The 144,179-nt window shown below is 43.2% G+C and overlaps 2 protein-coding genes and 1 pseudogene across 3 annotated transcripts; 1 reads left to right on the top strand and 2 right to left on the bottom strand.

Annotated features, from left to right (window-relative positions):
* Positions 1–28,966: 28,966 nt before the first annotated feature.
* On the top strand, positions 28,967–30,954 carry LOC139388651 (nodal homolog 2-A-like). Its single transcript, XM_071135461.1, has 3 exons — positions 28,967–29,276; positions 29,871–30,661; positions 30,802–30,954. The coding sequence occupies exons 1-3, from the start codon at positions 28,967–28,969 to the stop codon at positions 30,952–30,954; spliced, it is 1,254 nt and encodes a 417-aa protein (XP_070991562.1).
* A 1,874-nt stretch (positions 30,955–32,828) lies between these two features.
* Positions 32,829–33,882, bottom strand: LOC139388160 (eukaryotic translation initiation factor 4E-binding protein 1-like; annotated as a pseudogene).
* Positions 33,883–37,826: 3,944 nt separating this feature from the next.
* On the bottom strand, positions 37,827–126,392 carry LOC139387875 (ankyrin-1-like). 2 transcript variants are annotated; one of them, XM_071134193.1, is made up of 43 exons: positions 126,138–126,351; positions 74,137–74,238; positions 71,923–72,021; positions 69,693–69,791; positions 66,721–66,819; positions 66,118–66,303; positions 65,621–65,719; positions 65,367–65,465; positions 64,694–64,792; positions 64,134–64,331; positions 63,765–63,863; positions 63,487–63,585; positions 63,080–63,178; positions 62,056–62,253; positions 61,727–61,825; positions 61,330–61,428; positions 60,967–61,164; positions 60,369–60,467; positions 59,971–60,069; positions 59,327–59,425; positions 59,052–59,144; positions 58,823–58,895; positions 58,613–58,633; positions 57,179–57,302; positions 56,977–57,040; positions 56,763–56,875; positions 56,032–56,256; positions 55,634–55,788; positions 55,231–55,442; positions 54,130–54,334; positions 53,090–53,186; positions 52,577–52,805; positions 52,296–52,424; positions 50,991–51,110; positions 45,918–46,002; positions 44,691–44,765; positions 43,857–43,988; positions 43,570–43,725; positions 39,489–40,140; positions 39,101–39,257; positions 38,667–38,753; positions 38,417–38,508; positions 37,827–37,994 (listed from the first exon to the last, which is right to left on the bottom strand). In XM_071134193.1, exons 1-42 carry the CDS (start codon positions 126,261–126,263, stop codon positions 38,440–38,442), a joined length of 5,667 nt encoding a protein of 1,888 aa, XP_070990294.1. In that variant the 5' UTR covers positions 126,264–126,351; the 3' UTR covers positions 37,827–37,994; positions 38,417–38,439. The 2 variants fall into 2 exon arrangements, with proteins under 2 accessions (XP_070990294.1, XP_070990295.1); XM_071134194.1 differs by lacking the exon at positions 58,613–58,633 and having other exon boundaries at positions 39,489–39,561; positions 61,727–61,828; positions 126,138–126,392.
* Between the last annotated feature and the right edge of the window lie 17,787 nt (positions 126,393–144,179).

Below are 144,179 nucleotides of genomic sequence, written 5' to 3'. Positions count from 1 at the left end.
CTACCACTGATTTCAATGGCTGGCACTTTTATAATAGGGTGAAATCGTGCCCGATTGCAGTTCCTAGGGCTTCCAGTAGATGTCAACAGTCTTTAGAAAGAGTTTCAGCCTGGTTTTTGGAAAAAAGAGCCAGAAATTGTAGTTTTTCTAGGTGGCTCCCGTTTTGGCTGTAGTGAATGAGAGTTTGTTCTTTGGTATTTTTCTCCGGTAAAGACAATAACGATTCCCCGTCTTAAATTGTATAATTTATTTGCGTATTAGGGTACCTAAGGTTTGATTATAACAGTTGATTGACTTGTTTGGATAAGTAATTGGTAACGTTTGGGATTCATTTTGTGTGCATTTTGAAGGAGGGAAAACTAGTGGATTATTGACTGAAGCGCGCCAGCTAAACTTTTTATGGATATAAAGAAGGAGTTTATCGAACAAAAGGACCATTTGTAATGTAACTGGGACCTTTTGGAGTGCCAACAGAAGAAGCTCTTCAAAGGTAAGGCATATAGTATATTGCTATTTATGACTTTTGTGTCGCAACTCCCTGTTTGAAAATGACTTGTTCTGCATTTGTGTGCTGGGCGCTGTCCTCAGATAATCGCATGGTTTGCTTTCGTCGTAAAGCCTTTTTGAAATCTGACATGGCGGCTGGATTAACAACAAGTTAAGCTTTATTTTGATGTATTGCACTTGTGATTTCATGAAAGTTTAATATTTATAGTAATTTGATTTGAATTTGGCGCTCTGTAATTTCACCAGATATTGGCCAGGTGGGACAGTAGCGTCCCACTGATCCGCAAGAAGTTTCAACCTGCTGTTCCCCGGTAGGCCGTCATTGTAAATAAGAATGTGTTCTTAACTGACTTGCCAAGTTAAATAAAGGTACAAAAATTGAAATAATTATAAATAGCGTGAACATTGGACTGTATTACAAAAGCTATATTGAATTGGGCAAGGTTTACAACACAACCAAATATCCACATTTAAAGGAGACGTGAATTTGTTAACTTGTCGACAAGTTAATAGGCTATTTAATGTATTGCAAAAGTGGTATTGATTGGGTTTGGTTGTCAACGTAACCAAATATCAAAATTGGAAGGAGATGGATACATTATTTTGTGCCATTGACTTAGTCTGACTTTAGTTCCAGTTTGTCTACAAATTAATAATTGATATGTTGGATTAACATACCGATCTCAACCAAAATTCAAAGTTAAAGAATAAGACTAAATCAAATAAAATTTTCAATGGACTCTAAATAAAGTGTGATTTGATTTAGTCCTATTCTTTATCTTAAACTTCAACTTGGTTGAAATGGAGAACCAACATAACTTGAAGATTAAATTCGACATCAACCAAAGCTTGAAACCCTAGGGATCCGTGTACGGTTTGTTCAATCAATATCCGTTCTTCAACAACTAATAGGCTGACCACAACGCTCGCGTCGCATGCGCGAGCGTTGCAAAAAAATCTCATAAGATTCTTGGTGTAGACTTCAAGCCTTTCTATGTGGAAATTATGAGTGTGTCTGTGTGTGCTCATCCATTCCTGTGTGTGTGTGTTACATGTAGGAAGTGTTCTAGCTGCTGCAGAAGCTCCATGTCTATGGATTTTCTGTAGGATGTGAGGGATTGTAAGGGACTGTAAGTCTGCATCCAGTGTCTCTATGGAGAATGAAGAGTATACACAGAGTCAAATATAAAGTCAATTTAGTTACTTGCACATTAAACACGGTCCCCGTCCCTGTAGAAAAACAGAGAGAATTATGTCATTATACTCTAGTACAGGGGTATTGAACTCCTACCCTACTAGGTCTGGAGCCTGCTGGAAATGAATTGCACCCACCTAAATCAGTCCCTGATTAGATGGGAACAATGAAGAAATGCAGAGGAACTGGCTTTGAAGTCTAGAGTGTAGTTTAAGGGCTATAGTACTGTACATACAAAGCCATAACATGTAAGGCAGGAAATGGCAGACGTGTAGTACCACTGTCAACACTGCCAGCTTCAATCTCACCCAGTGATGCAGGTGTAGTGATGGCCATACACAGACATACTCAGTATTCCCACCTATTTCTCTACAGATATACTCACCTATACTCACCAATTGTCATTGAGAATAATTTACTGATTGAACAATCCATCTTAATCTCACATTATTAGGTGGAGGGAATGACCACCTATAGCTAGCTACCTACACCATGTAGACAATTGTTGATAATAAATGCATACTCACCTTATGGCAGAGAGAAGTTGATGGTCAAAACTTAGTACGGCTAAAGCTAGCTAGCAATCATACCAAACAGATGTGTGTGTGTCTGTCTGTACACTGTAAAAGGATTGTTCAAGACTATCCAGCCCCAGCTAACACGGCTTGACGTACTAAGTTTTGACCATCAACTTCTCTCTGCCATAATGTGAGTATGCATTTATTATCAACAATTGTCTACATGGTGTAGGTAGCTAGCTATAGGTGGTCATTCCCTCCACCTAATAATGTGAGAGATGAAAGAACTTAAGATGGATTGTTCAAATGGCTTTGTATGTACAGTACTATAGCCCTTAAACTACACTCTATTTGTGCATGTGTCTGTGTGGTATGTATAAGGGGTAAGGAGGCAGAGTGAGTGTTTCCCTGTTAGAATTTATTTGTTTAACCTTTATTTTACTTGGCAAGTCAGTTAAGAAAAAAATTATTATATACAATGACGGCCTACCAAACCCTAACACGGATGACGCTGAAATGTATCTGAAGGCGCTAACCTGTGTGTGTGTGTGTGTCAGTTGTTTTAGTCTGCCCTACTCATAAAAGTGTGTTTTTTGTGAGAGTTACTACGAAAGCCGAGTGACGTCTTCGCGAGGACTTACCTCACTTCGGCAAAGCAAAGTAGCAGTTACTGAAATGTTCATACTCGGGGATAAAGTTCTTCACAAAAAAAGCATGGAAAATATATAATACATGAAATAGATTTTATTCACACCTACTGGCATCACTGAAACTCTTGTGATTTCCATATCAAAGGAGTTGATTGGAATTTGTTTCAGTGCATCTCAAACAAACAAAACAGTAAAAACTATCACAAAACAGGATGTGTCAAGGCCGTCATTAAAGGAAGACCAAGGTGCACCGTGGTGAGAGATTTTGTAAAATGTCACCAACAAAACAAGAAATAACAAACACGACCGTGAAGCTTACAAGGGCTATAGTACCCCAAACAAAGGCAACTTCCCACAATGATACAAGGGAAAAAAGGCTGCCTAAGTATGATTCCCAATCAGAGACAACGATAGACACCTGTCCCATACCCGGCCAAAACATAGAAATACACAAACCTAGAAAACAGAACATAGAATGCCCACCCCAAATCACACCCTGACCAAACCAAATAGAGACATAAATAGGCTCTCTAAGGTCAGGCCGTGACAATATGACATCACACAGGGAGAAAGATGGCAGGAGCTGTGGTCCCCTGTATGTCCCGGGTTCCCCTGGTCTAGGCCGGGTTACCGTAAAAGCACTTTGTGACAACTGCTGATGTAAAAAAAAAAAAAAAAGGCCATATATAATTTTGCTTGATTGAATGATTGTATAAGTGATGTCCACTTTACACGTCAGGTAGGAAGTAGCAGTGCCAACACTGCCAAGTGTCTGGGATGTCCTCCACGGAGTCAACTGTCCTCTGACCCCCAAACACCTCCACCACTTCCACTCTCACAGTCTGCCGTCAGCCGTCTGCACCCCAGCTCCTTCTGATCACAGTTTGAAGCGTTGGCCCAACCAGCCTCCTCACATTTGGGCGGAAGTGTCTGGGAACAAGATTAAATCAAACATCTGAGAACACATCAACTTCATAGAACAGTCAACACACTCTTATCACTCGCAAAAAAAACACACTTTAATCAGTATTATGAGTAGGGCAGTATAAAACAACTGACACACACATTCAAAATGTGTGTGTCCTGTTTTTTGGGACGTTATTCATCAGAGGGAGCAGCATCGGAAGCAGCAGGCTAGAGTCCCCACACTAACCCCTTCAGAGAGGACAGAGGGTATAACACAGTCTCCACATACTCCATTGTGCTGTAGAGGTAAGGGTGTACTTGTTAGTCAATTTAATGATTTATTCGAAAAACAGTACAGGCCTAGAGTAGGCTAATAAAGAAAACTCATCACTTATGAAGAGGAGCATCACAGCTTACCTGCTTTAGTTCATGGATCTGTGGGTCAGCAGGCTGTCGCAAGGAATGTTGCTGACACCCCTCCTCCAGCTGACCTTAAAATTCTGAGTTAATTAACTCGTTACAGCAAGCGCCTAATTATGGTTCAGCAGGCAGAGTGAAATCATACCTCCATAGACTAGTCATCCTACATGCAAGATCAAAATAGGCATTGGCTAGATCTTTATCATGATCTAAGAAGCCAATAAATGCAGGTAGCCTGTGAAAATGTTTTGTCAATTTGCCAGAACCACTGTATTACCACTAAGGCCTGCTTTTGGTCCATCTTAAAGATGCACTCTTGAACCAAAACTGGTTCCTATTTTGTATGTACTAAAGGCATCTTTAAATATCTCTAGTTGTGCTGCACAAAATTGTGACGTTTGTGCTTGTATTCCAATATTGCCACCTCTACCTCATCAGGTACATTGCCGAACCTGCCGTTATGGCTTGAAAATGCCAGTACCCCAGTTTTTACATGATGAAAACGCAAACTAATGTGCATTTGACACTAGCACTTCCTTACCGCCAGCTGAAAATATAGCCCTCTATCTCAATGCAACCACTACCATATGACGAATAACTCATTATTTGTTATTTAACTTATATTTTTATATTAACTTACCGTATATTTTTGTATTCAGATATCATGTCTGTGTTGTGTGCTGTGTATTATAGGTTTTCTGTCTGTCTGTCAAGCCAAACAATGTTTGCAGTCTAAGCAGTTGACAGACATGATCCCTCAAGGACACAAGCTAATTGTGCATTCCATAACCGGATGCCATTTTGGCTCAAGAGAAAAAAACACAAGCTTCTATCCACATTTGACTCATGGACTAAGATGTGACGGCATCCTCTGCAGGGAGAGGTATTGGCTGAGGCTGAAGCTGTTGACAGGTGTGAAACATTCATCTGGAGCTCAACCCACATTTTCAACACGAGGAACAAAGATATCAATTCACCACATGCTATTCTGTGAAAATCTCCCAGACAATACAGCATTTCCACACACACCTCTCATCTTTTACCTTACAAAGTGGTTTCTGGCTGCTTCAGCCACATAACACACTAATCTTATGGCTTACAGAGACCTGCATCTGTGCAGCAGGGAAAGATCTTCTCTAAGTTGACAAGGTGAATGGATTTAAAGCAGCCTTTGGGAGAATGGCGGGCTGTAAAATTGGATGTGTCACCTCCCCTCATGGCTTAACTCTGGCTCTGTGAGGAAGTGTAGCAGAGACGAGCAGCAGCTATTCATGCAACTCTAAATCTGGACATAGTGACTGTGTGGAGTACGAGAGACAGGCAATCTACTGACGAGCCAAAACAGAAGGAAACTGTTCAGCCAGTTTGGTCCATATGCTTCTCTATAGGGTATCACCGTTAAGCTGATCCATGACATACAGTACTCACTGTCATGGTCAACAGCTGTTAACTTCACATACACGATCATGCAACAGACCTTGAAGCACCACATTCACGAGTCTCATGACTATTCCAACAAGAACTTAAAAAGATCAAACTCTCGCTAGTATACCCGGGAGACGCAAGAGCTATCCAGATTATCCATGCTTACATGCCAGTTTACCCTATTAGTCTGTCAGAGGATTGCTGCAAATGATAAACAACCGGTTCATTCAGCTAGAGCAGGTTTGTCTGTATGGATTTCATCTTTTCCATATCTAATGAGGTGGGTGGCAGGAAAATGCTTAAATAATTGAACGTTATTATGTAGCCTTCTGTAAACAGCAAGTGAGCATGAAGTTATATACATAACTTACCTGTAGTGCTGAGTGATTAACTGAAATGTATTTTTTTTTTTGAGCTCAATACACACATTGCACAGTTTCTCTCAAGAGATAGATCAGATCAATCCCGAACTGTACAATGTACTAGAGTTGTAGTTTCCAACAGGTCAATACTCTATATAGTTGAGCACAGAAAACATGGTAATTAACTACAATGACCATAATCCATTGCGTGCCTACATATCCGGTCTGTGTTTCTTTTACGCTTGCTACATAAAAGAGAGCCGAATGTGCGGGCGAGAGGGATAGAGAGCAGTTGCTTCGTGAGGTATCTCTACCTGAAAATACATTATCTAAGTGATTCATAGTTGGTATTCATCAGTCATAAAAGTATGTCTTATTTACTTTGAAGAACTACAAAATAGTGATTTTGTCAGACAGCATAGGCAGCAGCTCTTTAGAGATGAGATGATGTCTTGGAATTAAATAATAAAGTCATCAAATAAAACAAATGTAATATACACAAATGAAATATTTATTGTGAATAATGTGAATAAATTATGGTTAATAAGTGATAAGCAGTAATGGCAGTCAATACCTTCATGGGACATTTTAAATGGTTGTATTATGTGTTGTTACAGCATTCAACCCACATAATGCATAGTGCATTCAATTGTTTATTTGTTTTGCGAAACCGAAATGGAATTTTTGAAATAATCTAACTGAAACCGAACCTACCTCAAAAAGCACTAACAGCTCAGCACTATTTACCTGATACCAGCTATTAACCCCCTTTGGGTCCTTGAAAAGCACTATATTCAGTAAGTCCCATGTATTATTATTATTATTACTACATATTTCATAAAGACAGATCCCTCTTTCCCACACAACATGGGAAAACTCCTGGCAGTGCTAGTACTCAGTATTCAGTGGAACAGATTAGCCTTTAAACCCCAGGTAATGAAGCGTTAACATTTGCATCCTGACATCCTTTTCATTCTTAAACACCGCCACATCCCTGTGAGAACCTGGACATGCAAATTCAGAACATTTTCTGACAGGGTGAAATAGGCTTTGAGTAACCATGGAAACAATGGAGGGAGGGTACATGTGTCCGTCCTTAAAAGACATGGAAAGCAACGTTCAGAATCTAGGCTAAGTGGGAGAGAAGAGAGTAATACTGGGATGAGATTACATGTAATATGTAGTTCTAAGTAAACATACAGGTAACTGACAAAATAATGGAAACACTTGAGGAAATGAGGGATGCAAAGTGTATTGAAAGCAGGTGCTTTCACACAGGTGTGCTTTCTGAGTTAATTAAGCAATTACCATCCCATCATGCTTAGGGAAATGTATAAAAATGCTGGGCAGGCCATTATTTTGGCTACCATGGCTATCCCCCATAGGATGACAATTCTCTCATCCGCAGGGCACGAGTGGTCACTGAATGGTTTGATGAGCAAGAACACAATGTAAACCATACGCCATGGCCTTCTCAGTCACCAGATCTCAACCCAATTGAGCACTTATGGCAGTTTCTGCAGTGGCGCCTGTGAGCGTTATCCAACACTATCAACAAAACACCAATTGATGGAATTTCTCGTGGAAGAATGGTGTTGCATCCCTCCAATAGAGATCCAGACACTTGTAGAATCTATGCCAAGGTGCATTGAAGCTGTTCTGGCTCATGGTGGCCCCAACGCCCTAGTATGTTGGAAATGTCATTAGGCCATTTAAGAGCATTTAACCGTAGGATGGGCTGTAGGTGGTTATGAATGTAAAAAGACTATAACCAGACAGTCAGCCTGAAGACATAAACACAGTACTGAGCTACCACAGCTACCGTGACAACAAGGTCAAGTACCGTGGTCTCACATGGAAAGGAGACTATGAGAAGCAAGAGCACTGGAGAAAAGGATCTGGTGCAAGTGAGTGTGATGCATTCAATTGTGCCCTGCGATGTAAAGAGCAACAGCTGGAAAAACCCCTAGAGATGGAAGATGGATCCTGCCCCTCAGCATTCACTGTGGGCTTGGAGCAGACTAGATGACATACATTTACTGACAACCAGGAGAATCTTCACACAGTTAATGATCACTGTAAATTAGTGAGCCATGAGGGCGTAACGGAGAGAACCTCCAAATGAACCTGTAAATCTTCAGCACCACAGACAGCACTCACATTGTACTATACATCTCTCAGTGTGGTACGTTCATATAACGACCTCAGTTAGGTTTCCTCGTGAATATTGGGCTGCAAGGAGAGAGGAAAATAAGTATGCATTTTGTAGGGCTATAAGCAAAGGGCTATAAGGGCTATAAGCAAATAGTATGTTTTAACACTGTAGTATGTTAACCATATAGTCTACCATATAGATTGCACCCTCTGTGCCTTTCTGTCCTTGTGAGTTGTCCAGTTTATTGGAAGCACTCCAGTCGGCCCGCTGGAAGCAAGGGGCCTTTTTGCCATTGGAGCCTGTTAGTCCAAATATTCTGAACTTGGATTCAAGTCTCTGTAGTTTTGGATTCAAGTCTCTGTAGTTTTGGATTCAAGTCTCTGTAGTTTTGGATTCAAGTCTCTGTAGTTTTGGATTCAAGTCTCTGTAGTTTTGGATTCAAGTCTCTGTAGTTTTGGATTCAAGTCTCTGTAGTTTTGGATTCAAGTCTCTGTAGTTTTGGATTCAAGTCTCTGTAATATCAATTGTTGGAACCCTTCAAATCGACAGACAGGCAAATTAAGATGGTAAAAAAAGAAATTAAATAAATAAAAAAGGTTGATTATGAGGAATCAAGAGGGTGGTTTGACACCTTATTAAGAAAGGCTAGATGAATGTCTCATCATCAGGACAGAAGAACGATTGCTATGGAGAGCACAGAGCGAAGCATACCGTAAAACAATACAATGAAATCAACACGTTGTTATAGGATGGATTGACAGCACAACAAAAATGTATGGCCCCATATTGTCAATTAATCTATCTTTCTTTGTAAATGATAGAGGAAGGAGAGTGTACAACGAAAATGTTAACTGAAACTGGTATATACCTGGTAATACCACAGAGACTTTCCATTGATCCAAAAGTGCAGTCTGGGGAAGGATTCAGAGGCTCATGTGTATTTTGTGGTTTTCTAGATAATATTTCTTAATGTTGGGAGGTGACAGGGTGGAACATTTTGTTCCTTTGTCTTGACTGGGAAGATTCAGCAGATGTTTCTAAAAGACAGAGATATACCATCTCACCACCTCTAGCGCTGGTATAATTAACACTCCAAGCTCAAGTATGGGGGTAATTTTTGGTATTAGTCCAAACACCCCAAAAATACCCTAAAACAGCACAGAATACCACAAACTACTTCAAAATGCCCCTAACTACCATAAGCTACCTGAAAATGTCCCAGACAAAAAAAAAAAAAAAAAAAAAACATGAATGACTTTGAGTGAGTGATATTCTGTAAGTGGCTGAAAAAGACAAAGTTATATCATTGTGAAAGGCTGTCTGTGTCCTGGTGAGGAAAGGGAAACTCATTTTCGCTGAGTTTAGAAAGCAACAAGAGAATGATGACTTATATCTCGTTCACTGTGGTGTAATACAAATTGTTGAAGCTTCAGTGAGCTCTGATGAGTTTGAAGAGCTGCCAGACTGCAATGGCTGCCAGTTGACTGCGATAGCCACAATGGACAGTGACCACTGATGATTCTCATGAATCTGATTGCAGTGCTTTTCTGGTGGAACATCCACAGGCACTCACCTACTCTTATCATTACACTGCCTGATAATTAGGCTGCCATCACAACCGACAGCTCCTGTCACTGATCTGAGACTGACAATCATAACGCCTGTATCTACACACACACACACCTCCAAATTAGTTTTTTCTTAAAACATAAAAATTACATTTGCATGAATCAGGCTGTGCCTTTTATTAATCTCTCTAAAATGATGAACACTACATATCCCAGTAGTATACAGTCACAGTGACTTTGCAAAAACACAGCTGCAGGCGTTCACTTGTAACACACACACTACTCTTCCTCCTCTTCCTCCTCTTCCTCCACCAAAGAGATACTGCCAAAAGCACCTTTGTCCTCAGACTAAACTCTCACCCCCAGGCTGTCCATCTCACTGACACATGCCAGCCATCATCTTCAAAACCCTACTGAAAACCCCCCTGAAAACCCTACTGAACCAGCGCTGACTTCTCCAGACAACTATCTTTTCTGTACACTTTACTACCATAAACTTGGACAAGTTCAGTCTAATTCTTGTTCTCATTACTTTTATCTTCAGATATGTTATAACAAAACACAGGAGCAAAACTGTTTCCGTTTAGCAGATAAACCCAGGTAAATGCTAATTTGGGAGATAAGAGTCGGGGAGCTCACCCACACACCACACAGCATGATAGCTGTAATCAGGAGAAGGAGGAAGAGGAGACTGAAGAGTCTGATTGTTGTGTTGGTTATGGCCATTTACTGCTCGCCAACACTGATTGAGTCTACTTGGAAGATACTGAAATGATAGTGTTCTGAGATAATGTGTGTGAGTGTGTGTGTGTGTGTATGTGTGTGTGTGTGTGTGTGTGTGTGTGTGTGTGTGTGTGTAAGAGTGAAAGAAAGCGGTGGGGGGTTTGTAAACTCATAAAATTTTAAAACAATCCCTCACAGCTTCATCATTGAGTAAATGCACATAACACCCCCAATCTGTCAGCTCAATTAAATCAGTGTGTAAAACATCATGCTCCATTTTCACCCAATAATGAGTTTTTATTTGTCCACACCACACTCTCATCTTTGTGACAGTGAGAGACGGGGAAGCATGCAGACTCATTGTTCTATTTTAGAAAGGCACTGTAGAGCTGGGAAAATATTATCTTTGCCTGCTGACTGAAAGTGGATCATGGTGTACACAAGTTGTGACATGCCCTTGGCAGCGGAGCAGATTGTGAGAAACGTCTCTGGCATCAGGAGCTGTCAACATGGAGAAGATCATAAGCACTAGCAAAGCTTCGACACTGTTAAATATTCATTTGACATGTGAAGAGACTTGATCGACATTATATTACAATCGTTAGCAGAGTGCATAATGAAAACTAAAATAAAAAAATAAAATGTGGCTTTGCTAAGCACCTATCGGTATATACAGTATACACTGAGTGCACAAAACATTAAGAACACCTGCTCTTTCCATGACATAGACTGACCAGGTGAATCCAGGTGAAAGCTATGATCCCTTATTGATGTCACTTGTTAAATGCACTTCAATCTGTGTAGAGGAAGGAGAGGAGACAGGTTAAATAAGTTTTTTTAAGCCTTGAGACAATTGAGACATGAATTGTGTATGTGTGCCATTGAGAGAGTAAATGGGCAAGACCAAATATTGTGTGTTTGAAAGGGGTATGGTAGTAGGTTCCAGGCACAGCTGTTTGTGTCAAGAACTGCAACACTGGTGGGTTTTTCACACTCAAACAGTTTCCCGTGTGTATCAAGAATGGTCCACCAACCAAAGGACATCCAGCCAACTTGACACAACTGTGGGATGCACTGGAGTCAACATGGGCCAGCATCCCTGTGGAACGCCTTTGATACATTGTAGAGTCCATGTCCCGACGAACTGAGGCTATTCTGACGGCAAAGGGGTTACCATTCAATATTAGGAAGGTGTTCCTAATGTTTGTTGTTATGAACTGGGTGGTTCGAGCCCTGGATGCTGATTGGCTGACAGCCATGGTATAAAATGACCATACCACGGGTATGACAAAACATGTATTTTTACTGCTCTAATTATGTTGGTAACCAGTTTATTATAGCAATAAGGCACCTCTGGGATTTGTGGTATATATGCCACACCCCCCTGTGCCTCATTGCTTAATCATACTCAGGTATACACATCTATAAACAATGCATTCTCTTTTCATATTCCTTTCCCAGTGGTAGTGGTCAAAACAGACTGAACCTGTTCAAACACCCAGACCAATGTTCTCACCAGGCAGATTGTCGATCATCTTGACTTAGACTGACAGACACCTTGAAACATCAGCTCCTAATATTGACCACATTAAAAGTCTAATGAAATGTCTCACAAATGGGTTGTATTGATACTGTTGAATACTGCAGATACTGTTGAAATTGCCTTCTTGAAAGATGTCAGCAATCATGGAACAGTTAACAATAGTCATATCCTAACTAATTACTGCAAATGGATTTGAGTCGCATTCGATATGTAAGCAATTAATAAAGCCCATGAGGATAGGAAAAGAGTACAGACAATCACTTAACTCAGTGAATGGAGATACACAAAGAGAGATATAGCAGGCTCAAGGCAGAGTGAATGGGGACATTGGGAACTGTACAGTCGAGCGTCAACCAAACCCAAGGTCAGTGGTAGATAGAGTCTGTCTGACAGGCAACTGCTAGGATGAGGGACAATGGCCAACTTTCTTTGAATCTAGTACTTTTTACATTCAGTGTGTCTAATTCTGATTTTTGGGGGTACTCCAGATACATTTGGACAGGACATTTTCTCCACGCTTCCCTTTCAAAGTCACCCAAGTCACTTGACAGTTCTCCTCTGCTTGGGATATGGAAATGAAGAGGTGTTCGAGGAATTTTATACACTCACTAGCAATCCTAAAACATTTTACAGGTCTGTGGAGATAATAATGCATTTAAAACACTGAAAAATACACAATTTATGTGTGTGCTCATTGCCCACACAACAGCCTCTAGGTCTGTATCCCCACAGTACCTGCCTCTTTTTAACTGCATGTTTTAAGTAATTACTGTCAGACTTGGAATCAATTAGATAAGAAACCCATGAGATGATACAAACAATGAGATGACAAACAAAAATCGAATGAAAATAATATTTATATTGGAATTGTGTCATGATGTGCTGACACAGCGGCTGGTCATTGTATTGAGGAACAAAGCTCTATGGGGATCTCTCTGTCACACACACATGCATGGACACATGGACTCACGCACACACCCACACAACAACGGGGTTGTAGTGGAGCAGGTTGAGAGCTTCAAGTTCCTCAGAATTATCATGGTCCACACATACCAACACAGTGAACACAACACAGTGACACAGTGAAGAGGGCACAACAACGTCTCTTCTCTCTCATGAGCCCTCAGATCCTCAAAATGATCTACAGCTGCACTATTAAGAGCATCCGGACTGGCTGCATCTCCACTTGGTATGGCAACCGACCGCAAGACCCTACAGAGGGTAATGGGCATGGCGCAGTACATCACTGGGGCTGAGCTCTGTGCCATCCAGGACCACTATACCAGGCGGTGTCAGAGGAAGGCCCTAAAAAGTGTCAATACTCCAGCCACCCAAGTCATAGACTGTTATTTCTCCTACCATACAGCAAGCGGTACCGATGCACCAAGTCTGGAACAAATAGGACCCTGAACAGCTTCTACCCCCAGGCCATAAGACTGCTAAATAGTTAGTCCAGGTAGCTTATTGGTTAACTATTTAACTATCTGCATTGACCCCCACTGTGATTATTATTATCTGACCCTGCTGGTCATCTATGAACATTTGAACATATTGGCCATGTTCTGTTATAATCTCCACCCGGCACAGCCAGAAGAGGACTGGCCACCCCTCATAGCCTGGTTCCTCTCTAGGTTTCTTCCTAGGTTCCGGCCTTTCTAGGGAGTTTTTCCTAGCCACCATGCTTCTACACCTGCATTGCTTGCTGTTTGGTGTTTTAGACTGGGTTTCTGTACAGCACTTTGTGACTTCAGCTGAAGGGCTTTATAAAGAAGGGCTTTATAAATACATTTGATTGACTCTACGCTGCTGTTACTGTGAAGTATCTATCCCGTTGACTAGCCACTTTATCCCTACCTATATGGAAGACACATTTCAGTGGAATACATCTAGTTGGACAACTGACTAGGTATCCCCCTTTCTCTTTCCCTTTATACGTACATGTAATCTACCTCCATTACCTCGTACCCCTGCACGTCGACTTCATACTAGTACCCCAAGTATATTGCCAAGTTATCGTTACTCATTGTGCATTTATTCCACGTGCTATTATTTTTCTATATTTCTCTGGTTTTCTCTCTGCATTGTTCGGAAGGGCCCGTAAATAATAATTTCACTGTTAGTCTACACCTGTTGTTTACGAAGCATGTGACAAATAACATTTGATTTGGCACACACACACACGTTTGCTGATATGTATTGAAAATGTTCAAAAGGGACAGTTTTTTTTTTCTCAGACGGAAGTTTCTCCATTTTGGGATGGGAAGTGTTGGAATAAAAGCCAGATATCTTTGATCTTGAAATAGACTGGGTCCTTTCATCTTTGGAAGCTTGGAGGAAGGTAGAACTTTAGTAGTATATGTTTGCCCCATCAACACATCAAATGGCACTCTTCAGATACAAACACCTTTGACATCAGGTGGGAAGTGATGATTCATCTGAACAAAGTAGAAACCCAACAAACACCTGGCTCTCTAGATGTTGCACCTATCCCTCTCACTACAGAGTCCACTCATGCAGTAGTGTACTTAGTCTTATCTAGCATATATGTTGTGTTTTTGAAAAGTACACCATGCATTTGTCTACACTTTAAATGCACTGAACGTGTTGTAGTCATCCTTGTCTAACCTTAAAAGATTGTGTAACAGCCTTGTCTTGAGACATAACCAAGACTGACATACGGAGAAAAACTTTCGGCAACACTTCCAGACATACCCACCAGCAAACAATCTTCTTCAACCGTGGTGTGCGGAGTTCCTTGCCTGGAGATCACATACCTATTTGCCTTTTTGAACAACTGAAAAATAGACGAGTGGAGGTGGCAAGATCCTCCATCCTCATCATCGCAAATGTCATAGTGCTGACATTTTTTATTCATGCTCATCTGTCGCCACTTGGCGATGTCTCGGGAAAAAAGGCCTGTCTCACTGTCAGCCAGTTCTATCAGTTACGTGAACAGAGTTCTACATCACATATTTTAACAGGAAAGACACCTTGAGGAGTTCAGCAAAGTTCTTCAAGGTGTGGAAAAAGATGAAACAAAGAACTAAGATCCTCTGAAAATCACGATGACTCATTGGTCCATACGACACCGCGAACAGCACACAGCGATTGGCAAACTGCTCAAGTGATTCCGGGTTCAACGAGAGTCATCTGAATCAGGAATCAGATAGGACTCACATGGGAGCTCTTATAACTAGAAAGTCAGCTCAGAGAGATTCAAAGAGGGATCCCCAGGGAGTGTGGGTGCTTGTTTACCAGTGACTATACACTGTGCTGTCGAGGAGGCCAACTGCTTGTAAAAAAGAAGCAGAAAACACAGACACATGAGAAACACTCTCATTCTGTCAATCACCCCCAAACTACAAGAGACTGTACTGGCTTGTAGGGAGGGGGAATGGTGTGTGAGAGAAAAATAACGTATTTACCTGTTTTGTTTAATATTAATAGTTAACAATTATTAAAGGAGTAATCGAACTGCCATTATCCCTTGTTTGTGCGCTGTGACCTCACACGCCCAATACAATAGCCACAAGAAGAAAACAAGGTAGCTTATGATGCCCCGATCTGCCGGGGAGGGGTGGAACCAACCATGACTATGCAGTTTTGGGGTTTCTATATAAAACCCTTGCATTTCTGTATTATTTGGGCTCTCAACGTTCACCTACGGGTGGTTGACCAGCTCCACTAATGCAATAATTAATCGATATTAAAGGATGATTGAAGAAATTGAAAGTCTCTTCTCCCTCACTTGGTTAGAATTTTCGCGACAGGTGTCACTCACAGAAAGAGGAGAGAAGAGAGAAAAGAGAAGAGAGGAGAGAGATAGTGAGAGCGAGAGAGAGATATCATTATGAAGAGGAAAGAAAGATGTGACAGCTTGCATAAGAGAGAAAGGGGCCATAAGCTCCAAATGTACTGAACACTACTATGCACTACTCTCTCCTAAGAGACAGCCTAAACTCTGGCTAGATGGGAAACAGAAGCATTTCAACATGTACATTTAATGGAAATGGAAGATGTAGCTATATTTCATGTTGAAAATAAACCTCAAGGGCTCTAGAGGATGGTGAGCTAAACCATCATGGCTGTGTGATTGTCCTGGGTTAAGTGGCCTGATGCAGTTGTCATGTTTGCTCGGTTGCTGAAAGTGTGTGTGTTTAGGGACATCCATCCATCACTGCATAGAGAGGCTGTAGTGGGGCTGGAGGGATGGGCAGCTGTGGTCAGAAGAGAGGAGGGGCCAGGCTTGCTGGCTGTAGTGGGGCTGGAGGGATGGGCAGCTGTGGTCATAGGAGAGGAGGGGCCAGGCGTGCTGGCTGTAGTGGGGCTGGAGGGATGGGCAGCTGTGGTCAGAGGAGAGGAGGGGCCAGGCGTGCTGGCTGTAGTGGGGCTGGAGGGATGGGCAGCTGTGGTCAGAGGAGAGGAGGGGCCAGGCTTGCTGGCTGTAGTGGGGCTGGAGGGATAGGCAGCTGTGGTCAGAAGAGAGGAGGGTCCAGGCTTGCTGGCTGTAATGGGGCTGGAGGGATGGGCAGCTGTGGTCATAGGAGAGGAGGGGCCAGGCTTGCTGGCTGTAGTGGTCCTCCATCCTCCTGGAACCCGTGGCTCCACATCAGAACATTGTTTAATGCAGGTATTAATGATCTATGTGATGACATTGACTGACAGTGCCAGGGAGATTAGTAATTCTCTGCACAAATGAGGCTGCTTTATCGAAAATCCATTACACTCAAATTAGAATGATATGTTTACGTGTGGTATGGTTACATAAGACAGAAGGTTACTTAACACAGTTTACATGACATAGAAAGTTCTAGATATCGCATTGCAAACATCTCAACCAGGCGGTTGAGTTGCCCAATTAGGGTAAACTCATTTTCTATTGGAATTTGCATAGACTTTTTAAATCATCCAAAAAAATGAAACATTAATTAACATTATGTCTGCTTCAGTTACTTATAATTGAAGACTAGCCTAGTTAAATGAGGACTGACTATAAAAATGAATAAAATATAATATATTTGCGTGTCAAAATATGAATATTCAAATACACAGTTGAAGTCGGAAGTTTACATACACCTTAGCCAACTACATTTAAACTCAGTTTTTCACAATTCCTGACATTTAATCCTAGTAAAAATTCCCTGTCTTAGGTCAGTTAGGATCACCACATAATTTTAAGAATGTGAAATGTCAGAATAATTGTAGAGAGAATGATTTACTTCAGCTTTTATTTATTTCATCACATTCCCAGTGGGTCAGAAGTTTACATACACTCAATTAGTATTTGGTAGCATTGCCTTTAAATTGTTTAACTTGGGTCAAACGTTTTGTTTAGCCTTCCACAAGCTTCCCACAATAAGTTGGGTGAATTTTGGCCCATTCCTCCTGACAGAGCTGGTGTAACTGAGTCAGATTTGTAGGCCTCCTTGCTCTTACTCACTTTTTCAGTTCTGCCCACACATTTTCTATAGGATGGAGGTCAGGGCTTTGTGATGGCCACTCCAATACCTTGACTTTGTTGTCCTTAAGCCTTTTTTACACAACTTTGGAACTATGCTTGGGGTCATTGTCCATTTGGAAGACCCATTTGCGATCAAGCTTTAACCTCCTGACTGATGTCTTGAGATGTTGCTTCAATATATCCACATAATTTTCCTGCCTAATGATGACATCTATTTTGCGAAGTGCACCAGACACTCTTTCAGCAAAGCACCCCCACAACATGATGCTGCCATCCCCACAACATGATGCTGCCACCCTCGTGCTTCATGGTTGGGATGGTGTTCTTCGGCTTGCAAGCTTTTTCCTCCAAACATAACAATGGTCATTATGTTCAAACAGTTCAATTTTTGTTTCATCAGACCAGTGGACATTTCTACAAAAAGTACGATCTTTGTCCCCATGTGCAGTTGCAAACCGTAGTCTGGCTTTTTTATGGTGGTTTTGGAGCATTGGCTTCTTCCTTGCTGAGCGGCCTTTCAGGTTATGTCGATATAGGACTCATTTTACTGTGGATATAGATACTTTTGTACCCATTTCCTCCAGCATCTTCACAAGGTCATTTGCTGTTGTTCTGGGATTGATTTGGACTTTTCACACCAAAGTACGTTCATCTCTAGGAGAAAGAACACGTCTCCTTCCTGAGTTGTATGACGGCTGCGTGGTCCCAAATTCTGGAGATCTTAGCTGATTTCTTTTGAGTTTCCCATGATGTCAAGCAAAGAGGCACTGTGTTTGAAGGTAGGCCTTGAAATACATTCACAGGTACATCTCCAATTGACTCAAATTATGTAAATTAGCCTATCAGAAGCTTCTAAAGCCATGACATCATTTTCTGGAATTTTCCAGGCTGTTTAAAGGAACAGTCAACTTAGTGTATGTAAATTTCTGACCCACTGGAATTGTGATACAGTGAATTAGAAGTGGAATAATCTGTCTGTAATTGTTGGAAAATGACTTGTGTCATGCACAAAGTAGATGTCCTAACTGACTTGCCAAAACTATAGTTTGTTAACAAGAAATTCATGGAGTGGTTGAAAAGCAAGTTGTAATCACTCCAACCTTAGTGTATATCAACTTTTGACTTCAACTGTATGTAAATAATGTGTTTACTGTTTATATGCTCATAATACCTGTAGAATGACACTGAATAATATTATGAAACATATTGAAGATAACAGGCAGACAATAAATACTGATTTGAACATGAAAATATAAAATATTTTTCAGTTTGCACAGACAAAAAAATCTATTACAATATTTCTCCATTGTCCATTATAACTAGCTTTGGCTAAATTGCATTCCTATAATGGGGCAACTTAACCGCCATATATTTTTCAAGAGTCCCTACAATTATAATGTAACATTTGATTGATTTCGTCATTACAAAATGATGTTTTAGAGGTCAACAACATTTAAATTCTCGTAATTTCCCATTTTATACACAATTAGTAGTGAAAATGTGATTAATGAGGTTCGGTTTTGCTTACGTTCACCTCGTGGTTTTCAACCAGCCTTGAATATTTGTTTAAAAAAGTGTGATAATGAAAACCACATGATCATTTTAGTAAATGGCATTAGTTGAGATGTTAGAATATGCCAAGCAAAATCCATATGTTTAATTTATTTCAAATTGCTTGTCAAAATTAGCAGCAGCCCAGTTGAGCTGCCTGTTTCATTGCAAAAACGAAAGTAGGTTGGTTGGTCGGGCTGGATGGGTCGGTGTATAATGCGAATGTCTAGCAACCCAAAGGTTCCATGTTTGTATCTCACAACTTTAGCTAAGTAGCAACTTTGCAACTACTTACTACTTTTTAGATAAACAATATGTACGAAAGTATGTGGACACCCCTTCGAATTATAGGATTCGCCTATTCCATCCACACCTGTTGCTGACAGGTGTATAACATCGAGCACACAGCCATACAATCTCCATAGAGAAACATTGGCAGTAGAATGGCCTTAATGAAGAGCTCAGTGACTTTCAATGTGGCACCGTCATAGGATGCCACCTTTCCAACAAGTCAGTTCATGAAATTTTTGCCCTGCTAGAGCTGCCCCGGTCAACTCTAAGAGCTGTTATTGTAAAATGGAAATGTCTAGGAGCAACAACGGCTCAGCAGCAAAGTGGTAGGCTACACAAGATCACAGAATGGGACCACTGAGTGCTGAAGCGTGTAGCGAGTAAAAATTATCTGTCCTCTGTTGCAACACTCACTACCGAGTTCCAAACTGCCTCTGGAAGAAACGTCAGCACAAGAACAGTTCATCGGAAGCTTCATGACATGGGTTTCCATGGTCGAGTAGTCTCACACAAGCCTATGATCACCATGCGCTATGCCAAGGGTCGGCTGGAGTGGTGTAAAGCTTGCAACCATTGGACTCTGGAGTAGCGGAAAAGCTTTCTCTGGATTGATGAATCATGTTTCGTCATCTGGCAGTCCGACAGACAAATCTGGGTTTGGTGGATGGCAGGAGAACGCTACCTGCCCCAATGCATAGTGCCAACTGTAAAGTTTGATGGAGGAGGAATAATGGTCTGGGGCTGTTTTTCAGGGCTAGGCCCCTTAGTTCCAGTGAAGGGAAATCTTAACGCTACAGCATGACATTCTAGACGATTCTGTGCTTCCAACTTTGTGGCAACAGTTTAGGGAAGGCCCTTTCCTGTTTCAGCATGACAATGCCCCTGTGCACAAAGCGAGGTCCATACAGAAATTATTTGTCAAGATCGGTGTGGAAGAACTTGAGTGGCCTGCACAGAGCCCTAACCACAACCTCATTGAACCCCTTTGAGCCAGGCCTAATCGCCCAACATCAGTGCCCGACCTCAGCGCTCGTGGCTGAATGGAAGCAAATCCCCGCAGCAATGTTCCAACATCTAGTGGAAAGCGTTTCCAAAAAAGTGGAGGCTATTAGAGCAGCAAAGGGGGGACCAACTCCATATTAATGCCCATGATTTTGGAATGAGATGTTTGACGAGCAGGTGTCCAGATACTTTGGGTCATGTAGTGTACTTTGCAACTACTTAGCATGTTAGCTAACCCTTCCCCTTCTCCTAACCTAAGTGACCGAGCTAATGGCTAGATCTGCCGCTTTCAAGGAGCAGGACACTAATCCGGACGCTTTGCATTTCAACAAACCATCAAACATGCAAAGCGTCAATACACTGGCTCTGACGTACTTCGGATGTGGCAGGGCTTGCAAACTATTATGGACTACAAAGGGAAATCAAGCCGCGAGCTGCACAGTGACGCGAGCCTACCAGACGAGCTAAATGCATTTTATACTCGCTTCGAGGCAAGCAACACTGAAGCATACATGAGAGCACCAGCTGTTCCAGACAACTGCGTGATCACACTCTCTGTAGCCAATGTTTTTATTTTAATTTCAGTTAAGAACAAATTCTTATTTACAATGACAGCCTACCGGGTCGGACCCAGATGACGCTGGGCCAATTGTGCACCACCCTATGGTACTCCCAAACACAGCCAGACACAGCCTGGATTTGAACCAGGGACTGTAGTGACACCTCTTGCACTGATATGCAGTGCCTTAGTTCACTGCGCCACTTGGGAGCCCCAAGGTCTTGTGGGCAAGACCTTTAAACAGGTCAACATTCACAAGGCTGTGGGGCCATACAGATTACCAGGACCAACTGGCAAGTGTCGTCACTGACATCTTCAACATCCCTGACCAAGTCTATAATACCTACATGCTTCAAGCATACCACCATAGTCCCTGTGCCAAAGACAGAGAAGGTAACCTACCTAAATTACTTCTGCCCCGTAGCACTCACATTGGTAGCCATGAGGCCCCCATTAACATCGACGGGACTGAAGTGGAGTGGGTCGAGTGTTTCAAGTTCCTTGTTGTCCACATCACCAACAAACTATCATGGTCCAAACACACCAAGACAGTTGTGAAGAGGGCATGAAAACACCTTTCCCCCTCAGGAGACTGAAAAGATTTGGCATTGGTCCCCAGATCCTCAAGAAGTTCTACAGCTGCACCATTGACTGGTTGCATCTCCGACCTGGTATGGCAACTGCTCGGCATCTGACCAGAAGGCGCTACAGAGAGTAGTGCGTACGGCCCAGTACATCACTGGGGCCAAGCTTCCTGACATCCAGGACCTATATACTCGGCGGTGTCAGAGTAAGGCCCAAAAAATCTTCAAAGACTCCAGTCACACAAGTCATAGACTGTTCTCTCTGCTAGCCCACGGCAAGCGGTACCGAAGCGCCAAATCTAGGAACAAAAGGCTCCTTAACAGCTTCTACCCCTTTAGCCATAAGACTGCTGAACAACTAAACTAATGAAATGGCCACCTGGACTATTTACATTGACTCCCCCCCTTTGTTTTTACACTGCTGCTACTCGCTGTTTATTATCTATGCATAGTCACTTTACAATTTACCTCGACTAACCTGTACCCCGCACATTGACCTGTATATAGCCTCGTTATTGTTATGAACATTTATTGTATTACTATTTGATTGATTAGATTTTTTTTAACTTTAGTTTATTTTGTAAATATTTTCTTAACTCTATTTCTTGAACTGCATTGTTGGTTAAGGGCTTGTAAGTAAGCATTTCACGGTAAGGTGTTGTATTCAGTGACAAATAACCTTTGATTTGAAGTCCAAACCATAACCTTAACCCTGACCCCGAGCCTAGTTAACTTAAGCCACCTAGCTAATGTTTGCATTAGCCACCTAGCCAACATATGTCAAAACAAATTGCAATTTCTAGCATATCATATGAATTGTAATTCGCAACATATCATACGAAATGGGTAATGGACACCCACAAATGAATACATAACATAAGAAACATAACATATGATACTAATTGGAGAGTCCCGGATTTACATTTACTATGTTATGTCTACCCTTGAGTCCAGGTTGAAAATGCATAGATCTGCTATGATCAACTTCTAACAAGCAGTAGTTTTGTCATGGTCGTTGAAAGAACTGGACCAAGGTGCAGCGGTTCTTTTAGTCTTTTATTTAGAAAAGATGCCAAAAAAAACAATAAGCACTACAAAACAAACTGTGACGCTAAAGGCTATGTGCCATAAACAAAGTCAACTTCCCACAAAGACAGGTGGGAAAGGGCTACCTAAGTATGGTTTTCAATCAGAGACAATGACAGACAGCTGTCCCTGATTGAGAACCCTACCTGGCCAAAACATAGAAATACAAATAATAGAACATAGAATACCCACCCCGACCAAACCAAATAGAGACATAAAAAGGATCTCTAAGGTCAGGGCGTGACAAGTTTGGAGAGCAGCATGACATTTTCATCAATGTTGTATTTTAAATAAATTAAAAGAGTACAAAGATAATAATACCACTGCCTTACAATACCATCTGTCAATACTTGTAATTACCCATAATTATGGTCCATAGGATTCTGGATGTACTGTAGGAGAAGAACACCTATTTCTCATACCTATTATTTTCCTGCAATTTCCTCCCTAAGATTGTCGCATTCCTGCTGTGCTTTCTCAGAACCGTGTTCTCTGTTCTCTATGGAACATAATGGAAAAAATGTATAATGTCCGATCCACCCCTTGACAATTATAAATGTAACAGAAGTGGGACCAAGTTACTATTATTCAAGTCACAAGCAAGTCTCAAGTCACAGGATACAAGTCTCAAATCGAGTCCCAAGTAGAATGGGTCGAGTCCAAGTCGTACATTCTAAGAGCAAGTCAAGTTTGGTCACAAGTTCTCAAGTTAAGTCACAAGTCAAGTAAAAAAAATTATCTATACATGCAATGACTTGTTCAACTACACATTTTTGTCTATTTATTGAGGCTACCAGACAACCCCTTTCATTATTTTGTCTACAAAATGTAATTGATGATGTAATTGTAAAATAGGGTCCTTGTAGCAGGTGTAAGGGCGTGACATCAGCAGAATGCAAGGCAGGTTGACGTGCTCAGTGTTGATTTATGTACTGGTCTTGGTGATCCATTGTATCAAACATGAAACAGAAATGTCTAAGTGTTCGTAATAAACGTTACGTGGATGTAATGATTGACTGCTAGCAATTAGGATTAGATGGTATACAGTATATATTTACCATGTAGCCTATGCATTTAAACGTGTGAAAGAAAGCAACAACAAGCATTTAAACAAGAGAACAAATCGCTCTCCATTGGCTGACGTTTGGAGAGCAAGTGGAGACGCCCACAGTAATAAATCATTTAAACAACATATTCCAAATGCAAACTTCATAAATAATGATCAATTTCAAGCAATTTTGACGTAGGCCTCCTAAAAGACCAGTAGGCCTGTGCTCGTAATTGTTGCTTGATGCCTCATTGCTGGTGAGCTTGCAACGTAAACAGTTCATATTCTTGAACATCAAACATTTTTGGAGCTGCATATTTATTCATTCTGGCAATCATCTCTCCCTACAATTTGTGCTTACGATTCTATAGCTCTCCAAAAGAATCAGCAATCTGTTCCAAAACTCATCTGATCTGTGTTGATTGACAGTTTGCTGGTCCAATCAGCAAACTGTGCACTTCACTAGCCAATCTATCTATTGTGGCTAAGGTCTCGGCCTTCGCGGAGATTGATCCACAGACTGTGCCACAGAATAAGTGACATAATGTTACAAAACATGGCCATATAATTTAAAGTCATCAGTCTTAAGTCAAAGTCGAATCCCGAGTTTTGAGGCTCTAAGTCCAAGTCAAGTCTCAAGTTATTTTATTTTCTATCAAGTCAAGTTTCAAGTCATCAAATGTGTGACTTTGCCCTCAGAACAGCCTCAATTCGTCAGGCAAGTAAGTACTCTACAAAGTGACGAAAGTGTTCCACAGGGATGCTGGCACATGTTAACTCCAATGCTTCCCACAGTTGTGTAAAGTTGGCTACATGTCCTTTGGGTGGTTGACCATTCTTGATACACACGGGAAACTGTTGAGCATGAAAAACCCAGCAGTGTTGCAGTTCTTGACACAAAACGTTGGGCCTGACACCTACTACCATACCCTGTTCAAAAGCACTTAAATATTATGTCTTGTCCATTCACCCTCTGAATGGCACACACACAATCCATGTCTCAATTGTCTCAAGGCTTAAAAATCATTCTACCTGTCCCCTCTCCTTCAACTAATATGATTAAAGTGGATTCAACAAATTACATCAATAAGGGATCGTAGCTTTCACCTGGATTCTCCTGGTCAGTCTATGTCATGGAAAGAGCAGGTGTCCTTAATGTTTTGTACACTCAGTGTATATTATCACCATTATTTCATCTTACTCACTTCATAATTAATTCAAATGTCATTCATGACTGGAGATGGTATTGACAACAACTCTGTCTTGTGGACAAAGAGTCTGTGAGGTCACAGATATGCAGTCATAATGTCATACCATTTAACATCTGGTGGCCTGGGTATGACTAAAGTAAGCGTAAATAAGATTGGAATAACTTGACTCATGTCAGACTAGTTTGTTCAGAACACTGTTAGCCTGTCTAGAAAGAGCTACACTAACCACACGGCTGAGGGTGGTTGCTCTAATGGCAGTGAGATTTTCATCAAAAGCCCTCCAAACAGATAGAGTAGTGAGAAACACGTTTTGATTCCGACCAGAGTCTGAAAGAAGCACCAAACACCACATATCAGCCTTTGGCCAGACTGCAGACACTATCAGCTGTTGTACTGCTACAATCATCATATTCCTCCCAGTCCTATACAAGTAAATTGTGCATTCTGGGGGCTATAGATTATGGGTTATATTTTTTATTTCTTTCACCTTTATTTAACCACGTAGGCCAGTTGAGAACAAGTTCTCATTTACAACTGCGACCTGGCCGAGATAAAGCAAAGCAGTGTCGACACAAAGAACAACACAGAGTTACACATGGAATAAACAAACATACAGTCAATAACACAATAGAAAAAGTCTATATAGAGTGTGTGCAAATGAAGTAAGATTAGGGACGTAAGGCAATAAATAGGCCATAGTGGTGAAATAATTACGATTTAGCAATTAAACATGGGAGTTATAGACTGTGTATGATGCCGTAAAAGGTTGTTGAGTCATTAAGTGAGGGCGATTGGCAGGACTGTTAGGACTGAGAATGGGCACACTGGGCATCGAGGAGAGTGGGTGCTATCTGAGTCACTAAGTAAAGGGCAAAGCTTTCAGCACCCTGTTTGCAAACTACATATAGAGAAATCTGTAGCCTTACAATGGTTCTAAGTCAAAGAAAGGCATTATGTTCTCTGGGGTTGAGGACAGACATGTGTCTCAGCTCTTGAATTTCAGCTCTCTACAGAGTCATGACATGAGGCACCGTGATAGTAGCTCAGTTAATAACTAGAGGAACCATTAGTGATAGTAATGAATATTATATGTCAGTGTCAACGTAAATCTATTACATGAACTATGGGCAATTTGAATTTAGCCTACACATTGACCCTTGACCTTGGACAATTGACCAGAGTACGTGAACCATAAATATCATAGACATTCTGTATTTAAAAAGATGCATAATTCTGTCTATTAAATGCATTACGGTGAGCAACAGTAACGTAGCCGGGATTATTTTAATAAGACCTAAAGACTGGGGCTGACACACACACACACACATACGCACACGCACGCACGCGGACACACACTCACACACCGCTCCATTCCAACTGAATCTTAATCAAATAGCTGCAATACTGAATTAAAGTTCCTATCAAAGGGCCCTGTTTCAATTGGCGGCTCTCCTCCGCACCGGGGATAATTATCTCCATTATTCTATTGACGCAGGGGCCACTGGAAAGCCCTTTAATATTTGACAGCCTCTTTGTTTGCTAGCCGGCTCTAACAAAGACACACACGCTTCTTTTCTCCTTAGAAGCACAAAAGTCTGGGCCTGTTCCCCCCTCCCTCAACACACACTCCCACACCCCCATATGGGTTTCATTGCTGTTGCTTGGGGCTCATCTATTTTGCTAACTAATTCACAGCGATCAACATCCCTGCCAATTAATTAGGCAATCAGTCTGGAGCTCAAGTCACTGACACAGAATGAGGTGTCCCTCTCTGCTTCACATTGCCTTGCCAATATGAGCCCTTCATGGAGCTGATGGTAATGGGCTCCTAGAGGCCCCTATACACTGCTGCACACTCACCAACAGTACTAATGCTGAACACAATTGGTCCTGTCGATGGCAATCGAACCCATTTTAAATAAGCGTTGGTCAGTTCACCAGCGCACATTATAGCACTGTAGAAGTTTTCATAATCCCCCTGAACCCCTCACTACTTCCAATAAACACACACACAGATCTCTTTCTCTCGTTCTATAAATTAACTCACGCCATCAGAGAGGACTAATAATGCCTAGTAAAAACTCATTAAGATTCCAATATGAACAGAACAGTTATTTCAGTTTAGCGACTGACTGCTCATTAGATTGTTGATTCTTAGCCACACATTTCCCCCTGCTGGATGGATCCGATAATAAATGGATCCAAAGCCAAACCTGTCCAGATCAGGGTGTTGGCTACATGTGCCGGCCTGTGCATGAGGTGGGCCTAAGTTGAAACAATAGGCTCACGGTAGATCTCATAAAACTGCCTAAACATTATTTATTGAGCTAATTGTATCACTTTATTGTAGCCTTGGCTCAGTCCATACCTGTATCACATTTAGACCTAAAAATCTTTTTTTATTGACCGTGGTTGAATAATTTGTTTCACTTCAATTGGAAATGTCCACTGAACAGTAGTAGCCTATCAACTATTGCAGATTGTTCTTTGCCCGGAAATATAATTGATTTGATATAGTGCAACACAAGACAAGCTATACAAAATACATTTGTAATCTTAATTAATGTGTTATCTGGTTTATATGCCAGATGTTATTAAAGAACAACATTTCCATAAAATTAAATTAAATCTGTAGCCTAACAAGCTATTGAATACAATAGCTAATATAATGTTAATAGCTAATGTATGGTTAAATATATTAATTGTTCATTGTTAGTTGTATTGAATGCAATAGCTAATACATTCTTAATTGTATTAATTGTTAATACATTGTCAATAGCTAATACATTGTACTAATACATTGTAAGCTATTGAATACAATTGCTAAAACATTGTTAATTTATGTTTTATCTGGTCAACGTGCCAGATATTAATAAAAAAAATACCATTTCCAAAAGGTTACATTTATTTCCATAAAATTCCAATATCAAATATACTAGGTACAAATAAAATATGCAGCTAAACACCCTAAAGTCTGCTTCTGTTTTCCCAATCAGAGTTGTTGCAATTACTTTACTTTCGTTCCAATAAAATACTTTCTATGGAAATAATAAATGTATTGTTTATGGTAGAGTTCAAATATCTTTTGAAGATTACTCTTCAAAGCATTTAAAAGTACAAGCTCCACCAAATATCGTGCACCATCATCATAAGCCTTCTTTCACACCTTTTTGTCATCAAATAGTTCCCATACACCTACTTTACTGTGTCTTTCTTTAGATTCTTCTAAGAAAGAAGTAGGCTAGTTAGAAGTCTATGAATCCCTGTATTTAAAAAAATAATAATAATTAAACATTTATTTAACCGTAGCCTAGCTAGTCCCTCTTCAGAGAATATCTATCATACAGCAAATAATCTCTAGCCTACACCTATACAGATAATATCCAAGAGATGCTTAACACAAGGAGACTGCACAGGCCTTCTAAAAATAAATGGGCCAATTCCATTTCGTCACTAGCATGTCATTGCAATGTAAAAGGAACAAACAGAAAGCTGTAATGTGTGTGATTATAAGGTTGATAAGACTGTTTCATTGTCTTGCGAGAAGGCTCATACAATTATTTGTTATCCGTGATGTTATAAAATAAGTTATAAATACTGTGGTTATAAAGAATTATCAAACATTTTAGGCCTATACAATCTGAGCACTGACATTTCATTTTCGTAAAGAGAAGTTGGGTCAGCTTTCTAGATTTCTTACCTAGGTGATAAAGAGATGACTTCCTCTTCTTATGACCCATCTACTAAAAAGGGCATTGGAGTGATTAAATCGTGTGCTGTTCATTCCTCCTTCACATTCATCAAAGCGCAATGTTCAGCTACTAATCTGTTTAACTAATTTTATCGTGGTTCCTTATCAAAGAGTTCTCTGATACATAACATTCAGTGCAGTGGTATTCAAGTTTTAACACCTAGCCTACTCCAAAGAGCCGTTGGTTTCGATTGCCTACACAACGACCTTGGCCTTTGAACTCTCTGTTCTCCCGTGGATCACACATTCACTTCAAAAGCCCGAGGCACGACAGAACTCTTCAAGAAAGACACAGGGTTGTTATAAGTGTTCTCACTCCAGCAGACAGCATCTCACCTGAGGTATTCACAACGGGAGAAGGAGCTCTACCCGATCTATCTGTCTCTCACAACAAGAGCTTCACTGGCTTCAATTTTACAGGAAAATAATACATTAAAATAACTTGGAATTATGGAAGGACTCACTCTGGCTTTCTTCTTGGCGCTTCTGGTGGACTCGATCTGTGTGGTTGGAGCAGAGAATTTCTCAGGGAACCGTGAGGCTTTCTTCCACGGGATTCGTAGGTTTCCCCCGCCAAGCGGAGGTCACAGGCACCCTGTTCGTCACTCGAACAGGTTCCCACTCTACATGATGCAGCTCTACCGGACTCTACTCGAGGGAGACACCGCCAGGACGCCAACTGTTAGCGCCGCCCGGACCAACAACGATGACAACCCCCGCCTTCACGACTCTGACTACGTACTCAGTCTGGTTGCCAAAAGTGAGTATTTTTATTTTACAAAACACTTAGTTTATATCGTGGATTGTTTTCTGTTTACAATTAATTATATGATGTTTTGGAGATGTGTGAAAGCACTTTTACGCAACATAATTGGACACACTAATTCAATGTGAAGTCATATTTGAACTATTATGTTTGCATAATTAAATTCACCCTCAGTAAACATAGTAATTATTTTAGCACTTGGACACCTTATACAATGTTTATTGTGAAGAGCCTTCCATATGCATAATTTCAGCGGGTATTATTTAAAAGTGTGTATACTAGCCCCAGGCTGTCTGTTATAACAGTGTCAGGCGCGGAGCAATACACAGTGTGAGAGTAACAACATTCTACTTGATCAACTGCTCATCGCATGTCAAAAGAGGACGTGTGAAAGCTGTCTTGTGGCACGCATTTTACTTGCTCGCTGTGGGCAACAATAAAAGGCATGTGACACCATCTGTGATTGTAATGAATGGGACATAGTCTGATAGTCACAGAGGTGAAAGAGAGATGATTGCACACTTTCATAATCCTAGTCTGCCCTCTGCATCATGCATTGCAAACTGATTTTCTATGTTATCTCCCCAGGTTGTCACCAGATCGGTGGGAGGTGGTCTGTCACCTTTGACATGTCCTCCATCTCTGCAAGTGACAAGGTCCAGCGCTCCGAGCTGCGGATCCGCCTGCCTGCATTCTCTGCCTCTAAGCGTGTCACTGTGGACATGTACCACTCCCAGAGATGCGCCTACTCCAGCCCGCCATGCCCAAAGGAGAGCCTCTTCCTGGGCCACCTGAAGGCAGAGCCAAGCTCTCTGACCTCCACATCCAACTGGAGGGTGTTCAACGTCACCGCCCTGCTCCACTACTACTGGCTGCACCAGAGAGGCTCCGCACCTGGCCAGGAAGTGCGCAGGCCAGTGGAGAGAGAGGAGGAGGAGGGACAAGAGAGGGTCCTGCACCCCACAGCCGACCGGGTCATGGTGGTGGTCTTCTCCAAGCACCAGGCAGAGAAGCGGGCACCCACCCTCATCCACACCGCTGAGCACTCCAAGTACGTCACTCTGGACTGGGAGCGAGCTAGAGCTGGGGCCGACCCTGCTGCCAGCGTAGAGGTAGAGGGCGGAAAAGGAACCAGTCGCAGGAAAAGGCATGGGTACCACCAGAGAGCAGGAGTGGCTGGGGTGGCCCCTGGTGTGGCCCCCATGGAGGAGAGGAAGGACCCGTTGTGCAGGAAGGTGGACATGTGGGTGGACTTTGACCAGATTGGCTGGAACGAGTGGATTGTTTACCCCAAGCGCTACAATGCCTACCGCTGTGAGGGCAGCTGCCCTACCCCAGTGGACGAGACCTTCACCCCCACCAACCATGCTTACATGCAGGTAAAACTGCCAGCACTACATGATCACTGCTGAAAATAATGCTTGAAATAGAGCCTTTGATTTGTTTCATATTTCAATATTGCCTTTTCCCCTTAGTTTATGATTTCACTTGCATTAACATCTCTCTCTTTTCTCTCCAGAGTCTGCTGAAACTTCACCACCCAGACAGGGTCCCATGCCCGTTCTGTGTGCCCACCCGCCTGGCCCCTCTGTCCATGCTGTACTATGAGAACAGTGAGGTGGAGACGCGGCACTTTGAGGGTATGGTGGTGGAGGAGTGTGGTTGCCACTAATCAGCCTGTGTGCCAACATGGACACCCCATAGGCACTTTCCATCCCAGGTAAACACCACTCTGTCCCAGCTTCTCCTCTCAATGTGCCTCAGGAAGAAAGTTGAGGTGCAAAGGTGTGGGCTTACTCTGTGAGTGTAGTCTCAAAGCTCAAGGCTTTTCTACAAAGGCAGCTGCTGCTTTCAGCCATGCTACACTATGGTTGTACTGGACACTGAAGCAGACTGAACACAAGCACTGAAAAAGATCAAGAGAATCGTCAAAAAAGGATAAAAAGAATGACTTATAATACCCGTATACATGTATAATGTATAAGGACTAATGATTAAGACAAAAGCCGATACAAGGACAACGCAGACCCCTTAAGTGCTTTAATTCCTCTGTATGACCCAGTATTGATACAGTATTATTTTAAAATGTAAATATTTCATAAGAGTAATGTATTTTTTTAAAGGACCGAAGTATGTTTGTTTAATAAATGCTCAATTAATTGCAGTCTGCTTCTATGGTACAGTACATTCTCTCAACACTTAATAGTAGAGAGAACACGCAAGGATGAAATAAAAATGGATGACAAAGATTTTTTTTTATGTTATTATTCAGCTTCAGTTCCCCTGGAAAAATTATGAAGCAGAATGTAGCCCTAGTTTTTCAATCAACACATTAGCCTACACCAGGGATGGGCAACAGGCCCTTTTGTAGGCCTACGAATACATTTTTAGGAACTAACTTAGGTTCTCAACTTACTGTTGAGAGTTAGAATGGTAGAATACACAACGGTCAAAAACTATCTAAACTTGTAGTAATCATGATCGAATTACCGACCACGGGGCCCCCATTGATCATCAGATATCATATTAAAAACTGTAAACGTTTGTCTCCACCCTATGGCAAAATGTGTAGAATTGTAGGAAATTAGCTGTAAACTGCTCATTTTTCTCTCTGCCCCATGGCAAAATGTGTAGAATTGTAGGAAATTAGCTGTGAAACTGCTCATTTTTCTCTCTGCCCCATGGCAAAATGTGTAGAATTGTAGGAAATTAGCTGTAAAACTGCTCATTTTTCTCTCTTCCCCATGGCAAAATGTGTAGAATTGTAGGAAATTAGCTGTAAAACTGCTCATTTTTCTCTCTGCCCCATGGCAAAATGTGTAGAATTGTAGGAAATTAGCTGTGAAACTGCTCATTTTTCTCTCTGCCCCATGGCAAAATGTGTAGAATTGTAGGAAATTAGCTGTAAAACTGCTCATTTTTCTCTCTTCCCCATGGCAAAATGTGTAGAATTGTAGGAAATTAGCTGTAAAACTGCTCATTTTTCTCTCTGCCCCATGGCAAAATGTGAAGAATTGCAGCTAACTTGCTTTAGAACTGAAACAAACGGGGAGGCTGGAAGGGATACAACAAACTCTGCTAGGGCCGGCTCTAACTGAATGTGTGGGTATGCAGACCCGTGAGCCACTGTGTCCCCCCATGATGAGTCCCGATTTTTGTAGCCCCCTCCACCATCAAAGTTGACCACCCCTGGCCTGCACCAATACTTAACCGCAACAAATTCTGAGAATGCCATTGGGGGATACAAAATTATATTGGAGAACACTAAAACATAATCCAAAGGCTTTATCCTTCAGACAGGACAATGAGTAAATAACATTGAATCAATGGACGAAGGAGTGAGGAAATATTGCATGTTCGTGTTTTCTTTTCCTGAGCGATTTGATTTATGCCTGCAGATAAATAATGCAGCACTAGGAGGCAGTCTCTTCATCCCTTTTATAATGCTGTGTTCATTAAACGAAGGAGACGGCTTAAAACACACAGTAAAACACACGTTCCTTGTTATCCTCAAGGCTGCAATACTCCAGCAGATCCATCAAATGGCTAAATGTCCATTTCAAATTGAGCATCCTTCCCTGCAAAAAAAACAAGATGAAAACAGTGCAGGAAAATTGAAAACAGTCATAAAAATTATAGACACTAATATATAACACGTGTATGCATGCGCACACACTCACACACCAGACCTTTACCTGCACTCTTGTCTGGTGGTGGAATTAGGTTGTTGGGGGGTCTGTTTAGGGTGGGCTGTGTCAGTGGTTGTGTTGTCTGAGAGGGGGCTGGTTACCCCTGGGATATCAGGGCGGCAGGGAGTGGTGCGCTCCAGAGGTAGGTTCGACACTCAAGGAGGAACTTCCTGTCGTAGATGATTCGGGTGCCTGGGTGGGTTTGGTGGAGGTCGATTGGCAGTAAGAGAAATTACAAACAGGGTAGATGAAGGCAAATAAGCACCAGATATTAATAATAATAATGATAAAGAATAAACATGTTAAATTAGGCCTATTATTATTGTAGCGATCATCCCTATATGAGCTATGTTACAATGTCCAACAAGTGAGTTAATTATTGGCATGATGTGTAGGGTGTTTGCTTTTCACGACAACAACCTGGGTTCGCTACACTGGTGTCAGAAGTGGGATGGCGTCCGTGTGGCCATTAGACCGCTGAGTAGTCGAAGCATGGGACATGCCTTCCCATTATGAGCCACACTGGTTGAATCAACATTGTTTCCGCTTCATTTCAACAAGTGAGTAAACCCTATTGACGCGATGCATAGGGTATTTGTCTTTCACGCCATTGATCAGGGTTCACTTCCCTGTCCCGCCATTCGCTACATTGTTACGACGATGATGACTATTATTAAAATAATATATTATTGTATTTACTATAAGGCTATTATTATGATTGAGTTTCACATACCTCCAGGGGTCATACTGAAGAGTGTCCCTCCTGGTGTTGTAGAATAATCTTGAGGCACGAGGGCCACATCGTTGATGACAGGGCGGGTGGTCGGGATAGCCTGACTAGTCGTTTGACTCCCAGTACCCCCGAAGACATCCTTTAAACTACGAATACAAACCAAACAGCTGTAAACCATGCCCTTTGAACAAGACCAAACGTATAGCAGATGACAGACAGTGCGCAAATTTCACATTTAAAGGTCAGTTTTTCTCCTCATTCCATCTTTTCGGATCACCTTGCCCTCCACGTGCCTCCAATACTACTACAAAATAATTTTGCGTAAGTGCTCCTCAAAACAACGTTGAAAGTACCGCAGAAAAAAACTGGACGTCACCCTGCATAAACCAAATAAGGGAGAGTTCACAGGGAGTTGTAGTTTTAGCCTAAATAACTTAATGTAAACTGAATGATAGAATTATGATTGTTAAAAAATATAGAAGGTTTTAAATATTCCTGTGAGAGTACATGGATAGCCTTAATACGTAGGCCTAAGTCTTTGAAACAAAGGATAAGAACCACTCTGCCCGATAACTGTTTTGCACCAATGTACTTACCTTTATACACATACATATAGATTTACAATTTACATTTACAAACGTACATCAATTTACATTTGATTCTCAAACACATCAAAATGTGTAAGAGAACACATCAGGTATGTTCACATCTTTATTCATTTCTGTAAATGGTTGGAGCTGGTGTACAGAGTAGATGACCTATACATATCTTCATGTCAGAATCAAATCTGATTGAAACAAAGGCTTGAATACATATTCACGTTTGTTTTTCCTCTCTCCATGACAATAAAAAAGAAAAGTAAACAATTTGAAATACCTACAAAGCCTCTACATTCCCCACGATGTGGCCGTTTACCTATACTATAGTCTAGTTAATATGCTTAAAGAACATCCATAACAACTCTATAAGGGTGCATAGCATTCTAATTAAATATATTTTGTCATATATTTATACATATATTTTCATAAAAACATTTTCTGTGCATGTGTGCAGTTGCATTCCTTAGTATAGAGTAATATCATATTGCGTTAATATTGTCACGTTTCCATTCTAAAGGATTATAGGTGATCTCTATTCTTTGCAACAGTAATTTTAAAATACTCTTTAAAATACATGATCATTTCCATGTCTTCATGTTGTGTCCCTAGTTAAAACCATGTCCATCTCTCCTCATCAACCTTCTGAACACCACAAGCACACACACATGCACACACACACTGGCGGAGTCTACAGTTCTCACAGTGCAAAGGCTTGTGGACCGGCTCAACTTTCAGTTTGATCTTGTCAACCTCTAAACCCACATACACAGATCCCCTTCATCTGAGATTAATCAAACATGCTGTACATCCATTTGATATACCTTTCAGGACTATGGTCTCTATATCTCATCCATATCAGGTATCAGTGTCTTGTTCTTGTGGAAAACCTGATTGATAGATTGATTGACTTATCAATTGCTGATTGAGAGTCTCACTTTTCTTCGTCATTAGCCTATTCAGACCCAAAGCAGCAACATAAGTCAATCAGCTACACTGCTGTTTTAAGATAAATTAGGTGACCTGGAGAGGTGAGGCTTAAAGACCACGGACCTTTCACCTAGGGAATCCACCAACATACTAACTAAAGGCTTTTATAATTACACCTCACCTGTTACCAATGACCCCTCCACCACATTCTCTCTCTCTCTCTCTCACACGCACGCGCGCACACGCACGCACGCACACGCACACACACACACACACCAACCCAAACTGATTCCGCAGCACTCATGTTGACACCCATGGTTCTCTTTCTACAGAGGGCTCTGAACTCAATAACAGGGCAAAACTTGGATCCTGCTAGAACTGAAACCTGAGTGGAATAAGAGTGAATGATGATAAGTGATATGTGATATATGTGGCATAACAGATGAGGTTTTAATGTGCACTGATTGGCAGGGAATACGTGTCGGTGACGTGTTACTAATCTATTCACTAAATCATTCAGTCACATTCACTCCAACCACACTACATACACATATAGTAAATAAATGCTACCATGAGAGATCCATTCCTAAGATTCAATGTATGAAGTTAGCATATCCTGGGTTATATCTGCTACGTTAAGTGCTGGACCAAATCCTTTCCCGAAACCTTTACTATATTGCCCCCCAGCTGCTGCTGCGCTAATCCAGTTATCTAGTCTGTGATACCTCTTTGTAACACCAGGTGGCAGTGCCACAATGCTAATACAACAACATGAAGGCCAGAGGAACAGAGGAGCTACCATTACGAAATGTCAATCAGGAATGCATTGAAAGGATCACATTTGTGAGGGGAAAACTGTTTGTATACCGTCTTGGATTGTACCTTTTGTATACATGCCATGCTTCTGATTTGTCTGCACCAATTTCAGAGAGAGAAATGCTTTAAATGCTACCATAATGTGCAGATACAGAACACCCACCCTCCCACTGTACACACACACACACACACACACACACACACACACACACACACACACACACACACACACACACACACACACACACACACACACACACACACATACATATATATACATATATATTATATATACATATATATATATATATATATGTGTGTATATATATACACATATATACATATATATATATCCCTTCTTGTCTGATATTATTGCTGTGGCAGACACCAAAGTACATAATCTGAGTCCGACCAGGCTTCTCATAACAACTAGGGCACAATAAATGAATTACTGTATGTGCGTGTGCATGTGTGTATTAAGGATATGTGTGAGTGTGTGTGTGTGTATGCATTTATGAGGTGTGTGTGTGTGTGTGTCTATAAGTTCACAGTACAGGGTACATGGGCTCAGGAGTCAGTGTTAAATTGGGCGATCACAGTGCTATCTGTCAGTCTGTCCTTACTTGCTTAGCTATGCTAGTCTCTAGCATTCCATCTAAACCTTCACATTTACCTCCATCTCTTTCACATGAATATGAATATCCACACTGATCATTAATCCCCTGTCTGTTTCACCCCCTCAAATCAAAAGCACAACTGAATGTGAACCACAAAAGGGCGATGTCGTGAGGTGCTATAGCCACAGCAAACAGAGAGAATATGAGAGAGAGCGGTGGATGAAGCTGATTGGGTAGAGATTTAAGTTGGAGCTACAGGAGTTGATGGAGAGGAGTGTGGTGTCAACATGGCAGAGGGGGGGATAGGAGGGGAAGGGGACCCTATGCTACCGTAAATCTGGGATGTGTTGGGCATTAATGTTAGAATACACTGGCTGCCACGCAATGCTATCAAGCGACAAACTTTTTTTTTGTTCCCATCTGGAAAAACGTTCCCATTGTCTGAATAAAGCACACCCTCCTAAAACAGGGGGAGGAAGCTAGTCCCTATCAAAGCCAGACAAAGTGGAACTGGGGTGAACAGAGCTAAAGGAACACGAGAAGCGCGTTCACAAAGGAAAGACGTCACACACAGACAGACGCTCCCGAGTAGGGAGCATGTGACATCACAGGAGCACTGACCAATCAGGACACGGCTCAGTGCCAAGCCAGAAGCGAGAGAACACATGCGGTAGAAATACACACACATACACACACAGACACACATCCACAGAGCATAGTGCATATATCACATAGAATAACAAGGAAATAGGGTCCAAGTGAAAGAAGCATTGGTAAGCTCAGCATTGGATTGACTGTATCATAGCAATCTGAAGACGGAAAAAATATTAGCTTTTTTGGCAGTAGTGTTACCAGACTCAACTTGCTAACACCAACCAATCCTTTTGGGCGGGGGGGTGGGAGGTCCTTAAACTCGTCCCTGACCCAGTCAGTCCTGGGTCGGCCCCATAACTTGTACCAATTGAGTTTGTAGATAATGACAGTTCAAAGGTCAATGGTCATGCACCAGCAGTCAATCATGCAATTACAGTTGACAGGAAGCACTTTTTTGTTGCTTTTTTTCTGGTTGGATTTTATGACGTTTTTATAGAAAAAAATCATGCCCTACTCTAGTTAAGTATCTTTGTTTTATGTTACAAAACTACAAGTAGATTTCCTTCTCGTTTCTTCTTGTTGTGGCGATCCAGGGTCATTCTGCAGATGATGTTGTGTTTGTATTTGTTGTTTGCTGATCTTAGTCCTTCTTTCAGTCTTCTCTAGTCTCCTCCCTGTTGTCCTCTGTCACCTGGCGTTTTGTTTGTGGAGGATGGTTTGGCAGTGGATGTCCGGTTCTACGGTACAGAGAAAAAAATGATTTCAGTAAAAAGGGAATTATTTTCAACTATTACAATCTCATCACATTTAAAGAAAGGGACAGAGGTATATACATACACGAGGAAGAAACAATATATGAAACCATTTTTCCCCAGTTGATTAAATAAAAAATTAACAACACTTAAAGATAACCAGAGATGTATTCCCATTCAAAAGGGATGAAATTTAATGTACGCCATCCATGCTCTGATGAGAGCTGGCAAACAAAGATTCTTTCATCTTTCACTTTTATAACATTATTGCAAGTGGAGTAGTGTGCAGGGGTTTGTCGTTTACAATAGCCAGTTTTACTTCAACCTTCTCTGGTTCTGAGGGGTCTGATAGATACTTCTAAAAGCATCTATCCAAGTACTGCAATATGTGCTTATGTGTCCCATACCTTGAGGACTGGGTATATGTGTTTCAGTGTTTTACTCTCCGCAGACTGGTGCGCTTCACTGACTGAGCACCCTTCCTCACATCCACCCCCACCTACAGTACAGCAGGGAGGGAGAAAAGACACAGAAGAGTTAACACTGATCTGTGCAACGTGCATTTGTGAGCGCGTGTGTGTGCATCCATGTATCTATTTGTGAGTGTGTGAGTCTATATTAGGGGAGAAATAGTCGTGCAGAAGAGGACAAACTAACCTCCCTAGCGACAACGTTTCCATGTTCGTCCACCAACTGCTCCTCAGCCAGGAACTCAACAGCATAGTCCTCTTTATCAGCATCAATCTGTGTCAAAACACATAAAATAACCACATGACATTAGTACACAGGTTTACAAACCACACAACACAACTTTGCCCCATTAAGCCAATTTCAGATAATGACGTGCCATAACGTCAACATTTGGGTTTTGATGGTTGGGATTTTTATGATTGAAACCAAATTAAAAGATTGCCCTATCTATCGCAGGCATGGACAGGAAGTCCCTCCTCCAGGCACAGGAAGCGGCAGGTGGTCGGTAGGCATGACAACCTGGAGCCCTGCCTCTTGGTGAGAAGCCCAACACCTTGTCGAAGGGCTGTGTCCCAAACAGGTGCCTGCACAGCACCTCCGAATGCCCCCAAGTCACACACCGGTGTCAGCAGAGCCTCTTGGGGTACACGAGACCTTGGTGACATCATCAGCGTCTCCACACTCTGCCGGGGCAGCCTGGGCGCCTGCGACCCTGCCCAGCCGCGCAGGGAGTCCTTGTTGGGGAGGTACGGCTGGAAAGCACCGCCCCCAACCACCCTGAGAGAGAGGGGAGAGGGAGACAGGGACAAAGAGACAAAGAAGAAAGAGGAGCAGACAGACAGAGCGACAGAGACAGAGGTACGAGTAGGAAAGAGAACAAGACAGACAGATAAAAGACACAAAAAGAGAATGCCACAATGGATTGCGTTTGAGTATGGATTCTGTACACACATACAGAGAATAAGGTCTGTCTGGCTAGACCAGTCTGAGCCCCTGACCGAGTCTTACCTGTTGTCTCCATTGTGCTCCATTGCTCGGCTCAGTCCTGACATCTCACACAGCTGGGCATAAACCTGCTGCCCTGCAACAACAGAAAGCTCTTCCTCTGAACTCTGTCTTAGTCCTCCTCCTCCCCTCGCTCCTCCTCCAGTCACACTGCTGCCCACCACTGATGCTGCTACCTCCACCCTCCTGCCCTCCGACCTCTGACCTCCCAGCTGGCCATTCAGGTTGACCTTTGGCACGGCGCCGCTGGCCCTCACCCTGTCCCTGTCCGCCAGCTCCTGCCGCGCCTCCTCCTCTACTTCCCCTTCCTCCTCCTCCTCCTCTTCCTCCTCCTCCAGCTCCATGATGGAGCCACTGGCCCCACTGCTGGGGCGCCTCAGGCTGCAGGGCAGGGACAGGGTGGCCCCCTCTGAGTCGTCAGCCCGACTGCTGCCATCCAGGGACGAGTCCTCCACTGTGACCAGGGAGGGGCTGACCCCCGAGGGCCACACCTGCACGTCTGACATCTCCATCAGGGTGTCTTCTTCGGTGGTGGCGATGGGGGCACACTCCAGGCTGGAGACCTCCTGCCAGTAGGGCTCAGCTCCCAGCGGAGAGGGCAGACTGTACTGCATGGAGGCTGGGGAGAGCAGCTCTTCCTGCACAAGTCCGTAACCTGGGAAGGAAGCGAGATAAAAGAGAGAGGGAGACTAACACCACGCAGGTGCAGGGGTGGGGGAGTTAGGGGAGGGTTAGACAGGGATGTGGGTGTAGTGGGACTGTTTCTCTGCAGGAAAAAGAGCGGCTCTATCCAGTGTCAAAATAGGCTGGGAAAGAGAAAGTGACTGGATTTGTTTTCACTACTTCCAGTTCCAAGGAGGCACACACACTCACTGGCACCTCCTTGGAATCGGTAGTAGTGAAAACATCTAGTCACTCTCCCAGGGTTTAGTTTTGCATTGTCTGACTTTCCATGAAAAACACTGATTTTGATGACCACTGATCTATTGGTGATCCATCAGTGGTTCTGTTGGAGAGAAGGTGTGGAAAGGAAGCAGTTTTACATTCCCCTAAGAGCAGCATGTGTTATGTTAGGGAATAGGGGGTTGGAAATGGAGTCTTGTCCATTGTCTGTGGGAAAGGGGTAGTGTTAGAAGGTTGAAAATGTCATCCAAGATAGGAAGAGAGTGGGGTGTTTGGTGTCAGTTGGGTTGGCACGATAATCAATACTACCAATTTACCATGATATACGTGTTCAACGATACCTACAATATTGAATTTCATTATGTCCATGTTATCGCAATATCATTTTCAACTGCTCTAAATTGGCTGTTGGCAACAACATTTAGATTAAAAACCCATCCACTTTCCTCAAAAAGGATTTATTGTCTGATAAAGTGTCCTTTCAATGTCTATTATCGTGATAAAAACGGATTATCGTGATACTATTATCATTGAGATATCAGGATACAAATCCCATTATCGTTCCAAACCAGATCACAAGTGAGAGGGGTCAGGAGGCTGCCAATTCTGCTGAGAAAATTGGAAGTTGCTTGCACTTGCACTCAACTCAAACATATGCACAAGCGCACACACATTACATACTCAAACAGGACACACAAATTCAACGCACACGCGCACACACACACACACACACACACACACACACACACACACACACACACACACACACACGATATTACTACCAAAAACAGGTTTATGTTGTGAAATTGGATCTATTGATCTATGCTTTTATGTGCGTTTCTAATTCTAGGCATAGCTGTAAATAGAGCCTGCATATCTGCTTGTAAGTTCCTGACTGTCTGTCTGTCCACCGGTCTGTCCGTCCATCTCCCATCATCATGTGTGTCTTTCTCTGTTATGTCTATCTTTAAGGTAGACTAAGCGATATGGCATAGGCTCAGCTTCTCGGCTGTGTTGGTCCCCTGGCTCCCACGCTGTAACAGAGTGAAGCGAAGCGTGCACATGCGCAGATACCGTGTGTGACTGTGTGAGAGCCAAGCCTTGCATCTCACTCATCTCACTATCTGCGGTGCTGCTCGTGGCAACGTCAGTTCACTGAGTCTAACTTTAAAATGCCTTCCACTGTCTCACCTTTGTATATCTCTATTTTGAGAGCCTGTCTGTGTTGTAGGTGGTGTGGCTTCATTTCTTTCAGTGTTTATGCCTACGGACAATAGTATAACTGTAAAAGTGTGTCAGTCTGTGTGTGTGTGTGTGTGTTTCTGGGATGGTATAGAGATGGTACAGTATAGAGACGGTAGAGGTGAGGATAACGAGGGGTAGAGATGCACTTTGAATGAGGTGGATGATGGAGAAGTGAGTCTGAGTGATGATGGTTTATCTTGGTTAGTCCTTAATGTACCTCCCAATTTAAAGACACTTACGCTGCAAAACACATAGTGAAGCACAGCAAATCTACATAGATTGTACATCTGCAAACACACACACACACACACACACACACACACACACACTATCCACTTATGTACAACACACACACAAACAAACTGAGACACATGAAAACACACCCACAGTTCACAGGGTCACTGTACATGGGAACACACACACCCCCAGACTCACACACTCCACCACCACAGAACACACCAGCGAGCACATAACATTCTAACAATGTATCGGTAACATTATGACAACGTTGTCTTAAGGACAAAGCTGTCATGTCCCAGCTACATTATTTTGAGAACATTATGTGCTGTGCAGTCAACCATGGGTTTCACCCTAGCATACAACCAACACCATAGAGTTAACAGAAAACGACTGAGATTGAAGGTGTTAATACTGCATTTAAAACAAGTTTGACAAAACAGAGAAAGAAGAGAAAGTAAAATACACATAGAGAAATAGTCATAGAGAAAGCATGCCATGCAAATACACAGTTCTTATACCAAAACAGTAAACCTTTATTTGGACAGCAATGCCTTTATTTTGATACCCTTCCACCCCACCCACCATCAACACTGACCCTCCCAGACCTAGAGAAAGACACTTTCCCTGATGCGAGCCACATAGAGGTACAGCGAGGCAGGCAGCATGCACATGCATTGACACAGAGCTACTTCGAGAGAGGAGGTGAGGCTCCCGCTGGGCTGAACACGGGAACGCGGGAAAATAAGATGACAGGAGAGAGGAGAGGCCCAGGAGGTCAACATGAGGTCGATATGAGGTCAGAGGTCGAAGAGGAAGAGCTGTGAGGAGGAAGGCGGCTGGGCAGCAGAGATGACATGTCACAGACACAGAGAGAAAGAGCGAGAGGGGGATAGATCTAGGAGAGACAGAGGGGAGTAACAAAGGAACAAGGTATGGAGGCTCAGACCACACAAACTGTGTACTAGTGCCACTTAGGAGGGGAGTGTTCATCCCAGACACACACACACACACACACACACACACACACACACACACACACACACACATATCCAACTCATCCATATACCAGGCTTAAACCCAAACACAGTTAAGATGTATATTTTAGCCTATCCTCATTAACTCAATGTATAGGACTGTGCAAATTCAAAAAACATCTGTCTTCAAGTATAATGTCATGTGAGACCATTATGTTCAGGTCTAAAGCATGAGGTGTCAGAACAGTAAAACTGAAACGATGTCTGTCAGCAAAATGCAGTAAGGAAATGCTTAGATGCTGACATATCACTGGTTTATGATGGAAATGGCATCATTTCTCAGACCCTAATCAAAATCCCTTGAGAATCATCCGCAGCAATCAACCATGCAGCCCAATTACCACTTACCTCTTCTGAAAATTGGATGCCTAATAACTTGTGGATGACCTGTGTCCGTGATCTCTTGTAGAGCAACAGAGATATGGTTCCGTCTGTGTTACCCATACACTTGGGAAGAGTAATGGTCTTTTCATTGATCTTGTTTTAACCCCTTTCATTACTAGGGGCAATTGTGGTATATACATACTATTGATTCCATTGATTGGTGGGATAAAAAAAAAAATGTCCCACCCCCCATTTCTAAAGCCAAAGTTGCGCCCCTGTGTGTATGTGTGTGTGTGTGTGTGTATGTGTACGCACACCTCTCTGTATGTGTCTCTTACCATTGATAACACTGGGGGAGAGCAGGGTGGAGTCGTGGTCAACCAGTCTACAGGCCCCCTCCTCTGAGGCCCCGGCGCCTGCCTGTGGCTGGCCCTCCACGGAACTCACAATGTCTGAACGGTCAATGTTCTTCAAAGCTACATATATACTCTCCACTGACAGAAGGAAAGAGGAAGGAGAGGAGAGAGAGGAGTTGGAAAATAAGTTAAGGAATGAAGAGGTGGGGGACTGTAGTAACACAGACAGACAGACAGACAGACAGACAGACAGACAGACAGACACTCACTCTTGGCCCTCTTGCCCTCCCGGCCAACCCACAGATTGAGCAGGGCTGAACTCTGGTCCAGGAGGGAGTTAGGATTCTCCACCCTGATTCTGTTAATGTCATCCACACCAAAATGCAGCTCCCGTGCCAACTCTGAGAGAGAGAAAATTGTATTCAGTATATCAAATACGTAACTAAGTAGACTATACATACAGTGGGGCAAAAAAGTATTTAGTCAGCCACCAATTGTGCAAGTTCTCCCACTTAAAAAGATGAGAGAGGCCTGTAATTTTCATCATAGGTACACGTCAACCATGACAGACACATTTAGAAAAATAATTTGGTCTTGGCCATAGTGGAGTTAGGAGTGTGACTGTTTGAGGTTGTGGACAGGTGTCTTTTATACTGATAACAAATTCAAACAGGTGCCATTAATACAGGTAACGAGTGGAGAACAGAGGAGCCTCTTAAAGAAGAATTTACAGGTCTGTGAGAGACAGAAATCTTGCTTGTTTGTAGGTGACCAAATACTTATTTTCCACCATAATTTGCAAATAAATTAATTAAAAATCCTGCAATGTGATTTTCTGGATTTTTTTTCTCATCTTTTTAAGTGGGAGAACTTGCACAATTGGTGGCTGACTAAATACTTTTTTGCCCCACTGTACATTATTACATTTGAGTAATTTAGTCGAGGCTCTTTTCCAAAGCAACTTACAGTAGTGAGTGGATACATTTTCATACTTTTTCATAATGGTCCCCTGTGGGAATCAAACCCTCAACCCTGGCATTGGAAGCGGCATGCTCTACCAACTGAGCCACATGGGAGTAACAGCCCTGTACAGGAGCACTGACCTGCCCAGCTCAATCCCAGCTGTTCGGATATTAGGGAGATCTTGAGCTCGGTCCTCTCCATGACATTCACTGTAGCTGAGGAAAAAAAGATAACTTCAGAACTTTAAATCTACTTTAAATGTAGGACTAAATCACAACTACACGACTGAGCACTGTGCAAGGGTTAAATGTAGGACTCAATCACAACTACACGACTGAGCACTGTGCAAGGGTTAAATGTAGGACTCAATCACAACTACACGACTGAGCACTGTGTAAGGGTTAAATGTAGGACTCAATCACAACTACACGACTGAGCACTGTGTAAGGGTTAAATGTAGGACTCAATCACAACTACACGACTGACACTGTGTAAGGGTTAAATGTAGGACTCAATCACAACTACACGACTGACACTGTGTAAGTGGTGCAAACAGTACGGCACAAAAAAGGTCTCGTTTTTTACAGATTTGTTCAAGTTACTCAATACAGGACATTATCCAATATATCAAACCCACTAAAATCAGTTGCTATTAAAAGAGATAATAGCAAACTTACCTTGACAAAAAGCACTGTTGAAGGGAATATTTATTACCCACAGAGTATTGTGTTTTTGCACATACAATCCTTATGTGTTAGCAGACTATAGGCAGGGTAGGTTAGAGGTAGGTAGAGAAGAAATTCATTCAGACACCAGTCCCTTCTGTTAGAACAACATAACCATAGAGAACTGAGGTGCAAGGTAGCAGCGCCGTGCTCAGATAGACAGAAAAGGCCCAGCTCTCATCTTCACCATGTAACCAATGAGCACTCCTTCCCATCTTGGCTCATCTACCATGGGCCAATCAGAGGGCTCCTCTGTCTGGCTCCACTGCAAGGACCTGCCCATTCCCAGCGCTAAGCTAAATGCCAAATATCCGCCATGCTAACAGGACTCGCAGTGGAGCAACCAGCACCAGCGCCATGCAAACCAAACAGGTAATTCAGTACTAATGTTACCAGGACTCTGGAAGGGATTAAGTCCATAGAGCTGTTTGGATGTGTAGGTATTAGCTAATCTTTGGCACATAACCAATATGGCGCCATCATCGCACTGCTGTGTATTATGGGGCTCAGTAGAGCACTGTGTTGCATCCAAGGCTCATGCGTAATAGATTGGGAAGCAGGGGAGTAGGGGTGAAACATTCAAGCCCTGTCTCCTTCTGTATAGTAGGGAGAGGGCTTCTGAAAAGGCATGACAAGACTTACCCAGACCGGGCTCGTTCAGCGCGTTGTAGCGCTCCCTCAGGGCCAACGGGGTCAGAGTTCGCCTCCGTTCCTCACTCCCAACAACCTGGACCACACACAATGGACACAGTAACAAAAAAAACACATCACTGACTAGATATGGGTACTGCTATCTATGAAACATACTGAACAAAAATATGAAATGTGAACGCAACATGCAGTGTTGGTCCCATGTTTCATGAGCTGAAATAAAAGATCCAAGAAAATTTCCATATGCACAAAAAGCTTATTTCTCAGAAATGTGCTGAAATTTGTTTACATCTCTGGTATTGAGCATTTATCCTTTGACAAGATAATCCAACTGAAAGGTGTGGCATACCAAGAAGCTGATTAAACAGCATGATCATTACACAGGTGCACCTTGTGCTGGGGACAATACAAGGCCACTCTAAAAGGTGTAGTTTTGTCACACAATGCCACAGATGTCTCAAGTTTTGAGAAAGCATGCAATTGGCATGTTGACTGCAGGAATGTACACCAGAGCGGTTGCCAGAGAATTGAATGTTCCTTTCTCTACCATAAGCCGCGTCCAATGTCGTTTTAGAGAATTTGGCAGCACGTCCAACCAGCCTCACAACCGCAGATCACATGTAACCACACCAGCCCTGGACCGCCACAATCCAGCTTCACCTGCGGGATGTCTAAGACCAGCCATCCGGACAGTTGAGGAAACTGTGGGTTTGCACAACCAAAGAATTTCTGCACAAACTGTCAGGAACCTTCTCAGGGAAGATCATCTACGTGCTCGTGGTCCTCACCAGGGTCTTGACCTGTCTGTAGTCTGGCTTCCCATGTTGGCCGTGGGGTTATGGTATGGGCAGTCCCAGTTCTTCCATGGCCTGCATACTCACCAGACATGTCACCCATTGAGCATGTTTGGGATGCTCTGGATCAACGTGTAAGACAGCGTGTTCCAGTTCCCGCCAATATCCAGCAACTTCGCACAGCCATTGAAGAGAAGTGGCCACAATCCACAGGCCACAATCAACAGCCTAATCAACTCTATGCGAAGGAGTGGTGTTGTGCTGCATAAAGCAAATGGTGGTCACACCAGATACTGAGTGGTTTTCTGATCCACGCCCCTACCTTTTTGTTTAAAGGAATTATGACCAACAGATGCACATCTGTATCACCAGTCATGTGAAATCCATAAATTAGGGCCTAGTTAATTTATTTCAATTAACTGATTTCCTTATGCAAACTATAACTCAGTTAAATCTTAGAAATTGTTGCATGTTGCATTTTTATTTTTGTTCAGTGTACATGCATTTCTCCCAAGGTTGTCTAAGGAAATGTTGTCTAAGGAAATGTGGTTTCTTGTGCTGCTTTTGTGACTATTACATTGTACTGTCTTAGTGGAAACAAACCTGTATTTGAGATCAATTATTTTGCTTGAATTAGCAATGGGACATACAAATATTCAGTTCATCTTTGCTTTTGAACCGCCAATCAATAGTCTGACTAGTCTCTTTTTAGATACGGTATCTTTTACAGTCTGTATTTAATGTTGGTCTTTTTTAAGCCTTCGAAGTTCAACTGATCATGGATCAGCTGAGAAGGATGCAGACAGAGCTTCCCAGGAGATATTGCAACACCCTTTGTCGACTGAGAACCAATCAATCAACAGCAACATTAAAGGATAAAAACACCCCATTCATAATTTCCATAAAATTAATGACTTTACACTCTTAGAAAAAGGGGTATGGTCAGGGTATATTGCATTGTTCCTAGTGGTACAAAAATATAAAATACCTTCAGAGGTACACATATGATTTCAAATGGTATTGTTTGGTACCTTTTAGGGTACATGTGCAGATAATCTAGTATAAATGGTACAATTTTGTACCCAATATTCTGAATATAAAGGTACAATAATCACACACTCTCAAAAACCAAATATTATCATATTTTCCTGCATGCTTTTTGGAGGTAGATTTTATGCTACACAAAGATAAATAACATACATTTTTCTAAACAAATCCAATCTGTTAGCAGTCAGACTTATTGCACCCATTACTGAGATGGTTGTTCCGGTTTAGGTCAGTGGTTCTCCAACCTCTCCTTGGGGACCCCCAGACGTTTCACAATGTTGTTTTAGCCCTGAACTAGTTCACCTGATTCACCTAGTCAAGGGCTTGATGATTAGTTGACAAGTTGAACCAGGTGTTCTGAAATAGATCAAATACATGAACCGGCTGGGGGTCTCAGAGGAGAGGATTGAGAACCACTGGTTTATGTCGTCTCATTTTGTAATTTTTCTGTACCTTGGTAGTCCTACCCATACAAAACAACCAGGACCAACCTTGCTTAGCTTCAGAGGCAAAACAGCAGTGGGATGCAGGGTGCTCTGTTTCTGGAATGAATGTGCCAAAATGAGCAACTGTAAAAAAAAAGGCTGCGAAAGCAAAGGCCGGACTAACATAACCAAACAAAATTGCAGGAAAGAGGGACATGTTCCATTTAATTGCGTCCATTTGCAATTTGCTCTCGCATTTATAAATTATTTCCTTGCAATATTTATTTTTCATATCAATACTTTTGTATTTATGTTTTGCTTTCAATATCATTATTTTTGTTTGCAATAGTAAGAATTTTGTTCTCAACATCAGAAGTTTTGCTTGATATAAATGGCACCAAAGTAACTCATTCACTAGAGGATTTCACCATATAATAACACTATTGCCCTATTAAAGGTGTTTAAAGCGGAAATGGTTAATTCCGTGTTTCCCAAACTCGGTGTACATTTGAGTTTTTGCCCTAGCACTACACAGCTGATTCAAATAATCAACTCATCATCAAGCTTTGATTATTTAAATCAGCTGTGTAGTGTTAGGACAAAAAACCAAAACGAGCACCCCTTGTGGTCCTGAGTTTGGGAAACATTGCCTTAACTGCATCATTAACACAGTGTTTTCCCAGCCCCAGTTTTGGTAAAAAGGTGAGGGAATGGGCTGGTGAAATGCAACCAATCTCAAATCCATATACCGGTACTATGTTATGGATGCAAGGGCTGACCATCCATGATATCAAAATGACATTTTAGGCTATACAGCGTTTATTTCCATGTACCTTGTTTACATACATTGGAGTAAATGTGGAGTTTTCTTACATGTGAAACTGCAAATTTGATATCACTAAATGTGGAGTATTGGTTTTTCCATTTATGCTTTGAGGTTGGACTTTAGCACGTATAGCTCGTTAGCATGTGGGGCGCACTGATTGGTGTCACCTCGTTAGTCAGTATGTGTTACACCTGTGATGGTTGCCATCTCGTTAATGGGAAGGCGTTTCACCTGTGCTAGCCCAGGTGCTATTTAAGAGTGGCTGACCCAGTGCTCCAGCGGTCTTGATAGATACAGAGAGTTAACACCTTTAGTTGGCGTGCCCCATTTTGAGTTCAAGCAATCCTTTGTCTGACCTTCCCTGCTTTCATTTGAATCCACTTATTGGTTTTCTTCTGTCTTTGAGTTTGGTGTGGGTTTTCCTGTAGTTTGCTTCTTCTTCAGAGGTGGAGAAAGTACCCAATTGTCATACTTGAGTAAAAGTAAAGATACCTTAATAGAAAATGACTCTTTTGAAAGTCACCCAGTAGAATACTACCTGAGTAAAAGTATTTGGTTTTAAAAATACTTTATAAAAAGTAAATGTATTTACACAAATATACTTAAATATCAATTGTAATAGTAAAAGTTTAAATAATTTTGAATTCCTTAAATTAAGCATACCAGATGGCACCAATTTAGTGTTTTTTAATTTGCCAGGGGCACACCAACACTCGAACATAGTTTACAAACGAGTATCCCTTGTGTTTAGTGAGTCCGACAAATCAGAGGCAGAAGAGATGACCAGGGATGTTCTCTTGATAAGTGTGTGAATTGGACCATTTTCCTGTCCCGAGTACTTTTGGGTGATAGGGAAAACGTATTGAGTAAGAAAAAATATTTAGGAATGTAGTGAAGAAAAAGTAAAAGTTGTCCAAAATATAAATAGTAAAGTACAGATACCCCAAAAAACGACTTAAATAAAAATATTTAGAAGTATTTATTACTTTGAAGCATATTTAGTGACTGCTCATGGTGGGTATCTTTTAGGTTCCAGTTGTTGTTGCTAGTTAACTTTCAGTGGACTTGTGCCTGTCAGAACCTCTCCTAAAACCCCACCTGTTTTGTTTTTGTTGGTCAGTGACTCTTTGTTAGTTCCCCCTTCTGTTTGAGTGACATTTTGGGTTTTCTAGCTGGGGAATGTAACATTTCTTTACATGCGAAACGCAAATGTGATTTTCACGTGAATGTTTTTCACAAGTGAAAATGCAATTCCACATGTGAAAGTGAGATTTTCACAGGTTTATTACACGTGAACCTGCAAATTCCAAAAGTTATATTTTGTGAAACTGCATATCTGATTTTCACATTAACGTTTTGTAACGTCATTCCTCCTCTTCTGAGGAGGAGAAGCGAGAAGGATCGGAGGACCAATGCGCAGCGTGGTAAGTGTCCATAACGTTTATTTAAAGACATAAACTGAACACTACAAAACAATAAACGTGAAACGAACTAAACCGAAACAGTACCGTGTGGCAACAAACACTCACATGGAAACAAACGCCCAAAACTCAAAAGTGAAACCCAGGCTACCTAAGTATGATTCTCAATCAGAGACAACTAACGACACTTGCCTCTGATTGAGAACCATACTAGGCTGAACTCAAAACCCTAACATAGAAAAACACATAGACTGCCCACCCCAACTCACGCCCTGACCATTCTAAATAAAGACAAAACAAAGGAAAAAAAAGGTCAGAACGTGACACGTTTTAACATGTGAAACAGCAAATTTCACATGTAAAATTGCAATTCACATGTGAGGTGAAAACATGTTATTCTCCTCACATGTGAAAAGGTGGTGTAAACATGTGAACTCTAAATTTAATACATGTGGAAATATGGTTTCACTATGTGGGAGTTCGGAACGTGAGAGAGTGAGTTGGAGTGTGTGTTTGTGTGTGTTTGTGTGTGTGCATTCATGAGTGTGTACCTTGACACAGGGAGGCATGGTGATGTTGAGGTTACACAGCACGTGCTGTGCATCCTCATACTTGGTAGACTTCCGCAGGAAAGAAAGGAACCCAGAGGCTTCCTTATTGCTGTCTCTGACCTGATAGACACACACAGAGAGAGAGAGAGAGAAAGAGAGCGAGAGAGAGGAGATACAAGGGAAAGAAAGAGAAAGACAGCCGAAAAAGAGGAACAGGAAGACCAGAAGAGGTGGACTCGAAGGAAGAGAGACACGAGAGGATGACAAAGGTAAGAAGAGGTAAGCAGAACAGATATGAAGGATAAAGAGGATAGGGTGAAATGTAATGAAAAAGAGAGAGAGGGAAGAAGAAGAAGAAGAAGAGAGAAAAGGGGGAATTAGATAACCTGCAGAGTGGTGGTCTGTCGAGCAGAAACACAGAGGGAAGAGATGGAAGCAGTCCATAGGCAGGCGAGAGAGAGAGATTTACCTGCACAATTACCTGGGCGTCTGTCAGATCAGACAGTAACAGAGTGACCGTGAGAGAGAGAAAGAGAGACAGTGAGACAGACATACAGACAGGCAGGCCACAAGATTGGCAGGCAGGCAAGAAGGTGAAAGAGCTAAAGGACGTGCACACAGTTACAGCTAGGTAGAGTCGGCAGGTACACCACGATGGAGAATACTTCACAAGACACTCGTCTGAGACTGACTAAGATGGAAGCGCACGTCACACACACTCAAAAGCCACACAGACAGACAGAAAACACAGACAGATATGGGTAGACAAACAGACATACATATGGTTAGGCAGACAAGATGTATAGACAGACACGTACAGACACACACACAGACAGATAGTCTGTGAAAGAGAAGTGTTGTCTGCAACTCAGGTATGCACACACAGGTAAAAGGAAGATAGAAAGATAGGCTGAACAGATCTACAAACAAAGGACAAGATTTGAAACAGATGGAGAGATGGGAGTGATAGAGATGGGAGAAGGAACACAACAATTGTAATGAACATATATAAAGTTAAAGAGATAGACGGACAGATAGATGAACACACAAACATGTCTGAAAGAAAATGACAGACACACACCGACATATCAGAAACACCGATAGTCAGTCAGACACACAGACATGTAGACCGGATCAAAAAGACCAACCGACTGTCGACTGACCGACGGTCGATTCAACGCAAAACCTGCCTGAATAACATGTCAAATACACCAACAGACAGTTTGACAGACTGACACTTCAATTAAATCGACTGAATCACAATTCAGTGCAAAAATAGAGATAGACAATGAGAGGGAGACAGACCTTGACAGAGACGGGCAGTCTGTTATCTCTGAAGGCTTGGAAGCTGAAGCTGCGTGGCTGCTGAGTGGCCTTCCTCACAGGCACCAGGTTCCCAGAGCACTCCAGGTGCAGAGGCATGCCCTCCATCACCTGAGGGGGGCGACAGAGTCACGAGATAAAAAAATCCTCCATTGACTTCCATGGATTATTCACACAAATGTCTGAGTTATGTGAACATATTTAAAGACAGTAGAACCTACTGAAACACGCACTAAACCCCTCGCCCCCTGACCCCTGCTGACCTCTATATCCCTGCTCCGGGCCACCTCGCTGAAGTTCTCGTGCAGCTCCAGGGTTTTGTCCATCTTGTCGTCGGTCATGCAGTAGCAGCGTAGGCGGCCCTCGCGCGCCTCGTTCATTTTGGCAAATATTACAAACTTGGCCATGTAGGGCACGGCCATCAGCTCCCGGTACAGCAGGTTGGCGAAGGTCACCACCTCGGCTGTGCGTGGGCAGTCTGCCAGCCAGAACCTGGGGAGAGGAGGAGAGGAGAAGGGGAGAGATGACGCACAGAGAAGGTTGAGGGATAGTTGATAGAGATGGTGGCTGTTTGTGTGTGTGCATCTGTTTTATCTGTCGAAGTGTACAGTTAATGGATTAAAGACTGTAGCATAGTGTAAGCGGATGGAACTCAATATGGTTTGGCACAGGATGAGGTTGCAAATGGTTATTATGCACAGGGTAAATTAGTATACTGGTGTTCTTCCTTATTCATTTTGTATAACATCTAAAGGAGGGTGTGAATTAGGACTCACCTTGCAGAGACGTTGGTGGTGAAGTTGGCGCAGTTGTTGGTGTACATCAGCTTGGTGGTGCCAGTGATGTCCTCCCACTGGGCTGGTGCTGTTCCACCTGGGAGACAAGGGGCTGTTTCATCTCTCTTTTTTTATACACTTCCACTTTCTCAATCTCTGTCTTTCTCCTCAGTGGCCTGTTACTTTTCCCAACTCTCTTTCATTCAAGATTGTCTGGGCACGTGATGCTATCGTCCCCGTAGCACTCACGTCAGTCATCATGAAGTGCTTTGAGAGGCTAGTCCAGGGCCATATCACCTTCACCTTACCAGACACCGTAGACCTCCTACAATTGACATACCGCCCCAACAGATACACGGACAATGAATAGCCATTGCACTACACACTGTGGTATCCCACTTGGGCAAGAGGAATACTTATGTGAGAATCAGTGTTGGGGAATAGTGAACTACATGTAGTTCAACTAGAAATGTAACTACATTTTGCAGTAGCTTGGTGGTAGTTGAACTAAATACAAATCTAAGTAGTGTTTTCAGTAGTTAATTACTTTTTAGCCATGTAGTGGTGTAGCTACCAACTGGAACTACACACTACTTTTTTGGCAATCATTTCCTGTATTTTTCGGTATTAATTCTCACTTGAAACATAATTTTTGTGTTTAATAGGCTAAATTACACACAGTGGCTGACTTACCATTAGGCAGTTGCCTCAGGCCTCACATCATCAAGTGGCCTCATGATCTGGGCATAATTAAAAAATGATCACACTAGTAATAATTTCACTGCTTGAGACCCCCCCATGCTCCAGTCGAGGCCGGTGAGGGTTGGGAACAACACCTCCGCAACGCTGATCCTGAACACCCCAGGGGTGTGTGATTAGCCCCCTTCTGTACTACCGGTTTACCCACTACTGTGTGGAGCTTTCAGCACTAGTTCTGTCCCCTTCGCCCCTGTCCTAACACTCACTTATGTTGACAATTAATGCTATTCACCATGAACCAGATGTCAAGGACATAAAGTAAACTCCATGCATGCCCGTACCAATGACACTGCAGAGGAGGCGCAGGCTGGTGGTGTCCCCCTCCCCAGCGTCACGTGAACTCTCCCTCCAAGACGGGGGCAGCGGGATGCGTAATCCTATTGGCCGGTGGAACTTGCGTCGTCGTGGCTCGACCGTGACCACTGGGCTGAAGGTCGCTTGGTTACCAAGCTGTCGAGTCAGAAGCTCGTCTGGGATAGGCTGAGCCTGAAGAGGGAGAGGAGAGACGGGAGATGAGAAAGAGTGAAAGAAAAGAGAAAGGGATAGAGAGAAGAAAGGACAAGTGATGTATGAAAAGGGGAGACAAAAATAAGAACAATAACGTAAGGTAAAAATACAACAGAAAACCCTTAAAACTTTTTCTCACATTACTCGCCCTCTGGAACATAGTCAACAAACTATTATTAAGAGAAAAAAACATGTTGTTACAACATAATACATAGGCCTACCTGAACATACCTCTAACAGATGGATAAACAATCATACACGTAAAACCAAACCAAGTGACATGCGCATTTGAATATCAGTTCATTTAGCTCAGGGAACTGAAGTATGATGAAAGTTGGGAGAAAACTAAAAAGACAATAGTGAAACAAAGCAAACACATTCATACATGCAAAAATTCAATATCACAAATACAGTACACAAAACATCTAAATCAAAGGACAACAGACATTACAAAATTATAATGAGGAGATATGGGACAAATGGACGCAGTAAGAAGTAAAACAACACAATCTTTGGTCGTGGAAAAATATATGGAGGTAGTCAGCACTCCTGACTGCCAGTTACTATATGCTGTAGTCAGTGTTATGCATTAGCCAGCTCCATTGTTGCTGCGGTGCCAAACTTGCATGATTGGCAGGGCAGACAGCACTGATTGAGTGAGCTGAACAGAGCAGCTACCTGACAAAATGTCCCATTCAATCAAAGTTGATTGAATACAGCCCTAGGTCTTTGGAAGAGCAGTGCAGAAAGCATATTCACTCCTAGGGAGCCAACATGAAAAACTGCCTTTCTATTTACATAACCCAGTAGGTAAGGTAAGGCATCGCTCTGCAGACATCTCCCCCTCTCGTCCTCGTCCTTCTCCTCTTCCTCACCTGCAGCCCCAGTCGAACTTTCTTGGTGACCGCTGTCTCAGGGAAGATGGCTTGGACATGAGGGACCAGCATGCTGGCCAGCTGACCGCCCTCTGGGCCAATCAGGTCGCTCTCCTGCTGGACGCGGGACACCACAGCGAAGTAGAGGGGGAAGTCCGTGGAGATGATGCGGCGGATTCTCTTCTTCTCCAAGTCCTCATGACTCTCCAGGTCTGAGGAAGGAGAGGGGCGGCAGAGAGAAAGGGGTAGGGATTATGTTAATGAGTTACATATATTTTTGTGTGTATAACATCGTTGTTACAGTAAAATGATATACTGTCGCTTACATACGAGGCCTTAGACATAACAGTACATAAACATGGCTCTACTGTAGAGGGGTGACATTTATCATCGTTACACTGACCTTCATCCATGCCATTCAAAATGGTCTCCAGCACCTCGTCGCCATAGCGATTGCGATGCTCCTTCCAGACAGAGCCGTTCTCACTGCGCAGAACCACCAGCTCCCGGTCCCCTCGACCCAGAGAAGCGAAGTGGGGAATCTCCACTATCACTGGCCTATAGAGATATTACCACTCTACATCAGAATGCTATACATGCTGTTACTATTGGAATCTATTACGATTACTGTACGATTGCTCCTACACTGTTACAATCACCACTATCACTGCCACTGGGTAATAAGAGAAATGCAAGGTCCTCACTGCCCAATCAAATACAGGTTGACAAACAAGCAGACATACAGAGATACAGACACACACATGCAAGCACGCACACAAGCGGGCACACGCCCGTACTCACCCTAGGAACTGCATACTGGAGGGCCCCAGGGAGATGATACGGCTGGCCAGGCCCTCTCCCTCTACCAGCGGGGGTGGGGTGTTGAGTTTCTGGGGTTTGACCAGACGACAGGTGATGCGGGTGGGGGCAGCACAGGTCCGAGGAGGGATGATGACACGCAGCCCGTGGTGTCTGCTGCCACGCATGGAGCCCCCCCGGGCATCCACCATGAAACTGACCAGGAACCTGACCGGCAACCAATGAGAACCACCATTAATTATTGAGAGAATAACTATCCAACCGTGCTCAACTCAAGTTCATCCTGGTCAAATTCAATCACGAACGGTCATAGTGACCTCGTTAAAGAACTGTTATCACACTGAATGGAAGAAATAGGAAATAAGCTGCCGATTCATTATGTAATGTGTTGGCATTGTGTATAATAGGGTGTGTAGGTATTGCAGTGCGTAAGCATTGTAGAGCAGGGCTCTCCAACCCTGTTCCTGGAGAGCTAGGTTTTCACTCCAATCCTAATCCAGCTCACCTGATTGTAATAATTAGCTGGTTGATAAGCTGAACCAGGTTAGTTACAACTGGGGTTGGAGCGACAAACCTACAGGAGGGTAGCTCTCCAGGAACAGGGTTGGAGCGACAAACCTACAGGAGGGTAGCTCTCCAGGAACAGGGTTGGAGCGACAAACCTACAGGAGGGTAGCTCTCCAGGAACAGGGTTGTGGAGGTAGTAAACTGACCCTGTGTGTATGGGGCTGGCCACTGGGCTAACATTGTCGGAGGTCTCTGTAGCAGGACTGCTGGGGATCAGAGAGTCCTCATCATACTCCTTAGGCAAGGGGACAGGGGTGTGCTGTGGAGGGAGAGGGAGAGGAAGAAAGACAGAGCACAATCTAATCATCAGCATTGACAATTGCATTTGATGAGATAAATGAATAAATCCTTGAACCTTACCCCCTCAAGCAGGACAGTTTCAGGGGACACGCATGGGATTCTGGGAATTGCAGGAGAGTAGGGCCTGCGCCACAAAAAGAAAGAGAAAAAAGTGAGAGGGCCAAAGAGTAATGTGGTGGAAAATAATTTCCCTCACATTATCCTCAGATGACTGGACTCTGACACACAATGTGTTCAGTTCGACCCTGGCGCTGTCACTTACGTGGTGCCCAGGCCACCCTCAAAGTCTCTCAGGGTCTTCTTAGGGGACAGGAAATCATCATCCTGGTCCTTGAGGTCGTCAAGCTTCAGGTAGCGAGCACCATCCATCCCCAGCAACTCATCACCTGCAGAGCACAGAGAGACGACAGAGGAATGGAGAGAGATAGAGAGAGAGAGAGAGAGAGAGAGAAAAAGAGAGAGAGAAAAAGAGAGAGAGAAAAAGAGAGAGAGAAAAAGAGAGAGAGAAAGAGAGAGAGAGAGAGAGGGAACAAAAAACAAAGGCGCAGAAAGGAGAGAGAAAGAGAAAAGAGAAAAATGACCACCAGGGATGTCAAACTCATTCCATGGAGGGGCTAGTGGCGGCTGGTTTTTAGCTTTTCCTTTCAGTTAAGACCCAGACAACCATGTGAGGAGACTTCCTCACCAATCAGTGACCTTAATTCCTCAATCGAGTCCAAGGGACTAGTGAAAACCCGCAGACAATCAGCCCTCCGTAGAATGAGTTTGACACATGTGGTCTAGACTGTTCCATTTTCCACCTACCATTACCATATATAGTCACATCCCCAAGCAGTTTCGGATCGGAATGGAGTCAAACTGACAACAACCAATGGAGACTAATGGAAAAAACAGTACGATTGACAACACAGAATAGAACACACACTGCATGGTACATAGCATGGCACCTGGTCACAGCATAGTGAGCATGCCCGTTAGAGAGTTCCGTATGGGAGAGAATGCCTTGGTTACTGGAAAAGGTTATTATAACTACAAGCAGTTACATATGGGTGTACACAGTCACTGTGTTTGCGCTGATCCTTGAGTGCTTCTCAGCTGGAGTTGTATCTGTGTAATTAGTCTGTTGATCAATTAAGCACCGCAGGACTGAATCCCTCAGTGGCAGAACATTTTTTTTCCTGTTCTATTTTTCTCTTGCTCTACAGTATTTCTACTTTCTAAATTCTGATGTAGTCCTGTCAATGATGAGTCCATGGACAGGTGTTGTTAACACTGGTAAAGGAAAATGTCCTGACCACATCACATGCCAATGAAACACTGACATGGTCGTTCACATTGAGGAGAGAGAGAGAGAGAGAGAGAGAGAGAGAGAGAGAGAGAGAGAGAGAGAGAGAGAGAGAGAGAGAGAGAGAGAGAGAGAGAGAGAGAGAGAGAGAGAGAGAGAGAGAGAGAGAGAGAGAGAGAGAGAGAGAGAGAGAGAGAGAGAGAGAGAGAGAGAGAGAGAGAGAGAGAGAGAGAGAGAGAGAGAGAGAGCGAGCTACTTGGTGGATGTAGAGGAGAGGATAGCAGGAAACATTATTGAGTGAGAGAGACGGTTGTAAAGGGGATTAGAGAATGAGAAAGTCCTTGCAATGGAGGCGCAATTTTACGAGCCACCGAACGACCGGACAAAGCAGAGGTAAAGACACTGTCCTACCTAACGTTAGCGCTGCGACGCCTACAAAAACAAATGGAAAAGGCATTGTTTAGGCTCGTCATCTAGGTTCAAACAGAGACTTCAGTCCTCTTCCATGACACTGGACCTGGACTGACTATCACAACCAAAACACAGGACAGGCAGTAGTACTATTTTTTACAGAAAGACTTAAACGCTAACAATGAACGTGTCTCGAGTGCCCCAACCTACCCTCATCCTCTGAAACATCCAATATCTCATCTACTGTCTCAGGGAAACTCATCCGATGTTTCTCTGTGGTGATCTGTGAAAAACGTCAAGAGAAGGAGAGAGAAATTAGTGATATCAACTGACATGCTCAAATATGTCATTCCAGTCAACATGATACTGTGCTGTAGCTCAGAGTTTCACACCACACACAAATATACTAGTAACCATGTGAACCAGAAGTGCTGCTCACCACGGAAACAGCCTCCTCGGTGACCAACTTCAGCACATCAATGACAGAGATGTAACCAAGTCGTTTGGCAATGCCCAGAGGTGAGGTTCCATTCTACCACAGAGAACAGAGACAGACAGGAGATACACAGATCAGACGCCAGACGAAGGCTGTAGATGTAAGCGTGAGGGAGGAAATGAGTTGAGGAAACAGATAAAGAACAGGTTAAGAGAAGAGAAGAGAGTAAGGGAAGAGCAGAACTAGAGGAGAAGTGTGTACTGGAAGGATGTGCTTACGGTGGTGATCTCGTTGGGCTGGGCTCCGTGTTTGAGCAGCAGGGTGACTATGTCAGTATGACCCTGCTGGGCGGCCTGGTGCAGGGGAGTGTAGCCCACCTAGAGAGCGGGGTGGAGAGAGAGAGAGAGAGAGAGAGAGAGAGAGCGAGAGAGAGAGACAGACAGACAGAGACAGAGTGAGAGAGAGAGAGAGAGAGACAGACAGAGACAGAGTGAGAGAGAGAGAGAGAGAGAGAGACAGAGACAGAGAGACAGAGAGAGAGAGAGAGAGAGAGAGACAGCGACAGCGACAGCGAGAGAGAGAGAGAGAGAGACAGAGAGACAGAGAGACAGAGAGAAAGAGAGAAAGAGAGAGAGAGAGAGAGAGAGAGAGACAGAGACAGAGACAGAGAGAGACAGAGACAGAGAGACAGAGAGACAGAGAGAAAGAGAGAGAGAGCGGAAAAAGGTGTTCAGGTAAATGCAACCCTCTTACCAAGACTGCTGACATTGACATGCCATTATTCAATAGAAATTCCATGTCCAAACTAATGTAATGGGAGTGATGTGACAGCAGCCTGAAGGCGGCGGTGACGTGAGACAGGGCAGAGCCACACTAATAGAGGCCACGTGTAAGGAGGAGAGTAGCAGCGGCAGCTTCTCACTCTGGTCTTGCTGTTCACATGAGCCTGCTGCTGCAGGAGAAACTTCACCATCTTGATGTTGCCATAGTGACAGGCCACATGAAGCGCTGTGTAGCCCATCTGAAAGAGAGATGGAGAGGGGGGGGGGGGTTGGCTATGTTTCAGTGGCCTCATTATAAACAGCTTGGTGGCTCTGTTGTACCTTGAACAGTCCTGCCAGTAAAATATTATTGAAATTTGAGAGTGTGGATGCTGTATGAAAGTATTGGAAATGGCATGTCGTCATAGCATGTGGTGCATCGTACTGATAATACTGAACCCCACTCTACTGAATATAACAGGAAAGTGTACATTACACGTTTCTGTTTTTCTACACTGTATTCTGAGGTTTGTGGTTGACATCATGCAGCATGTCTTACCCGTGAGGCTGCGTAGACTGATGCCCCCTGTTTGACCAGGGTGTCTGCTATCCCTACGTGACCTTCCTGGGCCACCAGGTGCAGAGGGGTCAGTCCATTCTGAGAGACACGGGGGGGAACAGGAGGAATACAGTAGGCTGCTGGTCAGTCTGTTCACTAACCAGCTCTGAGTCAGTCTAAGTCACAGTGCACCGTCAAAACACGCATACTAGTAGGTAATTCCGGTTACCGGTTTGACCCAGTGATTGAAACATCTTGCCCTGTAGCCCTCAACACTTTATCTTACCATGGGTCTATCAAACCCTGTACAACTCAGCTAGCTATCCCTGAACGCTTGCCTCAAACCCTGTACAACTCAGCTAGCTATCCCTGAACGCTTGCCTCAAACCCTGTACAACTTAGCTAGCTATCCCTGAACGCTTTCCTCAAACCCTGTACAACTCAGCTAGCTATCCCTGAACGCTTGCCTCAAACCCTGTACAACTCAGCTAGCTATCCCTGAACGCTTGCCTCAAACCCTGTACAACTCAGCTAGCTATCCCTGAACGCTTGCCTCAAACCCTCCTGAGATGTATTGTTCCTCTCTCCAGTCCACTACCTTGTTCCCCAGGTTGACGTTGGCCTGTTTGGAGATGAGCAGGGCCACCATGTCTGGCTGGCCCTCCTGTGAGGCCAGATGGAGGGGTGTGACCCCCTGGAGGGACTCCGCGTTGGCAGAGGCTCCATACTGCAGCAGGCAGCCGGCCGCCTCCATCTGGTTCTGCTTGGCTGCAATGTGCAGAGGAGTGTAGCCGTTCTAGAGACAGACACAGGGAGTCCGCAGGGTTGGGGGTAATACACTGGATCATCAATTGGTGGATCGTATTCATCATAGTTTACACTAGTTACCAATGAACCTGGAAGGGGGATATACTAGTACCGCTATGTGTGAGCGGCATGTGTGTCACATCGTTCCTCTTACCCGGGCAGTGCTGTGTGCGTTGCCTCCCTTGCTGACCAGCAGCTTGACCACGTCCAGGTTGTTGTGATGGACGGCCACGTGTAGAGGAGTCAGGCCGTTCTGCTTGGACACACACACACACATACTTACTGTCACTAGCTATCTAAACCACAGAATATCAGTCTGCCTTTGTGGGCGCATGTTTAAAATGAAAAATGATGTCTTAAATGGTGGGACATGCTGATTCCTTTTGGGCTGTGATAAATGCCGGTCAGTACTTAGAATACAAGGTTTATTTGTTAGTCGGGCCACAGGAGAGTTTCATAGGCTTTAGGTGGGTCACAGTACTGAGAAGTATGCCTAGCACAGATAAAAAAGCACATGACAGTCTGTGTTGTGTTGCAGTGTGTTTTTCTACCTTTCCAGCCGCGTTGGGGTTGGCTCCTCTCTCCAGCAGCAGCTCGACCACGTCCACCTTGCCGTACTTACAGGCCACATGGAGAGGAGTGAAGCCTTTCTGCTTGGACACACAAACACACAGATTCAGCATGAGCAGGAGAACTAAAAGAGGTGAGGTGTGAAGGGATTAGGAGTGAGAGGAACGAACTTGAGAGAAAAATTGGGTTAGAGAGAGATAGCGATAGAAAGAGAGAGAGGGTGAGGAAAAGAGAGAGAGAGAGAGAGAGAGAGAGAGAGAGCGAGAGAGAGAGAGCGAGAGAAAGAAAAGTCGGTAAATCAAAGGAGAACCTTTGTCATCTTGGTTTGTTGGGCCGCCCCGTCCAGGAGAATCCGGGTGGTGTGGGCGTGTCCCTCACGGGCGGCGATGTGTAAGGGGGTGTGGCCAGCGGTGGTAGCTGAGTCAGGATTGGCCTTGTGCTCCAGGAGCAGCTTGACCAGCTCCTTATGTCCCATACGGGCCGCACAGTGCAGAGGGGTCTGGTCATCCTAGAGAGAGAGAGAGAGAGAGAGAGAGAGAGAGAGAGAGAGAGAGAGAGTGAGGAAAAACAGAAATTGGAATGAAATACGTGTAGCCAATTGTATTTAGCTAGCAGTAACATTAAGGTATTTGTGCAGTGTATGTTGTTGTAAAGATAGTAACTGAAGAATTGATATATATGTATATATATTATTCTCTTCAGTTACTATCTTTACAACAACAGCATAAATGTAACAGTAACAGCATGCAACAGTAACAGCATGTAACAGTAACAACAGCATACACTTTCACTGGGGAGGGGGGGACATGTCCCACCCACATTCTGAAATTGCATTTTTGTCCCCCCCATGTGGACACCTCTGACCAGTTGGGAAGGCTGCTTGGAGTGTTTATCCAACTTATATTTTGTCCCCCCCATGTGGACACCTCCGACCAGTTGGGAAGGCTGCTTGGAGTGTTTATCCAACTTATATTATGTCCCCCCCATGTGGACGCCTCCGACCAGTTGGGTAGGCTGCTTGGAGTGTTTATCCAACTTATATTATGTCCCCCCCATGTGGACACCTCCGACCAGTTGTGTAGGCTGCTTGGAGTGTTTATCCAACTTATAATTATGTCCCCCCCATGTGGACACCTCCGACCAGTTGTGTAGGCTGCTTGGAGTGTTTATCCAACTTATAATTATGTCCCCCCCCACACACTTCTAAAACCAAATATGCTCCCCTGATATGTACCATGTGCTGGTGGTTTTGAATGTGTATTCCAACCAGGACAGAGTTTGTAGTAAAACATGCTGAATGCTCATAGATGTGTATTTGAGAGTGTGTACCGTACCTTAGCCTTGGCATCCACCTGGGCTGTGTTCTGCAGCAGGAACTGAGCCACCTCACAGTGGCCTGCCCTGGAAGCCATGTGGAGGGGCGTCTCCACTTTCTGTTACACAAACACAGGTCAGAGGTCACATAGCCTGTCACAACCACTCTGACATTAAACACAGGACTAGGCCATGCAATATCAATAACACACACACATCAACTAAAATATCACATTATACACACAGAGAACAGGCTTTAGTCATCCAATCCATATGAATGCATGGACCAGATACCCGTCCATCATAACCTGCCAGCTGGTGTTCATTTCAACATAAGAATAAGATAAGTTACTACTAGTCCATCAGAGAGCGCTGGATATTTCACCCCCGTGTCAATAATAAAGGTTATAAAGGGGTGGCCTCTCACCACATTGGAGGCATTGGGAGAAGCACCTCTGTGGAGCAGGTTCTTCACAATGTTCAGGTGGCCCATGAAGGCTGCTACATGCAGGGGGGTCAGACCAGACTATGTAAGGGGAGGGGGGGCACATGAAGAGAGAGAAGGTGTTATATAAATCCACCTCCATTAAGCCTACATTCTCACTTTCAGACCTTTTGTAATGGCATAACTGGCAGCAAACTATTACAACAATTAGAAACAGTAGTGCACCAAATCCATTGCTCTTCAAAAGAGTGTTATCTCACCTCTGTGACGGCCTCCAGGGAGGCAGAGTGTTTCAGAAGCAGGTCCATGGAGCGCATGTGGTTCTTCTTACAGGCAATGTGGAGGGGAGTGAACCCATTCTGAACAAAGTCACAACATTTGACTAATTCAGCGTAGAGTTATGTTCGGTACGCACAAAATGGGAGAAAGCATTTAGAAATGGAGACGGTCCTGCCTGAACTTGTCCAATAACAACCATCATTCATATTTCATAATGTTTTCTACTGTTTGTGCCTACTGAACGTGACCCAGTTATAAAAGCTCAGTATACCTGACCAATTGACAGCTACAGTACACCTCACCCTTAACACCAGTATAGAGAAATAGAAGGACACTTAAGAGCTGCTGACCAGTGCACGTGCGTTGGCCTTGGCCCCCTTGTCCAGCAGTACTTTGGCCATGCGGTGGTGACCACAGTGGGCCGCCACGTGTAGAGGGGTTAGGTGGTCCAGCGTGATGTCATCGATCTCAGCGTTGTACTGAAGGAGCTGCCTCACACAATCCATGTGGTCACCCTGGGCCGCCATGTGGATGGGGGACAGGCCATTCTGGAGGGGAGAGAGGGAGGACCGGGAGATAGAAAGGAGAAGAGCAGTGTAAGACCTTTGAGTAGGGAAAAATGTATAAATTAATAATACTGAAATAAGTCACGCCTCTGTGCTGCTGGCAGAGAATCATTTGGCATTGGTTACTGCTGAAAATGCAAGTGTGTGTGATATTGTGCCAAAGTGGTGTTAATGGTGTGATATTGTGCCAAAGTGGTGTTAATGGTGTGATATTGTGCCAAAGTGGTGTTAATGGTGTGATATTGTGCCAAAGTGGTGTTAATGGTGTGATATTGTGCCAAAGTGGACGTAAAGTATGGCCCTTTATTTTCCCCATAGTGGACTCCAAGAAGCCCGTGGCTGACCTTGGTCTTGGCCTGGATGGGAGCCCCCTGGTCCAGCAGTAGATCGATGATCCTCACGTGACCGTTCCTGGCCGCACAGTGCAAAGGGGTCAGCTCATCCTAAAGAGAGTGAAGAAGCCAGGTAGGGTTAAACAGTTTTCAAGGGGGTCAGCTCATCCTAAAGAGAGTGAAGAAGCCAGGTAGGGTTAAACAGTTTTCAAGGGGGTCAGCTCATCCTAAAGAGAGTGAAGAAGCCAGGTAGGGTTAAACAGTTTTCAAGGGGGTCAGCTCATCCTAAAGAGAGTGAAGAAGCCAGGTAGGGTTAAACAGTTTTCAAGGGGGTCAGCTCATCCTAAAGAGAGTGAAGAAGCCAGGTAGGGTTAAACAGTTTTCAAGGGGGTCAGCTCATCCTAAAGAGAGTGAAGAAGCCAGGTAGGGTTAAACAGTTTTCAAGGGGGTCAGCTCATCCTAAAGAGAGTGAAGAAGCCAGGTAGGGTTAAACAGTTTTCAAGGGGGTCAGCTCATCCTAAAGAGAGTGAAGAAGCCAGGTAGGGTTAAACAGTTTTCAAGGGGGTCAGCTCATCCTAAAGAGAGTGAAGAAGCCAGGTAGGGTTAAACAGTTTTCAAGTCAAATGGCAGAAAGGGGTGGATGAGGAGGAGGAAGAGGAAGAGGAGAAAGGGTGGGTTACAGTACCTTGGTCATGGCGTCTATCTGGGCCCCTCTGTCCAGCAAAAGCCGAACCATGATCGCATTACCCCTCCTAGAAGCTATGTGCACGGGGGTGATACCATTCTGAGAGAGGGGAAAGAACAATTTCTAAATCAATTGAATCAAAGACTCTTCTGTTAGGAAATGGGGTCTTTGAGGGACTATGATATCTACAATATCTATGTCACGATTAAGGCAGATACAGTAGGTACAGTATAGGTGAGGTTTAATGGACTGACCTTGGGAGTATAGTTGACATTGGCTCCTCTGTTAATTAGCAGTTGGGCCACACTCAGGTTCTCATAGTGAGCCGCGATGTGGAGAGGAGTGAAGCCAGTCTACAGACAGAGCGAGAGAGCGAGAGAGAGAGAAAATAGTAACATCTTATTTTCATCATCCATGGTTGCAGGTAGCCTTTGTTGAAAGCTTTTTTGTTTATTGGAAGCTTTTTTGTTTAATCAAATGTATTTATAGAGCCCTTTTTACATCAGCAGATGTCACAAAGTGCTATACAGAAACCCGGCCTAAAACACCAAACAGCAAGCAATGCAGATAATCACCTTTGATGCTATTGCTTTTCTGCAAGTCAACACAACAGTGTTTTGACTGACATCAGCTAATGACACCAGCATATTAAGGCTTAATAAGTCATCATTCACACACACACACACACACACACACACACACACACACACACACACACACACACACACACACACACACACACACACACTACCTTGCTGAGGACGTCGGGGTTAGGGTCATTCTGCAACAGTACTGCGGCAGTGCGTGTGTCGTCGTTGCGTGCAGCAATGTGCAAAGCGGGAAGACGGACCTTGCCCTTGGTGCCGTAGTTGATGAGCAGGGCCACCACGTTCTCATGACCCTGCTGGAGAGCCACTGCCAGCGGCGTGAACCCATCCTGACAGACAGGGGAAGAGAGATGGAGGTAGAATGTTGGATAGAGGGAGGGGTGGCCATTGAGTAAGGTCAGAAGGGAGAAAGGAGGAGAGGGAAGGACAGAGGGAGAGGTAGCGAGGGAGAAAGAAGAGGAGAGGAGGGAGAAGGAGGTAAGGAATGTCAACGATAGGGTGCAAGGGAGTGGGAGAAAAAGGGAGACAAGCCAAGTGATAATGGAAGGGTTGAGAGAAGGGTAAGTAGAGGGAGAAGAAGAGAGAGCAGAAGAAAATGAAGATAGGGGCAGAGGACAAGAGGAAAGGAAAATGTGATACATTGTAAATTGAGATTACTGTAATGGAAAGAGGAGAGAAAGTTAATGTAACATTTGTCTAGTGGACTAATGCAATCTGAGAAGGCATGACTGTAGGCCTTTACTCACCTCTGTTGGAAGGCTCTGATTGGCTCCATTCTCTAACAGGAACTTAACGACCTCTAAGTGGTTCTCTTGTGCAGCCATGTAGAGGGGGCTGAAGCCTTTCTGTAAAGAAGAGGTACATGATGCATGGTTACCAGTAGGGCTTTGGAGGTCATGACATTTTGTCAGCCGGCAATTGTCAAGAAAATAATTGCCAGTCTCACAGTAATTGACCGTTAATTAACATAAACAAGTTTAGCATCTCCTGGCTTCCATGCATATCCTACAAGCCACTTGTGGTGGAAAAAGTACCCAATTGTCATAAAAGTAAAGATACCTTAATCGAAAGTGAAAGTCACCCAGTAAAATACTACTTGAGTAAAAGTATAAAAGTATTTGGTTTCAAATATACTTAAGTATCAAAAGTCAATTGAATTGCTAAAATATACTTAAGTATCACAAGTAAAAGTAAAAGTATAAATAATTTTGAATTCCTTATATTAAGCAAACCAGACGGCAAATGTTTTGTATTTTTTATTTACTGATAGCCAGGGATACACTCCAACACTTAGACATAATTTACAAACAAAGCTTGGGCTTAGTGAGTTCGCCAGATCAGAGGCAGTAGGGGTGACCAGGGATGTTCTCTTGATAAGTGTGTGAATTAGACAATTTTCCTGCTCTGCTATGCATTCAAAATGTAACGAGTACTTTTGGGTATCAGTCAAAATGTATGGAGTAAAAAGTACACTATTTTCCTTAGGAATGTAGTGAAGTAAAATAAATCCATTATTTATTTTAGACAGGTCTAAAGGAACATGTTATGAAGAAAATGTAGTCTATTTCAGAAGAACAGAATAGCATACTCTGAGTTGTCCTTATGTTAGGTCCTGATCTGGCTATGCCAAATGTCAGTGGGCTACACTAGTTCAATTAGCAGACAAGATAAGCTTAGAAATCCGTGGCATTATTTTATAGTATGAAGAATACAATTGAACATAGCTGAATAAAATAGAAAGCTGCACATGCAGCTATTCTGTGCTGAGTGGTCAACAAAGAAACCGGTCCTCCTATATGCTTCATTTAGAATTACTTATGCAACTTTAGTTGTGATACAAACGTTGGGCTATATTTTATGGCTGCATGATGCGACTCTAATGATGATTTGAAAAAAGTTGCATGAAAGGCATGAGCTCTGCTTTGTTTGTTGTGCAGGCTGCACACACACTTCGACAGGCTCTCATTCACAATTTGACAAGCACTTCATAATATTCTCATCAGGCCTCAAATTTCCTGGTAGCCGTAATTCCTCCTAAAAAATCTACGGTTTTTGCGGCCAAAATGGCCCTTGTGCCTTTGGGCTGAATGTAATAATCATATTTCCCTTTTCCCGGCTGCCAATCGGCGTGCTCTGCACCTTTCACTCACATGGCTCTCTCAGATATCTCAATTCTTATTAGCCAATGCCCCTTATGTGATCGGGTTCTTCTCACAGGCATCTCAACTCCGAAGTAGGCTACAAGTGAAGACAGACACATCGGGGACGCAACTGCTCGCGTCCCTCTTAGTGAATTCTGAGACGCATAGTGAAGATGTTAGAGGAACTGTCCACGTGCTTTTCATCAACCAACATGAGTAGATGAGTAAGGCCTAACAAACAGCAAAAGCACTAGCCTATGTCAATCTACTATCCCCCATAGTACAAAAGTTGACCTATTCTATTGGTGAACTTGTCTTTCTGTGCGAGAAAATGATATTCAAACATACTCCCATCAAAAAACCTTTCAATAGCAATGAGGTTGATGCAACAGATCAGAAACTTTAGCTTAAAATGTTAATAAACTATTAGTCTATTTCTTCACATTCTAAGCGCAGAAATTGCGCACAATTTTGCAAAATGCAAGCAATCAGTTAGCGGGAAAAGACGACTGTCAAAAAGGACTGCAAATGAGATTATGCAAGTAATGCTTTATTATAAAGGTGCAATTTTTATGGTGAAAATTATATTCTCCAAACTTGAAACTCACTCGCCGCCTATGCATGCCAGTTAGGCTCTACATCGGTTGTAAAAAATAATGCATGTGCTTCATTTTAAGAAGTTATTTGGCTACTTTAGTTGTGATACAAACCTTATCAAAAACATATAGGCCTATGGGCTAAGCTACATGAGATGTGTGCCTACGATTTGAAAAAGTTGCACACAAAAAAGGCATGCGCTGTTTCTTTTCTTACTGCACACGCTGGGCATCATTCACAAATAATAATACAGAATTCACAAGTGATAGGCTAATATTGTCACCCATCAGACTACTATGTAACCTTGTATTTACATATACTAAATCATATGTGTGAAATTAGTTTTGATTTAGAATCGACCATTATCATGCACCTGTCTTGGAACAGGGGGAAAAAAATACATGTCATCGGTAGCGAATGGAGGACACTTTTCCCACTTTTCCCATTTTTATGCCAGCCAGGTAGGATATAATCCTGTTGTAAAGCGAAGCAATGTGCTTAATATTTGGAAAGTTGAGAATGAAATATAGTAGTCCTAGTCTATAGAAAGCTGATGGGACCCTCCTCTTTTTAATAGAGGCCATCAAAACTGTGTTCTCACGCAATTGCATAGCCTACAGAAATGTTGCGCAACATGAGCTCTCATGAAGTGTCTCATTAGATTTTCGATACATCTGCATTAATGTCAGAGTGATCGGAGGGACAATAGAGTGCTGAGTACCAGGAAGTTATGAAGTTTGGTAGGCTACTAATGACCATCAGCAGCATCAGAGCTTGGAGAAGACTAACTACCATGACTAAACGGTCGTGGAATTTGCGGTGGTCATGACTCGTGACTGTAATATGGTCCCCGTAACAGCCCTAGCTACCATCAACATACACACGCGCACACACACACACACACACTACACCCCCCCCCCCCCCCTCCCCCAACCTCCTGAATAACAGTAAGAAGCAGTATAATGTCACTGATGACTCACCTGGGACTGGGAATTGACGTTGGCTCCATAGTTGACGAGCTCAGCCACCACTTTCTCCTGGCCTGCCAACGCAGCGATATGGAGGGCAGTGTTCCCTTTCTGGAGGTGACACACAAACACACACAGAGAGAGAGACAGAGAGCAGTCTGAGTTCAGCCTTATGACCCAAATCTCTACTTAAAAAGCTTTGATAAGGATACAGTGCTAAGAAATAATGAGTTATGACTTATCAGTCCCTTAAGGATTTTGTGGGGATTTTTTGTTATATTTGCGGGCAAAAGGCTTGATTTTGCTGCGGCAATTCTGACATTTTGTTGTGAAAATGCGCTGACAAAGGAAAAAGTTTGTTGACGTGTCGATTGATTCAACCATATTATGCGGTAAATCTGTGGTGATTAGTTGAAGTTGCAAGCCCTCTTTTTGTACTGCGGTGATGGGTCAGTTTTATTCGATAATATTGTAATGATTTGACTGTTTCATGTGGAAAAAGTGTGGTAATTTGTCAAATTTGCAAGCCCTCGCATAATATGCAGAGAATTGTTGATTTTGCAAAAAAAAATTGGGATCGCAGAATCGCTGAATTCTGGAGGGACTGACTTATGACTTAATAGATTGATATTGAATAGATTAAATTAGATACATCCGTTTGTAGGCCTATCAAATGAGATGAATAAGTATTCACACCACCTGATTTACCTACATTTAAAAAAAAATATTGATTTGTCCTTTAATGTCAATAACCTACACAAAATACTCTGTAATATCTAAAGAGGAAGAAAAATGCTAACATCTGTAAAAAATTAATGAAAATAAACCCCCTGATTCAATACATGTTAGAATCACATTTAACATGGATTACAGCTGTGAGTCTTTCTGGGTGAGTCTCTAAGAGCTTACAAACCTGGATTGTGCAACATTTCACCTGTATTCTTTAAAAAATTCTACAAGTTCTGTCAAATTGGTTGCTGATCATTGCTAGACAACCATTTTCAGGTTTTGCCATAGATTGTCAAGCAGATGTAAGTCAAAACTGTAACTCGGCCACTCTGGAACATTTGGTAAGCAACTCTTGGCCTTGTGTTTTGGGTTATTGTCCTGTAGAAAGGTGAATTCATCTCCCAGTGTCTAAGGGAAAACAGACTGAACCAGGTTTTCCTCTAGGATTTTGCCTGTGCTTAGCTCCATTCCGTTTAATTTTTATCCTGAAAAACTCTCCAGTCCTTTAACGATTACAAGCAATACCCATAACATGATGCAGCCACCACTATGCTTGAAAATATGGAGTGGTAGTTAGTAATGTGTTGGATTTTCCCCCAACACAACACTTTGTATACAGAACAAAAAGTTAATTGCTTTGCCACATTTTTTTGCAGCATTTCTTTAGTGCCTTGTTGCAAACAGGATGCATGTTTTGGAATATTTGTATTCTGTACAGGCTTACTTCTTTTCACTCAGTCAATTCTGTTAGTATTGTGGAGTAACTACAATGTTGTTTATCCATCCTCAGTTTTCTCCTATCACGCCCAATAAACTCTGTAACTGTTTTAAAGTCACCATTGGCCTCATGGTGAAATCCCTGAGCGGTTTCCTTCCTCTCCGGGAAATGAGTTAGGAAGGACGCCTGTATCTTTGTAGTGACTGGGTGTATTGATATATCATCCAAAGCGTAATTAATAACTTCACAATGCGCAAAGGGATATTCAATGTCTGCTTTAAAAAAAGTGGTTTGTGGTTTGTGGATTGTGGTTGAATCTACTCGACTCAGGGACCTTACAGATTATTGTATGTGTGGGGTACAGAGTAGAGGTAGTCATTCAAAAAACATGTTAAACACTATTATTGCACACAGAGTAAGTCAATGCAACTTATTATGTGACTTGCTAAGCACAGATTTATTCCTGAACTTATTTAGACTTGCCTTAACAAAGGGGGTTGAATACTTTTTCATGAATTTGTTAAAAAAAGATGTAAACATAATTCCACATTGTGTGTAGGACAGCAAACAAAAATCTAAAATGAATCGATTTTAAATTCAGGCTGTAACACAACAAAATGAGGAAAAAGTCAAGGGGAATTAATACTTTTTGAAGGCACTGTATATAGTGGATTCTATCTGTAAACAGTCTGTTATAGCTGGTGAATATCTCAAGCATAAGGCAGAGGTAGGTCTTATGCATCTGTGGTATGTGAGTAGAGTCATGGTAAGCAGTGAGTAGTGTGTGAGTAGTACCTTAGTGGTGGTCTCCAAGACAATGCCTGCGTGGAGTAGCCCCAGGACCATCTTGACGTGGCCTTCTTTCGAGGCCAGATGCAAACCGTTGAGCCCATTCTGCAGAGACCGCAGTGAAGATTAGTATTGACCACACAGAACCATCAGACAAAATCGTCAGCCATCAGAACGAGCCCCAATAGAATCTGTCTGCCTTTTAGTCCATTCATCACATGGATTCCTAAACAGTAGACACACTAAAAATAACAAGCAGAGAAACTCAAAACCCACAGTGGCTACGAAGCAGAACAAAACGATTTCTGAAGATAAACAACCTTAAGACTGAAACAATCGGGTCTCAAAGGAAGCAGACATGGATTTGTCTCAGGCTGTCAGGGCATACAGCTGCAGAATCAGACGGACTAAGAGTAAAGTCAGGGCCTGTCTCTGCTCTGCCAGCCTGCAGTACCGTGACTGGCCACAGGGCGACTCTCTAAACCACACTGGTCCCGCCCTCATACTGCAGTGTCACCCAATCACATGAATAACGTACTACATCTGCAGTGCATGCACACACTGAGGGGAGACACACATACACACACACACACACACACACGGGGGCAACACACGCGTGCATGCACACGCACATGCACACAAATGTGTATGTGTGAGCTGGCAGGAGTTTGCTGGTTTGTCAATCAGGCAGGGGTAGGTTGACAGACTGACTTCACATATAAAACCCTGACTCATAGTATTTTGTAGAACAGCAGTAGCTCCAACAATTATCATAGCTCTTTGCTCTACTTCAACCCCAATCCGAACTTGAACACATATAGAAAACATGTTTTACAACGTCACATCCCCACATATAGATACATGCAGCATGTGCATTGAAGGCACACTAAAGCATGCATCCTCATTTGTATCATAGCCTCTGATCCTTAGCCAGTAGTATAATTATTATAGTGGTAGTATTACTTGGTGTAGAGATAGTGGTATTAGTTTCACAACATTGACAGCTTGGTGCCATGGTTGTTTCTGTGAATGGTGCTGAGGGGTTGCAGTAGCAGATTGTAGGCTTACAGAGTGGGTGTGCATTCCCCGAGCTGTCCAGAGCATGGGCTCCCTGCCAGTGCTTGTGTACAAACTGAACTACCTTCCTTTCACCAAACTACTAATGAAAAATACAACAACTGAGTCCCTTCCACTTAAGCGTCCACTCATAAATAGGCTGGCATACATGTTACACACACGTTCCGTATGTGTTACAAAACTTGCCACTTGAGATGAGTCAGAAACAAAAAATGCATGCACCTCAGCCATTCTTTGCATGTGAATTTGACGTTATTTAAAACTACAATATGTAACTTTTTCAGCCACCTGACCAAATTGACATAGAGCTTTTTGTTATAGATCTGTCATTCTCTTTGAAAGCAAGTCTAGGAAGCGGTAGATCTATTCCCTTTGCACTATTTCTATGCTTCCCATTCTTAAGTTTCATTTTTGTGTCTTTTACTTTCGGTTATGTACACCAGCTTCAAACAGCTGAAAATGCATGTGTTTTGGTTAAGGGAAGTATATTTCACAGCTGTTTAGATGGTACAATGATTCTCTGTACTATACTTGCTTGTTTTGTCACATAAACAGAAATTAGGCGAACTATTAGAATTTTAGCAACCAGGAAATGGCAAAGTGTTTTCTGCATAGCACACCTTTAAGCGTTGTGCTTCTGTCATGATGCAACAAGGTGCAATGGAACAGATAAAGGGTAGGATAGGAAAGGAGCAGGGAGGAATCGAGAGAGGGTCTGGCTGTATGGCTAATTATTAATAGTTTCTCATTAAGGTTGTGAATGACTGGCATTAGTGCGCAGTAAACACAGCTAGAGTGGCAGGACACAGGGGACAATGTGGGAACATGGTTATGCATCCACACACACACACACACACACACACACACACACACACACACACACACACACACACACACACACACACACACACACACACACACACACACACACACACACACTCTAATCCTTGAAACAACAGTTTATCTAGGCTAGACTTGACTGTTAATAGATCTGATTGGCCGAAACCAAATAATGCCATCTATAAAAAAATACATCTATAATTTAATCTTAATAAAGTCTGATGTAATAAATGTTTTACGAGACAAACTCTGTGGTCCAGAGGTAGTGTACCAGACTGTGACCTTGAGGACTCTCTGACGTACCTGATTGGATGTGTTGATGTCTATTCCATTCTTGATGTGGTCCAGAGCCTTGTCAAGGTTCCCTGAACGGGCTGCACGGAGGAAACTGGTGACAGCATCCGCCTGGAGGGAAGGAGAGCACAGACAGAGACAGAGATAGAGACAAAGACAAACAGTAAGAGAAAGAGAGAGAGAAAGAGAGAGATAGAGAGAGAGAAGCGAGAGGGACAGAAATGTTTTTTTTTCTTCAGTTAGAATAGATCCCACTGAAATGTCTATAACAGTCTGGTTGTCATTCTTCAAAATCAGCATACTCTACTAAACTGCTCACGATCCCACTGTCTGATAGTCAAAAAATGCCTGACAACACAAACTGGTGAGCCTCCCCCTCACTAGGAGTTTGGTAGCTATACATAGCCGAGCACACGCTGACTCCATCCCTGCATGCTGACTGACTTCTGAGGCCTCTGTAAAAGCGATGTGTTCACCTCTGCCACCATGATCAGACAGAAAGGGAGATTGTAACATGGCTGCCTAGTACTGTAGTCCAGCATGCAATCTCTGCCTTGAGAACAAATATTATGACAATTCCATACAGTATGCCTACTCACCTCCACCCACACACTAGTCATATGCAATGATACATATTATGTAGGAGGTGAATTCTCAAGTAAGATTGCTATATTAAACTGATACAGTATGTCCTTTTTCTTACAGTACGGGATGTCTTGTACAATTTAGACTCGACAGACCTGCGGGTTTATCTTCTCCCATTTCCTATTTGTATGGTGTATTCTCACAAATCAATGTCCCTCAGATTTGATCAGACAGGCCTAGAACTCTTATATTTGCTTCCCACATAGAATACATTTTCCTCTGCTCTCTACTTCTCTTTCCAATCAATATTCCCCAAGGGCCTAAATGTACTGTGCCCTTTGCATACCCCATTTCTCTACCTCTATACCACTCTCCCCTCTCTCTCTCTTTTGCTCTCTCTACCTCTTTACATCTCTCTATATACATCTCTCTCTACCACTCCCCCCTCTCTTTATCTCTTTCTACATCTTTCTATTTACATCTCTGTCTATATAAACAGTTGAATTTGGAAGTTTACGTACACCTTAGTCACCTTAGCCATTTAAACTCAGTTTTTCACAATTCCTGACATTTAATCCTAGTAAAAATTCCCTGTTTTAGGTCAGTTAGGATCACCACTTTATTTTAGAATGTGAAATGTCAGAATGATAGTAGAGAGAATTGTTTATTTCAGCTTTTGTTTCTTTCATCACATTCCCAGTGGGTCAGAAGTTTACATACACTCAATTAGTATTTGGTAGCATTGCCTTTAAATTGTTTAACTTGGGTCAAACGTTTCGGGTAGCCTTCCACAAGCTTCCCATAATAAGTTGGGTGAATTTTGGCCCATTCCTCCTGACAGAGCTGGTGTAACTGAGTCAGGTTTGTAGGCATCCTTGCTCGCACACACTTTTTCAGTTCTGCCCACAAATTTTGTATAGGATTGAGGTCAGGGCTTTGTAATGGCCACTCCAATACCTTGACTTTGTTGTCCTTTGTTGACCCATTTGCGACCAAGCTTTAACTTCCTGATGATGTCTTGAGATGTTGCTTCAATATGTCCACATCATTTTCATACCTCATGATGCCATCTATTTTGTGAAGTGCACCAGTCCCTCCTAAAGCAAAGCACCCCCACAACATGATGCTGCCACCCCCGTGCTTCACGGTTGGGATGGTGTTCTTCGGCATGCAAGCCTCCCCCTTTTCCTCCAAACATAACGATGGTCGATATGACCAAACAGTTATTGATTCATCAGACCAGAGGACAAAAAGTACGATCTTTGTCCCCATTTGCAGTTGCAAACCGTAGTCTGGCTTTTTTATGGCGGTTTTGGAGCAGTGGCTTCTTCCTTGCTGAGAGGCCTCTCAGGTTATGTCGATATAGGACTCCTTTTACTGTGGATATAGATACATTTGTACTTGTTTCCTCCAGCATCTTCACAAGGTCCTTTGCTGTTGTTCTGGGATTGATTTGCGCTTTTTGCACCAAAGTACGTTCATTTCTAGGAGACAGAACGTGTCTCCTTCCTGAGCGATGTGACAGCTGCGTGGTCCCATGGTGTTTATACTTGCATACTATTGTTTGTACAGATGAACATGGCACCTTCAGGCATTTGGAAATTGCTCCCAAGGATGAACCAGACTAGGTCTACATTTTTTTTTCTAAGGTCTTGGCTGATTTCTTTTGATTTTCCCATGATGTCTAGCAAAGAGCCACTGAGTTTGAAGGGAGGCCTTGAAACACATCCACAGGTAAACCTCCAATTGACTCAAATTATGTCACTTAGCCTATCAGAAGCTTCTAATGCCATGACATCATCTTCTGGAAATGTTCAAGCTGTTTAAAGTCACAGTCAGGTTAGTGTGTATAAACGTCTGACCCACTGGAATTGTGATACAGTGAATTATAAGTTAAACCATTTGTCTGTAAACAATTGTTGGAAAAATTACACTTGTGTCATGGACAAAGTAGATGCCCTAACCGACTTGTCAAAACTATAGTTTGTTAACAAGACATTTGTGGAGTGGTTGAAAAACAAGTTTTAATGACTCCAACCTGAGTATGTAAACTTTTGACTTCAACTGTACACTCCCTTTCTATACCTCTTTCCCTATTACTCTCTCCCTATCCATCTCTCTCTCTCTCTCTCTTGCATATTATTGATACCATTTGGAAGGAAACACTTAAGTTTGTGGAAATGTGAAATTAATGTAGGAGAATATAACACATTAGATCTGCTAAAAGGTAATACAATCAAAAAAATATGTGTTTTCTATTTTTTGTTTCGTTCCATCATCTTTGAAATGCAAGAGAAAGGCCATATAATAAGATAGGAATTTAGTGGCCATTTAGATTTTTGCCACCAGATGGCAGCAGTGTCTTGTGCAAAGTGTCTGACTGATTCAGTGAAGCATTACATTACTACACTATATTTTGCATCAAGTCTGCCAGGAGTTTTTCCACATATTTTTTTTTGTTTACACACTCCCAGCAATGTCATACATGATGGATATTTTAGCGTCCCTACAGAAAAGACACTAACCTTCACACATCTAGACGGCTGGGCAGGATGGGTGGGGGGCCAGAGACAGCAGGGGTTCAAACTGTAGAACCCAGTTCCTACATTTGAATATAAACATTTATTTTATCAAACAAAACTATGCTACCTTTTATCTCTGGGACCCTCAAGATGACAAATCAGAGCAAAATTACTGAATGTAAGTACATTACTTACCTTCAGACTTGAATGTATCAAACCAGCAGCCGTGATAAAATTGTTTTGTTGTTGTGCACTCTCCTCAAACAATAGCATGGTCTTTTTTCACTGTAATATATACTGTAAACTGGACAGTCTCTCTCTCTCTCGCTCTCTGTGTGTGGTGCATGCTGGGAATTATAGAGCGTCTGTTTTTTCCTTCTTCTTTTGCTTTTCTTGGGGGTTTTCCTTTTTCTATGCGTGATTTTTTATTTTTTGATTTGTTGTGGTAGAATTAAGTATAACGTTTTTCTTGTTGAAATTGACCAGGCTTTGGCGGGGATGGCGACCCACATGGGGACACCGTCTCTGTCACTTTGGCACGGCTTTAGGTGTGTTACTGAAGCTACTGTCACTGTGGAGGAGTTTCTGGTCACCGTAGGAGAGAAGGTAGGATATGAGAATGTTGCTTATGTGTCACAGATGAATAAAGCTGTGGTGGTTTTTCTTAGAAAAGAGCGTCTTGTTGATTGGATGGTTGAGCATGGTGTACTTCTTAAAGGAATGTTTATCCAGGTTACGCCGCTTTTTTGTACGCCAACAAAGGTAACGATTTCGAATGTACAGCCCAATGAGCTAATGGAGCGTGAGTTATTGCGGTTTGGGAAGTTTGCAAGTTTAATTAAGATTGTCCCGTTGGGTTGCAAACACCCGGCTTTGAAACAGGTTAAGTCGTTTCGGCGACATGTTTTTGGACTCACCGGAGCAGACTTTGGGGTTATCGTTTAAAGTATGACAACAGACTGTATGGCTTATGCTAGTACGGGTAGTCAGCAGTGTTTTAAGTGTAGGGATGTTGGCCAAAAGTGACATTCTTGCCCGAAAAGGGATAAGGCGGAGCGAGGGGCGCAGGTGGTCCTCGTAACGCCTGGGCCAACTGTTGTAGGTGGGCCGACAGTGGTAGAGCAGCCACAAGCACCTGTTGCTGAGGAACACGTTGTCCGTGTTGGAGTTGCAACTTGTACGGAGTGGCAAGTTGTACTATGCAGCAGAAAAATATTGTTGTAGGTGGTAAGGACGGATCTGGGAAGCAATTTCCTCAGACTGGTGAGGACATGCCCAGAATGAGTGATGGGGTACAGGAGGGGATTCATGTGGAGTTAGTCTCCCAGGTAGTAGTGGAGATGCCCACTACGAGTAACGGGGTACAGGAGGGGGTTCATGTGGAGTTAGTCTCCCAGGTAGTGGAGGAGATGCCCACTACGAGTAATGGGGTACAGGAGGGGGTTCATGTGGAGTTAGTCTCCCAGGTAGTGGAGGAGATGCCCACTACGAGTAACGGGGAACAGGAGGGGATTCAGGTGGGGCTAGTCTCCCAGGTAGTGGAGGAGATGCCCACTACGAGTGATGGGGTGAAAGTGGGGAGTGTTGAGAGGGATGTGGCTAAGGGGAGTCAGGGGTCTGTGGCCTCAGTTGAGGAGGATCAGGAGAAGGATATGGATATCTCTCTTGATATTATAGCAGCTGGTCGACGACTCAATTTACAATCTAGAAGAGGTAAATGGGTTCGTGGATCAGACTTCCGGAAAATCTGTAAAATTGGCAAATTATTTTGATGTTGATAAGTTTGTGAGGTCCACTGTGATGTTACAGAAGACGTTGGGGTTAGACCAGTTCAGTGAGAAGAAGCGTTTTCGCTTGAGGAAAATTCTTACTGCTGTCACAGCAGCAAAGGGTAGTGGGAAACGTGGTCAGGTTAAGAGAAAATTAAAACGATGATGATGATGCCTCGTAGGGCGTTTTTTTCTCTTTGTCTGGTTTCTTTCTTCTGCTTTTCCTTTCTCTTTTCTACATGGAGGTACTAAGGGTAAGATCTCTCAATACGAATGGGGGAAGGGACAGGAATAAGAGGGCTTGGGTATTAGAAGTAATAAAACAGAAAAGGCTTAATGAAGTTTTTCTACAGGAGACACATAGTGATGAGGCTAATGAGGTTGACTGGGGTATGTGGTGGGAGGGGCGGCCTATACTCAGTCATGGTACTAATTTCAGTGCTGGGGTGGCAATTTTGTTTTCCTCAGGCTTAGGTGTGACTGTGGTGTCTACAACAGAGATTGTCAAGGGTCAGGTTTTATTGGTCAAGCGGATGTTATGTTTTTTTAAACCATTTTTTAATTCTCATGTTTATGCTCCTAATGAGCATATTGCTGTATTTGATCAAATAAACGAATAAATCTTAAGACAGTGCGACCAAGAGGGATGTATGGTTTTAGGGGGGGGACAGGAATTGTACAATAGATTTTATTGTTGACCGCACTGCTGAAGAACCTCACCTGCGGTCAGCTACTTGCCTATCTGGTCTATTAACTGAGTTTGAGCTTTCTGATGTGTGGAGAGTAAGGAATGTAAAAGTTAGGCAGTACACATGGTTAAAAGTTAAGGAAGGTTGTGTCAGTGCAGCAAGGTTAGACAGGTTGTATGTATCTGAGCAATACTGTAGTAGGGTTGGAAGGTGTGACATTACTCCTGTGGGTTTTTCTGATCACCATCATGTGTCTGTTGATATTCACTTGTCCTGTCCATGAAGGTCATCACCTTATTGGTATTTTAATGTTAAATTGTTACATGATGTCATGTTTTGTGAAAGGTTTTTGTTGTTTTGGGAAAATGGAGGGTTACAAAATTGAATTTTGAGTCCTTGAGACAATGGTGGGAGGTTGGGAAGGCCCAAAAACGATTGTTTTGTTAACAGTATACTGCTCTGTCTCATATTGAAGTTAAAGAGACTATCAGGGTCCTTGAACAGGACATCAAATCAGTTGAATTGAAGTTGTTCACTCAGAATGGCCCTGGACTAGTCATGAACTTACAGGACAAGAGACATGAACTGAGGTTGTTTCTACATGAAAGACTTAAGGGTGCCTTGATTAGGTCTCGCTTTTCTACCCTCAAGGATATGGATGCTCCTAGAGTTCTTCTTAAAAAACCTAGGGTAGTCGACATTGCAACACAAACAGATGGTCTGCCTTCGTCTCCCTGATGGGAAGGTGACCACGGATGACAGTGAAATGCGCCAACATGCCGTGGAGTTCTACTCTGCCGGAGGATTGTGATTCTCTGGGTGCTGAACAGTTGCTACATGGATTTCCTCAATTGGGCCTTGAGCAGAGAGTTGCTTGGTACTGTGCAGGAGCTGTCCACATCACTCAGTTATGAGTTGCCCCATCTCCGTCCAGAGGGCTATCAGGCAGGGATGCCCAATTTCAGGGCAGTTATATTGTCTTGAAATTGAACCAATGCTTTGTTTTTTAAGGACGAGGCTTACTGGTTTCTCTGTGCCACGGGTAATGAAGGGTCCCACGATAGCACTGTCTGCATATGCAGATGAGGTGACTGTTTTATTACAGGGGTGAGGATATTAAGGTTCTCTCAAACGCTTTAACGGTGTATGGGGGGGCCTCCTCAGCTAGATTCAATTGGAAAAAGAGCGAATCGCTGTGAGCAGGTCAGCTTCAGAAGGAGTCTGCTCCACGGTTACCAGGGGGATTCAGTGGGGCAGAGATGGAATTAAGAATTTTGTGGGGTTTTCTAGGTCCCAATGTCTTTCAGAAAAAGAACTTGGAGGGTGTAGTGGAGAAAATGTGTGCCAGATTGTCAAGTTGGAAATGGGTGCTACCCCAGCTGTCTTATAGGGGAAGGGGGTTGGTAGCCAATAATCTAGCTGCCTCTACCCTGTGTCACTGCCTAATGATTTTACAGCCACAGGGGGGGTCTGATACAAGAGCTTCAGAGGACCCTTGTCAATTTATTTTGGTCTGGACAACATTGGATTAAAGCTTTGGCCCTGTACCTGCCACTGCACGAGGGTGGGCAAGGTTTGGTGGACATTTCTTCCAGGATCATGGCTTTCCGGCTTCAAGCAGCCCAGAGACTGTTGTACTGTGACGGTTCTAGATGGGTCGACAAAGCCTATGCATTGATGATGAGAGCGGGCTGTTTGGGCTAAGACAAGCATATTTTCCTCTTAAAGCTAGAGTGGGGTGATTTGTCTGGCTTGACTCCATTTTATGAGTCTTTTATGCAGGCTTGGAGAGTTTTTGTCAAGTCCAGTAAGGCCGGCACACCACCAGGGATGGGGCTTTTTTGAAGAGACTCTTTTTTACAACAATGTGCCATCCAGTCCCGTGCTATGGGCTCAGCCAGCCTACGTTCATGCCTGTTAGGTGTGGGGTCTACCAAGCTGGGTCATCTGATGTGCAGTAGGAGCAGAACGTTGGAGGAGCTGGGAGAAAGAGCGGGGATCCGATCATCTCGCCTACTGAGGAAGGTTGTAGCTGAGGTCTGTAATTCCTTGCCAGTACTTCATTGGCAGTACGTGACTGACACTTCCAATTCTGATCTGTGGACGGAGGGTCTGGATTATGTGTTCCCTGCGCTGAATGTTAGTGCTGTGGCGGGGGCATTAGAGGAGGACGTGGGGATGCTGCTTTTCTTCGAATCCCCGGAGATGGGGGAGTTCAAGGTGGTGGGAAAGAAGGCCATGTACAAAATCTGTGTAAAAGTGTCCCGTGCTTCTTCCCTGGAAGAGGTCAAATCGCAGAGGTGGGTGGGTGTGTTTGGTCCAGGGGCCTTCCCAAAAGGCTGTTGGCGGTCTGTATACATGCTGCATAATGAAAAGAGGACAGCTGGAGCCTTAGCCACAAATATGTATCTGGTACACCTGGATCCTACTGCTGGGGAAGGGTGTCCTTTCTGTGCTGAGTCTGAAACTCTGGCACATCTGTTTTTACAGTGTCCCAGGTTGGACGGGATGACTGACCTGATCACTAGCTGGTTCTCAGCTCTGGGAGAGGTTCTCTCTTCCCAACAATTTATATTTAGGCCAAAGTACAGGTTCAGTCGAAGGGGTGTTGTTCTTTGCTTCATTTTGTGTGGGGATGGAGGGGATGTTTGCAGCGAGACTGAGGGTTGAGTTTGCCTATTACAAAATGGTTAACAACATTGATCTGTTTATGAGTATATGGGTATTCATAGGCTGTTGTGTTTAGTTCATGTGGAGGAAAATTTGGTGTTGTGTTTTTAATTGATGTGTAACCATGGTTAGGGAGGCCTTGAAATACATCTACAGGTACATCTCCAATTGACTCAAATGTTGTCAATTAGCCTATCAGAAGCTTCTAAACCCATGACATAATTTTCTGGAATTTTCAAGCTGTTTAAAGGCACAGTCAACTTAGTGTATGTAAACTTCTGACCCACTGACATTGTGATACAGTGAATTATAAGTGAAATAATTGGTCTGTAAACAATTGTTGTAAAAATGACTTGTGTCATGCACACAGTAGATGTCCTAACCGACTTGCCAAAACTATAGTTTGCTAACAAGAAATTTGTGGAGTGGTTGAAAAACAAGTTTTAATGACTCCAACCTAAGTGTATGTAAACTTTCGACTTCAACTGTGCCTCTCTCTTTCTTTACCTCTCTCTTACCTTGCGGTCTTAACTCTCTATTTCTCTCCCTCTCTCCTTTGATCTCCTCCTGTGTGTGATCCCAGTGGGAAGGGCTGCTCTTTTTCCCCACTCACTCTCTCCCTCAGCGATGTATGGCTGATGTGTCCAGGCTGAGGTTTCGCCAGCCTAATGCTAACAGTGTGTGTGTGTATTTGTATTCAGTCTCAGGCAATGTGTTAGACAAGCTGTTAATACCGAGATCATTCCTCTCCCTCACACAAAAGCTATGCATTAATCACACAAAAACTATGCATTAAGCACACACAAGTGCTGAAAGAAATCTCTGAGGCATGTCAAACAGGAAGTATAAATATATATTGGATTCATATCTGATACACATGAACAGTACCAGTTCCACCTTTGTAGGGATCCCTGAAATATTTCTATATTATTTCATTCTGACCTGCAGTAACTAAGGGATATCCTGAGAGGTATATGATCTATGTATTTTTCACCTTGTCTTTCTCAGTTGCCTTCGCATCTTAGACCCCACCCTCTTTGCTGTGAGTTGACGGCGGACATTTGGAAGACTGGTGCCATGGAGTCAACGTTCCCCTGTAAGAAACCAATATTATACTACTTGTAGGATGTTTTCACATGCAAAGCCTCTTGCTGCAGCTCTGAGTTCCCGCACCGACTTGTCAGCGAGTGTTGAGCATGTTTATGCTCCTATTTTCGTTCTGTGGCCTTTGGCCATTTTGTTCTAGGATTTCACAGCTTTGTTGACATGTTGGATATAGTGGGCCATATGTGAGCAGAATGGTGAGAATAACGTCTCCAGCCGCCGCCTCCCCTCAGTCAGTCTCTGAAATGGATTGATGAGTGCATCTATGATCTTCAATGTGTGTTTCTTAACTTGATTGTCTGAGGGTAGAGGCAGTCGATCAACGTTCTTGATTGTGTGTGTGTGTGTGTGTGTGTGTGTGTGTGTGTGTGTGTGTGTGTGTGTGTGTGTGTGTGTGTGTGTGTGTGTGTGTGTGTGTGTGTGTGTGTCCTATCCTATGTTTTCATATCTTCCAAGAAATGGAAATGACATCTTTGAAATGACATTTTATGTTAGATTGTGCTGACTCGCTACGAGGCACAATTGATTTTCCTTCTCATGTCCTCCCTCCCTCTCCATCCCCCTCTCCATCCCTCTGTCTGTAATATGTGGTCAATTTAAAGCAATCCATCCCAGCCCTGTCTATTCATTTGTAATCGCCATGTGAAGTCAATGCGTCAATTGTATCCAGTAATCAGATCCTCAAGCCAAACATGGTGATTTACACTCAGCATGCCCCCTTCCCATCACTCACGTTCCCCCCGCCCTCTCTCTCTTTATCTCATTATCCTTCTTGCACTCTCTGTTCCTCCCTCTCCAGATCCCCTCTTCGTCCCTTGCAAGGCAGGCTCCCCGACTCATTCTCTCACACCCTCCGTCTGGTGCGTGTTCATCTCGCTCTTCCCTCCCTCCTTCTCCCCCTTCCTTCCCTCATATCAGTGTGTGTATCTGTCCCTCTCGTGTCATATTGATGTGATGCTGTGTCATCATGGCATGCTGCAGTATGGCGTGACGTACATGTGTCACAAGCATTCCTCCATTGACGCGGCCAGTGGAAGAGAGGAGGGTTGAGAAATGAAAGCCTTTAATCTCATATCTGTGGAGGAATCTAATACTGTATCATATCGCTGTGTTTTCCGGCTTGCTTCTCTCCAGATGACTAAACTCCCAGAGGACAGGCGCACTCAGCGCTATCACAGTGCTCTGTAGTGTATGGCTGAGGCTGTGTGTGTGCATGTGTAGGCTATACACGTGCAGTACATAAAACCTGTCTGCTCTCCCAAGGCCATTTCTTCTAAAAGCTACATTTGTTTCCAGAGGGAATGTGCATGTACAGGCCTCTACTGGATTGTAATGGATTACGTCCATTTGGAAGGGGGGGAAATGATGTGATTCAAGGTGAGTGGATGGAAAGATGTGTACACTGCAGTGAGTGGGGTTCTTAAAATAAATACAGATATCTTACCCTAAAAGGACCAGTCAATGTCAGATATTGATACATTCTTCTCTTTGACTCAAACAGACTCATACATATTATAGACGGACATAAAAACACAGAGTGGTAGACGGGACAGCACACACGCTCATAAACAGTTCATAAACAGCTCATAAACAGTTCATAAACAGACATCCAGAGTTGCCACGCACGGTGAAGAATGCACACATGTGCACCAATAAAGACGCCACGTTACTCTTGCAAACTCACAGTCACAAATATTGTCCACCAAACACACAAAGACAAACAAGTACTACATACAAGTAGGTAAAGAGAGGAAAGCGGTGAAGATAGATACACGGTATTGCAAAAAACCACCAAACCTGACTGCACTGACTTGCCACATCACAACGACGACAGCACAGAAGTCGTACAGAGAGCTCAAGAAGCCATGAGGGGAAGATCCCCAAGGAGATGCAAGGACATAAACCACGGCTACATAGAGCTGCCATAGAGACATGTAGAGAGAAAGTGTTGAAGTACACGGCGTGTGTTTCAGATGATATTTACTCTGTAGTCATAGTACCATATTCCCCGGGCTCGACTGGTCGACCTCTCAGAGCTCACACTACTGTCCTGATGGCCAAGCCGGCGCTGAACCACATGAGCCTAGAAGACACATCAACACGAAGACAAGGCCTGTTAATGTGACACAGATACGGTATGCAGATGCACACATGCAGACCGCACGGCAGACTACATATTACTCTTGAAGTCAGTAGACGAAGTCAAAGCCTGTTACTGTAATGTGATTTACTGACAAACAGAAACACACGAGCATAAGAACTAACACACCCATAAACCCAAGTTTAAAGTACAAATGCACCATACCGGCCGACACAAGGGAGTCTGAGCACATATAGATGAAGCGTGTATGGAAAGACAAATAAATACACACACACAGTGGGGCAAAAAAGTATTTAGTCAGCCACCAATTGTGCAAGTTTTCCCACTTAAAAAGATGAGAGGCCTGTAATTTTCATCATAGGTACACTTAAACTACGATAGACAAAATGAGAAAAAAAATCCAGAAAATCACATTCTACGATTTTTTATGATAATATTTGCAAATTATGGTGGAATATATGTATTTGGTCACCTACAAACAAGCAAGATTTCTGGCTCTCACAGACCTGTAACTTCTTCTTTAAGAGGCTCCTCTGTCCTCCACTCGTTACCTGTATTAATGGCACCTGTTTGAACTTGTTATCAGTATAAAAGACACCTGTCCACAACCTCAAACAGTCACACTCCAAACTCCACTATGGCCAAGACCAAAGAGCTGTCAAAGTACACCAGAAACAAAATTGTAGACCTGCACCAGGCTGGGAAGACTGAATCTGCAATAGATAAGCAGCTTGGTTTGAAGAAATCAACTGTGGGAGCAATTATTAGGAAATGGAAGACATACAAGACCACTGATAATCTCCCTCGATCTGGGGCTCCACGCAAGATCTCACCCCGTGGGGTCAAAATGATCACAAGAACGGTGAGCAAAAATCCCAGAACCACACGGGGGGACCTAGTGAATGACCTGCAGAGAGCTGGGACCAAAGTAAAAAAGCCTACATTAACACACTACGCCGCCAGGGACTCAAATCCTGCAGTGCCAGACGTGTCCCCCTGCTTAAGCCAGTACATGTCCAGGCTCGTCTGAAGTTTGCTAGAGAGCATTTGGATGATCCAGAAGAAGATTGGGAGAATGTCATATGGTCAGATGAAACCAAAATATAACTTTTTGGTAAAAACTCAACTCGCCGTGTTTGGAGGAGAATGCTGAGTTGCATCCAAAGAACACTATACCTACTGTGAAGCATGGGGGTGGAAACATCATGCTTAGAGGCTGTTTTTCTGCAAAGGGACCAGGACGACTGATCCGTGTAAAGGAAAGAATGAATGGGGCCATGTATCGTGAGATTTTGAGTGAAAACCTCCTTCCATCAGCAAGGTCATTGAAGATGAAACTTGGCTGGGTCTTTCAGCATGACAATGATCCCAAACACACCGCCTGGGCAACGAAGGAGTGGCTTCGTAAGAAGCATTTCAAGGTCCTGGAGTGGCCTAGCCAGTCTCCAGATCTCAACCCCATAGAAAATCTTTGGAGGGAGTTGAAAGTCCGTGTAGCCCAGCAACAGCCCCAAAATATCAATGCTCTAGAGGAGATCTGCATGGAGGAATGGGCCAAAATACCAGCAACAGTGTGTGAAAACCTTGTGAAGACTTACAGAAAACGTTTGACCTCTGTCATTGCCAACAAAGGGTATATAACAAAGTATTGAGAAACTTTTGTTATTGACCAAATACTTATTTTCCACCATAATTTGCAAATAAATTCATTAAAAATCCTACAATGTGATTTTCTGGATTTGTTTCTCATTTTGTCTGTCATAGTTGAAGTGTATCTATGATGAAAATTACAGTCCTCTCTCATCTTTTTAAGTGGGAGAACTTGCACAATTGGTGGCTGACTAAATACTTTTTTGCCCCACTGTACATCCATGTGCATCTAAATCTAAAGGATGAAAGTGCATACTCTTTGTACTCAAACTGTGTGGATACAAAAAGCAGACGCTTCCAAATACAGTGTACAGTACACACACACAATCCTAGAACAAGACCACCTGTTACGTAACACAAACACAATAAAGACAGGTATACACAATTCATAAGCTTGGAAGACTCCCTAGAACAAGACACAGAGCCTGCTAATGTAACCCATCCACCTTGGCAAAGAAAAGAAACCCATCCACCTTGGCAAAGAAAAGAAACCCATCCACCTTGGCAAAGAAAAGAAACCCATCCACCTTGGGAAAGAAAAGAAACCCATCCACCTTGGCAAAGAAAAGAAACCCATCCACCTTGGCAAAGAAAAGAAACCCATCCACCTTGGCAAAGAAAAGAAACCCATCCACCTTGGCAAAGAAAAGAAACCCATCCACCTTGGCAAAGAAAAGAAACCCATCCACCTTGGCAAAGAAAACGCACAGCCGAAAAACATGTGCAAATAATCATGAACACACAGTCCCACATACAATTTGCAGCCACACAAAGGGTGGCTTTAGAAGGAACTTCATGCACACAAAAGGCATGTAGCCTAAGATGAGTATGAAAATAAGCAAACCCTGGGATACCCCCTATGCGACATATCCAATGGACTAGGACTACAACAGCACACACGTATGACACACACCATATGGGTCAATCTAGAGCTCCAGCTCCAACATGGAGCCATGTATAACGCGACAAAGACAGGCGGCGACCACAGCCCAGGAAGACCGGAGCTCTGCTCTCCTAAGCCACAGCCAACCCAGTGAAAACAGAGCCAAACACACAGGGAGACTGCACGCTAACTCTCATTTCAACTAAAAGACTAAAACACACACAGCCAAATTTGAGCCAAAACACACAAATACAAAAACAAAGTGCTATATCCAAATAAAAGCTGCAATAAATCAACAGAAAGTATGCCTTCCGCAAAACACACCATGGCAACGACAAAAAAAGACAACTGCAATTCCACACTTACTAATAAACACATTACATTCAAAGACAAAATATTCCACAAGACGTAAATATAGACATTAGGAGGAACAAGCTCCATGACACATAATCACAGGTGGGTAACTGAAGAAGTGGAGAGGATGGAAAATGAGATGATACAGAAACCGGAATGCGATTTTGTATACTGTAAATATAGTTGGTAATCGTAGCTGTTTCTATAACATAAGAGTCATTCTTTATTTTTCTAAAAGTGAGAGTCATGCGTTTCCTTGGCCAGTCGTTGGAGCCGGTCCAGTGTGGAGCGTCCCCACTGCTATACAAGATCCCCTGGGGGAGTCAACTAGCTAGCTAGCTTAGCCCACTAATCATAACAGTCAAGATTATAGGAAAAGTTCAGCAATTTGATAGCGTGAAACACTGTCTCGGTCTGGGATGACAAAAGCCTTTGACAGAAGAGTGGTCAGAAGTCGTTACTGTAGTGACAGCCCCTGTCACTGGGGATTTAGATTCAGTGTCCTCACATCACTTAGAAATACTTCCTTAATACAACTTAGAGCTCCACTTTATATTTAAACTGCTGGTACTGTACACTCTCAGAACAAAGGGTGCAGTTAAGGCACAGTATTGTTCCCTGGGGTACTAACATATGTAAATACTTATAATGTACCTTGAGAGGTACACATGATTTCACATGGTATAGTTCGGTACCTTTTAGGGTAAATGTGCAAATCATTTACTATAATGGTGCATTTTGGTACCCAATATTTTGAAAGGTACAATCATTGGAGGCGTAGCTCAGCGGGGGTGTGGCTTCCGGGTTAGTTCTATACCAGTTTAAGTGGTCTATGGTTATTATTGTTCAAGTTTGAGCATTTACGCTGTTCTGAAGTCTTTATAAAAGCTGACATAAGAGCATGTGACCATAAAGTGCTGTAATTAATATTGTAGCGTCCTTAACCCAAACCTAAGTGACCTTGTCAAGAGGTCCTCTTGGCGTAATGGTTAAGCTGTTAGCTTGGGTCCAGGTCCCAGTCCTGGTCGGGGCTACCCCCGGATTGGGGGTAGAGAGGCATGTACACGAGGGACTTGGTATAGAGAATAGGTACATTTTTGCCACATAAAAGGAAAAAACTGCTTTGTCAATGTGGTAGTACCCTAAAAAGGCAAATTTGTACATTTTGGCTCAAAATGCAAGGGTACAATTATATGCCTATAACAAATGGTACAATGGACGTGCCTTACAGGGCAAGCGTGATAAACGCTTGTACCTCTAAGTACAATTCTATACATTTATTTCTGAGAGTGTAGAATTAGTTAAGAAAAGGTATGAGATAAATAGATTGACTTTCAGGATCTCAGACAGATCTTTTGTATGTATTTCTATCACAGCTGACCTGTTGTCAGCAAATCTTCAACTGGAGAAAAAACCTGAAACTGAGAGCAGCCTTCTAGAATCACATGGTTTAGAGAAGATCACAGACAGCACATGTCTTTGGAATGGAGTAACACAGAGGTAGATGCCTGGTTATCAGGTCAAGAATTCGGTAACGTTGAATAGATGGACATACTTCAGCTTCTCTCAGCTCAGTTCCACTTACACAGCAGAGAGAGTGGGACAGGCAGGCAGACAGACAAAGCATTTAGGGCAGATGCCACTGCACCTACATCTCCACAGAAAAGAGCAGAGTGGAGAGGGCAAGCCAATTAGAGAATCAACCAAACCCATAATGATTTAAGGATGAGGGGCTTGTAGCTGGAGGTACTGTACTGTTCTTGACTGGGATTTGTTACAGTCTATGATTGATGTATAGTAGTAGTATGTTGTCCCTGCTCCAACCCAGGTCTGGCACATTTGGCAGAAACTGTGAAAGCTGTGAATGCTCTGACATGTAGTAACATGCATGCACACATTCACACACAAAGACCTTCCCCTGAAGACACCTACTGTATACCAACACAGGCACACATAAAAACACTAAAAATAGCCACACAGAGGTCATGCGGGTTTTAACGTAAGCACCAGTAGGATCACAGAGAGATGGATCACAGTAATGAACCCTCCTGGGTTTACTCAAAGACCCACTTCTACGTCACACACACACACACACACACACACACACACACACACACACACACACACACACACACACACACACACACACAATGATGAGGCTCAGTTAGCAGTAGACTGGGCGATGGGGTTTTGAGTGGTGGCAGTCTCACAGGTCCCTGGACAGTCAGGGTTAGCTACAGCACAGTAGCCAATTGGAGCTCAGCAATAGAAGGAGGAAACAGAGATACACTCTGCTAAAACAATTGCTGGATCTGGAAGGTCATTGTGCGCCGTTATAAATACACTAGACTCCCATCTATAATTATCAGCACTATTCTTATCATCTCTGGTCTGGTTCCTCCAGTCATTCTTCACTCCTTCCATTCAGCACATTTCTATTTCCTTTCATCGTGAGACTTCTAATTGAAAAACATCCCCTAGGAGGTAATAGTTTCCTCTCTGCATCTCTCTCCATCCCTATGCTGGTAAACCTGGCATTGAGATGAGTATTTTCTGCAAATGGTGTGTAGAGATAGATTAACCTCTGATTTGTTACTTCCCACATTTTTGTTTTGGGAGCAAAAGTTCCTGAAAGCATTGCATCCCATCTGCATGACTGGCAAGATGGAGTCATGGCCTAGAGAATGAGAAATCAATAACTAGCCCAGGAGGCGCTCAAGAGTGGGAGTTGATCAAATATTGATAGACAGCAAGAGTATCAGAGGTCACGTACGTGTGCTGGAATGAGGCACTTGAACACACAGACACACAGACACACACGGTCATACATATGCACTTACACGGACGGACACACTCACATGCTGTACACACACAGACTTCCATATGTTCCCTCTCTGTATTCCAACTATTTGAACATGAAGAGGAGCATGCCAAAAAGCCACAAAATCACTCCCTTCTCATGAATAAATAATGAGCCACATCCAAATAAGGAGCTTCCTGTTGTCTCTTCTCCCTCGTGCTAAAACGGAGGCCCTGAAATATTTATAATCTCTGTCAGGCCACTGCCTCTGCACTCCATTACAATCAAAGCATAGTTACTTTTTTATCTCTCACTATTTCTCTCTCTGTCTTAAACATACTCAAACGCATGCACATAGTGTGTACTACTGTTCACATATCACGAAGCCTATAAGACATATATACAGATGAATAATGCCAATACACACAAATACACACACATTTCTCACAGCAGGAAAATAGTCCTGCAGCTACAAGAAATGTGAATTATTAGAGGAAATGTGAATTGTTATGTGAATTATAATTAATGAAAATGTTTGTAGGGGTTGATATATTTTTAGTGAGGGAAATTCAAATCTGACATTTTAAAATGTACAAATTAATTGATCGACCCCTACATTAATTATAATACACATAATAATTCACATTTCCCGTTGATGCAGGATTATTATCCTGCTGCAGCAAACTGGCTCAAATTAAGATCCTACATCTGTACCCATGTCTAGTCACTGTGCACTGTATAAATCAAAACCATTGTATTCTCTCAGCTCCCCTAACTTCCACTCAGACTGTATCAGATTCCCTCTCCCTCTTTAACCATCCCATATTCCCCTAATGGCTTCATGGAAGAAACCTGCAGATCACATTCCTTCTCTCTCTTCTTTACCACCTCTCTCTATGAGGGGCTGCAGCTGTCATTCAAGACCCTAGAACTGGGGGAGTTCATAACAGTTGGGAAGAAGGCGATGTACACAGCATGTGTCTAGGTGTCGCACGTGGGCTCTCTGGAAGGGGCGAAGTCAACGAGGTGGGCCGAGTTGCTTGGTCCAGGTGCTTCCCACTTCTGGTGATCTCTGTACAAGCTGCCAATTGATAAACGGGCAGCTGACCTCCAATGGCGGATCGATAGCCACCAATAGGCATCTGGTGCACCTGGATCCTAGCATTGTCCTAGCTCATCTCTTAATGCAATGTCCAAGACTGATAGGGCTGTTTACGCTACCAACCAGCTGGTTTTTGGCCTTGGGGTTGGGTTTCTCTTCCAGGCTTTTCATTCTAGGGCCGAAATATAGTTTCAGTAATAGCGACCTGGTACTTTGTATTTGTTATGGATCCCTATTAACTGTTGCCAAGGCAGCATCTACTCTTCCTGGGGTCCAGCAAAATTAAGGTGGTTATACAATTTTTGTAAAACATTACAAGACATTTACAACAGCTTTCACAACACATTAAGTGCGTGCCCTCAGGCCCCTACTCTACTACCACATATCTACAACACAAAATCCATGTGTACGTGTGTGTATAGTGTGTATGTTATTGTGTGTGTGTATGCATGTGTCTATGTTTGTGTTGCTTCACAGTCCCCGCTGTTCCATAATGTGTATTTTTATCTGTTTTTAAAATCTGATTATACTGCTTGCATCAGTTACCTGATGTGGAATATAGTTCTATGTAGTCATGGTTCTATGTCATGTAATGATTCTGCTTTGAGAGTTGATAAACTTGTAATCTCGCTTTTGAGAAAATGGCCTTTGAATGTTTTAGTACCTACTGGAGAGCTCTTCTTCGTCTATACCCATTCAGCATCGTTCACACCCTCTTAAGCTTTATCCCCATCGATCTCTTTAAGGGTTGATCCGAGCGTTCTGTCCTAACAACAGCAGTTAAGCACCCAAGCTAACATTGCCTAGCTTGCTAGCTACTTCCAGACACAAATGAGAGAACAGCTCACTGACCATTGTTTTTATGTTATCCTGAGCGACGGTTACTGCAACTGTGCTGCTGGCAACAATTTACGCTTTTTTGGCAACGTTTACTGACACCGGCCATATTGAGCGTTCGTAGATTCGTCAGTTATTCTGCGCTCCGGTACACTCAGACGAGAGTGCTCTGAAATTGGAGTAGATTTGCTCTGGCTATCAACAGTTGTCGCAGTGACATTCTATTGAAATGGTTACTTGCATAGTGGAGTCTTTTTTTGAGACATGTAGCTAGCTAACAGTAGCTAGGTAAATAATGAACCATAATCCGAACTCATGACATTAATACCCTGCGTGAATCTGCAGGTAGCTAACCAACCAGGTTCAATGTTCGCTAGGTAACATTAGGCTATATATAGCAAAGTGTTGTGCTCTGTTAATGATGAGGGGGCTCTGGAGCTTTCCTTTTAAACCCATTTAACCTTGTTTATCTTAAAGGCTGGAACACGTGAGCTCGATGTCTGAGGGCTGAATGTTGATGTGATGTCCTGCAGTGTTTTCCATTAGAGCCGACCGTTGGCTAATCAGCTGGTTATAGACTCATTTTCAGCCGGCTACTTTTTCCACTTCATATTAACGAGGCAACTTTTAATTTAAAAGTTTCAAGTTGCTAGTCTGTCAAGCCCTCTACCTCTAGAATGAACGATATGCATCTTCTAGCAATCCATTGATAGGATAGGTGCATGTAAGACAAAGCGAGGGATGACAGGGAAATGCAGTCTGCCATCTGTCCCGCCTCCTGGTACAAATGAATTAAAGTTGAAATGTTTTGAGTCACTAAGTATTTAACCCTTTTGTTACGGCAAGCAGAAATAACTTCAGGAGTAAAAATGTGGCAAAAATTGCATAATAAGTTGCATGGATTCATTCAGTGTTCAATAATAGTGGTTAACATGATTTTTGAATAACTACCCCATCTCTATAACACACACACACACACACACACACACACACACACACACACACACACACACACACACACACACACACACACACACACACACACACACACACACACAATAAGGTCCCTCAATAGAGTAGTGAATTTCAAGCAGATTTAACCACAAAGACCAGGGAGGTTTTTCCATGCCTTTCAAAGAACGGCACCAATTTGTAGTTGTCTTTGGACCCACTACTCATTCAAGGGGTTTTCCCATTGTAGTAATAAAGGCGAAGACATTAAAACTATTAAATAACACATATGGAATCATGTAGTAACCAAAAAAAGTGCAAAACAAATCAAAATATATTTAAGATTTGAGATTCTTCAAAGTAGCCATCCTTTGCCCCGATGACAGCTTTGCACACTCTTGACATTCTCAACCAGCTTCGCCTGGATTGCTTTTCCAACAGTCTTGGAGTTGTTCCCACATATGCTGAGCACTTGTTGGCTGCTTTTCCTTCACTCTGCGGTCCAACTCATCTTAAACCATCTCAATTGGGTTGAGATTGGTGATTGTGGAGGCCAGGTCATCAGCACTCCATCACTCTCCTTATTGGTCAAATAGCCCTTACACAGCCTAAAGGTATGTTGGGTCATTGTCCTGTTGAAAAACAAATTATAGTCCCACTAAGCTCAAACCAGATGGGATGGCGTATCGCTGCAGAATCCTGTGATAGTCATGCCGGTTAAGTGTGCCTTGAACTCTAAAGAAATCACCAACAGTGTCACCAGCAAAGCACCCACACACCATCACACCTCCTCCTCCATGCTTCATGGTGGGAACCACACACGCGGAGATCATCCGTTCACCTACTCTGCGTCTCACAAAGACACAGCGGTTGGGACCAAAAATCTCAAATTCAGACCAAAGGACAGATTTCCATCGGTCTAATGTACATTGCTCGTGTTTCTTGGCCCAAGCAAGTCTTTTCTTATTATTGGTGTCCTGAAGTAGTGGCTTCTTTGCAGCAATTTGACCAAGAAGGCCTAATTCACACAGTCTCCTCTGAAAAGTTGATGTTGAGATGTGTCTGTTATTTGAACTCTCTGAAGCATTTATTTGGTCTGCAATTTCTGAGTCTGGTAACGCTCATGAACTTATCCTCTGCAGCAGAGGTAACTCTAGGTCTTCCTTTCCTGTGGAGGTCCTCATGAGAGCCAGTTTTCTCATAGCGCTTGATGGTTTTTGCAACTGCACAAAAAAAGGTCAAAGACCTTCATGTAATGATGGACTGTCGTTTCTCTTTGCTTATTTGAGCTGTTCTTGCCATAATATGGACTTGGTCTTTTACCAAATAGGGCTATCTTCTATATACCTCCCCTACCTTGTTACAACACAACTGATTGGCTAAAAACATTGAGAAGGAAAGAAATTCCACAAAATAACTTTTAACTAGGCACACCTGTTAATTGAAATGCATTCCAGGTGACTAACTCATGAAGCTGGCTGAGAGAATGCCAAGAGTGTGCAAAGCTGTCATCAAGGCAAAGGGCGGCAACTTTGAAGAATCTCAAATATAAAAAATATTTTGATTTGTTTAACACTTTTTTGGTTGCTACATGTGTTATTTCCTAGTTTTTATGTATTCTACAATGTAGAAAATAGTCAATATAAAGAAAAACCCTTGAATGAGTAGGTGTGTCCAAACTTTTGACTGGTACTGTATATATTTAATTTTAAAAAGCAGACACTGATCCCTTTGAGCAGGGTGCTACTGTAGGTGCACACGTGAATTAAAGGGTTTCAAATTTCTCCGATTTTTCCCCAGATCTCAAAAGTGGTCTCCTTATGTGGTTAAAGCATTGTTGTGGACTTCCAAAAAGAGGGATTTTTAAAGTAAAAACCTGAAAAAATGGCATAAAATGAAACCTTCAAAAACAAAATTGACAAAATGGAATTTGGGAAAGAACAAATCAGAATCAGAATCAGACAAAAACAATTATGTATTTTATAGGGCCATACCCAATGATTTTTAAAAATACAATTAAAAAAAATACAATTAAAAAAATACAATACTTAAGACTGACTTATCTTTCAAGATAATGTAGGTCATTTAGTTAAATGTTGTGTTTTAATAAAATATATAAATTGTGACAATTGATACCTTGCAGTAAAACTGTAAATAAGATTAATCTCAAGAGAAGACAGGTTAAATGTTCAAAAGGTTTTTAAGTTCTCTTACTTAGAAAATAGTCCTGATAATATATCCCTGGAACTAGAGGTTATCCAAAACAAGTAACAATACACTGTCATACATTATCATTCATTTAAATGGTAAAGTCATGTCTTTCTACACAATAGCACAAAAAAAAATCCATTCTGGGAGGTAAACTCAATCAAGTATTTAATCATTTTGCTATGTATTTCAGATGGAACCAGATGGACTCATCAGATCAAAGGACAGATTTCCACCGGTCTCATGTCCATTGCTCGTGTTTCTTGGCCCAAGTAAGTCTCTTCTTCTTATTGAATGTACTAGCGCCTGGCTGGCTACTTTTCTATTTGGCTGGCTACTCTATGTTCTTGTGGAAAACAATGGTACTGCAGTATAGATCAAATAAAAGGGATTTTAAAATTCAAGTTCTCTCTGCTCTTCTCCTGTGAGCAGCGCCAGTTCTTCTCATTCTCATTACATTACAGCAGTCTGAGTTCCACATCAACATTCATATTTTTTTGTGCCCCCTTCTCTCCCTCTACCTCAGTCTATGCCACTCCCTTTCACTCTCTATATTTCCTTCTTCTCTCTCCCCATTTTTCCTTTCCCCCTCCTATTCTCCTCTACCCCACCCCCCATTTCTCCCCCTCCCTGACTCTTTCTGACCCTACCCATCTCCCTTGCTCTCCATATCTCTCTCTCTTCCCCTATCTCCCCGCTCTCTCTCTCTCCATTTCCTTTCAATATTCATGAGTACTGCAGGAGCTTCGGTCGCGGAGCATGCTGGGTAGAGCTCCTTTGAGTCTCTTTATGACATCACTCTATGTCGATGCTTGGCTCTCTCACCTCTCTGGCGATTAGTGCAGGGCATGATCCAGCATTTCAGTACATAGCTTATCTTCGCTGACAGATACTACACAAACCCTGGGCTTTGTCTCCTTTATAATGGCTACATGTGAAATTCTGGCAATTCAACAAATATCTTAGAATCCTCTGTTTATAGGCAAAGGTAAAATAACATAAGACCATAAAAAAAATGTATATTGTGTGCAGCTGTGTATAAACTCTGGCGCACTGTAATAAAAAAACACTCTAAAATGTAATGTGCATGTAGTCTGTGCCGGCTCTATAGTAAGACTGGTTAACCTGTGCTGGAGCAGGTGCTAGGAGTAGAGGAGATGGAGTCTGTGTCGGCTCTAAAGTAAGACTGGTTAACCTGTGCTGGAGCAGGTGCTAGGAGTAGAGGAGATGGAGTCTGTGTCGGCTCTAAAGTAAGACTGGTTAACCTGTGCTGGAGCAGGTGCTAGGAGTAGAGGAGATGGAGTCTGTGTCGGCTCTAAAGTAAGAGTCAACACCCTGACCTTGACTACCTGGAATTTTGACCTTTGACCCTAGATGTAATTTATTTTACCTCTTCTTTCATATGAGCCCGTTAACCTGTGCTGGAGCAGGTGCTAGGAGTAGAGGAGATGGAGTCTGTGTCGGCTCTAAAGTAAGACTCAACACCCTGACCTTGACTACCTGGAATTTTGACCTTTGACCCTAGATGTAATTTATTTTACCTCTTCTTTCATATGAGCCCGTTAACCTGTGCTGGAGCAGGTGCTAGGAGTAGAGGAGATGGAGTCTGTGTCGGCTCGAAAGTAAGACTGATTAACCTGTGCTGGAGCAGGTGCTAGGAGTAGAGGAGATGGAGTCTGTGTGTCTGAGAGTCGCGTGGCAGCAGGTCCTACAGAGCACTCAGCACCACACGGTCAATGACTCCACCAGCTCCCACAGGGTCAACACATCATCACCATGACAGGCGGTAGAGAGAGAGTGAGAGAGGGACGTAAAGAGAAAATATATGAAGAAGGGGAGTTATGCAGTTGGAGATGGTGGAGAATGGGAAAGAGAGAGGTAGAGGTTAGGTGCAATAGCTAATGACAAAAGAGGAAACTAAAGGAGAGGAAAATAGGAGAGGAAGAGGGCAGAAAGAAAATAAATAGATGGAAGGTAGCCTAGCGGTTAAGAGCATTGGGCCAGTAACTGAAAGGCCGCTGGCTGGAATCCCCAAGCCAACCAGGTGAGAAGTTTGTTGATGTGCTCTTGAGCAAGGCACTTAACCCCAATTGCTCCCGTAAATCGCTCTGGTTAGAGTGTTTTATTTCATCATTTGTTTTTAGGGTTGGGTCAGTTTAATATTGCAGAAAAATTGTTGCTTCCATCAATGTAATTGTCGGCATCATTCCCAATCCCCCATTTCTTTTTTGGGATAATATATATATCCATATACATACATACCCACACATATGCATATGCACATGCATACATAAACATTCACATACATACATACATACATACATACATACATTTTTTAGAATATACCTTTACTATTCCCAGCAAACCCTACCATCTCTCCCCCAATTTGAGTAAACTAATAAACAATAACACTTAGGCTTCTAAAAGAGTGTTTGCTAAATGGCTAAAACGTAGAGAGAGGAACTTTTGATGTGTAGATGAAAGGGGCAGAGGACTCAAGGTCATTTCTTAAATACAAACTAAAGAGGACAGCCAGGGCCAATTGTGACTTCGCTTATATAAATGAAATTGGGACAAGTTATAATAAGGTTTCTTTCTTTGCCATCATTGGGAGTGGGAACAACTACACTCACTTATCTCTGCCAGTTTGGGCTGGTGAGGAGGCATTAACAGCACTTTGCCTGACATAAGGTCATTAATAATGAAGAGGTCATGGTAACATATGTGCTCCCCCCCATTCTCTCGAGTCTATTCCCTTCACACACACTCACAAACACACACGTCTGCAGCAGTTCTGCGCCGGTCTCCCCACAGACAATTCTGTCACACTACTCTTTTCAGAGGTGTTAGGTCATCATCCCCTCCTCTATCTGTAGCATACCACCCTCATCCCACTGTTGGCTTTCTTCTGAAGCTAAGCAGGGTTGGTCCCTGGATGGGAGACCAGATGCTATTTGAAGTGGTGTCCCCAATCCCAGGGCAGTGATTGGGGACATTGCCCTGTGTAGGGTGCTGTCTTTCAGATGGGATGTTAAATGGGTGTCCTGACTCTCTGTGGTCACTAACAATCTCATGGCACTTATTGTAAGAGGGGTGTTAATTCTGGCTAATTCCCCAATCAGGCCCTCATACCATCCGAATCATCCCCAACATACAATTGGCTCATTCATCTTTCTTGTAACTATTCCCCAGGTTGTTGCTGTAAATGAGTTCAGTCATCCATGCAAAATCTAAGTTTTCTGTGAAATACCATGAGAACATTTTGTTTAGTCACCAATACTGGGCCACTCAAGGACATTCAGAGACTTGGCCCGAAGCCACACGTCTTGGCTGTATGCTTAGGGTCGTTGTCTTGTTGGAAAGTGAACCTTCGCCTGGAAGTCTTTTAGGTGCTTTTGGCAAACTCCAAGCGGGCTGTGAGGTGCCTTTTACTGAGGAGTGGCTTCAGTCTGGCCACTCTACATACAGGCCTGATTGGTGGAGTACTGCAGAGATGGTTGTCCTTCTGGAAGGTTCTCCAATCTCCACAGAGGAACTCTAGATCTCTGTCAGAGTGACCATTGGGTTCTTGGTCACCTCCCTGACCAAGGCCCTTCTCCCTTGATTGCTCAGTTTGGCTGGGCGGCCAGCTCTAGGAAGAGTCTTGGTGGTTCCAAACCTCTTCCATTTAAGAATGATGGAGGCCACTGTATTCTTGGGGACCTTCAATGCAGCAGACATTTTTTGGTACACTTCCCCAGATCTGTGACTCAACACAATCCTGTCTCGGAGTTCTACGGGCAATTACTTTGATCACATGGCTTGGTTTTTGCTCTGACATGCACTGTGAACTGTGGGACCTTATATAGACAGGTGTGTGCCTTTTCAAATCATGTCCAATCAATTGAATTTAACAGAGGCGGACTCCAATCAAGTTGTACAAACATCTCAAGGAAGAGAAATGGAAACAGGATGCACCTGAGCTCAAATCCGTGTCTCATATCAAAGGGTCTGAATACCTATGTAAATAAGGTATCAGTTGTTTTTTTAAATACATTTGCAAAAAATTCAAAAAACCTGTTTTCGCTTTGTGATTATGGGGGTATTGTGTGTAGATTAATGAGGAGTTTTTACATTTTTTATCCATTTTACAATAAGGCTGTAAAATAACAAAATGTGGAAAAAGTCAAGGTGTTTGAAATACTGTACTTTGTTTGGTAAGGTCACTGTGGGATGTTACATGTCATATGTCATTTCGGTACAAGTCGAGGGGAAAGAGGCAGAACAGTGGGGCACGCGCTTCTCTACTGTCCTGTTCTGACGTTGACTGACTGAGTACCAAATCATCCCAGTCAGAAGTCAAGACTGCAGAGTGCTCTAAGGCTGACAGACACACACATACCCACAAAATACACACACACACACACACACACACACCATCTTAGCCCTGTTGCCACCAGGCACTCCCAAGACATGACACATGTTCTTCACTGCAGGAAATACGGACTTCCAATCACACACCTGCACACACGTGTCATCCCACCACCAACACTAGACCTATACAACGCAATACACATATACCACATACAACAAATCGCTCACACAATCGCTTATAGGCACATCACGCACACAAAGTACACACTACCCATCCTCCCTTCCTCTACACATATTGTCTTTCCCCCTCCCTTAACCCCCATCTTCCTGAAGCCTTTGCAGCCCTGCTCTTGCTGCAGGGCCCAGGAGGAGGAATAGCCTTGTTAACGCCTTCACAAACCAGGTGGAAGAAGGGATCGCAGGGAGGCGTGATCGATGGAGCACAAATGGGGGCAGAGCAGGAGGAGTGAGGGAGTGGAAAAGACAGAGGAGAGGAAAAGAAGTGCAGGGCAATGAGTTGGCCAACCTGCTGGGTATAGAGAGAAACACAGTGTCATATTAAAGAGAGGAATAAGAGCCAGGGGGTGGAATGAGAAGAGGGTGAGAGGGAGAGAAGGAGCTAGGGAGTGACAGATGTGGAATGAGAACCCTGCACAGTGAATATTCACTCACTGAGACCAAGGCTCTGAAAGCTTTGATCACATATGACAGCAAGAGACTGGAGCCCTCCTGGGAATATGCCTGTGGCTTGTGTGTGTGTGTGTGTGTGTGTGTGTGTGTGTGTGTAACACACTACATCTGTCTGTGTTTGTGACAGCAGTCATTGCTAATCACTCAGTGGGTGTCGTCTTACAGCTCACGGTCATGCTGAAAGAGGGAAAGGGGAGGTAGGGGTTAGGGTGAAGGAGTGGGGAGACCGGGGGAGACCGCAAGGTGGGGCAGAGGACAAGATCAGTGCAGCAAGCCAACCTCCACCCCACCCCCACAATCTGCAACCCCCTCCCAAATGACACTACAAAAGAGCACACAAACCAGTAAGTAGACCATGTCACTTTCCACGTAGAATGATGTCTTATCTACAGTCCAAATCCCTCCTGCTTTGTGTGGATTCCAGCAGACTTTCAATAAGTTGCCCGTGCCCGTCGATAGCCGCTCTGAGTCAGCATTATTGTCAGGTACGGGAGGGGGGGTGTTTATGGTCACATCCATCAGATAGATTGCTGATGACAGGGTCAGCGATGAGCCTCAAGGCCCAAAGGGTAATTCATATACTCTGCGTCGCTTTTCTAAACTGCCGTAAAATATCACTAGTGGCCTTTCTCTGGGGCTGAATGGGGCAATTTCCATAAACGTGGCCTAGCAGCAGTGAGTCAGAGAGGCACTGTGGAATACTAAATAAGGGGTTTGATCTAAACTCATTAAACTAGTGTTTAAAGCAGCCAAACACCCCCAGGCCTAACCAGCCACTGAGACAATCACAGTGACACGCAGATTATTATAATCCAGACAAAAATGTTTATGGTAATCCAGCTCGTCTCTCGCTGTAGACTGCAGTATAGCAAACACAGAATCACAGCCAAGACATCGGTAATATTTGTGCATGACAAAAATCATGCAACTCATTTAACAAGAGCAACGTCATTGTGACATAAAAAGTATCATATGATGGCATGTTGAGAGCTCAGCACCCCCACCCTCCATGACACATGCTGCATATGTTAGCAGCATACCACCCGGCATACCACTGCTGGCTTGCTTCTAAGCAGGGTTGGTCCTGGTCAGTTCCTGGATGGGAGACCAGATGCTGTTGGAGGGCCAGTAGGAGGCACTCTTTCCTCTGGTCTAAAAAATATCCCAATGCCCCAGGCCAGTGATTGGGGACACTGCCCTGTGCAGGGTGCCGTCTTTCGGATGGGACGTTAAATTGGTGTCCTGACTCTCTGAGGTCATTAAAGATCCCATGGCACTTATCGTAAGAGTAGCGGTGTTAACCCTGGTGTCCTGGTTAAATTCCCAATCTGGCCCTCAAACCATCACGGTCATCTAATAATCCCCAGTTTATAATTGGCTCATTCATCCCCTTTAACTATTCCCCAGGTCGTTGCTGCAAATGAGAATGTGTTCTCAGTCAACTTACCTGGTAAAATAACAGATAAATAAAATGCTGTAACAAACTGGATACACAGTCCAAAGAATATAGGCCAGATAGACAAGCTGACATATCATGCCGCAAAATGTATCCTTCTCATTCAGTCACCATAAATCATTGAATACATCAACCAGCTACTGATACTGATATCCTGTACAGAATTAAACATATTTTTGTGATTTGCAGATGCTGAAACTACACTTAAAACGTGTAGAATCATATCTTTCCTGTCAGTTCGTTTGCTCTCATGCACCGCTAGCCGGCGGTCACTGCTAGTCAATGGACAGGTGTGGTGTCATGTTGGGAAAGGACCTCACCTTGCTCCCACCTCCTCAAGGGCTACTGGTGCCGAGCCAGCACTGCCCTGTCACTGACCCAAACCAACTGAGTCAGATACCATGATTCACTATTACAGTATGTGTCCATCTACGAAATTCAATTAATGTGCGTCCACATGTGTCTTCCAGTTGTTTGTCATAATGCCTGTAACGAGACGAGTTCCCAGACAAGGTCCTTCTTGGGCTACGCGAGCGTGATGTTAACATAGAGAGAGGGGGAGCTGAGGCAGATAGTTGTCATGAGATGCTGCCCTATGAGCCGTATGGGCTGTGTGAGGACTCTAAGATGTGGGGACTCTATGGTGTGGGGACTCTATGGTGTGGGGACTGTTGGTCCTCTGTGGCCTGGAGCAGGGTGGCTAACCCAGGTCCCATCAGTAAACAGCCCGCTGAGGGAGATGAGAGCTGAGAGAGGGCTGGGGCAGCTGGGACAGGGAGTGTGTTCCCACTGTTAGTCACACTGCATGACAGAGTCTGCCACACACATTAACAATGATTAATACACACAGCAGTGAGACAGGGAGAGAGAAGAATGAGATGGAGATGCCGAGGGCGGGGGAGGAGAGAGAGGCAGAGAAAGCGAGATACAGAGGGAGGGAGATGGTGAGGAACTGAGATGGTTGAAATCACAGAGTCACACGAAAGAGGAGACGTTCACCTTAGTGGGAAGGGGTGGCACATCAACACTGACAGCCTGTGATATACAACCCCTCCACCTCCGAAACCCCCAGTACCTTCCCCTCTCCTCCTTCACACGGTCTCTTCCCTGACCCAACCTCCCCTACACTTCACACTACCAAGTTTTCAGATTTTGCATTTCTACCACCCCTAAATTCAACCCCCTCTAGCCCGCTGACTCACTCGTTTTTACTATCCCCTCAGAGATCCAGACACTACTGTTAATGTGACTCAAAAAAGGATCCATCTCACTTCTTATCATCTTTACCCTATTCAAAACCCAGCCCTCTCTTTCCCTCTGCCTCTCCCATTCTCCCTCACCAGCTGCTGTGTCTCTCTCAGACAGCAGATAGGCATGGGCATGTGCAAGGAAAGACTGATGAATGGGGATACACTCACGGTGCATGGGAAGGTCGCTTGACTCACTAGCGTCAAGTCCCTTTGGTTCAAATCAGATACACCTCGTTCAAAAGATGATGGTCCTGAGAATGACCAGCAAATGAGATAAACGATAACCTTGGACGACAGTCGATGTCATTATCAAATGCAGGAGCAGAGGCAGGGGAGGGTAGAGGTAGCATACTTAGCCTTTCCACTGAGAAACATGTCCAGATCAGTTAATGATGCAGAATGTGCACACCACGCTGACATTAACATTTGGTACAGTGCAGTGCACGCGTACAACTTAACCAGTTGATAACAACACATTGGCACAACCTCAGAGTCACACACAATTACAATAGCCTACACACACACACACACACACACACACACACACACACACACACACACACACACACACACACACACACACACACACACACACACACACACACACACACACACACACACACACACACACACACACACACGAACAGCAACCCCCTGGCAAACATATTAACATAATATGTACATTTTTTATCAATATCGACATCCATGGTCAGACTGTCTTCCTACATTTGCATTGGGAATCGCTCAAACTTTATTGGGAGGAAGGATGTTTTACATGCTTTTTACATTTGTATGGCAAACCAGTTTTTTAAACCATGTTGAAAGTGGCCAATTTAGGCCCTTTTTAGACCTATACAGACCCCTTGACTTTTTCCACATTTTGTTAGGATACAGCCTTATTCTAACATTAATTAAATACAAAAAAATCCTCTTCAATCTACACATAATACCCCATAATGACAAAGCGAAAACAGGTTTTAAGAAATGTTTGCAAATGTATCAAATATAAAAACAGAAGTACCTTATTTACATAAGTATTCAGACCCTTTGCTATGAGACTCGAAATTGAGCTCAGTTGCAGCCTATTTCCATTTATCATCCTTGAGATGTTTCTACAACTTGATTGGAGTCAACCTGTGGTAAATTCAATTAATTGGACATGATTTGGAAAGGTACACACCTGTCTATAAAAGGTCTGACAGTTAACAGTGCATGTCAGAGCAAAAACCAAGCCATGAGGTCGAAGTGATTGTCCATAGAGCTTCGAGACAGGATTGTGTCGAGGCACAGATCTGGGGAAGTGTAAAAAAAACATTTCTGCAACATTGAAGGTCCCCAAGAACACAGTGGCCGCCATCATTCTTAAATGGAAGAGGTTTGGAACTGTCACGCCCTGACCTTAAAGATCCTTTTAATTTGATTAGGTCACGGTGTGACTAGGGTGGGTAAACTATGTTTCCTATTTCTTTGTTGGTCAGGTATGGTTCCCAATCAAAGACAGCTGTCTATCGTTGTATCTGATTGGGGATCATACTTAGGCAGCCTTTTTTCCACCTATTATTTGTGGGATCTTGTTTTTGTGTAGCTGCCTGTGAGCAGCCCAGAACGTCACGTTTCGTTTTCTTCTGTATTGTTTTTGGTGAGTTGCATATTTATTAAACATGTGGAACTCTAAGTGCGCTGCGCCTTGGTCCGATCCTTCCATCGACGATCGTGACAGAAGATCCCACCACCCACGGACCAAGCAGCGTGCCCAGGAAGAGCATGGATCCTGGGACTGGCAGGAAAGCCAGGAGTGGAGGACATCCTGAACGTGGGACGAAATCTTGGCAGGAGACAGAAGCCTGCCATGGAAGCAGGTGGAAGCAGCGAAGGAGCAACAGCGACGACGCCGGGGTTCGCGGCCACAATGACAGCCCCAATATTTTTTGGGGGGGTGGCACACGGGGTGGTCGGCGGTGCCGAGGTGTGAACCAGAGACAACCTGGGAGGAGGTAGAGAGGTGGTCTGTCGACCCAGAGAGAGTGCCAGAGCCCGCCTGGGAGTCAATAGAACAGTGCGAGGGGGGATACCGGAGAATGGAGATGGCGAGGAGTATGCGGCAACATAGGCGTTTGGAGGAGCGTGTCACCAGTCCGGTGCAATCTGTGCCGGTCCCACACATCAGGCCTCCAGTGCGCCTCTCCAGTCCGGTACGTCCTGTGTCTTCTCCTTGTACTTGCCCTGAAGTACGTGTCCCCAGTCCGGTACGTCCTGTGCCTGCTCCCCGCACTCGCCCTGATGTACGCCTCCACAGCCCTGTACGTCCTGTGCTAGCTCCTCGCACTCGCCCTGAAGTGCGTGTCACCAGTCCGGTGCGACCTGTACCGGCCCCACGCATCAGTCCTCCAGTGCGCCTCCCCAGTCCAATACGTCCTGTGCTTGCTCCCCGCACTCGCCCTGATGTACACCTCCACAGCCCAGTACGTCCTGTGCTAGCTCCTCGCACTCGCCCTGAAGTGCATGTCACCAGTCCGGTGCGACCTGTACCGGCCCCACGCATCAGTCCTCCAGTGCGCCTCCCCAGTCCAATACGTCCTGTGCCTGCTCCCTGCACTCGCCCTGAAGTGCGTGTCACCAGTCCGGTGCCACCAGTGCCGGCCCCACGCACCAGGCTTCCTGCGACGACCCCTAGTCCAGAGCCTCTTGTGAGGGTTCCCAGTCCGGAGCCTCCAGGGGGGGTTCCCAGTCCGGAGCCTTCTGCGACAATATACGGTCCATTCATTCCAACGATCGTGACAGGAACAACTAAGACTCTTCCTAGAGCTAGCCACCCGGCAAAACTGAGCAATCGGGGGAGAAGGTCCTTGGTCAGTAAGGTGACCAAGAACTCGATGGTCACTCTGACAGAGCTCCAGAGTGCCTCTGTGGAGATTGGAGAACCTTCCAGAAGGACAACCATCTCTGCAGCACTCTACCAATCAGGCCTTTATGGTAGAGTATCCAGATGTAAGCCACTCCTAATTTAAAAGGCAACAGACAGCCTGCTTGGCATTTTCCAAAAGGCACCTAAAGGGCTTCCAGACCATGAGAAACAAAATTCTCTGGTCTGATGAAACCATTGAACTCTTTGGCCTGAATGCCAAGCGTCAGGTCTGGAGGAAACCAGGCACCATCCCTACGGTAAAGCATCATGCTGTGGAGATGTTTTTCAATGGCAGGGACTGGGAGACTAGTCAGGATCGAGGGAAAGATGAACGGAGCAAAGTACAGAGAGCTCCTTAATGAAAACCTGCTCCAGAGCACTCAGGACCTCAGACTGGGGCGAAGGTTCACCTTTCCACAGGACAACGACCCTAAGCAAACAGCCAAGATAATGCAGGAGTGGCTTCGGAACAAGTCTCCGAATGTCCTTGAGAGGCCCAGACAGATTCCGGACATGAACCCGATCGGACATCTCTGGAAAGACCTGAAAATAGCTGTGCAGCGACACTCCCCATCTAACCTGACAGAGCTTGAGAGGATCTGCAGAGAATCATGTGATAAACTCCGCAAATACAAGTGTGCCAAGCTTTTAGCGTCATACCCAAGAAGGCTCAAGGATGTACTCGCTGCCAAAGGTGCTTGAACAAAGTACTGAGTAAAGGGTCTGAATACTTGTGTAAAAGTTATGTTTTTGTACATTTGCAATCATTTCAAAAAACCTGTTTTGCTTTGTCATTATGGGGTATTGTGTGTAGATTGATGACAGTTTAATTCATTTTAGAATAAGGCTGTAACATAGCAAAGTGTGGAAATAGTTAAGGGGTCTGAATAGTTTCGGAATGCACTGCGCGCCCCCATTAATACGTATGATCCGTGACCCGTACAGGATACAAACAACAACTAAGCTCATGAGACATTTATTAGTTATATTCTTAAAGATCATTCATTAATAATTCCAAAACTGGATGTAGCAACTGCTGATTGCCCCTTTACAAGTAGCAGAGAACCCACTGGAAATGTGATGTAATGTGTAAAATGTTATTTCAAAATGTAGCAATACCGCATATTTTAAAGCACACTATTAGAAGTATAATGCCACCAAGGTGTTGTATGTATCATGTACGGTTCACGGATCATTGGGGTCTTACAGGGGGGTATGAACAGTCCTAAAAAGGTCCCAAAATGTCCAATTCATCATGATTTTAAAAAAATGGTTTGTGTTACAAATGAATAAAGCAAATCAAACAAAAACTTCCTCCCAATGAAGTAAATAAGAATTGCCAGAACAATCCGAGATAAAAATATTTTTGGGTCAAGCCAAGCAAATGGTGGAGAAGACCCAGCTTCCTGCCAGAGGAGTGCCAACTTGATTTACATATAAACTCAGCAAAAAAAGAAACGTCCCTTTTTAAGGACCCTGTCTTTCAAAGATAATTAGTAAAAATACAAATAACTCCACAGATCTTCATTGTAAAGAGTTTAAACACTGTTTCCCATGCTTGTTCAATGAACCATAAACAATTAATGAACATGCACTTGTGGAACGGTCGTTAAGACACTAACAGATTACAGATGGTAGGCAATTAGGTCACAGTTATGAAACCTTAGGACACTAAAGAGGCCTTTCTATGGACTCTGAAAAACACCAAAAGGAAGATGCCCAAAGTCTCTGCTCATCTGCGTGAACGTGCCTTAGGCATGCTGCAAGGAGGCATGAGGACTGCAGATGTGGCCAGGGCATTAAATTGCAATGTCCGTACTGTGAGACGCCTAAGACAGCGCTACAGGGAGACAGGACGGACAGCTGATCGTTCTCGCAGTGGCAGACCACGTGTAACAACACCTGCACAGGATCGGTACATCCGAACATCACACCTGCGGGACAGGTACAGGATGGCAACAACAACTGCCCGAGTTACACCAGGAAGGCACAATCCCTTCATCAGTGCTCAGACTGTCCGCAATAGGCTGAGAGAGGCTGGACTGAGGGTTTTGTAGGCCTGTTGTAAGGCAGATCCTCACCAACCACCACCGGCAACAACGCCGCCTATGGGCACAAACCCACCGTCGCTGGACGGTGACACGCTCCTCCAAACGCCTATGTTGCCGCATACTCCTCGCCATCTCCATTCTCCGGTATCCCCCCTCTCTCGTTCCCTCTTCCTCTCTCGTTCCCTCTTCCTCTCTCATTCCCTCTTCCTCTCTCATTCCCTCTTCCTCTCTCATTCCCTCTTCCTCTCTCGTTCCCTCTTCCTCTCTCATTCCCTCTTCCTCTCTCGTTCCCTCTTCCTCTCTCGTTCCCTCTTCCTCTCTCGTTCCCTCTTCCTCTCTCGTTCCCTCTTCCTCTCTCGTTCCCTCTTCCTCTCTCGTTCCCTCTTCCTCTCTCATTCCCTCTTCCTCTCTCGTTCCCTCTTCCTCTCTCATTCCCTCTTCCTCTCTGTCTCTCTCTCTCTCTCTCAGCTGTTTAGAGGACTGAAAAATGCACACTGCACCCATATAAATACTTCATCCCTAATTGAATTTGAAACTGTGGAAGGGAAGGGAAAAACGAAAAGCAGACCGAGGGGCTGTGCTTCCATCATCCTCTCACCCCTTTCTCCATTATCCTCTCACCCCTTTCTCCATTATCCTCTCTTTTTCTCTCTCACTCTCGCTGATGGACGTGGAGGAGTGAGGGATAACATTTGATACTTTAGCTTGACTATCGCTATAAATGCTTATTGTGTTGTTGTTGACTCCACCATTAGGTCATTGATTACCATAATGTATGTTCATATGCCTGTTTATATCCCTGTGCTTAATTGCAGTTCTTTTAAATGGTATTGACACTGACCTACTTTGATTGCAAAAGACTGGAACACACAGATGGGGCTTTTCTGTATTTACCAGAGGTGCCAGGCAGCTGTGTGTGTGTGTGTGTGTGTGTGTGTATGTGTGTGTGTGTGTGTGTGTGTGTGTGTGTGTGTGTGTGGTGCTAGGTGTGCAAGAGAGGTGCCTGCAGGAGTCCCTGTAACTCCATTAGAGGATAGATCAAATGTCCAATTAATGGTGGCCAATATTGAGAGATATCGTCAGGCTACCCTCACATATCTCAAATGACATGATCAGTAGACGTTTACTGATCATGAAAGCTGTTACTTGTTGTATAACTCTGATGATAGAGGTACATTTGACAATTATTTTGCATGGAATAATCTGAAATGTGTAGTTCTGACTATGCTCTTCAAGAGGTGATGATATTACAACCAAATACTTAACATCATTGGAGTGAACACTGATTTTATAGGGCCCTAATCACAGTACTCTTAGCCAGAGAGCAGAGCTAGGGTCATGGGGAGGAGAGAGGAATGGGAGAGAGGGGATTGAGGAAAAGAGGCTGGAGAGGAGAAGAGGTTGAGGGAGAAGCGAGGAGAGGAAATTCATGTGAGAAATTGAAGAGGGAATGATGCGGAAGGAGGAAGGAGAGAGGGATGGAGAGTTGGTTGGCAGAAGACGGTAAGGGAAGAGAGGGATGGAGAGTTGGTTGGCAGAAGAGGGTAAGGGAAGAGAGGGATGGAGAGTTGGTTGGCAGAAGAGGGTAAGGGAAGAGAGGGATGGAGAGTTGGTTGGCAGAAGACGGTAAGGGAAGAGAGGGATGGAGAGTTGGTTGGCAGAAGAGGGTAAGGGAAGAGAGGGATGGAGAGTTGGTTGGCAGAAGACGGTAAGGGAAGAGAGGGATGGAGAATTGGTTGGCAGAAGAGGGTAAGGGAAGAGAGGGATGGAGAGTTGGTTGGCAGAAGAGGGTAAGGGAAGAGAGGGATGGAGAGTTGGTTGGCAGAAGAGGGAAAGGGAAGAGAGGGGTGGAGAGTTGGTTGGCAGAAGAGGGTAAGGGAAGAGAGGGATGGAGAGTTGGTTGGCAGAAGAGGGTAAGGGAAGAGAGGGATGGAGAGTTGGTTGGCAGAAGAGGGTAAGGAAAGAGAGGGATGGAGAGTTGGTTGGCAGAAGACGGTAAGGGAAGAGAGGGATGGAGAGTTGGTTGGCAGAAGACGATAAGGGAAGAGAGGGATGGAGAGTTGGTTGGCAGAAGACGGTAAGGGAAGAGAGGGATGGAGAGTTGGTTGGCAGAAGACGATAAGGGAAGAGAGGGATGGAGAGTTGGTTGGCAGAAGAGGGTAAGGGAAGAGAGGGATGGAGAGTTGGTTGGCAGAAGAGGGTAAGGAAAGAGAGGGATGGAGAGTTGGTTGGCAGAAGACGGTAAGGGAAGAGAGGGATGGAGAGTTGGTTGGCAGAAGACGATAAGGGAAGAGAGGGATGGAGAGTTGGTTGGCAGAAGAGGGTAAGGGAAGAGAGGGATGGAGAGTTGGTTGGCAGAAGACGGTAAGGGAAGAGAGGGATGGAGAGTTGGTTGGCAGAAGAGGGTAAGGGAAGAGAGGGATGGAGAGTTGGTTGGCAGAAGACGATAAGGGAAGAGAGGGATGGAGAGTTGGTTGGCAGAAGAGGGTAAGGGAAGAGAGGGATGGAGAGTTGGTTGGCAGAAGACGGTAAGGGAAGAGAGGGATGGAGAGTTGGTTGGCAGAAGAGGGTAAGGGAAGAGAGGGATGGAGAGTTGGTTGGCAGAAGAGGGTAAGGGAATAGAGGGATGTTAGAGGGTTGGGCAATAAGGATGAGGAGGGCAGGGAATGAAAGAAGCGAGTGACAGATGGGAGACAAGGACCGACAGAGAGTTGTGTGCAGGTGTGGGCGCGTGCTTGTAAAACTCGTCCCTGGGCCCTGCTCTAACACGGAGCCAGCTGATGGATCTGCCTCACCCTGATCAAACACATCAATCAATAACACAGCAGCAACACTACAGAGCAGCACAGCGATGCAGACATGATCACTTAAAGTGCACTGCACACATACCCTCTACTACCACTGCAAGGACATTACTGTATACGCACACCTCTATCCCTCAGCTATTATCTCCACTTCAACATTGCTACAGTGTATCAGCCCTAAACCATCTCCCATATGCCTTTGCTACAGTATGTTTTGCCCCTCAACAATATTTCCTGCTAGAGCAGCCATCTCCTCTCAACGATCTTCCCCAATGTATAGGCCCTTTCTAAGGATACCAATTGAATCCTCCTCCCAAGGGCAATAGTTCCCAACTGTTGCAGTGGCCTCCAGGACACTTGCCCCCAGCAGCACATACATAGAGTCCAGTATAAGTGGTACAGGGAGTGTCAGTGATGGGGGCAGGGTGTGCCCAAGGGCAGTGCTTCAGCACATTAGCAGGCTCCCAGGGCCACATGATACAAACTGACCTTGAGGAGCTCTGGTTCCATTACATAACCACGGCTCCCTGTCTCTGTGTCATATTGAGGGTTAGGCTGTGTAGCACAGGTCTAATTTGTGATGGGGGACAAAATCGATACAGTTACATATTGGGATATTCTTTTTGACGATATATTGTAACATATCGTTTTGACAATATTGCAATATTATTTGTGCACTAGTTGGCTGTACTGGCACCACAAGTCCAGTATTTTTCTGTCATAGGTTGTTCTCCGTCTTCTTTTTAAATAGGGAGACCATTTTTTTGGAGAACTTTTGATTCTATGACTGATCAAAACTCCTTTTTCGCATGCCTCTCTCTTGTCCCTCTGCAGCAGACATATGGAGAGCAATATGTTTGTGTTGTGTCTTGGGCTATGCCGGATTAAGTGATATGACATGCTATTCTATAAAATAATTTCTCTGTAAATAACATTACCTGATTAACCTAATCAGGCAAATGTAACTAACTAGAAAGTCAGGGCACCACGAAATAATGTTTATAGAGCTGTTATCTTCCGAATAAACTCTTAAAGACCTCGTCATATTTTACATCAATAGCAGTCAATATTTAATCGTCACTTTATTCAGTCTCATCTGAAAGTTGTAAATTCTTGGTTATCTTCACGAACCCTGTCTAACAAGTTGAATCAGCAATACAAAATGTGGTTGAATTATTTATTTACTAAATATCTAAATAATCACAGAATTACATATACACAGAATGTATTATACATTGATTACAATTTATGTCAAAGGAAAACGTCCCTAGCGGACGGAACAGATATGACAACTGGTTACACAAGGAAAGTGGGTGGGGTTTTGAATGAAAGAGCAGGAAGACTGAGGAACAAAGGGAGAAGCTATGTCTCTATCGGGCCGTAGGCAGCTACTATATCGTAAATACAGAATATTATGCATTCTAAATAACCGACTATTTGGGAAGGGTTAGGGGAAATGCAATAAATATTTACTCTGAGCTGCGCTTCGATCGGTTGGTCGTAGATGGGAGGTCGGGTTGTCCTTTGAAGAATGTCTGGTGGTAGGATGGATACTTTGTAGTATCGTTGTGTGTGTTAGACTGTATACGTTGTCTGTCCTTTCCTAGCCCACGTTTACAGCGACTGCTGCTAACTCAACGGCTAGGAGGTATCTCTTCTGGAATGAATAAGAGTTCAAAGTTCATACCAAGTTGCCATACTTTAAGCTCATGCTATATTCTGGCTGGTATAGTCGAAATTCATCCTTCCGGAGTGTAGGTCGTCACCTTCACATTAAAATTCGATGCCAATTTCGTTAGGTTCTTGCTGAGGTTGGCTTAGTTCTGTAGGTGGTTTTTGTCCTTTCAACGTGGGGATGGTAAGTCCTCACGTCCTTGGAACAGGAAGTTACATTTTCGACAACGAGTTTATATAGTGGTGAAAGAAGGGCGTGTTTCATAGTTTTACAAACCAACGTCTGTTCACTTGACGGGGCCTCTGAGTGAGCAGAGTTTCTCTATGACAAACCATTCTCTCATTTAAGAAGCTAAAATTACATTTAATTTTTTCACAAATAGTTTAATATTTAAACATTTAAATTGCACAACAATTCCATGTGAATCTGATTAGAATGTGTTGACTTTCCAAGCTACAGTTTGTGTCAACCTGTCATTAGTAATAATGTCTCAGACAACAACTGATCTGAGATCATACTCATATTCATGTGTACCAAAGCATATTTTCAACTGGTTGGATTACCGAAATATGGTTCCGTTTCTCATCTTTTGATGTCACCAGACTCTCTCTCAATGTTAACAAAGGGATTTTCAATAGTCACATCGGTAGAGTAGAGAGAGGAAAAGGGGGAAAGATATTTATGGGGGTCACAAACCTCCCCCTCAGGCTAAAATCATGACATTTGGAACATTGAATCGAAATAAAATCACAGTATCGAATCACAATACATATAGGATTGTGAGAATGGCAATACATATCATATCGGGACCAAAGTATCGTGATAATATGGTATCGTGAGGTCCCTGGTACATTTCCAGCCTTAGGTCTAATGGCCAGCTCCTGCAGCAGACTGGGGGAATGGTAATTGAGACAAACACTGTGTGTGATCAGATGAAAACAACCCCAATCTGTGAGGAGCTCATTTATCTTGTAGTAGCAGTATGTTAGAAGAAATGAAAGTCAATTAAAAGACTATGGAGCCGCTGTCACCAGTTGTAGCCGCTGTGTGTTTTTGTGCAAACTGTCTGCACCCAATCTCTGCATGGTTGGTGCGTAGCATTTGTGTCTTGATGTGTCACATGTTATGTCATCATGTGTCTTCATCACCCCCTCCCCCCACCCCCTCCCCACCCCGATACGTCAGGAGGGTGAGAGCACATAAGTCACTTCAGATGCCTGCCTCTTGACCCAAGGTCAAAATAGAATGTGCAGATAAAATTTACTGCCATTATCCCTCCCCTGCACTAGAGTGGCTCTGATTGGCTTGTTCCTCTAGAGAGGCGATGTTCTGATTAACGGGCGGGCTGATAGAAGAGCTGTTTGATTGGTGGGTTATCCGACAGGAACATATTTATCTGAGTGACATTGGCAGATTGGCTCCCTGATTTCACACATGGAAAACACAAGAGCTAGGGCCCACGTCCCTGGTATTCTCCTCTCCGTCCGTCCTACAGGTACATATTTCCCATCCCAGTGCTCTCACTCCATCCAGTCCCTTTCAGACCAGTGGGCTGGAGAGATGGCCACAGAGAAGCCAATAGTCCCTAAAATACTACAGTGAGGTGGAGGTGAGTGGGGAGAGGAAACCTTAGAGACAAACAGATGCTGTGGAGGACACCAGCCCCCCTTCCCCAGCCTCACCCCCTTACATCTGGGCCTCGGGTTGGCAGTGTGTCTGCTGGCAGCGGGCCACACTTTGGGCTGAGGTATAACATTTGCTCAGACAAAGTTCCTGAAGTTCTAATGAAGCTATTGATTTTTGATGAGCCAATACAGAGCGCTTTGGTCTTTATTTAGGAGCTGCAGTGGATCTCCTTTCGTCACTTCATCCAATTACCCTGCACTGAGACAAGTCAGAGACATGACGTCTATCCAAAACAGGACTGGTCCCAGACACATAGGAACCATTCCAGACAATAATATGCGCAAAAACACAATGTTATGTTACCACAAACAGACCAACATATTATGTCACTACAAACAGACACACATCATGTAGACAGACATGTTTTGAGATTCACACACACACACACACACACACACACACACACACACTCTCTATGCAGTGAGAACCCTGGGGTTGCGACAGCTGTGAGTCCAGCTGAAGATGAAAACATGTGGAAGAGGTCCCTAGGCTGGGCATCCACCCTTCTCACCTCTCATCTGCCCTCCACACCACTCCCCCCACCATCCCCCTTGCTCCCTCTCTATGTCTCCCTCTCCACAGTAACTTGTGTAAATCAGTATATTTCGGGATCACATGAATTCTTACCTACGCCACATACAGTATGTTGAGTATGCCTTTCAGAGGACAGCACAGATATAGCACAATCAAGACAACCTACTTTTTCAGCTGAGTCACAGTGCCGTGATCAGAAGTACAGCTTCAGTTTTCAGCTTCTTAAAAGTGCTCTTTCATAAAGGGCACTCCTCCATTACTTTATTACTAATCCAGCCAGTTAAGCTCTTGGCACTTCCTGAAGGTAAAGAGGACCCTCTAAGACCTCATAATCATGGCTCTCCAGTTGAAGTGTTATGGTAACTGTATACCTAAGGAGATGTAAAAGATGTCATCCTTTAGCCCACCCACTTCTACCGTATGTGGCGGGAAAACACCAAAAATACTGACTTTACGGTGCATCAAATGTAAATGTATTTTGTAAAAATGAACATTGTACTACGCGGTTAATTTGACATGCAATAGTTTATTAGCAGATCTGTTTGCAGATCTGTATGTGCTTTAGCCAATCATTTGTACACGTTGTCAAGCCGTACATAATGTTTACCATGACAACGAACACAACAGAGAATTTAGCTAAATTGCTAATTGATCTGCTACCAGACCAGTAGTTTATATTCCATTTGATTAATTTATACAAATCGTGAGCTTGGGACTAGGTGCATTTCTGTCAACAGTTTGTTCTTGACATAGCCTTGTTCTGTTAAATTTTCTCTATAGCACTTTTAATACCCCAAATAATGTTGTTAAGTTCAAAAGAATTCAGTAGCGCTACAACCTGCCCAGCAAGACCTTTATTTAACCAGGTAGGCTAGTTGAGAACAAGTTCTCATTTACAACTGCGACCTGGCCAAGATAAAGCATAGCAGTGTGAACAGACAACTACACAGAATTACACATGGAGTAAACAATAAACAAGTCAATAACACAGTTGCACGGAATACCCAAAACTGAAACTTCAGTGATTTTTCGATAATTTTTTTTTTTTTTAACGTTCGGTACTTCTGTCAAATGTGTCTCATGAGATTGAGAAGATGAAGTCTGTCTATCAGCGCAGCCCCTTTATAGTGGAAAGAGCAAATTGCATGCTCCACTTACTCAATCATTGGTACAGCTGTCTGGGCTGCATTGTTAGCTCCCCACTCATGCTGCACAGAAGTTAACACACTTGAATAATGCAAAACGGCATGTAGAAATATTGAAATGAAAAACAATGTCAATACAGGCTAGAACACTGTTACAATGCAAGATGATGCTGGTAGCTTCCAGTTTGAATTGCTGGAATTCAAACTGGAAGCTACCGGCATACAGCTTACAGCTGAAGCAAATTTCAATTCATTACCCTAGCACTTTGTTTGTGATAATATGCTAAGCTTAACTAAAAATATTCTGATTTCAAAGTGACCATATCCCCTGTGCATCCCGCAAAGGCGGAGGAGGTGTTGCTAACATTTACGAGAGCAAATTTCAATTTACAAAAAAAAAAATGACGTTTTCGTCTTTTGAGCTTCTAGTCATGAAATCTATGCAGCCTACTCAATCACTTTTTATAGCTACTGTTTACAGGCCTCCTGTGCCATATACAGTGTTCCTCATTGAATTCCCTGAATTCCTATCAGACCTTGTAGTCATAGCAGATAATATTATTATTTTTGGTGACTTTAATATTCGCATGGAAAAGTCCACAGACACACTCCAAAAGGCTTCCAGAGCCATCATCGACTCAGTGAGTTTTGTCCAACATGTCTCTGGACCTACTCACTGTCACAGTCATACTCTGGACCTAGTTTTGTCCCATGGAATAAATGTTGTGGATCTTAATGTTTTTCCTCATAATCCTGGACTATCGGACCACCATTTTATTACGTAAAATAATCTGCTCAGACCCCATCCAAGGAGCATCAAAAGTTGTGCTATAAATTCACAGACAACACAAAGATTCCTTGATGCCCTTCCAGACTCCCTCTGCCTACCCAAGGACGTCAGAGGACAAAAATCAGTTAACCACCTAACTAAGGAACTCAATTTAACCTTGCGCAATACCCTAGATGTAGTTGCACCCCTAAAAACTAAAAACATTTCTCATAAGAAACTAGCTCCCTGGTATACAGAAAATACCCGAGCTCTGAAGCAAGCTTCCAGAAAATTGGAACGGAAATGGCGCCACACCAAACTGGAAGTCCTCCGACTAGCTTGGAAAGACAGTACCGTGCAGTATCGAAGAGCCCTCACTGCTGCTCGATCATCCTATTTTTCCAACTTAATTGAGGAAAATAACAACAATCCAAAATGTATTTTTGATACTGTCGCAAAGCTAACTAAAAAGCAGTATTCCCCAAGTGAGGATGGCTTACACTTCAGCAATAATAAAGTCATGAACTTCTTTGAGGAAAAGATCATGATTATTAGAAAGCAAATTACGGACTCCTTTTTAAATCGGCTTATTCCTTCAAAGCTCAGTTTTCCTGAGTCTGCACAACTCTGCCAGGACCAAGGATCAAGAGAGACACTCAAGTGTTTTAATACTATATCTCTTGACACAATGATGAAAATAATCATGGCCTCTAAACCGTCAAGCTGCATACTGGACCCTATTCCAACTAAACTACTGAAAGAGCTGCTTACTGTGCTTGGCCCTCCTATGTTGAACATAATAAACGTCTATCCACCGGATGTGTACTAAACTCACTAAAGGTGGCAGCCTCTCTTGAAAAAGCCAAACCTTGACGCAGAAAATATAAAAAAACTATTGGCCTATATCGAATCTTCCATTCCTCTCAAAAAAATTTGAAAAGGCTGTTGCGCTGCAACTCACTGCCGTCCTGAAGACAAACAATGTATACGAAATGCTTCAGTCTGGTTTTAGACCCCATCATAGCACTGAGACAGCACTTGTGAAGGAGGTAAATTACCTTTTAATGGCATCAGACCGAGGCTCTGCATCTGTCCTCGTCCTCCTAGATGACTCTTAGTGCTGCTTTTGATACCATCGATCACCACATTATTTTGGAAAGATTGGAAACCCAAATGGTTCTACACGGACAAGTTCTTGCCTGGTTTAGATCTTATCTGTCAGAAAGATATCAGTTTGTCTCTGTGAATTGTTCATCCTCTGACAAATCAACTGTAAATTTCGGTGTTCCTCAAGGTTCCGTTTTAGGACCACTATTGTCATCACTATATATTTTACCTCTTGGGGATGTCATTCGAAAACATAATGTTAACTTTCACTGCTATGCGGATGACACACAGCTGTACATTTCAATGAAACATGGTGAAGACCCAAAATTGCCCTCGCTAGAAGCCTGTGTTTCAGACATAAGGAAGTGGATGGCTGCAAACGTTCTACTTTTAAACTCGGACAAAACAGATATGCTTGTTCTAGGTCCCAAGAAACAAAGAGATCTTCTGTTGAATCTGACAATTAATCTTAAGGGTTGTACAGTTGTCTCAAATAAAACTGTGTAGGACGTCGACGTTACTCTGGGCCCTGATCTCTCTTTTGACGAACATATCAAGACTGTTTCAAGGACAGCTTTTTCTACGTAACATTGCAAATAATCATAAACTTTCTGTCCAAAAATGATGCAGAAAAATTAATCCATGCTTTTGTTACTTCTAGGTTAGACTACTGCAATGCTCTACTTTCCGGCTACCCGGATAAAGCACTAAATAAACTTCAGTTAGTGCTAAATACGGCTGCTAGAATCCTGACTAGAACCAAAAATTTAATCATATTACTCCAGTGCTAGCCTTCCTACGCTGGCTTCCTGTCAAGGCAAGGGCTGATTTCAAGGTTTTACTGCTAACCTACAAAGCATTACATGGGCTTGCTCCTACCTATGTCTCTGATTTGGTCCTGCCGTACATACCTACACGTACACAAGACGCAGGCCTCCTAATTGTCCCTAGAATTTCTAAGCAAACAGCTGGAGGCAGGGCTTTCTCCTACAGAGCTCAATTTTTATGGAATGTTCTGCCTACCCACGTGAGAGATGCAAACTCGGTCTCAACCTTTAAGTCTTTACTGAAGACTCATCTCTTCAGTGGGTCATATGATTGAGTGTAGTCTGGCCCAGGAGTGTGAAGGTGAACGGAAATGCTCTGGAGCAACGAACCGCCCTTGCTGTCTCTGCCTGGCCGGTTCCCCTCTTTCCACTGGGATTCTCTGCCTCTAACCCTATTAAAGGGGCTGAGTCACTTGCTTACTGGTGCTCTTTCATGCCGTCCCTAGGAGGGGTGCGTCACTTGAGTGGGTTGGGTCACTGATGTGATCTTCCTGTCTGGGTTGGCACCCCCCCTTGGGTTGTGCTGTGGCAGAGATCTTTGTGGGCTATACTCGGCCTTGTCTCAGGATGGTAAGTTGGTGGTTGAAGATATCCCTCTTATGGTGTGGGGGCTGTGCTTTGGCAAAGTGGGTGGAGTTATATCCTTCCTGTTTGGCCCTGTCCGGGGGTATCATCGGATGGGGCCACAGTGTCTCCTGACTCCTCCTGTCTCAGCCTAAAGTATTTATGCTGCAGTAGTTTATGTGTCGGGGGGCTAGGGTCAGTTTGTTATATCTGGAGTACTTCTCTTGTCTTATCCGGTGTCCTGTGTGAATTTAAGTATGCTCTCTCTAATTCTCTCTTTCTCTCTTTCTTTCTCTCTCTCGGAGGAGCTGAGCCCTAGGACCATGCCTCAGGACTACCTGGCCTGATGACTCCTTGCTGTCCCCAGTCCACCTGGCCGTGCTGCTGCTCCAGTTACAACTGCTCTGCCTGCGGCTATGGAATCCTGACTTGTTCACCGGACGTGCTACCTGTCCCAGACCTGCTGTTTTCAACTCTCTAGAGACAGTAGGAGTGGTAGAGATACTCTTAATGATCGGCTATGAAAAGCCAACTGACATTTACTCCTGAAGTTCTGACTTGCTGCAACAACTACTGTGATTATTATTATTTGACCATGCTGGTCATTTATGAACATTTGAACATCTTGGCCATGTTCTGTTATAATCTCCACCCGGCACAGCCAGAAGAGGACTGGCCACCCCTCATAACCTGGTTCCTCTCTAGGTTTCTTCCTAGAATTTGGCCTTTCTAGGGAGTTTTTCCTAGCCACCGTGCTTCTGCACCTGCACCTGCATTGCTTGCTGTTTGGGGTTTTAGGCTGGGTTTCTGTACAGCACTTTGAGATATCAGCTGATGTACGAAGAGCTATATAAATCAATTTGATTTGATTTGACTGACACCAAAAATGTTCTTAATTCACTTAATCTCCCTCGTCACCAAAAACTCATTCACTTCTTTGTCTTCCTCGCCTCCCGTCTGGTTTCCACAAGATTCCATAGCCACACAAAGTCCGATTACACAGCCAAGTTCTGCCTTGTGAATGATGTCATTACTTTCTAAATAATCCTTGGAGTCTATTGACCGTGTGTCAATCTAAGTAACATAATAAAAAATCCCCATCAAAATCTGTCAGTTTAAGATAAAGATATGGGCTGTGTCCCAATCCACCTCATCCGCCTATGTCGGCCTTCCGCATTTGCGGTGGAAGCTGACCGAGCTATAGCGGTGTTTGTCAGACCATGACATATGCAGAAAATCGGTCTTCCCACGAAATTGTCGATTGCTATGGAAAGGGGAGAATCTCGCGGACATGACGGTGTTCTCTGTTTTGCTCTACAATCCCCACAAGTGTCACGGGAAAGAGTCTACGAGTCTAAAGGTAACCATAACAAATTCATGGAAGTGTGGAGGTAGTTTTGTTCCAAAAACCAGCCTATTTCCTTAAATGATTTCCAAAGCTTTTTAGGGTCATTTTTGTTCTCAGTGATTTTATCAGCAAATTAACCACTCTTAGCTTCATCCATCCTGCTCTGTGCTTCATTTCTGTGACGTTTATATAGGAGAAAATCAGGCTGCGCTTGAGAGTTCTTAACATTTCTTAAAGGCCTTATTCCTTGTTTTTAATACTGAAGATTCTAGAATCTCATGATTAAACCAAGGGCTAGATCTCTGCTTTACTCTGACCCTTCTAATGGGAGCCATCACATTCACCACATCATGGAATATACATTGAAAGGCTTCCCAGGCACTGTCTACCCCTACACTATTGAACACAGGTGACCAGTCAATTTGAACCACTTGCTCCCTAAATATTTCTACAAAGTATTTTTTTGTCCTCTGATTCTAACAGTTTTTGGAAGGTTAAATATATATTTAACAACCCTCCTTGTGCAAAATGTAATAAAATGATCGCTGAGACTATCACTACACTTAGCGATATTATAGATTTATCAGACACCAATATTAAGTTAACCGTACTTTGCACTGTTTCACATACCCAGGAGGGATCTTTTATCATTTGGCGTCAGAGCAAGTGATTTACAGAAGTGCTTCAATACATTGTGGGTTTGCAGAAATCAGTATGAAATCCCTTAGCAAAATGATTTCCTTCACCAAGGAATCATTACAGTTTGACAACACAATTTCGAGACCTTCACAGAATTCATTCTGATTGGGCAGCCTGTAACACCCCCCCAACAAAATTGGTTTTGGGAAGGCATGTATCCAGCCTGACGATCTCCAGATCATCGATTAAATCCGGTAGGTATTGAAGTCAAAATTCTGGTATCGCAAACAACACCACCGTCAGTTGCCATGGGGAACCACATCCAAGGCCTGACATCAGGGATTCTGGGCCAGCTACTGTTTGTGTGCAAGTACAAACTCACGCACATGCAGTACGGACATACAGTACACAACAACACACAGTCACACAGACCCATGCACATCGATACACATACATTGGCCCAAAAACAGTAGTGCGATCTAGAATCTTTTTTTTTTGTCAGCTATGTTTTTTCATATCTTTAAATGTCACTCTTCACAACAACAATTAGAGCAAAAATAATTCTGACTGCAGCTGGAAATTAGCCTAGCCCTCTGTCAGCAGAACAAGATCTGTTGTGTTTCATAGATTTGGCCCCAGATCCCAGTAAACATCATCTTCCTCTACCATGAGGGTTGCAGGTAAAAGTATGATAGATGAGATGGAATAGGTCCTTACTCCACATTGAGAACAATGGTCTGTGTTCAGTGACATGTTAGGCCATGTTAAGGCCCAGATGCCTTTTAACAAACTGGTACTTAAGATCGTAATTGAATTTTCGGCAATGCATTGGCTGGCACTAAACGAGTCATGAGACTAGTTATATTCCTATCAGAAGCCTGCACTGAGAATAACCTCTTACTGTAATATTTCATACAACCCTCTGAACTCTCATTTCAGCCCTAGCTCTCTCTCTCTCTCTCTGACTGCTGCCTCTAGTGGCATCTGCTTCACACAGCAGGTACCTGCCATAACGACAGCAGACTGTACATGTTCCTGTTCCAGAACGTTCCTCCAGCATGGCTCTGGTGCAGTGAAACTCATGGCTTAGAGAATGGTGGCTGGGATGAGAGTGCTTACACGTCAGCCCGACCTCGCCTCCTCCTGCCTGCTCCTCTGAGACGCACGGACACGCATGCGCGCGCGCGCACAACACGCACGCAAGCAAACACATGCACATACAGGTCCCTCGGAATCTGGGACACTTCTGTTTGCGCCCCACACATACGTAGGCGCAAGTAAACATACTCACGTACATACGTTGCCACTCTTTCAATACCTCATCTCAGCAGGAAGACCGAATCTAGGACAGCGTTTTTACACACAGCCTCTGCAGTACCAACCGGTCTAGGTTAAATAGCCCAATGCGTGGTTATTAGTAAGTGAGCCTTGTGGATTACAACTACCAGCTCTGTAGTGAGTGATACATTTCTTTTATCAGCGCCCCATGGTACAGCCCAAAGGCTAATTGGTACACGCAGATATAGCACAGTCGAATGCAAGCAGTTCATAGCAGTTTCAGCGAGGCTTCTAAAAATGATGTTTGGAATCCCTCTCACAAGTCTAAGACATATATGCACATCCCTGACCACTGAATCATTCATTTGGTAATTTGTATTCGTGCCTCCACCTATGACAGAAGAGCTCATCCTCAAGGCAATACTAGAGAAAGTGAATGCCTCTGAGCTCACATTGTAATGGTTTTATCATTAGAGGTCTGCAACTAGGAGGTTACACAAAAGAGGAATGAGATACCCTGAAGCCATATAATTTCATGTACGGACACACACACACACACACACACACACACACACACACACACACACACACACACACACACACACACACACACACACAAACACACACACACACACACAGCATCCCTAGTATAAAAACATAGATTATCATTTTTCTGTATCATGCAATTTTATAGGATATATCAAATTCATTCATGTTTATGGACAGTATAAAATCATATCAAAGATCATTACAAATATAATAGGTGTATGTTACAGGATTGCTAGTTCAAAAATAAAACCAAATATAGTGTAGTACGTGACCTTTTTCTTAGGACACGAGAGGGGAGTAAGGACACGCTGGGCAGCTGGGCATGATTTATATCCAATGAAATCAATAAACATTTAAGGAACATTATGGCCCTCTCTCCCTCTTGATAGCAGGCTTCACACAATGGCATGGAAAGCCTCAGTCCAACGGAATGGGAGAGGAGAGACAGTGTAATATGTCTAAGAAGCGCTGGAGCAGAAAAGCAGTTGCTTGACGCAACTTATGGAAATGCATCTGGCCCATTATCATCGATGAAACAGTACTTGATCATATCTTCACCACTATTCTGAGCCAAGCTCAAACCCTCACTCACATTTATAAAGCACTAAATTGTGATGATTAGAAAGATATGCATGAAGATATTGTAGCGCAGATACCTTTTCTTTTACACATACCAACTACTGACAGGGGAGTTCATCACAATATGGAAGGATAATCATTCATTCATTACGCCGCTGTCTCAACCTTATTCCAATGCCAACCTTGGCATACAGCAAGCAACATGATGTTTTCAAATGTGTGTGCGGCATTGAAATGAGAGCAGCCAACAGTTGCTGTTAATTGGTATTGCAGATGCATCCTCATTCTCTGTCTCACACTCTCTCCCTCTCTCTCTGTCTCTCATTCCGATGGTGTTGATACGGAGGTCAGAGATAAAAAGCTGGCATATGACAGATGTTGTGAACAGGATATCCTTCCCGTGAGACGCCATGGCCAGCCCTGACATTACTGAGCCTGTTTGCCACGGTGATAACAACAGTCACATGGAGCTACGGGGCTCTCTCCTCTCCTTATGCCATCTCTCCCTTCCTCCATTTCTCTCTCTCTGTTCCGTCTCATTCTCTCACCGTCCTCTGACTGCACCAAGATTCTCCCCCCCCCCCCCCCCCACCACCACTCTACACACGGACCCACACGTTGTCTTATGATAGACACAAGCCATCGACAGGGAGGTGTCATGTCACCTTCATTACCCAAGGAAATTAACCGAATGAGCCATGGAAATGCAAGGAGCAGGTGGAAATACCACTGTAGCCTACAGCACAGAACACTCAAGAGATACAGGCAGCTGCACTGCACCCTACTGGAGAACCCTTTAACCCTCAATCCCACAGGTAGAGCTGGGAGGCTAACATTAAAACAGGCTGTTCTCTATAGCAGGAATATTGAGTTTAGCCCATAGGGGAAGGAGAGCAGAGATCACTAACTCCCTTGCAGCAGATGATTGATGAACACTGTCTCCCACACTCATCTAGTAGAGTGACTGCAAAAGCCAGCCTCTCAGAGATGTGTGGCACGTACTACAGCAGGTCCACAGGAAGGGAAAACAATAGAGCCTGAAATGGCAGCCGATTAAACCCAGCCAGCAGCAGCCGGACACTTAACGACACAGACAGGAGATTAGGAGAAGGGAGGGCTGGAGGGAGATGGAGGAGAGGATGCCTGACTGCCTGCCTCCCCAACACTCTGTGACTCCCTCATCTTATTAAGAGAAATGGGGAAAAGACCAGAGTAAAGAGCATAACACTCTCCCCAGGAGAAGCGGGCAGGGCAGGTTAATCAGTGGCTCCTTTTAGACCAGACCCCCAACCACCCCCACACTCATCTACACGACCAGCAATACCACCCTCCATCCCCCACAGCTAATTGTCTGACTGAACGAACACAACCTGTGTATAACTGGTTAACACGCGGCGGCTGTGCCTGTGACTGTGTGTGTAATTGTACATGTGTTAAGCATCCCAAACTCATTCCTGCACAAAGGAGGGAAGGAGACAGGTCCAGAGAATGAGAAAATTATATAGAGAGACAGAGACAACAGAGACATCGGGAACAGGGACGGAGAGAAATCGACACCATCCTCAAACAGCCATACCTTGCGTCTGCGGTCCCTCGATCGATTCCTCTTCTTGTTCTTCTCCTCCTCCTTATCCTTCAGCTCCTGAGCGGCGAGCTCCGCTAGGTCCTTGTTCTTACGGAGCTGCTTGGCGGCTTGCGCCATGGTGCCGCAGCTGCTGTCGACGTAGCTCCAGTCGTCAGGGTAGCAGTCCCTGTCCCTGCCCCAGCGCCGGCTCTGACGACGACTGCCACTGCCACTACGTGTGTGTGACGGTGGCGCTGGGAGCGCCTGTGTGTCTGTGAGCGGGAGCGCGGTGCTCTAGTGACCGAGCCCCCCAGCAAGCCACAAAGGAGATGCTGCTAGTGCTATTGCTGCTGCTGCTGTTGCTACTCATCCAGGCTGTGTTGCACTGAGCTGCCTCCCCTCCCCCCGCACGAGCTGCAGATTCCTTCAAATTATTATTTGTCACATCTTGCTTATTTTTGCCACTTCCACGATTCCACAATTCCCTCAAAGGCAAAGGACAGCAAGTCTGCTATAGAGCAGACATTGAGTAATTCTACATATACTGTATGTACAGATTTGTATTGCTCTTTAGGCTATTCTATATGTATATATATATATATATATCTTGGAGTATTCAATATGATGGCAATCTTTTCTCTGTATTTCTCTCAGTGATTTATTGACATTAACTAGTACACAAGCAGTGAGATGAGGCTGTATTCACCATAGATAAATCATCTGGCTCTATAATTTTTTTACAGTCAGCAACAGACAATACTGAAATGCATCAAAAACATGCATGATTCCCTCCATCTTTCCCAGTAGATCTAAAAGCAACAGAGCATGAGAAAGGAGGAGAGTGAGAAAGAGAGAGAGAGAGAGAGAGACAGAGAGAAAAAGAAACGAGCAACCAACCACACCTGCTCACTGCAATAGGTGTCTCTCTCTTCTACACTACACGGCCAAAGGTATGTGGACACCCCTTCAAATTAGTGGATTTGGCTACTTCAGCCACATCGAGCACACAACCATGAAATCTCAATAGAAAACATTGGCCGTAGAATGGCCTTACTGAAGAGCTCAGTGACTTTCAACGTGGCACCGTCACAGGATGTCACCTTTCCAACAAGTCAGTTCATAAAATTTCTGCCCTGCTAGAGCTGCTCCGGTCAACTGCAAGTGTTCTTATTGTGAAGTGGAAATGTCTAGGAGCAACTACGGTTCAGCCGTGAAGTGGTAGGCCACACAAGCTCACTGAACGGGATCGCCGACTGCTGAAGCTAGTAGTGCGTAAAAATCGCCTGACCTCGGTTGCAACGTCAGCACAAGAACTGTAGCTTCATGAAATGGGTTTCCATGGCCGAGCAGCCGCACACAAGCCTAAGATCATCGTGCGCAATGCCAACCGTCGGCTGGAGTGGTGGAAAGCTCGCCATCATTGGATTCTGGAGCAGTGGAAACACGTTCTCTGGAGTGATGAATCACGCTTCACCATCTGGCAGTCTGACAGACAAATCTGGGTTTGGCGGATGAAAGGAGAACACTACCTCTCCCAATGCATAGTGCCAACCGTAATGTTTGGTGGAGGAGGATGAATGGTCTGGGGCTGCTTTTCATGGTTCTAGCTAGGCCCCTTAGCACTACAGCAATGACATTCAAGATGATTCTGTGCTTTCAAATTTGTGGCAACAGTTTAGGGAAGTTCCTTTCCTGTTTCACCATGACAATACCCCCGGGCTTTACAGAAATGGCACAGAGCCCTGACCTCAACTCTATTGAACACCTTTGGGATGTATTGGAACACCGACTTCGAGCCAGGCCCAATCGCCCAACATCAGTGCCCAACCTCACTAATGCTCTTGTGGCTAAATGAAAGCAAGTCCCCTCAGCAATCTTCCAACATCTAATGGAAAGCCATCATAGAATAGTGGAGGCTGTTACAGCAGCAAAGGGCGGACCAACTCCATATTAGTGCGCATGATTTTGGAATGAGATGTTCATGTAGTGTATCTTTCTGTCTCTCATTCTCTCATTCCCTCTGCAAATGACAAAGGAGATATCCTGTAAGATCTACCTCCTATCATGCCTCCCTGTCTTCTCCCGCTCCTTTTCACTGTAGAACAAATGCTGAATCACTCCAAAACATATAAGATCCACACACAAGCATCGAGGGAAAAGAGAGGAAGGGCAAAAATGGATATGACAGGAGTATTCTAGTCGCTCCATTAAATTCTATTTTAGTCACTTCATCTCAGCCATATAAGTGGGATCCTTCTCAATGTCAGAGACATAGAGGAAGGAATTACACTGACATAATGATAGGTGTGTCTCTCTACCATTCCTACAGAAATGTGATTTTGTAGTGCAAGGTATGTAGCCTTAAGACAGCAGCCACGTGACTGGAAACGCATCAGTCATATTTATTTACGGTTGCCATGAGCCAAGACAGTGCATCCGGAAAGCATTCAGACCCCTTGACTTTTTCTACATTTTGCTACATTACAGCCTTATTCTAAAACATATTAAATACATATTTTTCCTCATCACTCTCCACACAATACCCCATAATGACAAAGCAAAAACAGGTTAGAAAATTTAGCAAATGTGTTAAAAATAAAAAAGAGATACCTAATTTACATAAGTATTCAGACCCTTTGCTATGAGACTCGAAATTGAGCTCAGGTACGTCCTGTTTCCATTGACCATCCTTGAGATGTTTCTACAACTTGATTGGAGTCCACCTGTGGTAAATTAAATTGATTGGACGTGATTTGGAAAGGCACATACCTGTCTATATAACGTCCCACAGTTGACAATGCATGCCAGATCAAAAACCACGTTGTGAAGTCGAAGGAATAGTTCATAGAGCTCCGAGACAGGATTGTTTCAAGGCACAGATCTGGGGAAGGCTTCCGAAAAAGTTATGCAGCTTTGAAGGTCCCCAAAAACACAGTGGCCTCCATCATTCTTAAAAGTAAGAAGTTTGGAACAACCAAAGACTCTTCCTAGAGCTGGCCGCCCAGTCAAACTGAGCAATCGGGGAAGAAGGGCATTGATCAGGGAGGTGACCAAGAACCCGATGGTCACTCTGACAGAACTCCAGAGATGCTCTGTGGAGATGGGAGAACCTTCCAGAAGGACAACCATCTCTGCAGCACTCCACCAATCAGGCCTTTATTGTTGACTGGCCAGACGGAAGCCACTCCTCAGTAAAAGGCACATGGACAGTTCGCTTAGAGTCTGCCCGAAAGGCACCTAAAGACTAAAGACTCTAAAATATGATTTGATCTGATTAAACCCAGATTGAACTCTTTGGCCTGAATTCCAAGCATCACGTCTGGAGGAAACCTGGCACGGTGGTGGTAGCATATTGGTAGCATATTGCTGTGGGGATGTTCTTCAGCGGCAGGGACTGGGGGACTAGTCAGGATCGAGGCAAAGATGAACAGAAGAAAGTACAGAGAGATCATTGATGAAAACCTGCTCCAGAGCGCTCAGGACCTCAGACTTGGGCGAAGGTTCACCTTCCAACAGGACAATGACCCTAAGCACACAGCCAAGATAAACCATTAGTGGCAACGGGACAGGTCTCTGAATGTCCTTCAGTGGCCCAGCCAGAGCCCGGACTTGAACCCGATCAAACATCTCTGGAGAGACCTGAGAATAGCTGTGCAGCGACGCTCCCCATCCAATCCGACAGAGCTTGAGAGGATCTGCAGAGAAGCATGGGAGAAACTCCCCAAATACAGGTGTGCCTAGCTTTTAGCATCATACCCAAGAAGACCCGAGGCTGTAATCACTGGCAAAGGTGCTTCAACAAAGTACTGAGTAAAGGGTCTGAATACTTAGGTAAATTGATATTTAAGATTTTTAGTTTGAATACATTTGCCAAAATTAAAAAAAAAACTGTTTTTGCTTTGCCATTATGGAGTATTGTGTGTAGATTGATAAGGGGAAAAAAACGATTTAATCAATTTTAGAAATGGGCTGTAACGTAACAAAGTGTGGAAAAAGTCAAGGGGTCTGAATACTTCCCAAATGCAATATCATTCCCCTCTGTAACTTTAACCGTGTGTAACATTGGGGGTATGTTACAGGAATTAAATTGCTCTATGTTTTAATACCCAATTAAAATTAAACACTCTGTCAATTCATAAGGATTTGTAAGACCCTTATTCTATAATAATGGACAGAGCCCTGTCTTAAAGTCAATCAGCAAGAGTTTATTCACGAGAGTACTGAATACGATACAGTTTACCACAGGTTATAAACTGAAAATGACGTCATTAGTTCCAGCACCAACCCGTGCCATCTCCGTTCCAGTACAAAGGCTGTATCTCAAGCCTTCCCACATCCGTCTCCCTACCAATTTAATATAATTTACGAGCCAAGGTCTCCTCGTGTAGATAAACATTCTAGCCAGTCTGAAGATATCGTTCATTCATTTCTACCAAGGAACAGACAGTCATTGTTCTAACTCTTGACCACATTCACACACATTATATTCAGTACTGGGATCAAGAAAGAAAACTCATACATATACCTCAACATAATAGTATTCTGATTAGTACATATACAGTAACATAATAGTATTCTGATTAGTACATTTACAGTAACATTATAGTATTCTGATTAGTCAGTCCTGATTGAAATGTATACATAATTAGTCATCATTGATAAAAATTCCCTTAACATATCCACCCTTTGATTAAATATTATACATCCAATCACACATGTAGTTAGTTATATTGTAATATTAAAAAGCCTATTTCTATTTTTATTGGAGATATTTCTCGTCATCAAAACATCACCTAAACATAACCCACTACTTGCATTCGCCATGACTGTTTCTTAGGCCTACATCAGAATCATATCCCTTCTTATCAGGATTTTCGTTACAATCTTCATAAAAAAACAGTCAAATATTGAAACAGGATACAACCTAGCCTCCCTAAACATCAAAAATGGTCTCCTCAAACATAAATTCCCCGCAAATGAAGGATCCAGATTCGTCCACTTGTTCTGTAGACATGCATTCAGCACTCCACGGGTCAGAACCTGGAATCCACTGGTACCTCACCATCTAGTCATCGATTTGTCCAGAGTCCTGGAAATAAGGCCTCGTACACAGGGAATTAGACAACAGCCACATAAAACTAAAACAGTCACACAGGTGAATGTAGCCCATAATACAGTGATCATAATATTTTTTCAATTTTCCGAACATACTATCAAACCAATTAGTCAGAGAAGTATCCACCCCAGCGTTTTCTGCCAAACCATGAGCCAGGGTGGTCAAATCAGCTGAGGCTTCGGGCACTGATTCGTCCGGAGCTGTGTTATTTGGGATGTAAGCACAAACATGGTCCCGATAATCACGCATACTTCTCCCTTTTCAGCCAATAACATATCTAATGCAATTCTATTCTGCCAAGCCATCAGGCTGGTTGCTTCAGTCTGTTCTGCAAAACCTTTAACAGCATCTCTGGTATAATTGTTAAAGCGCTGTTGATTATAATAAATATAATTAATCCAGTCAAATGCTTAACTCTAATCCTGCTAGGATCTGATTTCTTGCTTTGAACTCATCTGGCACCCCCCGTGGAACCCCAATGTTATCAATGTATACTTTGTCATCAAGAGACCCAGATGGAGTAGCTCTTTTCTCCCATTTGGCTAAACTTCATGTCTCGGTGTTGAATGAGTGTGAAAGACATTCCCAAATGTACAAGGGAGCATAATCCTGTCCAATCTGCCGGTAAAACCTCGCCCTGACATCATTTCCCAAGAGTGCTGTACCGGGCCAAACGGTAATAATCTCCTCCGGTCACTGTAAAGGGAGGAACCTGTGGATATAAATCGTGCAAGTCAATGCAACTGTCATTATCTGGCATTCCTGCTTTCGTGAACAGCTTTACCATACTGGCCTAACCTCCTCTACCCGGAACCGTACTAGGGTATCGACTAAGAACTGGTCATATCCATCATACCACAACCCTAGATCCTCCTTCATTTCTGTTTAAAGGGTTAGGCGTATCTTTATGCAATACATCCCTCTCTCCTGATTACAATCAAAAACTCTCACCTTCACTATACTCCACCTCCTTCCATACTGGGTGAGTGGATTCATATAGCCCTCTCTCTCCAAATGAGCTATGACCTGTGTCCACGATCAATATGGGAACCTGCACCGATATATGTCTAGAGTCCTAGACTGCCACGTCTCACTGTTTGACTATCTAAAATCATTGATTTTAGAAAAAAACATGTCTATAAGTGGCAATCTCTAAAGTCCTTACATTTCCTTAATCAATCAATCTTAATCCTTACAATAATCCTAAATCATCACAGATGTCCTATATTCCTGTTAGATTTAATACTATTTAAAAAAACTCCTAATAGTTAAACAGAGCCAAAACAAATGCTAACCATATCAAAATCCTTCCTAACTTACAAGCTCTTTCCTTCAGGGATCCTCAGTATTCTATCTGACAATAACATGAATTTAATATATGTTGCATAGTGTGGAATACCTTATCAACAGTAATTTATCACCCCTATTTATTCTCAATGATAAATATAATTATTTTCTGTTGTAATATCAAATCCATAATAGCCAATTCAAAAACTTCACAGCTAATATTGTAAAACAGAATCCTGAAACACTTTCTCTTCAGTGATTCAAACAATAATTCTAAACCCCAAACTAAAACTCCATTATAATTAATTTACCTTAAAATTAGTAACCCAACTGACCACAATTCATTATACAAATGGCTCTCCCCCGGGGCTGATCAGACCCCAAAAGATAGCCATGATAAGGTCATACCACCCATACCGCTCCTTTAAAAAAAAATGTATTTGGAACTTTTAGCCACTTTTGAAAAGTAACTCTAAGCTATAATGCACACATTTTCCCTCTAAATGCCACAACCCATTTTCTCTGTTTAAATTTGAGGAACGATGTTGTTCAACGTAAGACGACGCCGCAAATCTGCCTGCCTCTGTAAAATATATATTCCCTATTCAGATTGAGTTCAGCTTTAAATTCTATCAACAAAGTAAAACCAACCAAACTTCTTAACTTTCTATACCCTAACATTTAAATGTACCATGTTCTGTGCTAAATTTATCGTATGTCAGTCGATTCATAAAGAGCTATAACATCCTGATAGCACGAAATTGTATTGTATCTTCTCTAATCAGAATAATAGTATTCTGATTAGTACATACAGTGCCTTGCGAAAGTATTCGGCCCCCTTGAACTTTGCGACCTTTTGCCACATTTCAGGCTTCAAACATAAAGATATAAAACTGTATTTTTTTGTGAAGAATCAACAACAAGCGGGACACAATCATGAAGCGGAACGACATTTATTGGATATTTCAAACTTTTTTAACAAAGTTTTAACTTAAGAGGGCTGAATAATTTTGCACGCCCAATTTTTCAGTTTTTGATTTGTTAAAAAAGTTAGAAATATCCAATAAATGTCGTTCCACTTCATGATTGTGTCCCACATGTTGTTGATTCTTCACAAAAAAATACAAAATATAAAATATTTATAATATAATATAAAAATTATATCTTTATGTTTGAAGCCTGAAATGTGGCAAAAGGTCGCAAAGTTCAAGGGGGCCGAATACTTTCGCAAGGCACTGTATACAGTAACATAATAGTATTTGGATTAGTACATATACAGTAACATTATAGTATTCTGATTAGTCAGTCCTGATTGAAATGTATACATAATTAGTCATCATTGATAAAAATTCCCTTAACAGGGTATGATCTTTGTTTGTCTGTAACAATGAATTCATGATTATCCATAACCATAGTGTTAGGGTTTTCTTGCGGTGAAGGAGAGTCGGACCAAAATGCAGCGTGGTAATTTTCATACATGTTTAATAATGATGAAAAAACGAACAATACAAAAACAAGAAACGTAACACGAAAACCTAACAGCCTATACTGGTGCAAAACAAACACAGAGACAGGAACAATCACCCACGAAACACTCAAAGAATATGGCTGCCTAAATATGGTTCCCAATCAGAGACAACGATAAACACCTGCCTCTGATTGAGAACCACTCCAGACAGCCATAGACTATGCTAGAAAACCCCACTAAGCCACAATCCCAAAACCTACGAAAAACCCCAAGACAAAACACACCACATAATAAACCCATGTCACACCCTGGCCTAACCAAAATAATAAAGAAAACACAGAATACTAAGACCAGGGCGTGACACATAGGAGCATCCACATTAATGTAGTGTTCAGAGGCGCTAGGATTCAGCATGTTCTATTCTTACTTGTTATAAAAGTGACTCCATAATGACAATACATTATTTACCATTAATTTCTATTGGGAAAAACATAATCTGAAACACAACCAAAACAAACTGCAAACAGTTTTTTTAGAGTCACAAGATGTATGTATGTAGTCATTGCATGCTAGGAATTATGTTGTTGGTAAAGCGCTTGTAAGTAAACATTTCACGGTCTACATCTGTTGTATTCGGCACATGTGACAAAGAAAAATACTTAAATACACAAGTGAATTTGTTCAAATACTCATGACACCTTCAAACACATCACGGACAAACTAAAAAGATCCACCCACACAGATAGCGTGGTGAAGAAGGCGCAGCAGCGCCAATTTGGCTTGTCACCGAAAAAACTCACAAACCTTTACAGATGCACAATCGAGAGCATCCTGTCGGGCTGTATTACCGCCTGGTACGGCAAATGCTCCGCCCACAACCGCAAGGCTCTCCACAGGGTAGTGAGGTCTGCACAACGCATCCCCGGGGGCAAACTACCTGCCCTGCAGGACACCTACACCACCCGATGTCACAGGAAGGCCAAAAAGATCATCAAGGACAACAACCACCCAAACCACTACCTGTTCACCCCGCTATCATCCAGAAGGTGAGGTCAGTACAGGTGCATCAAAGCTAGTACCGAGAGACTGAAAAACAGCTTCTATCTCAAGGCCATCAGACTGTTAAACAGCCATCACTAACATTGAGTGGCTGCTGCCAACATACTGACTCAAATTTCTAGCCTCTTTAATAATTCAAATGTGGATATAATAAATGTCTCACTAGTCACTTTAAACAATGCCACTTTATATAATGTTTACATACCCTACATTACTCATCTCATATGTATATACTGTACTCTGTACCATCTACTGCATTTTGCCTATGCCGCACGGCCATCGCTCATCCATATATTTATATGTACATATTCTTATTCATTCCTTTACACTTGTGTATTACTGCACGGCCGGAACTAGAAGCACAAGCATTTTGCTACACTTGCATTAACATCTGCTAACCACGTGTATGTGGCCAATTCAATTTGATTTGAACTGAAATTGGGGGACTAGATACATAAAGTGCTTTAATTTCTAAACAGTAAAACACATATGTATGAAAAAACTCTCAAATAAAAGGTGACATTATATACTGTTGCCTCATACTGTCGCCTGATTTTGGCTGTCAGATCCAAAATGCTGGAGTATAGAGCCACATAAAAAAATGTAGCTTCACTGTCCAAATCAAAACGTAAGGGAGTGTATGCGTATCACTTCTTCATGTGTCAATCAAAACAGTACCAACTCCACCTGCCACTACTGGCACTGAATAGGGAAGGGAAATTGCTTTGGTGTGATTGACAGCTTTGTTTTGACTGATGGTAATGGTCCCTCTTCAACTGGAGGCATTAAACACACAAAAAATAGTCCATCCTTCAATATGGTTTCGATCGCCTCAGGAATATATGGGCATTATTCCATGTTTATTTCAAATGCCAAGTCCTGTGGGCTCAGTCTGTGGAGCATTGCATTTGCAATGTCAAGGGCTGTGGGTTTGAATCCCACTGGGGGGGACTGGATTGTATATATTAAAAGTGTCTACTAAATGGCATAAATGGGAAATTACAAACAAAGCACATAGACCTATGTAGACAATATTCCATTGTTACTGATTGGACAGGTTACAATTAATGTTGTTTCCCCCCATGTGTTAAACACGTCAATACCACTATGTGAATATATAATATATTTGCAAATACTGTACCTGGTTTTCTAAAATACGTTATGTATAATACTGCCACCTACTGAAATGTTGGTGAATGCTATATCAATTGTTTTTGATGATGACATGATGCATTTTAATCGAAGACAATAAGACTACTGAATTTTCAGGCTACTTCATGAGCGCAGACTGCAGACAAAGAACATGTTTACAGATCTCCGTGACAAAAACTATAGTAGGTCTGACTGAGTGAAAACAGAACGAATAGACGCCTTCCTCGCTGAATATGTAGTCCACAATAAAACTTTCAGTAAAAACACAAGATAAGGCCAGGCCAGCTACACCAAACCGCTGGCTGGCAGGTGGAATCCAAATCAAAATGGCATAGGTAGCCTTCAACTCACGATTATTGCAGAAAAATCAACGCACGAGGAGCTCTTACAATTGTTCCAAAACATGATTCAACATTGCCATCCAGTGGTATAAAAGTGTCTTCTCAGCCACACAGAAAACAAACGTGGCCATTTTACCCACTGACCGTGCACATGGAGTTCTGTAGACCTAAACTCGTGACGATGATAAACTCAGCTGCAACATGCTTCTTTAATTTAGTTATTTAAAAAATGTGTTAAGATACGAGAGAGTAAATTGCCTTCCATGATTTTATTATTGTTAAATGGCTTACCTTTCAAGCATTCCGCAGGTAGGAAAAAGGTGAGTGAGTGCCTGCTTGGGCAGCAAAAAGTGTTTTGCGCCACAGTATGTTAGTTTCCCGCATGTAGTCTGGGACTGACAGGTGCGCACAACACAAACAGCAATTAAGCAGATGGTGGAATAGAACAACTTTATTATGACAAATTGGCTGATCACAAGACAATTAGAAATGTATTCATGTGACATATTACTTGGGAAGAAAATAGAACAATATATAATTTCATGTCTGTTTAGGAAGTGTATGACCGCTGTGGCATACTCATCATGTCCTTGCTCAAACTTGACCAAGTGGGATGAAGGAGCACCAGCATGGGACACAGTGGCATAGCACAATTCATATTCACTTTTCTATTATTGAAACATAGGGAGGAAGGCACATCATAATTGCAATGGAAACATCAAATAATCAGATTCTTGCAAGAAAGCACAATTCTTACTGCCTTCAATTTATAATGTAGTTATACACTGACTGCACAAAACATTAAAGACACCTGCTCTCTCCATGACATAGACTCTCCAGGTGAATCAAGGTGAAATACAATTAAGACATGGATTGTGTATGTGTGCCATTCAGAGGGTGAATGGGCAAGCCAAAATATTTAAGTGCCTTTGAATGGGGGGGTATGGTAGTAGGTGACAGGCACACCGATTTGTGTCAAGAACTGCAACGCTGCTGGGCTTTTCATGGTCAACAGTTTCCCGTGTGTCTCAAGAATTGTCCACCACTCAAAGAACATCCAGCCAACTTGACACAACTGTTGGAAGCACTGGAGTCAACATGAGCCAGCATCCCTGTGGAATGCTTTCGACACCTTGTAGAGTCTATGCCCCGATGAATTGAGGCTCTTCTGAGGGAAAAAGGGGGAGATGCAACTCAATAATTAGGAAAGTGTTCTTAATGTTTTGTACACTGTGTGTGTTGTGTGCCAGCTCCCTGTACTGTATACGCAACGCGCAGAAAACCGAAACATCACTAGATAGTGGCAAAGTAGATGGAGAGCGCAAGGCAGCGTGGTGAAACCGAAACATCACTAGATAGTGGCAAAGTAGATGGAGAGCGCAAGGCAGCGTGGTGAAACCGAAACATCACTAGATAGTGGCAAAGTAGATGGAGAGCGCAAGGCAGCGTGGTTTTGGTTTACCTCTACTGTCCTCTTTTCCTGTTGAGATTCTGCAGGATTTGTTGTGTCACTGGCTGTAAAGACAGAATCATAGAAATGTTATGTTAACATGGATTGTGGTAAACATCTCACCATATACAGTGCGCTCCGTAATTATTGGGACAGTGAAGCGTTTTGTCTTCTTTTGCCTTTATACTTTTTGGATAATCCTAAATCAATCATGAATAATGATGAGTGAGAAAGTTACAGACACATAAATGCTAAACTACCCTGTCATTGTAATGGTGAGAGGTTAGCATGTCTTGGCGGTATGATATTTGTGCGTCTAACTTTCTCACTCATGATTATTCACAATTCTTTCAGGATTATCCATAATCATAGTAGCATCCACATTAATGTAGAAGGGTTTTGACACATTCTATTCTTATTTACAATGAAAGTGACTACAAAATGACACAATTACACAACATTATTTACCATACATTTCTATTAATCTGAAACACAACCAGAACAAACAGCAAATGCATCCAACAATATTGTAGTCACTAGCTTGATGAAGTGATTGCGAGCCAGAAATATGGGACCAAACACGTATAAGTGCATTCGGAAAGTATTCAGACCCATTGACTTTTTACTTATGTCACAGTTTTATTCTAAAATTGATTAAATAAGAAATTTTCCTCATTGGGGCGGCAGGTAGCCTAGTTGTTAGAGCATTGGGCCAGTAACCGAAAGGTTGCTAAATCAAATCCCCGAACTGCCAAGGTAAAAATCTGTCGTTCTGCCTCTGAACAAGGCAGTTAACCCACTGTTCCAAGGCCGTCATTGTAAATAAGAATTTGTTCTTAACTGACTTGCCTAGTTAAATAAATAAAATCAATCTACACACAATACCTCATAAGGACAAAGGGAAAACAGTTTTTTAGAAATGTTTTCAAATGTATAAAAAATAAAAACATAAATACCTTATTTGCTATGATATTTGAAATTGAGCTCAAGTGCATCCTGTTTCCATTTCTCATCCTTGAAATGTTTCTACAACTTGATTTGGAAAGACACACACCTGTCTAAATAAGGTCCCACTGTTGACAGTGCATGTCAGAGCAAAAACCAAGCCATGAGGTCAAAGGAATTGTCTGTAGAGCTCCGAGACAGGATTGTGTTGAGAAACAGATCTGGGGAAGGGTGGCAGCATCATGCTGTGGGGATGGTTTTCAGCGGCAGTAGTCAAGATCGAGGGAAAGATGAACTGAGCAAAGTACAGAGAGGTCCTCAATGAAAACCTGCTACAGAGCACTCTGGACCTCAGACTGGGGTGAAGGTTCCCTTTCCAACAGGACAACGACTCCAAGCACACAGCCAAGAAAACGCAGGAGTGGCTTCGGGACAAGTCTCTGAAAGTCCTTCAGTTGCCCAGCCAGAGCCTGAACTTGAACCCGGATCGACCATCTCTGAAGAGACCTGAAAATAGCTGTGCAGTGACGCTCCCCATCCAACCTGACAGAGCTTGAGAGAATATGCAGAGAATAATGGGAGACACTCCCCAAATAAAGGTGTGCCAAGTTTGTAGCGTCATACCCAAGAAGACTTGAGGGTGTAATCGCTGCCAAAGGGGCTTCAACAAAGTACTGAATAAAGTATAGTATAAATCTATTATTTCCATTATTTTGTGCTTAATACTCATCTCAGTCTTTTATTACTGTAGCCTATTCAAATCACACAGAAAGCATCCCTAATGCTTAACGACAAAACAACGAAGAGAAAGAATATTCAAGAGAAACATACTGTACCTGCATCTTTTTAATTGTAGTTCAAGAGAGACTATAGATCATTGTTATTCCAGCCAAAAGTACAATCAAATAAATAGTTGTGAAAGTAAATTATTTGACATTTGATTATAGGGTACGATAATGTTATTATTACTGATAATACGTAGCTAACACAAGGCACCAGCACATTAATTGGATCATGGTTAAGAGTTGTTTTAAGGTTCCAAACCTGTCACCTGTTATAAATAACTCAGAGAGAGAAGTGAAACAGGATATATGGAAATGAGAGATGCTTTCAGGACGAATGTGAGACATGCTCTCAAACATGCTTTTATTAATAAATATACCCAAGAGCATTTGGCTGACTCAGACAACGCCACAGTAGTACAAGGGTGAAACACTGATCAAATGTATTGTGTCTCCTTTAATGGTAAAACAATAGCTCCCACCTATCACCCTCTTGTGATGGTGCTTCATTTCATATAAAACTATCATACCTATAGCTGTAACATGGTCCAAGTGCAGGTTTAGACAAAGACTGATCTGGTTGGACCTAGTCTATCACAACTCGGGGTAAGACCCAGATGCAGACAGTTGGAATCACAGATGTTTATTGACCAAACAGGGGGCAGGTAAAAGACAGGTCGAGGGCAGGGGGCAGGCAGAGGTCTGTAATCCAGGGCAGAGTCAGACAGGTACAGAATGGCAGGCAGGGTGGTCAAAACCGGAAAACCTAGAAAAACAAGGGCTAGAGAGCAACAGGCGCACGCACAGGGGGGAACACACTAGTAGGCATGATAAGACGAGCTGGTAACAGACAGACAGAAAACACAGGTATAAATGCACATGGGATAATGGGGAAAATGGGCGACACCTGGAGGGGAGTGGAGACAAGCACAAGGTGAAACAGATCAGGATGTGACATAGTCTCTCCTAAAGTCTGTGACAAAAAAATGATACGTCTGTCAGGAGCATATGGGATATGAGAGTTATGTAAATGTGACATTTGGTTCTGTGTTTCTGAGATTACTTTGGGCCGTATCAGGCCTACTGTAACTAGCAGAAACCATTTGTAATTGGAAATTATTTTGAAAGGATTCCAATGTGAATGATCTACTTGAAATGTGATTGCATTAATGCAATTCTAATTTGGGTTTCATTTGCCTCTAGTTAAAGCTTTGCACATAAATTATGGGAAAATGCATAGGTGAAGAACGAGTTAATAGGTGAAGAACGAGTGAAGAACGAACCTCCATGTTAGCTTGCAAATCAAGAGTCCTTTTGTATTGCTTTCCTCTAACAGTTAGTGAAGTGGTTTATTAAGAGTTTATTAAGAGAGAAACGGAATCAATATTTTTTAAAAACATTTTCATCTCTGTAGTTTTATCTCATTTTACACACACAACTTATAAATGACATATTGACTTATAAATCAAGAAAGCTGTTCATTTACACATTTATCAAGTATACCTGTTGACATTAATCTTATCCTAAAACCTCTGCACATCTATTTATAGCCCAGTAAGAGAATCTGAGAGGAACTGATGTTAACAGACTACAGGAAGACATGGTGTCCACAGAGTAGAAGATATGTAAATCAAGCAGGGTGATTATTTTTTTTAAGTGCATCAACGGGTGGATGGTAAAACACATACTGTAAGTTAACTATGAGAAAAACAAAACTTTTCTACAAGACAGACTGTCTTTCTTCTATTAGTCTCCAGTCATTGCAAACTTGATCTTGGGGCGCCCAGGTCCAGCTTGGTTACCGGTAAATGTCACAGTAGTACAATGCAGACTTGCTCGGTCACTGGTAGATGTCGCTGTAGCATATTGCAGACTAGTGTCCTCTTCCTGTAAGAGAGAACGCAAGTCACTTTAAGCTATGTGCAGCTGGGGTTGACATTGGCAGTATATTGCTAGATTTTGTGATCTGATCAATGTATGTGGCATGGGGAGTAAAATTCAAAGTTCAAACCGTATTATTGAAAGTGGAAGTCAAGTGCATATTAGCCTACTTCACACTGCACTTATTCAATCCAACTCACCTCATCCCTTGGCAGTGGTGTAAAGTACTTAAGTAAAAATACTTTAAAGTACTACTTAAGTCGTTTTTGGGAGTATCTGTACTTTCCTATTTATATTTTTGACAACTTTTATTTTTATTTCACTACATTCCTAAAGAAAATAATGTACTTTTTACTTCATACATTTTCCTTGACACCCAAAAATACTTGTTAGATTTTGACAGGAAAATGGTCCAATTCACACGCTTATTAAGAGAACATCCCTGGTCATCCCTACTGCCTCTGATCTGGCAGACTCACTAAACACATGCTTTGTTTGTACATTAATGTCAGATGGTTGTAGTGTACCCCTGGCTATTCATAAATAAAAAACAAAAAATAAGGAAGTTATGCTGTTATTATTCATACTTTTACTTTTACTTTTGATACTTAAGTACATTTAAAACCAAATACTTTTCAACTTTTACTCAAGTAGTATTTTACTGGGTGACTTTCACTTTTACCTGTATCATTTTCTATGAAGGTATCTTTACGTTGAAGTATGACTTTTGAGTACTTTTTCCACCTCTGTCCCTTGGTCTGGTGTTGACAGAATCTGTTTCAAATGAGAGAATGATTGAATATAAAACACTGATCAAAGAAAAGCAGTAGTGGTTTAGTCAGCCCTCATACTCACAGACACAAGTTGGGGTGTTGTCTTCCTGCGCCGGTGGGCTTCTGTCGAGACAATGCAGTGCATTCAGACGGATATACACTGAGCGTACAAAACTTTATTTCCATGACATACTGTAGACTGAGCAGGTGAATCCAGGTGAAGGCTATGATCCCTTACTGATGTGTAGATGAAGGGGAGGAGACAGCTTAAATAATATTTTTTAAGCCTTGAGACATGGATTGTGTATGTGTGCCATTCAGAGGGTGAATGGGCAAGACAAAATATTTAAGTGCCTTTGAACGGTGTATGGTAGTAGGTGCCAGGTGCACCAGGTTGTGTGTGTCAAGAACTGCAACGCTGCTGGGTTCTACACACTCAACAGTTTCCTATGTGTATCAAGAAGGGTCTACTACCCAAAGGACATCCGGCCAATGGCAGCCCAGTGGTTAAAACAGGTCATTGATGAAAGAGGACAAAGGAGCCTGACACGAATTGTGCAGAGCAACAGACGGGCTACAGTTAGTCAACTGACAGTCCAGTACAACATTGGTGCCCAAAGTCCCATAAAAGAATGCACAACTCGTTGTAGCTTGACAGTAATGGGGTATGACAGCCGATGATGACCTTAGAGAGTATCACTTCTTTCAGCAAAAAAAACAACAATAATCTACAATTGCAGTGGGCTAAGGAACAAAAACACTGGACACAGGAGAATTGGAAAAACATTGTCTGGTCTGATGAATCCCGGTTCCTGCTTCACACTACTGGGAGAAAACCACATGAGTACATGCATTCCTTCATCATGCTGTGTGTCAACATTGCTGGCTGCTGGTGGTGTGATGGTTTGGGGTGTGTTTATTATGGCACACATTGGGCACCTTGATAAAGGTGGAGCAACGTTTGAATGCCACAGGATGTCTGAATATTATTTCCAATCAGGTGCATCCCTTCATGGCAGCAGTGTATCCATCTGCAAATGAATATTTCAACAGGATAATGCCCCATGCCACAAGGCTATAATGCCCCATGCCACAAGGCAAGGATTGTCCAGCAATGGTCCCACAAACATGACAGTGAATTCAGCTTACTGCTGTGGCCTGCCCAGTCACCAGATCTCAATCCAATTGATTATCTGTGGGATTGTGATGGAACGAGCCATTCGGGGTAAAGATCCAGTACCAGCCAACTTGACACAACTGTGGGAGGCATTGGAGTCAACATGGGCCAGCAACCCTGTGGAGCGCTTACGACACCTCGTAGAATCCATGCCCCGACGAATTGAGGCTGTTCTGAGGACAAAAGGGGATGCAACTCAATATTAGGAAGGTGTTCCTAAGGTTTTGTACACTCAGTTTTATTGATGTGCATAAATATTGGAAACATAATGGTAGTTTAAAATAAAGATACAATTCTTAACCAGTATTTGCAGGCCAGCCTTGAAACCCTTCGAGAGATAGAGAGAGAGAATTTGGCAATTTAAAGTAGCCCTTGGAACAAAATATCAGTGGGATATGAGTAGGCCTGTCTGAAGGCACCACGCTTGCTTCGGAGGACACACAGCACAGACCCAGATAGCGGAATGAGTAAAAGGACGCAGACTGAAAGATGGTTACTGAATGATACTGTAGCTCGAATGTTCATGCAAGTAGGCCTTACTGAGAGTGACCATCAAAATACGAAGAGTTAAGGAGTTGAGATATTTTAGCAACTAATCAATACCTGTACATTAACTAGCAACA

Source organism: Oncorhynchus clarkii, chromosome 29 (assembly GCF_045791955.1).
Source record: "Oncorhynchus clarkii lewisi isolate Uvic-CL-2024 chromosome 29, UVic_Ocla_1.0, whole genome shotgun sequence".
In the NCBI taxonomy this organism is placed as follows: domain Eukaryota; kingdom Metazoa; phylum Chordata; class Actinopteri; order Salmoniformes; family Salmonidae; genus Oncorhynchus; species Oncorhynchus clarkii.
The sequence above is the reverse complement of the archived record's forward strand: the minus strand, read 5'-3'. Positions and strand labels throughout refer to the sequence as shown.

Bases quoted from the DNA above. Each gene is read 5' to 3' on its own strand.
- LOC139387875 (XM_071134193.1), bottom strand. From the start codon at position 126,263: ATGGCGCAAGCCGCCAAGCAGCTCCGTAAGAACAAGGACCTAGCGGAG. The intron at 55,789-56,031 runs GTGAGTACGGGC...ATATCTCTATAG, and splicing joins TCCAGTATGCAGTTCCTAGG to GCCAGTGATAGTGGAGATTC. The intron at 39,258-39,488 runs GTAAGACTCGGT...CCTCTCTCTCAG, and splicing joins GAGCACAATGGAGACAACAG to GGTGGTTGGGGGCGGTGCTT.
- LOC139388651 (XM_071135461.1), top strand. From the start codon at position 28,967: ATGGAAGGACTCACTCTGGCTTTCTTCTTGGCGCTTCTGGTGGACTCG. The intron at 29,277-29,870 runs GTGAGTATTTTT...TTATCTCCCCAG, and splicing joins ACTCAGTCTGGTTGCCAAAA to GTTGTCACCAGATCGGTGGG. The intron at 30,662-30,801 runs GTAAAACTGCCA...TTTTCTCTCCAG, and splicing joins CCAACCATGCTTACATGCAG to AGTCTGCTGAAACTTCACCA.